The 144179-nt window shown below is 40.8% G+C and overlaps 6 protein-coding genes and 1 pseudogene across 6 annotated transcripts; 2 read left to right on the top strand and 5 right to left on the bottom strand.

Annotated features, from left to right (window-relative positions):
• Window positions 1-37705: 37705 nt before the first annotated feature.
• Window positions 37706-41587, top strand: LOC123732234 (stonustoxin subunit beta-like). The gene is made up of 4 exons (XM_082971300.1): window positions 37706-37713; window positions 38054-38227; window positions 38402-38448; window positions 38859-41587. The coding sequence occupies exons 1-4, from the start codon at window positions 37706-37708 to the stop codon at window positions 39413-39415; spliced, it is 786 nt and encodes a 261-aa protein (XP_082827426.1). The 3' UTR covers window positions 39416-41587.
• A 14079-nt stretch (window positions 41588-55666) lies between these two features.
• LOC145867226 (uncharacterized) lies at window positions 55667-66289 on the bottom strand. Its single transcript, XM_082971299.1, has 3 exons — window positions 66275-66289; window positions 63236-63623; window positions 55667-58562 (listed from the first exon to the last, which is right to left on the bottom strand). The coding sequence occupies exons 1-3, from the start codon at window positions 66287-66289 to the stop codon at window positions 57928-57930; spliced, it is 1038 nt and encodes a 345-aa protein (XP_082827425.1). The 3' UTR covers window positions 55667-57927.
• A 2570-nt stretch (window positions 66290-68859) lies between these two features.
• LOC145867247 (uncharacterized) lies at window positions 68860-72767 on the bottom strand. Its single transcript, XM_082971319.1, has 2 exons — window positions 71974-72767; window positions 68860-70221 (listed from the first exon to the last, which is right to left on the bottom strand). The coding sequence occupies exons 1-2, from the start codon at window positions 72305-72307 to the stop codon at window positions 69605-69607; spliced, it is 951 nt and encodes a 316-aa protein (XP_082827445.1). The 5' UTR covers window positions 72308-72767; the 3' UTR covers window positions 68860-69604.
• Window positions 72768-79509: 6742 nt separating this feature from the next.
• LOC145867225 (uncharacterized) lies at window positions 79510-85679 on the bottom strand. The gene is made up of 3 exons (XM_082971298.1): window positions 85676-85679; window positions 85552-85563; window positions 79510-80490 (listed from the first exon to the last, which is right to left on the bottom strand). Exons 1-3 carry the CDS (start codon window positions 85677-85679, stop codon window positions 79604-79606), a joined length of 903 nt encoding a protein of 300 aa, XP_082827424.1. The 3' UTR covers window positions 79510-79603.
• Window positions 85680-85813: 134 nt separating this feature from the next.
• On the top strand, window positions 85814-96579 carry LOC145867224 (uncharacterized; annotated as a pseudogene).
• Window positions 96580-101206: 4627 nt separating this feature from the next.
• On the bottom strand, window positions 101207-110525 carry LOC145867223 (uncharacterized). Its single transcript, XM_082971297.1, has 2 exons — window positions 110513-110525; window positions 101207-104755 (listed from the first exon to the last, which is right to left on the bottom strand). Exons 1-2 carry the CDS (start codon window positions 110523-110525, stop codon window positions 104055-104057), a joined length of 714 nt encoding a protein of 237 aa, XP_082827423.1. The 3' UTR covers window positions 101207-104054.
• A 3409-nt stretch (window positions 110526-113934) lies between these two features.
• On the bottom strand, window positions 113935-122833 carry LOC145867246 (uncharacterized). The gene is made up of 2 exons (XM_082971318.1): window positions 122268-122833; window positions 113935-116273 (listed from the first exon to the last, which is right to left on the bottom strand). The coding sequence occupies exons 1-2, from the start codon at window positions 122620-122622 to the stop codon at window positions 115471-115473; spliced, it is 1158 nt and encodes a 385-aa protein (XP_082827444.1). The 5' UTR covers window positions 122623-122833; the 3' UTR covers window positions 113935-115470.
• Between the last annotated feature and the right edge of the window lie 21346 nt (window positions 122834-144179).

Below are 144179 nucleotides of genomic sequence, written 5' to 3'. Positions count from 1 at the left end.
TTTCAACCTTATCAGAAACGTGTTTCATCGTTTTCTCAGCTTTTCATTTCCTTAAAACCCTTCAGACTGATGAGATATGGACATTTTGCACAGGACCAGTCTTTCCACTGTTCTGGAGTTATTGCGTTTTCTCCCCGGTCCCTAAACTAAACGTCAATTTTACTAGTGTTAACTAGTAGATAACTAATGCATTCATTCTATCAATGTAAATTATTATTCTGGAGAGCACTACTTTATTTAGTCTATCAATGTAGAACATTATTCTGGAGAGAACTACTTTATTTAGTCTATCAATGTAAAACATTATTCTGGAGAGAACTACTTTATTTAGTCTATCAATGTAAAACATTATTCTGGAGAGAACTACTTTATTTAGTCTATCAATGTAAAACATTATTCTGGAGAGAACTAGTTTATTTAGTCTATCAATGTAAAACATTATTCTGGAGAGAACTACTTTATTTAGTCTATCAATGTAAAACATTATTCTGGAGAGAACTACTTTATTTAGTCTATCAATGTAAAACATTATTCTGGAGAGAACTACTTTATTTAGTCTTCTGGGGCAACAATTTATGCCAGAAGAGAAGCTGCATGTATCCAACTATAATTGACAAACAAATGGCCTACGAAATGTTGAAAATGATAAGCAGAAATGTATCTAAATTGTAGTCAGCAGGCTATACAGTCCAGTACAGAGTATCAAACCGCACAGGTAGTCTACTTTTTGAATTAGATTTTTTTGACAATCAGATGAAAACTTAATATGTGAACAGCCTGAGCAGACAGCAGAAACAACAGTAAATGGGTAAGATGTGTACATGCATCAATTTAAAAACAGAATATTTGAGTACCCCGAATAAAAGCGGGATATTGGTGTGCATGTAAACGTGGTCACTGTTGTTGAAAAGTGTAGTTACAGCAGGTGTTTACTGCCATCTAGTGGAAGATACCAATAAAACACTATTGTCAGGGTGGAACAGAATGTCCATTTGTTATTTTGTAAAGGATCCATTTTGAGATGACAGAGCAGAAAACACTATATGGATATTACTGAAAAATAAAGTAAGTTTTCTGAACAATAATCTATTCTAAAGGACAGAGTATGTGAATGAATACCTGGAATGAGATATTACTAGTTAGTAGAACTGCTACTTGAGCTGAGTTGCTGATAGACAGCAGTGTTTCAGTATGATATGTTGGATAAATAATAAAGACAGACACAAATGTCAAGTTCAATATCCTTGTTCATGTCCCGACACACGGAGTCCGGGGAGTTGATTACCTATCAACTAGACTCCGTAACAAGCAGTTTTAAAAGTGGAAACTAATTAGTAGCCCTGCATGTTATAAGGTAGGCTATTTAAATTGTCATTATGGAGACACCTATTTTACAACCCTTTTTCCATAAAACATATTTACTCTCTAGAACTGAGTCGCATCAATAAATAAGGTGACAAAACACAGGAAAACTACTTTAGGTTCTCTAGAGATAAGGGGACAAAACACAGGACAACTACTTTAGGTTCTCTAGATATAAGGGGACAAAACACAGGAAAACTACTTTAGGTTCTCTAGAGATAAGGGGACAAAACACAGGAAAACTACTTTAGGTTCTCTAGATATAAGGGGACAAAACACAGGAAAACTACTTTAGGTTCTCTAGAGATAAGGGGACAAAACACAGGAAAACTACTTTAGGTTCTCTAGAGATAAGGGGACAAAACACAGGAAAACTACTTTAGGTTCTCTAGAGATAAGGGGACAAAACACAGGAAAACTACTTTAGGTTCTCTAGAGATAAGGGGACAAAACACAGGAAAACTACTTTAGGTTCTCTAGAGATAAGGGGACAAAACACAGGAAAACTACTTTAGGTTCTCTAGAGATAAGGGGACAAAACACAGGAAAACTACTTTAGGTTCTCTAGAGATAAGGGGACAAAACACAGGAAAACTACTTTAGGTTCTCTAGAGATAAGGGGACAAAACACAGGAAAACTACTTTAGGTTCTCTAGAGATAAGGGGACAAAACACAGGAAAACTACTTTAGGTTCTCTAGAGATAAGGGGACAAAACACAGGAAAACTACTTCAGGTTCTCTAGAGATAAGGGGACAAAACACAGGAAAACTACTTTAGGTTCTCTAGAGATAAGGGGACAAAACACAGGAAAACTACTTTAGGTTCTCTAGAGATAAGGGGACAAAACACAGGAACACTACTTTAGGTTCTCTAGAGATAAGGGGACAAAACACAGGAAAACTACTTTAGGTTCTCTAGAGAGCGTTAGATAAATTCCCTTGCAGGTGGTTTAAACTGCGTTATAATGTGACTTTGCTGATGGAAAACCATATCATGAGGAGGTTTCTACTCATGCTCTGTTATTGGGTCTCTGGAGTGGAAATTAGAAATGAAAGTTCTGGAACTCCATCATGTGCTTCTGTTATGAGAAAAACTCCACAATGAAACTGACATTAAATGTGGAGAATTAAACATCTGTTGAACATCAAGTAGCCTATTAATCTGTATGCCTATCTAGGCTAATGTAGCCTATTAATCTTTATGCCTATCTAGGCTACTGTAGCCTATTAATCGTTATGCCTATCTAGGCTACTGTAGCCTATTAATCTTTATGCCTATCTAGGCTAATGTAGCCTATTAATCTTTATGCCTATCTAGGCTACTGTAGCCTATTAATCGTTATGCCTATCTAGGCTACTGTAGCCTATTAATCTGTATGCCTACCTAGGCTATTGTAGCCTACCATTTAATACTATAAATATGTTGAAATGACAGGAGTCGTTGCAAATCATTTTGTGTCACTTGTGTAGCCTACCTGGAGCTGGTAAATGGATTTAATAAATAGCCTATAACTTCAGTTTATTGTTGTTGTAGCCTTGTGTTATTATGCAACTATTAATGTCCATGTTGAGTTAATTCAGTAGGAAGTTATTGTAACGCTTGGACGTTGTGGGTGTGGAGTCAGGCGCAGTAGGCAGAAAAATGTTTGGTACAATACTATTTAATAAGTACCACAAAAGAGAAAATGCCCAAAAACAACAGGGCGTAACAAAACCCAAAGTCCAAAACACGATCCACTACACAAACACAGTGAAACAAAACGTAACAAGCCCACACACAGAACAGGTGGGGAGGCGGCCTTAAATAACACCACTAATTACCTAAATGAACACAGGTGCAACTAATAAAGACATAACCAACAGAAAAACGAAAAGGGGATCGGTGGCAGCTAGTAGCCCGGGGACGACGAACACCGAGCGCCACCCGAACAGGGAGAGGGGCCACCCTCGGTAGGAGTCGTGACAGTTATCAAGTGTGACCATGGTAAGATGTTAGAATGCATTAGATTGAAGGTGACAGTTCTATCTCAATGGCTGATCAGATGTTAGAATGCATTAGATTGAAGGTAACAGTTCTATCTCAATGGCTGATCAGATGTTAGAATGTATTAGATTGAAGGTAACAGTTCTATCTCAATGGCTGATCAGATGTTAGAATGCATTAGATTGAAGGTACCAGTTCTGTCTCAATGGCTGATCAGATGTTACAATGCATTAGATTGAAGGTAACAGTTCTATCTCAATGGCTGATCAGATGTTAGAATGCATTAGATTGAAGGTAACAGTTCTATCTCAATGGCTGATCAATGTTAGAATGCATTAGATTGAAGGTAACAGTTCTATCTCAATGGCTGATCAGATGTTAGAATGCATTAGATTGAAGGTAACAGTTCTATCTCAATGGCTGATCAGATGTTAGAATGCATTAGATTGAAGGTAACAGTCAGATTAGGCTACAGGTAATAAAACACTGGCTGTTGTTGACAAGCATCGACCTGTTCAGTTCATTACCATAGTATTAATATTAGATTCATAGACCTGTTCAGTTCATTACCATAGTATTAATATTAGATTCATAGACCTGTTCAGTTCATTACCATAGTATTAATATTAGATTCATAGACCTGTTCAGTTCATTACCATAGTATTAATATTAGATTCATAGACCTGTTCAGTTCATTACCATAGTATTAATATTAGATAGACCTCTTCAGTTCATTACCATAGTATTATACTACAGCTACTGAAGGTTAACACATCATTTTTTTTAAACCTTTATTTAACTTGGCAAGTCAGTTAATAACAAATTCTTATTTACAATGATGGCCTACCGGGGAACACAGTGGGTTAACTGCCTTGTTCAGGGGCAGAACGACAGATCTTTACCTTGTCAGCTCTGGGATTCAATCCTGAAACCTTTCGGTTACTGCCCCAACGCTCTAACCACTAGGCTACCTGCCGCACCAACACTCTATCCACTAGGCTACCTGCCGCCCCAACGCTCTAACCACTAGGCTACCTGCCGCCCCAACGCTCTAACCACTAGGCTACCTGCCGCCCCAACGCTCTAACCACTAGGCTACCTGCCGCCCCAACGCTCTAACCACTAGGCTACCTGCCGCCCCAACGCTCTAACCACTAGGCTACCTGCCACCCCAATGCTCTAACCACTAGGCTACCTGCCGCCCCAACGCTCTAACCACTAGGCTACCTGCCGCCCCAATGCTCTAACCACTAGACTACCTGCCGCCACAACGTTCTAACCACTAGGCTACCTGCCACCCCAACGCTCTAACCACTAGACTACCTGCCACCCCAAAATAAGATGTAGGCCTATCAGGGGCTATTAGTTAGTTTTCAGGCATTGTGGGAGGGTTTTGAGTAGTCATTGGGCTAGAAAAAGTAATTGCATTAAATCACCTGACTGTTTGGATGTGTCTGTAAACGGTTTTATTTCTAAGAGATAATGAATAAAATAATTAGTTGTCACTGTGTTAACCACAACCAACATGCTGGATCTCTGTTTAGTTGTCACTGTGTTAACCACAACCAACATGTTGGATCTCTGTTTAGTTGTCACTGTGTTAGCCACAACCAACATGCTGGATCTCTGTTTAGGGGTCACTGTTGACCACAACCAACATGTTGGATCTCTGTTTCTCTGTTTAGGGCTCAGTGCTCTAAAATGAGTCTCTCTGGGGAGATAGAGGAGGTGGTCCTGCCTCTAAAATGAGTCTCTCTGGGGAGAGAGAGGAGGGGGGGCCCGCCTCTAAAATGAGTGTCTCTGGGGGACATGACACCAAAACTAAGAGGTGAGCTGACAATATTGTTTAAGAATGTATGTTCTAAAATGCTTTTTATTCAGAAATGATTGCTAATGGGGACATTCTATATAACTGTTCTAGATTTTAGATCTGTATGAAAATATGTTTTTTTCTAAAACGCTATATATCCACCTAGATATCTATATATCCACCTAGATATCTGTATATCCACATAGACATCTTTATATCCACCTAGACATCTATATATCCACCTAGATATCTATATATCCACCTAGATATCTATATATCCACCTAGATATCTATATATCCACCTAGACATCTATATATTCTATATATCCACCAAGACATCTTTATATCCACCTAGATATCTATATATCCACCTAGACATCTATATATCCACCTAGATATCTATATATCCACCTAGATATCTATATATCCACCTAGATATCTATTTATCCATTGTTTAGCAGGAATGGAATATTTGTATCTTGTATATCTGACTGTGATATGTGGTTGTCTCACCTAGATATCTAAAGATGAATTCACTTACAGATGCCATGTTAATTCGACCCAGTTTCTCACGTCGGGAAAATAACAGCAAATGTGCATTTTATGTGGAAATTACCCACTTTAAAAGTCTTTATAAAGCCTTGTAGTGGTTTAATCATTTCTTTAAACAATGAGATAATTTACCAACATTTCTGAAAAGTGATTTATAGCGTTTTGTAATGAAACTCTTATGTTTCCCCATCTGAGCTCAGAGTAGATGAGAGATGTAATGTTTGTCTCTGTTGTGTTGAAGCCCAATCAAGCAGGAGAGACCAGCCTCCACTGTCCCCAGCTGTGTGTCCATGAAGAGTGACCAGTCTATGGAACATCCTATATACTTTATAGAGGGAGACTTTTCTACTGAACAAAGGTAAGAAGAACTCATGGGTCATGGTCAGTGAGTTAAACAACACTGTCTCTAGTCATTTCTCCTCTCCCATTTTCACATTTCTTTTTGTTGTTTTCGTAATCCATAGGCTAATCCTTTTATCCATTTCTATAGTCCTAAAACAATATTAAACAAACACAACGTTCCCTCCCTGTGTGTGTGTGTGTGTGTATGTGTGTGTGTGTGTGTGGGATGTGTGTATGTGTGTGTTTGTGTGTGTGTGTACTCCCTGCACGAGGAGATGTAATCTCATGTGTTGTCCACAGAAACCTACAGAAGGACTATAGTATGTTATAGATACTTCAGTCCCCAGAGGTCTTAACCTATAGAAGGACTATAGTATGTTATAGATACTTCAGTCCCCAGAGGTCTTAACCTATAGAAGGAATATAGTATGTTTAGTCCCAGAGGTCTTAACCTATAGAAGGACTATAGTATGTTTAGTCCCAGAGGTCTTAACCTATAGAAGGACTATAGTATGTTGTAGATACTTCAGTCCCCAGAGGTCTTAAGCTACAGAAGGAATATAGTATGTTTAGTCCCAGAGGTCTTAACCTATAGAAGGACTATAGTATGTTTAGTCCCAGAGGTCTTAACCTATAGAAGGACTATAGTATGTTATGGATACTTCAGTCCCCAGAGGTCTTAACCTATAGAAGGACTATAGTATGTTTAGTCCCCAGAGGTCTTAACCTACAGAAGGACTATAGTATGTTTAGTCCCAGAGGTCTTAACCTATAGAATGACTATAGTATGTTATAGATACTTCAGTCCCCAGAGGTCTTAACCTATAGAAGGACTATAGTATGTTTAGTCCCCAGAGGTCTTAACCTACAGAAGGACTATAGTATGTTTAGTCCCAGAGGTCTTAACCTATAGAAGGACTATAGTATGTTATGGATACTTCAGTCCCCAGAGGTCTTAACCTATAGAAGGACTATATTATGTTATATATACTTCAGTCCACAGAGGTCTTAACCTATAGAAGGACTATAGTATGTTTAGTCCCAGAGGTCTTAACCTATAGAAGGACTATAGTATGTTTAGTCCCAGAGGTCTTAACCTATAGAAGGACTATAGTATGTTTAGTCCCAGAGGTCTTAACCTATAGAAGGACTATAGTATGTTTAGTCCCAGAGGTCTTAACCTAGAGGACTATAGTATGTTTAGTCCCAGAGGTCTTAACCTATAGAAGGACTATAGTATGTTTAGTCCCAGAGGTCTTGACTTATAGAAGGACTATAGTATGTTTAGTCCCAGAGGTCTTAACCTATAGAAGGACTATAGTATGTTTAGTCCCAGAGGTCTTAACCTATAGAAGGACTATAGTATGTTTAGTCCCAGAGGTCTTAACCTATAGAAGGACTATAGTATGTTTAGTCCCAGAGGTCTTGACTTATAGAAGGACTATAGTATGTTTAGTCCCAGAGGTCTTAACCTATAGAAGGACTATAGTATGTTTAGTCCCAGAGGTCTTAACCTATAGAAGGACTATAGTATGTTTAGTCCCAGAGGTCTTAACCTATAGAAGGACTATAGTATGTTTAGTCCCAGAGGTCTTGACTTATAGAAGGACTATAGTATGTTTAGTCCCAGAGGTCTTAACCTATAGAAGGACTATAGTATGTTTAGTCCCAGAGGTCTTAACCTATAGAAGGACTATAGTATGTTTAGTCCCAGAGGTCTTAACCTATAGAAGGACTATAGTATGTTTCGTCCCAGAGGTCTTAACCTACAGAAGGACTATAGTATGTTTTTGTTAAAGGTCATACTTTGGCTTTTGGAGCCAAATGTACTTCTTGTTCGTTGACGGAAAAGGTTACTAGCTCACTATTGTCCAAACCAGTTGTGTTAGACCTGTTTATTATATAGTAATGGTTTTAAATCAGTTATATCTACGGCACTTGAAATATCCACCCCTCCGAACTTGTTTATTTTCCAATACCTAATATATTGGACATGTGTTACATGGCAATGTTTTACAATAATTATAGATACTGCAGTTGAGTTATGCTTGCCCTGTCTCCCAAATAGTTGTACAGGTTCCATTACTGTATTTGACCACTAGGAGGAGACATTGCCCACAGTAGCCCTCACCCTGAGGACCATTTACATTACATTTAAGTCATTTAGCAGAGGCTCTTATCCAGAGCGACTTACAAATTGGTGCATTCACCTTATGATATCCAGTGGAACAACCACTTTACAATAGTGCATCTAAATCTTTTAAGGGGGGTGGGGGGGGGGTGGGGTTAGGAGGATTACTTTATCCTATCCTAGGTATTCCTTAAAGAGGTGGGGTTTCAGGTGTCTCCGGAAGGTGGTGATTGACTCCGCTGTCCTGGCGTCGTGAGGGAGCTTGTTCCACCATTGGGGTGCCAGAGAAGCGAACAGTTTTGACTGGGCTGAGCCGGAACTGTGCTTCCTCAGAGGTAGGGAGGCGAGCAGGCCAGAGGTGTATAGTCTACCACACCCTCTCTCATTAGCGCCACCAGCTGAAGAGAGTTTCTCCCTAATTGTCTTCCCCATGCCCTACATGAACTTGTCCATTCCCTTTGTGTGATTATTCTGAGGAAGGCCATTGAAAGCTGAAACATTAAATATTTCTTAAACTTTTTCTTTTCAACAATTGAATGTTTTTGGTTGCACCTCTATTCACGTTGGTTGAGCCAAATTAGACGGTAGCCTACATGTAGCAAAACAGAACTCAACTGATTGAACATGAAATGTATGTCAATATGTTTGAAAGAGGCTTATAGCTGCTGTTTAATGCAGTCATCTCAGGTTTTCATTTTAAGCATCATTTTATATGTCGCTTGTTTGTATAAATTGCAAAGACATTGACAACTTTGTTGTGAATTTATCGGTGGTCAGAGAGACTGATAAACCATGTGATTCTATGTTTAGTTGAGATCTTCTGTGTATAAAGTCACGCGGGAGGGTAAAAAAGCATCTAACGACTCACTCAGCTGTTCTACGAGTGGTCTGAGGCAGGTGTTAGATTACGAGCATTTTCCAAGTGCAACGTTATTAATGGTTTTGGGAAACAGCTCTTTTACGAATTCCATACGGGTGACTGTTATCAGCACCTCACAACCCCAAGCTGAACATCCCCCACAACCAGAGCCTGATCGTCAAGGGGGAACCATAAACCTGCCTCTCCAACTCTCCCTGACCTGAGTGTTTTAACTCCTGAGTGTCTAGGGGGGAACCATAAACCTGCCTCTCCATCTCTCCCTGACCTGAATGTGTTAACTCCTGAGAGTCTAGGGGGGGGAACCATAAACCTGCCTCTCCAACTCTCCCTGACCTGAGTGTTTTAACTCCTGAGAGTCTAGGGGGGAACCATAAACCTGCCTCTCCATCTCTCCCTGACCTGAGTGTGTTAACTCCTGAGAGTCTAGAGGGAACCATAAACCTGCCTCTCCTACTCTCCCTGACTTGAGTGTGTTAACTCCTGAGAGTCTAGGGGGGAACCATAAACCTGCCTCTCCAACTCTCCCTGACCTGAGTGTGTTAACCTGTTAGGGCTAGGGGGCAGTATTGACACGGCTGGATAAAAAACGTACCCGATTTAATCTGGTTACTACTCCTGCCCAGTAACTAGAATATGCATATCATTATTGGTTTTGGATAGAAAACACCCTAAAGTTTCTAAAACTGTTTGAATGGTGTCTGTGAGTATAACAGAACTCAAATGGCAGGTCAAAACCTGAGAAGATTCTGTACAGGAAGTACCCTGTCTGACAATTTCTTGAACTTCTTTGCCATCTCTATCAATTACAAAGGATCTCTGCTATAACGTAACACTTCCTACGGCTCACATGGTCTCTCAGAAGGCGGCAAAAAGCTGAATCGTGGCTTTGCAGGCTCTGGCTGAAACAAAGTAGCGCGTTTGGGTAGTGGCTGGTTACAGTACTGTGAGACTCAGGCTCGTGCCCGCGTCGACCGAAAGCTTTCTTTTCCTTTGTCTGTTTACCTAAAAGGATATTCCCGGTCGGAATATTATCGCTTTTTTACGAGAAAAATTGCCTAAAAATGGATTTTAAACAGCGGTTGACATGCTTCGAAGTACGGTAATGGAATATTTAGATTTTTTTTGTCACGAATTGCGCCATGCTCGTAACCCTGATTTACCATTTCGGATAGTTTCTGGAACGCACGAACAAAACGCCACTATTCGGATATAACGATGGATTATTTGGGACCAAACCAACATTTGTTATTGAAGTAGCAGTCCTGGGAGTGCATTCTGACGAAGACAACAAAAGGTAATCAAACTTTTGTAATAGTAAATCTGATTTTGGTGAAGGCTAAACTTGGTGGGTGTCTAAATAGCTAGCCCGTGATGGCTGGGCTATGTACTTAGAATATTGCAAAATGTGCTTTCACCCAAAAGCTATTTTAAAATCGGACATATCGAGTGCATAGAGGAGTTCTGTATCTATAATTCTTAAAATAATTGTTATGCTTTTTGTGAACGTTTATCGTGAGTAATTTAGTAAATTGTTATTAATTCCCCGGAAGTTTGCGGGGGGTATGCTAGTTCTGAACGTCACATGCCAATGTAAAAAGCTGGTTTTTGATATAAATATGAACTTGATTGAACAAAACATGCATGTATTGTATAACATAATGTCCTAGGGTTGTCATCTGATGAAGATCATCAAAGGTTAGTGCTGCATTTAGCTGTGGTTTGGGTTTTTGTGACATTATATGCTAGCTTGAAAAATGGGTGTCTGATTATTTCTGGCTGGGTACTCTGCCAACATAATCTAATGTTTTGCTTTCGTTGTAAAGCCTTTTTGAAATCGGACAGTGTGGTTAGATTAACGAGAGTCTTGTCTTTAAATAGCTGTAAAATAGTCATATGTTTGAGAAATTGAAGTAATAGCATTTCTAAGGTATTTGAAAATCGCGCCACTGGATTAGACTGGCTGTTGCGTAGGTGGGACGAATTCGTCCCGCCTAGCCCAGAGAGGTTAACTCCTGAGAGTCTAGGGGGGAACCATAAACCTGCCTCTACAACTCTCCCTGACCTGAGTGTGTTAACTCCTGAGAGTCTAGGGGGGAACCATAAACCTGCCTCTCCAACTCTCCCTGACCTGAGTGTGTTAACTCCTGAGAGTCTAGGGGGGAACCATAAACCTGCCTCTCCAACTCTCCCTGACCTGAGTGTGTTAACTCCTGAGAGTCTAGGGGGGGAACCATAAACCTGCCTCTCCAACTCTCCCTGACCTGAGTGTGTTAACTCCTGAGAGTCTAGGGGGGAACCATAAACCTGCCTCTCCAACTCTCCCTGACCTGAGTGTGTTAACTCCTGAGAGTCTAGGGGGGAACCATAAACCTGCCTCTCCAACTCTCCCTGACCTGAGTGTGTTAACTCCCGAGTGTCACGGATTTCGTCGTGTTGAGGTCCTGACCAACCTACAATAACAATGAACCCTTCTACTGGCCAGGACGTGACAGTACCACCCCCTAAAGGTGCTAACCCCGGAAGCACCTCAAGAAGAACAAAAACCCAAACAACAACAAAAAAAATCCCCCTAAACTAAAGGGAGGGAAGGGAGGGTGGCTGCCGTCACCGACGGCACTGTGCTACACCCCCCCTCCCCAACCCACCTATATCCGGAGGTGGCTCCGGTTCTGGCCGTTCCAGGCAGTCGGGCCACTCGGGCTGGGCCGGAGGGCAGTCGGGCCACTCTGGCAGACCCGGAGGGCAGTCGGGCCACTCTGGCAGACCCGGAGGGCAGTCGGGCCACTCTGGCAGACCCGGAGGGCAGTCGGGGCACTCGGGCAGATCCGGGCAGTCTGGCCGCTCGGGCAGATCCGGGCAGTCTGGCCGCTCTGGCGACTCCGGACTGACGGGCAGCTCTGGCGACTCCGGACTGACGGACAGCTCTGGCGACTCCGGACTGACGGGCAGCTCTGGCGACTCCGGACTGACGGGCAGCTCTGGCGACTCTTGACTGACGGGCAGCTCTGGCGACTCCTGACTGACGGGCAGCTCTGGCAACTTTAGACTGGCGAGGCTGGGTTTACGCACTAGATGCCTTGTGCGTGGGGCTGGTACTGGACGTGCCAGCCTGGAGACACGCACCTCCATGTTAGTGCGGGGAGCTGGCCTGGGGCTCCATTCTTGCCCCGCAAAACTGCCCTTGTGACCCCCCCAAAAAATTATTGGGGCTGCCTCTCGAGTTTACTAAACTCTTCCATAGCCCTGGAAACGCTCCTCCTTATCTCTGCCCACGTCCATCCTTCCTCCTCGATCCTCTGCTGCTTGGTCCTGGTTTGGTGGGAGATTCTGTCACGGATTTCGTTGTGTTGAGGAAAGGAGGACCAACATGCAGCGGGTATGTGGATACTCATTCTTTTAATTGGAAAAAAACGAAAGGCATCCACAGGAAAAAACAAAAACAATAAACAATACTCACAACGGCAACAGTGTGGCAGGCTCAAACAAACGCAGTGCACACAAACAATCTCCCACAAAAGACACATACAAACACACCCTAAACCTGCCTCTAAAACTCTCCCTGACCTGAGTGTGTTAACTCCTGAGAGTCTAGGGGAACCATAAACCTGCCTCTCCAACTCTCCCTGACCTGAGTGTGTTAACTCCTGAGAGTCTAGGGGAACCATAAACCTGCCTCTCCAACTCTCCCTGACCTGAGTGTGTTAACTCCTGAGAGTCTAGGGGGAACCATAAACCTGCCTCTCCAACTCTCCCTGACCTGAGTGTGTTAACTCCTGAGAGTCTAGGGGGGAACCATAAACCTGCCTCTCCAACTCTCCCTGACCTGAGTGTGTTAACTCCTGAGAGTCTAGGGGGGAACCATAAACCTGCCTCTCCATCTCTCCCTGACCTGAGTGTTTTAACTCCTGAGAGTCTAGGGGGGAACCATAAACCTGCCTCTCCAACTCTCCCTGACCTGAGTGTTTTAACTCCTGAGAGTCTAGGGGGGGAACCATAAACCTGCCTCTCCAACTCTCCCTGACCTGAGTGTTTTAACTCCTGAGAGTCTAGGGGGGAACCATAAACCTGCCTCTCCAACTCTCCCTGACCTGAGTGTGTTAACTCCTGAGAGTCTAGGGGGGGAACCATAAACCTGCCTCTCCAACTCTCCCTGACCTGAGTGTGTTAACTCCTGAGAGTCTAGGGGGGGAACCATAAACCTGCCTCTCCAACTCTCCCTGACCTGAGTGTTTTAACTCCTGAGAGTCTAGGGGGGAACCATAAACCTGCCTCTCCAACTCTCCCTGACCTGAGTGTTTTAACTCCTGAGAGTCTAGGGGGGGAACCATAAACCTGCCAGAACATCTGCTAAATGACAAAAGTGTCAAATGTAAATGTTTTACAAACAGATCACATATACATTTCTTGAATATTTTTTTAAATATATATATATTGATGTCACAAATGTATCATTTGTACATATCTTTATTAAAAATGTAGTACTATGTTATATTTGACTGTGTATAATCTAGCAGTACTACTGATTTCACTGAGAGTGAGGCAGATATATACTATTACTGTGTTAAACCTAGCAGTACTACTGATTTCTCTGAGAGTGAGGCAGATATATATTATTACTGTGTTAAACCTAGCAGTACTACTGATTTCTCTGAGAGGCAGATATATATTATTACTGTATTAAACCCAGCAGTACTACTGATTTCTCTGAGAGTGAGGCAGATATATATTATTACTGTGTTAAACTTAGCAGTACTACTGATTTCTCTGAGAGGCAGATATATATTATTACTGTATTAAACCTAGCAGTACTACTGATTTCTCTGAGAGTGAGGCAGATATATAGCATTTAGCAAAAAACATTATTTGTCTCTCTGAAATGAAACCATCAAGTGATAGATTTTAAACAAATACATGTCTGTCATTGAACAACCCCATGCCATGATTAGATAGTGAAAAAGCACAACAATCTCTTTCATAATTTCTTTAAACAATAAAGGCAAATTACAAACGTTTCTGTAAAGTGAAATGTAGCGTTTTGGAATAAAACTCTTCTTATGTTTCCCATCTGAGATCAGAGTAGATGAGAGATGTAATGTTTGTCTCTGTTGTGTTGAAGTCCAATCAAGCAGGAGAGACCAGCCTCCCGTGTCCCCAGCTGTGTGTCCATGAAGAGTGAGCAGTCTATGGCGCCTCCTATATCCTTTAGAGAGGAAGACTTTTCTACTGAACAAAGGTAAGAAGAACTCATGGGTCATGGTCAGTGTGTTAAACAACACTGTCTCTAGTCATTTCTCCTACTTTAGTCCATTTTCATAGTCCTAAAACAGTGTGTGTGTGTGTGTGTGTGTACTGTAATCTCATGTTTTGTCCACAGAAACCAACAGGAGAGATCAGAGTCAGAGATTCTCAGTGGTCAGTCTTCCAGAGTCATCAAACAGACCTGGACTCTATATTCAGTGTATGTGATCCTGTTATGAACATTTGATTTTGTTTACCTCAAGTAAAGTTGATCTGTCAATTATTCATGAATGTGTTAATGAGAAAGCATTTCTTCTCTTGCTTAACTTATTTACATGATTTATTTCAGATGCTTGAAAGAGAAAATGATGACATTTGTGAAGAACGAGCTGAAGATGTTCAAGAGGATTCTTAGTCCAGAACTCCCAGAAGGCTTTAGAGTCAGAAGCAGGATAAGGAAGTGGTGGACGCTGGAGGATGAAGCAGGGGAGCAGTGCCAGAGGGGGCTCTGAAGATCACACTGCACGTCCTGAGGAAAATGAACCAGAAGGAGCTTGCTGACACACTGGAGAAATGTAAGATCTGTCTGCCTCATGTTGAATGCTGTTTTATAACATGTAAAAGCTGTAGCTAAAGTACAGCTAAAGTAGCTGTGTAACTCAATGATATGTAGCAGCCTTAACACAACACCTTGTGACCTCATCAAGTAGCAGAAGGGATGTGTGTGTTGATTAATTTAGAGAGAGAGAGACAACATTAATAATACCATCAATAATACCAATAATAATATAATCAGTCACACAGTCTGGAATGCATTATGAAAACATTTACACATTTATACATTCAGTTAAGAGAATAAATGATTATAATTTAAAATGTTATAACAGTCCTACAATACTGTAGTTATTAAAACAGACGTAATATTAATATCCTCTGTGTGACTATCTAGATTCAGATGAGCTTGCTGTGATTTGCCAACGTGAACTCAAATCTAATCTAGAGAAGTTTCAATGTGTATTTGAAGGGGATCGCTAAACAAGGGAACCCAACACTTCTCAATAAGATCTACACAGAGCTCTACATCACAGAGGAAGAACAGGAGAGGTCAATAATGAACATGCAGCTCTGGTCTTTGTGTTGCTGACTTCAGAAAAGGAGCTGGATGTGTTTGACCTGAAGAAATACTCCAGATCAGAGGAAGGTCTTCTGAGGCTGCTGCCAGTGGTCAAAGCCTCCAGTGCATTTCTGTGAGTACATAACATGACATATAAAATCTAATCATCAGGAAGAAATATTCAGGTTAAAGAAAAATATGCATTATAATATGTGTATAATATTATATTGAAAACATTGAATAAATGCATTGATTTTCACATTAGTATAACAATATGACCATACAATTCTAGGAGACAGAAGAAGAATCTATATGTTGTTTGGGAGAATTAACCAAATGCATCTGCCATTATCCTTCTACACTACTGGTGTTAAATTAACAGTGTGTTTGTGAAGTCATGATGAATCTCGTTGCAGGCTGTCAGGCTGTGGAGTCACAGAGGAAGGCTGTGCTTCTCCTGGTCTCAGCTCTGAGGTCAAACCCCTCACACCTGAGAGAGCTGGACCTGAGCTACAATCACCCAGGAGACTCAGGAGTCAGACTGCTCTCTGCTGGACTGGAGGATCCACACTGCAGACTGGAGAAACTCAAGTATGTAGAGGGTTTATGTCAATGTTCATATCAGACATGTTTGACTTTTCAGGCTAGGTAATACAAACATTCTGACCACCACTTGGACAAAGTTATATGCTGTGTGTGTGTGTGTGTGTGTGTGTGTGTGTGTGTGTGAATAAATGCATTGATTTTCACATTAGTATAACAATATGACCATACAATTCTAGGACACAGAAGAAGAATATATATGTTGTTTAGGAGAATTAACCAAATGCATCTGCCATTGTCCTTCTACACTAAATTAACAATGTGTTTGAAGTCATGATCTCTTTGTCAGGCTGTGGAGTCACAGAGGAAGGCTGTGCTTCTCTGGTCTCAGCTCTGTGGTCAAACCCAACACATTATTTGTAAACGGGTAACAGTGTAAACAGAGAAAGCTAAGCGTACTCATTTTAATACAACCTGTCTGTCATTGTATTTCTTCTGTGTTGGCAGACTCACTGGCTGTAAACTCACAGACACATCCTGTAAAGTGTTGGCCTCAGTTCTCAGTTCAAACCCCTCACACCTGAGAGATCTGGACCTAAGTAACAATGACCTGAAGGATTCAGGAGTGAAGCTGCTCTCTGCTGGACTGGGGAATCCCCACTGTAAACTGGAGACTCTGAGGTCAGTATTATCAGATATGAAAGTACTTTATGCATGTAGTTCTCCCATTTGAAAAAGTCGTAATTATTCGGACATATTACTTATAGTGTATTAAAGTAGTCATAAGTTTAGCATGTTGCATAAGTTTAGCATAAGTTTAGCATGTTGTCCAAGTAACAAGAACAAAACAACAAGACTCAGCTCAGGGAACATGAGGCTGTTCGTTGCTAACGATCCAGCAGGGAATAGATGTCAAGCTCAGGGCTTATGAAGAGGTGATGATCAGGACCAGGTGTGCAGAAGGTTGATGAGATGCAGGTGTAGGGTAATCACTAGATCTCCCGCCTAACTTCGTCGCCTGGCAACCAGATAGGTTTCTGAACGCACCCTTAGACTCCAAACAGAAAACAGTCAGCTCAGGCAGAAACAGACTCAGGAAGCGGGATTCCTGACACCTGCAGTGAGGCTTGTGATTCTACTAACTTGTTGAATTCATTTGCAGTTGGTCTTGGTTGTGTTTTGGATGATGTTTTTCCTAATGGATACTGATTAGTAAATAATGTCCTGTCATTTTGGAGTCACTTCACTTCTATTGTCAGTGACTTCTACATTCATGTGGATGCTACCATGATTATGAATAACCATGAATGAATCGTGAATGATGATAAATGAGAAACGGAGGCACAAAGATCAAACCCCCTCTGTTATTGGTAATGGTGAGAGGTTAGCATGTTTTGTTGTATCCTCTGTTATTGGTAATGGTGAGAGGTTAGCATGTTTTGTTGTATCCTCTGTTATTGGTAATGGTGAGAGGTTAGCATGTTTTTGTTGTAGCCTCTGTTATTGGTAATGGTGAGAGGTTAGCATGTTTTGTTGTAGCCTCTGTAATTGGTAATGGTGAGAGGTTAGCATGTTTTGTTGTAGCCTCTGTTATTGGTAATGGTGAGAGGTTAGCATGTTTTGTTGTAGCCTCTGTTATTGGTAATGGTGAGAGGTTAGCTGTTTTGTTGTATCCTCTGTTATTGGTAATGGTGAGAGGTTAGCATGTTTTGTTGTATCCTCTGTTATTGGTAATGGTGAGAGGTTAGCATGTTTTGTTGTAGCCTCTGTTATTGGTAATGGTGAGAGGTTAGCATGTTTTGTTGTAGCCTCTGTTATTGGTAATGGTGAGAGGTTAGCATGTTTAGTTGTATCCTCTGTTATTGGTAATGGTGAGAGGTTAGCATGTTTTGTTGTATCCTCTGTTATTGGTAATGGTGAGAGGTTAGCATGTTTTGTTGTAGCCTCTGTTATTGGTAATGGTGAGAGGTTAGCATGTTTTGTTGTAGCCTCTGTTATTGGTAATGGTGAGAGGTTAGCATGTTTTGTTGTGGCCTCTGTAACTTTCTCACTCATTCTGATTCATGATTCATTCATGATTTTTCTTAATCATGGCATCATCAGAATTAAATTTTTAATCGTCAATCACATACAGTTGAAGTCGGAAGTGTACATACACTTAGGTTGGAGTCATTAAAACGTGTTTTTGAACCTCTCCACAAATTTCTTGTTAACAAACTATAGTTTTGGCAAGTCGGTTAGGACATCTACTTTGTGCATGACACAAGTAATTTTTGAAACAATTGTTTACAGACAGATTATTTTACTTATAATTCACTGTATCACAATTCCAGTGGGTCAGAAGTTTACATACACTAAGTTGACTGTGCCTTTATTAAACAGCATGGAAAATTCCAGAAAATTATGTTATGGCTTTAGAAGCATCTGGTAGGCTAATTGACATCATTTGGATGTATTTCAAGGCCTACCTTCAAACTCAGTGCCTCTTTGCTTGACATCATGGGAAAATGAAAAGAAATCAGCCAAGATCTCAGAAAAAAAATTGTAGACCTCCACAAGTATGGTTCATCCTTGGGAACAATTTCCAAACGCCTGAAGGTAACACGTTCATCTGTTCAAACAATAGTACGCAAGTCTAAACACCATGGGACCACACAGCCGCCATTCCGCTCAGGAAGGAGTCGAGTTCTGTCTCCTAGAGATGAACTTACTTTGGTGCAAATCAATCCCAGAACAACAGCAAAGGACCTTGTGAAGATGTTGGAGGAAACAGGTACAAAAGTATCTATATCCACAGTAAAACGAGTCCTATATCAACATAATCTGAAAGGTTGCTCAGCAAGGAAGAAGCCACTGCTCCAAAAACACCGTAAAAAAAAGCCAGGCTACAGTTTGCAACTGCACATGGGGACAAAGATCGTACTTTTTGAAGAAATGTCCTCTGGTCAGATTAAACAATACAAGAACTGTTTGGCCATAATGACCATCGTTATGTTTGGAGGAAAAAGGGGGAGGCTTGCAAGCCAAAGAACACCATCCCAACCGTGAAGCCCGGGGGTGGCAGCATCATGTTGTGGGGGTGTTTTGCTGCAGGAGGGACTGGTGCACTTCACAAAATAGATGGCATCATGAGGTAGGAAAATTACGTGGATATATTGATGCAACATCTCAAGACATCATTCAGGAAGTTAAAGCTTGGTCACAAATGGGTCTTCCAAAATGGACAATGACCCCAACGATACTTCCAAAGTTGTGGCAAAATGGCTTAAGGACAACAAAGTCAAGGTATTGGACTGGCCATCACAAAGCCCTGACCTCAATCCTATAGAAAATGTGTGGGCAGAACTGAAAAAGCGTGTGCGAGCAAGAGGCCTACAAACCTGACTCAGTTACACCAGCTCTGTCAGGAGGAATGGGCCAAAATTCACCCAACTTATTGTGGGAAGCTTGTAGAAGGCTACCCGAAACGTTTAACCCAAGTTAAACCATTTAAAGGCAATGCTACCAAATACTAATTGAGTTTATGTAAACTTCTGACCCACTGGGAATGTGATGAAAGAAATAAAAGCTGAAATTAATCATTCTCTCTACTATTATTCTGACATTTCACATTCTTAAAATAAAGTGGTGATCCTAACTGACCTAAAACAGGGGATTTTTACGAGGATTAAATGTCAGGAATTGTAAAAATTGAGTTTAAATGTATTTGGCTAAGGTGTATGTAAACTTCTGACTTCAACTGTATGTATTAAAATACCCTCAAATAAAAGGTGACATTATATACTGTTACCTCATATGAAACATTTCATCTAAAATCCAAAATGTTGGAGTATAGAGCCACATTTAAAATGTTATCTTCACTGTCAAAATAGATATGGTGTGGACTGTATACTCAATACAATCTAAATCTGATACCTCACTGTCTGTCTTTTGACTGATACTGCTTTTTAAACTGGTCTGGTGAGTCTACTCAAATATTTGTACTATATATGTTTCTATCTGCAGGCAATACTTTGATCATTTGTCATTTTTAATGATGATACATTAATTTACGAATAGATATGGAAGGTTTCAGGACACTGATATCTGAATATGTTGAAAAATTATACTGCTCATGGTGTTTGCAACGCCAGCATGGTGTGTGCAACGCCAGGGTTGTGGGTTCGATTCCCACGGGGGGCCAGTACAAAAAAAATAAAAAATAAAATAATAATAATATAAAAAATGCATGAAATGAAATGTATGCATTCACTACTGTAAGTCGCTCTGGATAAGAGCGTCTGCTAAATGACTAAAAATGTAAAATGTATATTTTCACCACCAAAGCATAGCAGTGTGATTTTAATATGATTTGACTCTTTGCAGGCTGTCAGGCTGTGGAGTCACAGAGGAAGGATGTGCTTCTCTGGTCTCAGCTCTGAGTTCAAACCCCTCACACCTGAGAGAGCTGGACCTGAGTAACAATGACCTGAAGGATTCAGGAGTGAAGCTGCTCTCTGCTGTACTGGGAAATCCCCACTGTAAACTGGAGACTCTGAGGTCAGTATTCCTGTAGTTGGTCAACAAGTGATAACTGTTCACCAGATCCACATGTGTTTACCAGACACACATAGTCCACACCATATGTGTTTGGACAGTGAAGCTTACAGTTTTACATTTGGTGCTATGCTCCAGCATTTTTGATTTGAGATGTTTCATATTAGGTGACAGTACAGAATGTCACCTTTTATTTGAGGGTATTTTCATACATATCTGTTTTACCATTTACAAATTAAAGCACTTTCTGTACGTAGTTCTCCCATTTGAATAAGTCTTAATTATTTGGACAAATTCACTTATATTGTATTAAAGTAGTCATAAGTTTAGTAGTTGTACCATATTCCATGCCTGCAGTGATTACATCAAGCTTGTGATTCTACAAACTTGTTGAATTCATTTTTCAGTTTGTTTTGGTTGTGTTTTGGATGATGTTTTTCCTAATAGAAACTGAATGGTGAATAATGTCCTGTCATTTTGGAGTCACTTCACTTGTATTGTCAGTAAGAATAGAAGATGTTTCTGAACACTTCTACATTCATGTGGATGCTACCATGATTATGAATAATCATGAATGAATCATTAATGATGATGAATGAGAAAGTTACAGAGGCACAAAGATCAGACCCCCTTTGTTATTGGTGTTATTCTGTATACTTCTGGCCCTTCTTTGGACACTGTGTTAACTAACCTCCAGACGAGCTTCAATGCCATACACCTCTCCTTCCGTGGCCTCCAACTGCTCTTAACTACAAGTAAAACTAAATGCATGCTCTTCAACCGATCGCTGCCTGCACCTGCCCGCCCGTCCAGCATCACTACTCTGGATGCTTCTGACTTAGAATATGTGGACACCTACAAATACCTAGGTGTCTGGTTAGACTGTAAACTCTCCTTCCAGACTCACTATAAGCATCTCCAATCCAAAGTTAAATCTAGAATTGGCTTCCTATTTCGCAACATAGCATCCTTCACTCATGCTGCCAAACATACCCTTATAAAACTGACCATCCTACCGATACCCGACTTCGGCAAAGTCATTTACAAAATAGCCTCCAATACCCTACTCAATACATTGAATGCAGTCTATCACAGTGCCATCCGTTTTGTCACCAAATCCCCATATACAGTACTACCCACCACTGCAACCTGTACGCTCTCGTTGTCTGGCCCTCGCTTCATACTCGTCGCCAAACCCACTGGCTCCAGGTCATCTACAAGACCCTGCTAGGTAAAGTCCCCCCTTATCTCCGCTCACTGGTCATCATAGCAGCACCCACCTGTAGCACGCGCTCCAGCAGGTATATCTCTCTGGTCACCCCCAAAGCCAATTCCTCCTTCGGCCGCCTCTTCTTCCAGTTCTCTGCTGCCAATGACTGGAACGAACTACAAAAATCTCTAAAACTGGAAACACTTATCTCCCTCACTAGCTTTAAGCACCAGCTGTCAGAGCAGCTCACAGATTACTGCACCTGTACATAGCCCATCTATAATTTAGCCCAACTACCTCTTCCCCTACTGTATTTATTTATTTAGCTCCTTTGCTCCCCATTATTTCTACTTTGCACTTTCTTCCACTGCATATCTACCATTCCAGTGTTTTACTTGCTATATTGTATTTACTTTGCCACCATGGCCTTTTTTTGCCTTTACCTCCCTTATTTCACTTCATTTGCTCACATTGTATATAGACTTATTTTTCTACTGTATTATTGACTGTATGTTTGTGTAATACCCTTGTTTGAACCAAGTATTGAGTTTATTTGTTATAATTAATTGGTATTATATTTAAAAGATGATTGAATTGCTCCTAAACTGTAATGTTGTTAATGCATTATGCTTTTTGAAGAAATATTTATTTAATGTATAAGTGAATACATTTACATTTACATTTTAGTCATTTAGCAGACGCTCTTATCCAGAGCGACTTACAAATTGGTGCATTCACCTATAATATCCAGTGGAACAACCACTTTACAATAGTGCATCTAAATCTTTTAAGGGGGGGGTTAGAAGGATTACTTTATCCTATCCCAGGTATTCCTTGAAGAGGTGGGGTTTCAGGTGTCTCCGGAAGGTGGTGATTGACTCCGCTGTCCTGGCGTCGTGAGGGAGCTTGTTCCACCATTGGGGTGCCAGAGCAGCGAACAGTTTTGACTGGGCTGAGCGGGAACTGTGCTTCCTCAGAGGTAGGGAGGCGAGCAGGCCAGAGGTGGATGAACGGAGTGCCCTTGTTTGGGTGTAGGGCCTGATCAGAGCCTGAAGGTACGGAGGTGCCGTTCCCCTCACAGCTCCGTAGGCAAGCACCATGGTCTTGTAGCGGATGCGAGCTTCGACTGGAAGCCAGTGGAGAGAGCGGAGGAGCGGGGTGACGTGAGAGAACTTGGGAAGGTTGAACACCAGACGGGCTGCGGCGTTCTGGATGAGTTGTAGGGGTTTAATGGCACAGGCAGGGAGCCCAGCCAACAGCGAGTTGCAGTAATCCAGACGGGAGATGACAAGTGCCTGGATTAGGACCTGCGCCGCTTCCTGTGTGAGGCAGGGTCGTACTCTGCGAATGTTGTAGAGCATGAACCTACAGGATCGGGTCACCGCCTTGATGTTGGTGGAGAACGACAGGGTGTTGTCCAGGGTCACGCCAAGGCTCTTAGCACTCTGGGAGGAGGACACAAGGGAGTTGTCAACCGTGATGGCGAGATCATGGAACGGGCAGTCCTTCCCCGGGAGGAAGAGCAGCTCCGTCTTGCCAAGGTTCAGCTTGAGGTGGTGATCCGTCATCCACACTGATATGTCTGCCAGACATGCAGAGATGCGATTCGCCACCTGGTTGTCAGAAGGGGGAAAGGAGAAGATTAATTGTGTGTCATCTGCATAGCAATGATATGAGAGACCATGTGAGGATATGACAGAGCCAAGTGACTTGGTTTATAGCGAGAATAGGAGTGGGCCAAGAACAGAGCCCTGGGGGACACCAGTGGTGAGAGCACGTGGTGCGGAGACAGATTCTCGCCACGCCACCTGGTAGGAGCGACCTGTCAGGTAGGACGCAATCCAAGCGTGCGCGGTGCCGGAGATGCCCAGCTCGGAGAGGGTGGAGAGGAGGATCTGATGGTTCACGGTATCAAAGGCAGCAGATAGGTCTAGAAGGATGAGAGCAGAGGAGAGAGAGTTAGCTTTAGCAGTGCGGAGAGCCTCCGTGACACAGAGAAGAGCAGTCTCAGTTGAATGCCCAGTCTTGAAACCTGACTGATTAGGATCAAGAAGGTCATTCTGAGAGAGATAGCAAGAGAGCTGGCCAAGCACGGCGCGTTCAAGAGTTTTGGAGAGAAAGGAAAAAAGGGATACTGGCCTGTAGTTGTTGACATCGGAGGGATCGAGTGTAGGTTTTTTCAGAAGGGGTGCAACTCTCGCTCTCTTGAAGACGGAAGGGACGTAGCCAGCGGTCAAGGATGCGTTGATGAGCGAGGTGAGGTAGGGGAGAAGGTCTCCGGAAATGGTCTGGAGAAGAGAGGAGGGGATAGGGTCAAGTGGGCAGGTTGTTGGGCGGCCGGCCGTCACAAGACGCGAGATTTCATCTGGAGAGAGAGGGGAGAAAGAGGTCAAAGCACAGGGTAGGGCAGTGTGAGCAGGACCAGCAGTGTCGTTTGACTTAGCAAACGAGGATCGGATGTCGTCAACCTTCTTTTCAAAATGGTTGACGAAGTCATCCGCAGAGAGGGAGGAGGGGGGGGGAGGGGGAGGAGGATTCAGGAGGGAGGAGAAGGTAGCAAAGAGCTTCCTAGGGTTAGAGGCAGATGCTTGGAGTTTAGAGTGGTAGAAAGTGGCTTTAGCAGCAGAGACAGAAGAGGAAAATGTAGAGAGGAGGGAGTGAAAGGATGCCAGGTCCGCAGGGAGGCGAGTTTTCCTCCATTTCCGCTCGGCTGCCCGGAGCCCTGTTCTGTGAGCTCGCAGTGAGTCGTCGAGCCACGGAGCAGGAGGGGAGGACCGAGCCGGCCTGGAGGATAGGGGACAGAGGAAATCAAAGGATGCAGAGAGGGAGGAGAGGAGGGTTGAGGAGGCAGAATCAGGAGATAGGTTGGAGAAGGTTTGAGCAGAGGGAAGAGATGATAGGATGGAAGAGGAGAGAGTAGCGGGAGAGAGAGAGCGAAGGTTGGGACGGCGCAATACCATCCGAGTAGGGGGAGAGTGAGAAGTGTTGGATGAGAGCGAGAGGGAAAAGGATACAAGGTAGTGGTCGGAGACTTGGAGGGGAGTTGCAATGAGATTAGTGGAAGAACAGCATCTAGTAAAGATGAGGTCAAGCGTATTGCCTGCCTTGTGAGTAGGGGGGGAAGGTGAGAGGGTGAGGTCGAAAGAGGAGAGGAGTGGAAAGAAGGAGGCAGAGAGGAATGAGTCGAAGGTAGACGTGGGGAGGTTAAAGTCACCCAGAACTGTGAGAGGTGAGCCATCCTCAGGAAAGGAACTTATCAAGGCGTCAAGCTCATTGATGAACTCTCCAAGGGAACCTGGAGGGCGATAAATGATAAGGATGTTAAGCTTGAAAGGGCTGGTAACTGTGACAGCATGGAATTCAAATGAGGAGATAGACAGATGGGTCAGGGGAGAAAGAGAGAATGTCCACTTGGGAGAGATGAGGATTCCAGTGCCACCACCCCGCTGGCTCGATGCTCTAGGGGTATGCGAGAACACGTAGTCAGACGAGGAGAGAGCAGTAGGAGTAGCAGTGTTATCTGTGGTGATCCATGTTTCCGTCAGCGCCAGGAAGTCTAGGGACTGGAGGGTAGCATAGGCTGAGATGAACTCAGCCTTGTTGGCCGCAGACCGGCAGTTCCAGAGGCTGCCGGAGACCTGGAACTCCACGTGGGTCGTGCGCGCTGGGACCACCAGGTTAGAGCGGCAGCGGCCACGCGGTGTGGAGCGTTTGTATGGCCTGTGCAGAGGAGAGAGAACAGGGATAGGCAGACACATAGTAGACAAGCTACAGAAGAGGCTACGCTAATGCAAATGAGATTGGAGTGACAAGTGGACTACACGTCTCGAATGTTCAGGAAGTTAAGCTTACGTTGCAAAAATGTTATTGACTAAAATGATACAGTACTGCTGGCTGGTGGAGTAGGCTAGCTAGCAGTGGCTGCGTTGTTGACTTTGAACGTGTAGCTGGCTAGGTAACCTCGGTAGTTTCAGTACTACACCTTGTCATGATACAAAGCAACTTTGTAGCTAGCTAGCTAACATAACACTAATCAAGACGTTCCTTGTAGTGTATTTAGTTTCAACAATGCTGCTCGTCGGTAATAGTTGGCTAGGTTAGGAAAAATGGCGTCGCGGGGGACGGAAATAGCTGGCTAGCTAACCTCGATGGCTGGCTAGCTAACAATTATCAATTAACAATTATCAAGCTATGACAAAGACAACTAGGTAGCTAGCTAGGTAACACTGCACTAGTCAAATCGTTCCGTTGTGAAGTATTAGTAACTACAGCGCTGCTAGTCGGTAACGGATGGCTATCTGGCAGTGGGTTAATGATGACTAGGTGTGTTGAGTAAGTCTGGCGCCGCGTCGCGGCTGGCTAGCACACCTCCATAATACTCAAACTCAAACTACACAATTATCTTAGATACAGAGACAGCACAGACAACTATGTAGCTGGCTAACTAACACTAACACCACACTAATCAAGTCGTTGCGTTGTAATGTAATAGTTTCTGCGGTGCTGCTAGTCGGTAGAAGTTGGCCAGCTAACAGTGATGACTAGCTAGTTAGCAGCTAGCAGTATTGACTACGTTAGGAGGACGAAGATAGCTAGCCTCGATAATTACTCAGTTACTCTAAACTACACAATTATCTTTGATACAAAGACGGCTATGTAGCTAGCTAAGAAGAATTGCTCAGATCAAACAAATCAAGCCGTTGTAATGTAGCGAAGTGGAATATTACCTGTGGAGCGAAGCGTGGTGCGACTGCTCGCTCCAAACCGGAAGTTGATGAATAGTTTGTTTTACTTTGAAGTTTACGTTTTGACCAATAAGGTCGCTTGTTAAGTTGTGGCCAATGGGAGTTGACCTGGTTAACGGGAGGGAAAAAGACGTTGATGAAAGGATGGACGTTTTACCTCAGGACGGTTGGTGAAGAAAAATTATAAAAGAAGACGACAGAACTACAACAAAACCCATAGCTACTAAGACATGAAGGGAAATACATGTTTTATTTAATAAAAGAGTTGTTATAATTTTGTTAAAACTTAGTAAAGACTGAAGCTACCGTCTCGTCGTGGAGGTATTAGCCAGCCTAGAGGTTAGCCTAGCATCGTGTGACACCGGGAGATAATTGCTTGGGAAGCTTAACGAGTTCGTGTTGCCATGGGGATATCGGTTACTAAGGAGTACTGTCTGCATGGGTAGCTGTGCTGCCTTGGACTTGGTGAGGAAACCTGCATGGAACTGCCATACTTCGCTGAGGGAATATCTACCAAGTCGTGAGTAACCACAATGTGAGGTGCTTAATTTGGACACGGGTTGTGCACGACTCATTGGGGTTTATTATTATTATTTTTTTCTTTTGATGTTGTGTCTGAACATGTATTTGTGTTTGAAAATGTTTTAATACACATATGGAACATTATGTATGTTGCCTTGGTGGAGTCATTGATTGTTTAAATTTAATGCATGGGATGGTTTATCCTGATTCAATAACAGAAACCTATAATCATTTCATCTGAAGTTAATACCCTATTGTCATAACCCTAGATAGTTTACAATAGGAATTCTTATTGGAGATGTCCTTCTCACCTAACATCCCATGCTGCTGAGATACTCTACATATGTTAATGTTGTGAGAGTCATATTCAAGCCTGGTGAGAGGGTTACATTTGTTTAACTCCATGTGTTACTCTGTGTTGTTATATGTGTCGAACTGCTTTGCTTTATCTTGGCCAGGTCGCAATTGTAAATGAGAACTTGTTCTCAACTTGCCTACCTGGTTAAATAAAGGTGAAATAAATAAATAAATTGGTAATGATGAGAGGTTAGCATGTTTTGTTGTAGCCTCTGTTATTGGTAATGATGAGAGGTTAGCATGTTTTGTTGTAGCCTCTGTTATTGGTAATGGTGAGAGGTTAGCATGTTTTGTTGTAGCCTCTGTTATTGGTAATGGTGAGAGGTTAGCATGTTTTGTTGTAGCCTCTGTTATTGGTAATGATGAGAGGTTAGCATGTTTTGTTGTATCCTCAGTTATTGGTAATGGTGAGAGGTTAGCATGTTTTGTTGTAGTCTCTGTTATTGGTAATGGTGAGAGGTTAGCATGTTTTGTTGTAGCCTCTGTTATTGGTAATGGTGAGAGGTTAGCATGTTTTGTTGTAACCTCTGTTATTGGTAATGGTGGGAGGTTAGCATGTTTTGTTGTAGCCTCTGTAATTGGTAATGGTGAGAGGTTAGCATGTTTTGTTGTAGTCTCTGTTATTGGTAATGGTGAGAGGTTAGCATGTTTTGTTGTAGCCTCTGTTATTGGTAATGGTGAGAGGTTAGCATGTTTTGTTGTAACCTCTGTTATTGGTAATGGTGGGAGGTTAGCATGTTTTGTTGTAGCCTCTGTAATTGGTAATGGTGAGAGGTTAGCATGTTTTGTTGTAGCCTCTGTAACTCTCTCACTCATTATTATTCATGATCTTTCTCAATCATGGTAGTCACAGGCTTGATGTAGTCATTGCAGTCAAAGAATATGGGACCAAATAATAAACTTTTGACTAATTTAATACACTATGAGTGAATTGGTCAGAAAACATATGACTTTTTTAAATAGGGGGACTAGATGCATGAAGTGCTTTCATTTTTCTAAATGGTGAAACAGATATGTATGAAAATATCCTCAAATAAAAGGTGACATTATATACTGTCACCTCATATGAAACATTTGATCTGAAATCCAAAATGTTGGAGTTTAGAGCCACATTTAAAATGTTATCTTCACTGTCGAAATAGATATGTTGTGGACTGTATACTCAATACAATCTAAATCTGATACCTCACTGTCTGTCTTTTGACTGATACTGCTTTTAAACTGGTCTGGTCAGTCTAGTCAAATATTTGTACTATACATGTTTCTATCTGCAGGCAAAACTTTGATAATTTGTAATTTATAATATGATACTTTAATTTACGAATAGATATGGAAGGTTTCAGGACACTGATATATCTAAATATGTTGAAAAAATATACTGCTACTATTTTCACCACCAAAGAATAGCAGTGTGATTTTAATATGATTTGACTCTTTGCAGGCTGTCAGGCTGTCTAGTCACAGAGGAAGCCTGTGATTCTCTGGCCTCAGTTTTCAGTTCAAACCCCTCACACCTGAGAGATCTGGACCTAAGTAACAATGACCTGAAGGATTCAGGAGTGAAGCTGCTCTCTGCTGGACTGGGGAATCCCCACTGTAAACTGGAGACTCTGAGGTCAGTATTATCAGATATGAAAGTACTTTATGCATGTAGTTCTCCCATTTGAAAAAGTCGTAATTATTCGGACATATTACTTATAGTGTATTAAAGTAGTCATAAGTTTAGCATGTTGTCCCATATTCCATGCCTGCTGTCACGTTTCTCTAAGACAGAACCCAGAAGCAGACCAGGACAAGGTGAGTAAAATGAAGGTGAGTATTTATTGGTAGTCTTGATGTGTAATTTGAGTGATCCAGGAGACGGAGCGGCAGCGGAGGTGAGTTGATGAGAGTAGATGGGTGGATTCAATGACGTCACTGTATCCACCGACGGCCAGGCAAGGGAGTTGAATGTTCCGGGAGGATGACTGTAGACAGAGTAAACGGGGGGGGGAGTAACCAGTAACAAGAACAAAACAACAAGACTAGCTCAGGAAACATGAGGCTGTTCGTTGCTAACGATCCAGCAGGGAATAGATGTCAGCTCAGGGCTTATGAAGAGGTGATGATCAGGACCAGGTGTGCAGAAGGTTGATGAGATGCAGGTGTAGGGTAATCACTAGATCTCCCGCCTAACTTCGTCGCCTGGCAACCAGATAGGTTTCTGAACGCACCCTTAGACTCCAAACAGAAAACAGTCAGCTCAGGCAGAAACAGACTCAGGAAGCGGGATTCCTGACACCTGCAGTGAGGCTTGTGATTCTACTAACAAAGATCAAACCCCCTCTGTTATTGGTAATGGTGAGAGGTTAGCATGTTTTGTTGTAGTCTCTGTTATTGGTAATGGTGAGAGGTTAGCATGTTTTGTTGTAGCCTCTGTTATTGGTAATGGTGAGAGATTAGCATGTTTTGTTGTAGCCTCTGTTATTGGTAATGGTGAGAGGTTAGCATGTTTTGTTGTATCCTCTGTTATTGGTAATGGTGAGAGGTTAGCATGTTTTGTTGTAGCCTCTGTTATTGGTAATGGTGAGAGGTTAGAATGTTTTGTTGTAGTCTCTGTTATTGGTAATGATGAGAGGTTAGCATGTTTTGTTGTAGCCTCTGTTATTGGTAATGGTGAGAGGTTAGCATGTTTTGTTGTAGCCTCTGTTATTGGTAATGGTGAGAGGTTAGCATATTTTGTTGTAGCCTCTGTTATTGGTAATGGTGAGAGGTTAGCATGTTTTGTTGTAGCCTCTGTTATTGGTAATGGTGAGAGGTTAGAATGTTTTGTTGTAGTCTCTGTTATTGGTAATGGTGAGAGGTTAGCATGTTTTGTTGTAGCCTCTGTAACTTTCTCACTCATTATTATTGATGATTCATTCATGATTTGTATTAATCATGTTATCATCAGGATTAATTTAGTGTTTAGAAACATGTTATCTACTCACTTAGACAGAAAATTATCCAGTCATCATCCACCATTTTATTATTGGGCAAAACACAACCAAAACAAACTGGAAATGCAACCAACTAGTTTACAACCAAACACTAATCTTTTGACTACTTTAATACACTATAAATGAATTGGTCAAAATACTTATGACTTCTTCAAATAGGGGGACTAGATACATAAAGTGCTTTCATTTTTAAACGTGAAACAGATATGTATGAAAATATCCTCAAATAAAAGGTGACATTTTATACTGTCACCTCAAATGAAACATTTGATCTCAAATCCAAAATGTTGGAGTATAGAGCCACATTTAAAATGTTATCTTCACTGTCAAAATAGATATGGTGTGGACTGTATACTCAATACAATCTAAATCTGATAACTCACTGTCTGTCTTTTGACTGATACTGCTTTTAAACTGGTCTGGTCAGTCTACTCAAATATTTGTACTATACATGTTTCTATCTGCAGGCAAAACGTTGATAATTTGTAATTTATAATATGATACATTAATTTATGAGTAGATATGGAAGGTTTCAGGACACTGATATATCTGAATATGTTGAAGAAATATACTGCCGCTATTTTCACCACCAAAGCATAGCAGTGTGATTTTAATATGATTTGACTCTTTGCAGGCTGTCAGGCTGTGGAGTCACAGAGGAAGGCTGTGCTTCTCTGGTCTCAGCTCTGAGGTCAAACCCCTCACACCTGAGAGAGCTGGACCTGAGTAACAATGACCTGAAGGATTCAGGAGTGAAGCTGCTCTCTGCTGGACTGGGGAAACCCCACTGTAAACTGGAGACTCTGAGGTCAGTATTCCTGTAGTTGGTCAACAAGTGATAACTGTTCACCAGATCCACATGTGTTTACCAGACACACATAGTCCACACCATATGTGTTTGGACAGTGAAGCTTAAAGTTTTAAATTTGGTGCTATGCTCCAGCATGTATCTTCTCACTTAGACAGAAAACATCCACCATTTTAATATTGTGCAAAACATAACCCAAAACACAACCAAAACAAACTGCAAATGCAACACACGACTTTGAGTCACAAGCTTGATGTAGTTGTTGCATTAAAGGAATATGGGACCAAATACTAAACGTTTGACTATTTTAATACACTATGAGTGATTTGGTCAGAATACTTATGACTTCTTCAAATGGGGGGACTAGATACATAAAGTGCTTTTATTTGTCTAAATGGTGAAACAGATATGAATTAAAATATCCTCAAATAAAAGGTGACATTATATACTGTCACCTCATATGAAACATTTGATCTGAAATCCAAAATGTTAGAGTTTAGAACCACATTTAAATTGTTATCTTCACTGTCAAAATAGATATGGTGTGGACTGTATACTCAATACAATCTAAATCTGATACCTCACTGTCTGTCTTTTGACTGATACTGCTTTTAAACTGGTCTGGTCAGTCTACTCAAATATTTGTATTATACATGTTTCTATCTGCAGGCAAAACTTTGATAATTTGTCATTTCTAATAATGATACATTAATTTATGAATATATATGGCAGGTTTCAGGAGACTGATGTATCTGAATATGTTAATAAAAATATACTGCTTCTATTTTCACCACCAAAGCATAGCAGTGTGATTTTAATATGATTTGACTCTTTGCAGGCTGTCAGGCTGTGGAGTCACAGAGGAAGGCTGTGCTTCTCTGGTCTCAGCTCTGGAGTCAAACCCCTCACACCTGAGAGAGCTGGACCTGAGTAACAATGACCTGAAGGATTCAGGAGTGAAGCTGCTCTCTGCTGGACTGGAGAATCCCCACTGTAAACTGGAGACTCTGAGGTCAGTATTCCTGTAGTTGGTCAACAAGTGATAACTGTTCACCAGATCCACATGTGTTTACCAGACACACATAGTCCACACCATATGTGTTTGGACAGTGAAGCTTACAGTTTTAAATGTGGTGCTATGCTCCAGCATTTTGGATTTGAGATGTTTCATATTAGGTGACAGTACAGAATGTCACCTTTTATTTAAAGGTATTCATACATATACAGTCGTGGCCAAAAGTTTTGAGAATGACACAAATATTAATTTTCACAAGTCTACTGCTTCAGTGTCTTTAGATATTTTTGTCAGATGTTACTATGGAATACTGAAGTATAATTACAAGCATTTCATAAGTGTCAAAGGCTTTTATTGACAATTATATGAAGTTGAAGCAATGAGTCAATATTTGCAGTGTTGACCGTTCTTTTCCAAGACCTCTGCAATCCGCCCTGGCATGCTGTTAATTAACCTCTGGGCCACATCCTGACTGATGGCAGCCCATTCTTGCATAATCAATGCTTGGAGTTTGTCAGAATTTGTGGGTTTTTGTTTGTCCACCTGCCTCTTGAGGATTGACCACAAGTTCTCAATGGGATTAAGGTCTGGGGAGTTTCCTGGCCATGGACCCAAAATATCGATGTTTTGTTCCCAGAGCCACTTAGTTATCACTTTTGCCTTATGGCAAGGTGCTCCATCATGCTGGAAAAGGCATTGTTCGTCACCAAACTGTTCCTGACTGGTTGGGAGAAGTTGCTCTCGGAGGATGTGTTGGTACCATTCTTTATTCATGGCTGTGTTCTTAGGCAAAATTGTGAGTGAGCCCACTCCCTTGGCTGAGAAGCAACCTCACACATGAATGGTCTCAGGATGCTTTACTGTTGGCATGACACAGGACTGATGGTAGCGCTCACCTTGCCTTCTCCGGACAAGCTTTTTTCCGGATGCCCCAAACAATCGGAAAGGGGATTCATCAGAGAAAATGACTTTACCCCAGTCCTCAGCAATCCAATCCCTGTACCTTTTTCAGAATATCAGTCTGTCCCTGATGTTTTTCCTGGAGATAAGTGGCTTCTTTGCTGCCCTTCTTGACACCAGGCCATCCTCCGAAAAACTCACACCTGCCTGCTGCCATTCCTGAGCAAGCTCTGTACTGGTGGTGCCCCGATCCCGCAGCTGAATCAACTTTAGGAGACGGTCCTGGCGTTTGCTGGACTTTCTTGGGCGCCCTGAAGCCTTCTTCACAACAATTGAACCGCTCTCCTTGAAGTTCTTGATGATCCAATAAATGGTTGATTTAGGTGCAATCTTACTGGTAGCAATATCCTTGCCTGTGAAGCCCTTTTTGTGCAAAGCAATGATGACGACACGTGTTTCCTTGCAGGTAACCATGTTTGACAGAGGAAGAACAATGATTCCAAGCACCACCCTCCTTTTGAAGCTTCCAGTCTGTTATTCGAACTCAATCAGCATGACAGAGTGATCTCCAGCCTTGTCCTCGTCAACACTCACACCTGTGTTACCGAGAGAATCACTGACATGATGTCAGCTGGTCCTTTTGTGGCAATGTTTTTGGGGGATTCAGTTCATTTGCATGGCAAAGAGGAACTTGGCAATTATTTGCAATTGATCTGATCACTCTTCATAACATTCTCGAGTATACGCAAATTGCCATCATACAAACTGAGGCAGCAGACTTTGTGAAAATTAATATTTGTGTCATTCTCAAAACTTTTGGCCAAGACTGTATTTTTTACCGTTTTAGATATGAAAGCACTTTCGGCATCTAAACTCAGCAAAAAAAGAAACATCCCTTTTTCAGGACCCTGTCTTTCAAAGATAATTCGTAAAAATCAAAATAACTTCACAGATCTTTATTGAAAAGGGTTTAAGCACTGTTTCCCCATGCTTGTTCAATGAACCATAAACAATTAATGAACATGCACCTGTGGAACGGTCGTTAAGACACTAACAGCTTACAGACGGTAGGCAATGAAGGTCACAGTTATGAAAACTTAGGACACGAAAGAGGCCTTTCTACTGACTCTGAAAAACACCAAAAGAAAGAAAGGTCCCTGCTCATCTGCGTGAACATGCCTTAGCCATGCTGCAAGGAGGCACAAGGACTGCAGATGTGGCCAGGGCAATACATTGCAATGTCCGTACTATGAGACGCCTAAGACAGCGCTACAGGGAGACAGGACGGACAGCTGTTCGTCCTCACAGTGGCAGACCATGTGTAACAACACCTGCGCAGGATCGGTACATCTGAACATCACACCTGCGGGACAGGTACAGGATGGCAACAACTGCCCGAGTTACACCAGGAATGCACAATCCCCCCATCAGTGCTCAGACTGTCCTCAATAGGCTGAGAGAGGCTGGGCTGAGGGCTTGTAGGCCAGTTGTAAGGCAGGTCCTCACCAGACATCACCGGCAACAACGTCGCCTATGGGCACAAACCCACCGTTGCTGGACCAGACAGGACTGTCAAAAAGTGCTCTTCACTGACGAGTCGAGGTTTTGGCTCACCAGGGGTGAGGGTCGGATTCGCGTTTATCGTCGAAGGAATGAGCGTTACACCGAGGCCTGTACTCTGGAGCGGGATTGATTTGGAGGTGGAGGGTCCGTCATGGTCTGGGGCAGTGTGTCACAGCATCATCGGACTGAGCTTGATGTCATTGCAGGCAATCTCAATGCTGTGCGTTACAGGGAAGACATCCTCCTCTCTCATGTGGTACCCTTCCTGCAGGCTCATCCTGACATGACCCTCCAGCATGACAATGCCACCAGCCATACAGCATGTTCTGTGCGTGATTTCCTGCAAGACAGGAATGTCAGTGTTCTGCCATGGCCAGCGAAGAGCCCGAAATCTCAGTCCCATTGAGCACATCTGGGACCTGTTGGATCGGAGGGTGAGGGCTAGGGCCATTCCCCCCAGAAATGTCCAGGAACTTGCAGGTGCCTTGGTGGAAGAGTGGGGTAATCTCACATCAAGAACTGGCAAATCTGGTGCAGTCCATGAGGAAGAGATGCACTGCAGTTCTTGATGCAGCTGGTGGCTACACCAGATACTGACTGTTACTTTTGATTTTGACCCCCCCCCTTTGTTCAGGGACACATTATTCCATTTCTGTTAGTCACATGTCTGTGGAACTTGTTCAGTTTATGTCTCAGTTGTTGAATCTTGTTATGTTCATACAAATATTTACACATGTTAAGTTTTCTGAAAATAAACGCAAATGACAGTGAGAGGACGTTTCTTTTATTGCTGAGTTTAGTTCTCCCATTTGAAGAAGTCTTAATTATTTGGACAAATTTATTTAATCATAAGTTTAGTATTTAGTCCCATATTCCATGCCTGCAGTGATTACATCAAGCCTGTGATTCTACTAACTTGTTGAATTCATTTACAGTTTGTCTTGGTTGTGTTTTGGATGATGTTTTTCCTAATAGAAACTGAATGGTTAATAATGTCCTGTCATTTTGGAGTCACTTCACTTGTATTGTCAGTAAGAATAGAAGATGTTTCTGAACACTTCTACATTAATGTGGATGCTACCATGATTATGAATAATCATGAATGAATCGTTAATGATGATGAATGAGAAATTTACAGAGGCACAAAGATCAGTAATGAGGAATGAGCCTCTGTTATTGGTGATGGTGAGAGGTTAGCATGTTTTGTTGTAGTCTCTGTTATTGGTAATGGTGAGAGGTTAGCATGTTTTGTTGTAGTCTCTGTTATTGGTAATGGTGAGAGGTTAGCATGTTTTGTTGTATCCTCTGTTATTGGTAATGGTGAGAGGTTAGCATGTTTTGTTGTAGCCTCTGTTATTGGTAATGGTGAGAGGTTAGCATGTTTTGTTGTATCCTCTGTTATTGGTAATGGTGAGAGGTTAGCATGTTTTGTTGTAGCCTCTGTTATTGGTAATGGTGAGAGGTTAGCATGTTTTGTTGTATCCTCTGTTATTGGTAATGGTGAGAGGTTAGCATGTTTTTGTTGTAGTCTCTGTTATTGGTAATGGTGAGAGGTTAGCATGTTTTGTTGTAGTCTCTGTTATTGGTAATGGTGAGAGGTTAGCATGTTTTGTTGTAGCCTCTGTTATTGGTAATGGTGAGAGGTTAGCATGTTTTATTGTAGCTTCTGTAACTTTCTCACTATTATTCATGATTCATTCATGATTTTTCTTAATCATGGCATCATCAGGATGCTTTTAGTAGTGTTTAGAAACATGTTATCTACTCACTTATAAATAAAATGACTCCAGTCACCATCTGTAATGAACACGATGGGAGACAGAGAGCTGGTTTCAAGTGCAGGGCTCAGCAGGTGTTTATTGTAAAGGACCACAGGTCCAGGGGCAGGCAGAAGATCAAAAAGGGTCCAAAAATGCAACAGGCAGGGAAAAGGCCGTGGTCCGGGAGATCAGGCAATAGGTTGATAACAGGAAATCCAATAGGCTAAGGTACAGGCAGGGAATAGGTTGATAACAGGAAATCCAATGGGCTAAGGTACAGGCAGGGAATAGGTTGATAACAGGAAATCCAATGGGCTAAGGTACAGGCAGGCAATAGGTTGATAACAGGAAATCCAATGGGCTAAGGTACAGGCAGGGAATAGGTTGATAACAGGAAATCCAATGGGCTAAGGTACAGTCAGGGAATAGGTTGATAACAGGAAATCCAATGGGCTAAGGTACAGGCAGGGAATAGGTTGATAACAGGAAATCCAATGGGCTAAGGTACAGGCAGGGAATAGGTTGATAACAGGAAATCCAATGGGCTAAGGTACAGGCAGGGAATAGGTTGATAACAGGAAATCCAATGGGCTAAGGTACAGGCAGGGAATAGGTTGATAACAGGAAATCCAATGGGCTAAGGTACAGGCAGGGAATAGGTTGATAACAGGAAATCCAATGGGCTAAGGTACAGGCAGGGAATAGGTTGATAACAGGAAATCCAATGGGCTAAGGTACAGGCAGGGAATAGGCAAAAGGCGTCGTTAGGGAGGCAGGGAGGCAGGCAAAAACTATCATACACGGGAGGAGTAAATTAAAGGAAAGTCAGCGCTCCGAATAGCCGTGTGTCGCAAATCAAACATTACATCACAATGATGGGGGTGCAAAGAACTGAACTAAATAGAGTTTGATAATGACATACAGGTGTGTGAACAGGTGATCAGAATTCAGGTGACTGGGATCTGGAGAGTGAGCTGCGTTCAGGGGGATCTACGTGTTTGAGAGTGTGAGCTGGAAGCAGACGTTACACCATCCACCATTTTAATATTGGGCAAAACACAACCCAAAACACAACCAAAACAAACTGAAAAATCAATCAACGAGTTTGAGTCACAAGCTTGATGTAGTCGCTGCGTTCAAGGAATATCGGATCAAATACTCAACTTGTGACTACTTTAAGCCACTATGAGTGAATTGGTCAGAAAACATATGACTTCTTTAAATAGGGGGACTAGATACATAAAGTGCTTTCATTTTTCTAAATAGTGAAACAGATATGTATGAAAATATCCTCAAATAAAAGGTGACATTATATACTGTCACCTCATATGAAACATTTGATCTGAAATCCAAAATGTTAGAGTTTAGAACCACATTTAAATTGTTATCTTCACTGTCAAAATAGATATGGTGTGGACTGTATACTCAATACAATCTAAATCTGATACCTCACTGTCTGTCTTTTGACTGATACTGCTTTTAAACTGGTCTGGTCAGTCTACTCAAATATTTGTACTATACATGTTTCTATCTGCAGGTAACACATTGATAATTTGTAATTTATAATATGATACATTCATTTCTGAATAGATATGTAAGGTTTCAGGACACTGATATCTGAATATGTTGAAGAAATATACTGCCACTATTTTCACCACCAAAGAATAGCAGTGTGATTTTAATATGATTTGACTCTTTGCAGGCTGTCAGGCTGTCTAGTCACAGAGGAAGGCTGTGCTTCTCTGGTCTCAGCTCTGAGGTCAAACCCCTCACACCTGAGAGAGCTGGACCTGAGCTACAATCACCCAGGAGACTCAGGAGTCAGACAGCTCTCTGCTGGACTGGAGGATCCACACTGCAGACTGGAGAAACTCAAGTATGTAGAGGGTTTATGTCAATGTTCATATCAGACATGTTTGACTTTTCAGGCTAGTTAAGACAAACATTCTGACCACCACTTGGACAAAGTTGTGTGTGTGTGTGTGTGTGTGTGTGTGTGTGTTCAGGTGTGTCCCTCAATGACTGTCTGTTCTTCTGCTTACCGCTACAGTGTGGAACATGGTGGAGAGTTCAGAATGAAACCTGGGATTAGAAAATGTGAGTGTTGACTGCTGTGAAGAATATGACTAAGAATAAGTCTTAATTCAAGTTAAGTCAAAGACCACCATCATTACTGACTTGGTCATATTAAATATCAGCTGTAGTTCTACAGAAGCAGAAATCAGGGACACCAAAGTTTACAAAGAGTTGATTTGACAATGTGTGTGTGTGTGTGTGGCGAGTTTGTGTTACATAAGAAATGTGTGTGTGTGTGTAATTATTGGTAATAAGTGTGTATTATATTACCATACAGTATAACATATGATCATTCAACAAGTCTCAAGTTACCTTAACTTCTCCTTTTGATACCTAGAAACATCTACATTAAATGAATTAGTGAAAAGTGAGTTAACGTTCTAATGTGAATGATGATGATTTCTAATATTGTGTCTGGTTTCATCCATCAGATGTCTGTGATCTCACACTGGACCCAAACACAGTATTCAGATACAGCTTTCTGTCTGAGGAGAACAAAAAGGTGACACATATGGGAAAGTACCATCCGTATCCTGATCACCCAGAGAGATTTGAGCACTGTGGAGAGGTACTGTGTAGAGAGGGTCTGACTGGGCGCTGTTACTGGGAGGCAGAGTGGAATGGGGGAGAGGTTGATATAGGAGTGGCATATAAAGGAATCAGCAGGAGAGAAGGGGGTGAGGACTGTTGGCTTGGATTCAATGACAAGTCCTGGAGTGTGGTCTGCTCTGAAAACAGTTACAGAGCCAGGCACAATAAGAAGTCCACCTTCATAGACGTCCCCTCCTCCAGCTCCCACAGAGTAGGAGTGTATCTGGACTGGTCAGCCGGCACTCTGTCCTTCTATAGAGCCTCCTCTGACACACTGACCCACCTGATCACATTCACCTCCACATTCACTGAGCCCCTCTATCCAGGGTTTCATCTTTGGGGTTGTGGTGCCTCAGCGTCCCTGTGTCAGGTGGTCCCTGTGTCAAACACAACATGATGTTTCACTCTAATCATGGTCATGTTCAGTAAGACACACTGGAGCAACAATGTAGAATATCTCTCTAATCATGTTCAGTAAGACACACTGGAGCAGCAATGTAGAATATCTCTCTAGTCATGTTCAGTAAGACACACTGGAGCAACAATGTAGAATATCTCTCTAGTCATGTTCAATAAGACACACTGGAGCAACAATGTAGAATATCTCTCTAGTCATGTTCAGTAAGACACACTGGAGCAACAATGTAGAATATCTCTCTAGTCATGTTCAGTAAGACACACTGGAGCAACAATGTAGAATATCTCTCTAGTCATGTTCAATAAGACACACTGGAGTAACAATGTAGAATATCTCTCTAGTCATGAGATATAATATTATTATTATATCTAAATATTCATGACAATACACCACCTAAGTTAATAGTCATTAATATAATGAATCACCACACTGTGTTGTTAAAACTGGTTTCATTTACACATCATTGATATGGTTGTTATTTGGCTTCTTGGGCGACCCTGCTGATGTGAGTAACTACAGGTCCATTAGTACACTACCTGTAGTGTCGAAGGTTGTTGAAAAGTGTGTAGCAGAACAACTGATTTCCCACCTCAACAACAGCCCCTTCACATTACACTCCATGCAGTTTGGCTTCAGAGCGAAACACTCCACAGAAAAGGCCAACTGCTTTCTTCTGGAAAATGTGAAGTCCAAGATGGACAAAGGGGGCGTTGTTGGGGCTGTGTTTCTGGACCTAAGGAAGGCTTTCGATACTGTTAACCATGAGATTCTCATCACAAAATTGTCCAAGTTCTACTTTTCCCCCGATGCCTTGAGATGGATGAAATCATACCTTGAAGGCAGAACTCAGTGTGTCAGAGTGAGCAATGAGCTGTCGCCCACTCTTAGTTATGATATGGGCGTGCCCCAAGGGTCAATACTGGGGCCCCTCCTGTTCAGCTTGTACAATAATGATCTGCCTTCCGTCTGCACTGGGTCTGAAGTTCAAATGTATGCAGATGATACAGTGATATATGTGCATGCAAAGAGCAAACAACAAGCTGCACAAGAACTCACTACTGTAATGGTCCAGGTTACAAAGTGGCTCAGTGACTCGTGTTTGCATCTCAATGTGAAAAAAGCAGTTTGCATGTTCTTCACAAAGAGGGCAACAGATGCTACTGAGCCAGTTGTCTATGTGTCAGGGGAGAAGCTCCAGGTGGTATCTGATTTTAAGTACCTTGGAATCATACTTGATTCCAACCTCTCTTTTAAAAAGCATGTGAAAAAGGTAATTCAAATAACCAAATTCAACCTAGCTAATTTCCGATTTATACGAAATTGTTTGACCACAGAGGTAGCAAAACTGTATTTCAAATCGATGATACTCCCCCACTTAACATACTGCTTGACTAGTTGGACCCAAGCTTGCTATACAACATTACAACCTATTCAGTCTGTCTACAAACAGGCTCTCAAAGTGCTCGATAGGAAGCCCAATAGCCATCATCACTGTTACATCCTCAGAAAGCATGAGCTCCTGAGTTGGGAAGATCTTGTGCAATACACCGACGCATGTCTTGTATTCAAGATCCTAAATGGCCTGGCTCCCCCTCCACTCAGTATTTTTGTAAAACAGAAAACCCAAACATATGGCAGCAGATCCACAAGGTCTGCCATGAGAGGTGACTGTATAGTTCCCTTATTAAGGAAAAGCACCTTTAGTAAATCCGCTTTCTCTGTGAGAGCGTCCCATGTCTGGAATACACTGCCATCAGACACACATAACTGCACCACATATCACACTTTCACAAATTGCATGAAGACATGGCTAAAGGTCAATCAGACTTGTGAACATAATCACTAGCTGTGTATTGCCACTTTCCATGTTGTCTGTTGTCTGTAGCTTGAGAGGTGTGAAAACACTGTTTTTATGGATTTTGTCTTGTTGCTTTTTGTTCTATGTTGCTCTGTCTGTATGCTACATCTTGCTTGTCCTATGTTACTCTGCGTGTGCTCACTGTTCAATGATTGTCTATATTGTAATTGTTTTTAATAACCTGCCCAGGGACTGCGGTTGAAAATTAGCCGGCTGGCTAAAACCGTCACTTTTACTGAAACGTTGATTAATGTGCACTGTCCCTGTAAAAATAAAATAAACTCAAACTCAAACTCTTGGTGTTTGTAAATATTGTAGAATGTTTATTTGTCAAATTCTTGACACAACAATCTGGTTTGTGTATAAACTCAATTCAACTGAATGAAATGATGTGCCAGATGTGACTAATAAAGGGTCATCAACCAGATGGAAGAAGAGAGGTGGAAATGTTTTAATATTGATCACAATATGACAGTACAGTAATAGATGGAAGAAGAGAGGTGGAAATGTTTTAATATTGATCACAATGACAGTACAGTAATAGATGGAAGAAGAGAGGTGGAAATGTTTTAATATTGATCACAATATGACAGTACAGTAATAGATAGAAGAGAGGTGTAAATGTTTTAATATTGATCACAATATGACAGTACAGTAATAGATAGAAGAGAGGTGTAAATGTTTTAATATTGATCACAATATGACAGTACAGTAATAGATGGAAGAAGAGAGGTGGAAACGTTTTAATATTGATCACAATATGACAGTACAGTAACAAGGGTTGTGTTCAGTACATAGAAGTGGGTCTAATTCAGTTGAAGAGGAAGCTTTTAAATTCACACAAAACAGGACACTAATCATTCTGTTTTCACTACTGTATGATGCTGTACAAACACACATACACATGGATTAGGTGTTGTAGATAGGTAGTGGAGTAGGGGCCTGAGGGCACACATCGTGTGTTGTGAAATATATTGTTAATGTATTGTCATATTTTTTAAATGTTGCCGAACCCCAGGAAGAGTAGCTCCTGCAGTAGCTAATGGGGATCCATACATAAATATATCATAAATACAATTACCTCTAATACCTCTGGGATTTTGTCCTCTCTTATCTCTGATCACAGACTTCTAATACCTCTTGGATGATGTCCTCTTTGCAGGCGAGGACCATGTACTTCTTCATGCGACCTCATCAACAACCTGAAAGAGTGGAAGTATTGGTTTCCATCCAGGTAATATCTAGCCCTGTCCAGGGGACCAGACCCATAGACTGGAGGTATTAGTTTCCATCCTGGCCAGGGGACCAGACCCATAGACTGGAGGTATTAGTTTCCATCCTGGCCAGGGGACCAGACCCATAGACTGGAGGTATTAGTTTCCATCCTGTCCAGGGGACCAGACCCATAGACTGGAGGTATTAGTTTCCATCCTGTCCAGGGGACCAGACCCATAGACTGGAGGTATTAGTTTCCATCCTGGCCAGAGGACCAGACCCATAGACTGGAGGTATTAGTTTCCATTCTGGCCAGGGGACCAGACCCATAGACTGGAGGTATTAGTTTCCATCCTGGCCAGGGGACCAGACCCATAGACTGGAGGTATTAGTTTCCATCCTGGCCAGGGGACCAGACCCATAGACTGGAGGTATTAGTTTCCATCCTAGCCAGGGGACCAGACCCATAGACTGGAGGTATTAGTTTCCATCCTGTCCAGGGGACCAGACCCATAGACTGGAGGTATTAGTTTCCATCCTGTCCAGGGGACCAGACCCATAGACTGGAGGTATTAGTTTCCATCCTGGCCAGGGGACCAGACCCATAGACTGGAGGTATTAGTTTCCATCCTGGCCAGGGGACCAGACCCATAGACTGGAGGTATTAGTTTCCATCCTGTCCAGGGGACCAGACCCATAGACTGGAGGTATTAGTTTCCATCCTGGCCAGGGGACCAGACCCATAGACTGGAGGTATTAGTTTCCATCCTGTCCAGGGGACCAGACCCATAGACTGGAGGTATTAGTTTCCATCCTGTCCAGGGGACCAGACCCATAGACTGGAGGTATTAGTTTCCATCCTGGCCAGGGGACCAGACCCATAGACTGGAGGTATTAGTTTCCATCCTGGCCAGGGGACCAGACCCATAGACTGGAGGTATTAGTTTCCATCCTGGCCAGGGGACCAGACCCATAGACTGGAGGTATTAGTTTCCATCCTGGCCAGGGGACCAGACCCATAGACTGGAGGTATTAGTTTCCATCCTGGCCAGGGGACCAGACCCATAGACTGGAGGTATTAGTTTCCATCCTGTCCAGGGGACCAGACCCATAGACTGGAGGTATTAGTTTCCATCCTGGCCAGGGGACCAGACCCATAGACTGGAGGTATTAGTTTCCATCCTGTCCAGGGGACCAGACCCATAGACTGGAGGTATTAGTTTCCATCCTGGCCAGGGGACCAGACCCATAGACTGGAGGTATTAGTTTCCATCCTAGCCAGGGGACCAGACCCATAGACTGGAGGTGTCCTCTTCACCTCGGGGACAGGGGACTTTGTTGGTCTTCCAGCCAATCTCACCTTTAGTATTTGGTCCCATTTTCCTTGCTTGCAGTGATTAACCTCACTTGGGCAGGTGGGACGCTACCGTCCCACCCACGGTTAACACTATTCAACAGCCAGTGAAAATCAGAGCGCCAAATTCAAAACAACAAAATGTCATAATTCAAAGTTCTCAAACATACGACTATTTTACACCATTTTAAAGATACACTTCTCCTTAACTACATATAGTTTGTGACTCTACAAACTTGTTGAATTCATTTGCAGTTTGTCTTGGTTGTGTTTTAGATAATGTTTTTCCTAATAGAAACTGAATGGTGAATAACGTCCTGTCATTTTGGAGTCACTTCACTTTTATTGTAAGTTAGAATAGAATATGTTTCTGAATACTTCTTCAAATTACCAATGTCCTTATATGAACTGTAACTCAGTAAATGTTTGAAATTGTTGTATGTTGCATTTATATTTTGGTTTCCGTAGTTTCATCAGATGTTGTTCTTTACCCAGACACCCTGCACAGTCTGTAGATGTTATCTGTGGTTAGAGGCATTTATCAATGCATTCATTCAGACTGTCAACAGATAATATAACATACCTGATTCCAACATTAAGTGCAGGACTTTATACAAGGCATTTGGTCCAGGTGTTCCAATTGTCTAGAGAAATGCATTTTCTCCGCTCCTAGAAGGTACTCTGCTAACTGGTAATATAGGAGAAATCTGAAATGTGGCATTGAATTCATAGCAGTAACGGGACCAGTCTAAAAGCCACTATGATAGGAACAGTATCTATACAGGAGAATGATCAGAGTTATGTCTCCACTATTAAAGGGACAGTATGATCAGAGTCATGTCTCCAATGTTCACTTTAGGGAAAGAAGTCACACTTCCTGTTTCCACTCATCTTTATTTGACTTGCTGCAATACAGAGGTACAGGCCGTATTAAATCATACATTAACTCTCTAAACTTTTCTTCATTTTGTCTTTATTGAAAATGAAAGCTGTGTGTTCCTTTATTCACCATTTCAATAAGGGAAGAACCAGTTTTAATGTCCAGCAGGCTCTGACAAGATCCAGAAAGTATTAACACTTCAAGACTCTATGGTCAGATGACTTTTCATAGAGACGTCATGGTAAATAATGGTAATGAGGGGGGGACTAAGACCACAGTACACCACTACACTGGGAGTAGAGAATCATCAATAGTGTTGCTGTGGACACTGGGTAATCTGACTAACACACACACCTGTTTGACCTCTCTGTGACCTCACTGTAGGACTACACTTATGTTACTATTCTGAGTCAATTCAGGTAGCACTTAATGTCCTGTGTTTGTGTTAACCATGGCAACCAGCGTTGTAAATAAAGAGATGTGCAGAAAGATAATCAGCCTCTGTGTCTGTGGATCCTTTCCCCTTGTATGTATGTTTCATATCAGACTCAGTGTCTGTGGATCATTTCCCCTTGTATGTATGTTTCATATCAGCCTCTGTGTCTGTGGATCCTTTACCCTGGTATGTATGTTTCATATCAGCCTCTGTGTCTGTGGATCCTTTCCCCTTGTATGTATGTTTCATATCAGACTCTGTGTCTGTGGATCCTGTCCCCTTGTATGTATGTTTCATATCAGCCTCTGTGGATCCTTTCCCCTTGTATGTATGTTTCATATCAGACTCTGTGGATCCTTTCCCCTTGTATGTATGTTTCATATCAGCCTCTGTGGATCCTTTCCCCTTGTATGTATGTTTCATATCAGATTGTGTCTGTGGATCCTTTACCCTGGTATGTATGTTTCATATCAGACGCCCATCTTTTCAAAGAAACATCATTTCATTCAGTCGCTAATTGAGTAAAATAAGGAGTGCTTCAGTCCTTGTTTCGTTTTCACTTGTTGTTACCCGGTAAATAACCAACAACCATGGATAACCACAAGGAGAATAAGGTGAGGAAACCGTCCATGTCAGCCAGGTCCATCTTTTTAAAGAAACACCATTTATTTACATCTCTAGGGCTCCTGAGTGGCTCACCGGTCTAAGGCACTGCATCTCAGTGCTAGAGGATCAGTACAGACACCCTGGTTCGAATCCAGGCCGTATTACAACAGGGGCGGAGTTTGAGGGGTGTCCGAGGTGGCATTCAGATGTCAGGGGTGTCCAGTGCCTCCCCAAAATGTCATTCGCTACTGGCAGTTTGATGCTGATTGACATGTCATTTCACCTTTTGTTGAAAGAAGCATTTATTTTTACGTTCAAATCGAGGACGAGGAAAAGAGAATATTAATGTTGGTTGCGAGATACAGAAGAAGAAGAGAGAATATTTCCACAGCTCCACCAGCTCTTTTCAGGCTTGGCTCCTGCATCATATATGAAGTAAGTTTTAAGGTTTAGCATCGGGTTTAGGTTTCCTGAACAACTTCTATGAAAGTTGAGTCGCTGTGTAAGTTAACCTATAATTCTTAAAATAATTGTTATGTTTTTTGTGAACAATCAAGTTCATATAAATTACTCACGATAAATGTTCACAAAAAGCATAACAATTATTTTAAGAATTATAGATACAGAGCTCCTCTATGCACTCGATATGTCCGATTTTAAAATAGCTTTTCGGGTGAAAGCACATTTTGCAATATTCTAAGTAGATAGCCCGGCATCACAGGGCTAGCTATTTAGACAGCCACCAAGTTTAGCACTCACCAAAGTCAGATTTACTATTAGAAAAGTTTTGATTACCTTTCCTGTTCTTCGTCAGAATGCACTCCCAGGACTTCTACTTCAATAACAAATGTTGGTTTGGTCCAAAATAATCCATAGTTATGTTCCAACAGCGGCGTTTTGTTCGTGCGTTCTAGACACTATCCGAATGGTAAATAAGGGTCGTGCGCACGGCGCATTTCGTGACAAAAGATTTCTAAATATTTCATTACCATACTTCGAAGCATGTCAACCGCTGTTTAAAATCAATTTTTATGCCATTTTTCTCGTTAAAAAGCGATAATATTCCGACCGGGAATCTGCAATTAGGTAAACAGCCGAAGGAAAATATATCACTGGGTCGAATCAGGCACGCGCCTAATTCCATTGTCCTCTGATGGGCCACTTGGCAAAGGCGATTATGTGTTTCAGCCTGAGGCTGCCTCGTCATCGTTCAGGTTTTTCCCGGGCTCTGAGAGCCTATTGGAGCCGTAGGAAGTGTCACGTTACAGCTAAGATCCTGACTCTTCAATAAACAGAAGCAAGAACAACAACACCTTGTCAGACAGGCCACTTCCTGCATGAAACCTTCTCAGGTTTTTGCCTGCCAAATGAGTTCTGTTATACTCACAGACACCATTCAAACAGTTTTAGAAACTTTAGGGTGTTTTCTATCCATATGTAATAAGTATATGCATATTCTAGTTACTGGGCAGGAGTAGTAACCAGATTAAATCGGGTACGTTTTTTATCCGGATGTGAAAATACTGCCCCCTAGCCCAAAGAAGTTAATAAAAAGAGTACTACAATAGTAATAAACCCGTCATTCATCAGTACCCTGAACATAGCTGGGTGTTTCTGGGATAGAGGGTTGATATAAAAGTCTATATATTCAGCAATAAAAGTCTATATATTCAGCAATATAGTAATATTCTGAGACACAATCACTTCCTATTGGTCAGCTGCAGGGAACCGCCCACGTCTCTGAGACACAATCACTTCCTATTGGTCAGCCGCAGGGAACCGCCCACGTCTCTGAGACACAATCACTTCCTATTGGTCAGCCGCAGAGAACCGCCCACGTCTCTGAGACACAATCATTTACTATTGGTCAGCTGCAGGGAACCGCCCACGTCTCTGAGACACAATCACTTCCTATTGGTCAGCCGCAGGGAACCGCCCACGTCTCTGAGACACAATCATTTACTATTGGTCAGCCGAAGGGAACCGCCCACGTCTCAGGAGATATGCATTTTAGGCAGTAAGTACAACTGCCTAGGCCTTGGAGAATCTGTCCCAAAAAGACAGACCATCTGTTTATCTGTAATGTACTTATCCTCATACAGTTTATCTCCTGGATTCATCTTTGTGTTTTCTGGTTGTGTTGAGTGGGACAATGGAACATAGTGTTTAACATGATCCTATTGTCTATTGGCTTCAAGAAGATATTCACTTCATCCATTACAACAGTCTGAGCCCCTTATCTGCTGGTTTAATCACTATATTTCTAGAGCTTGGTTTTTAACCATTTGTAAGGTTAAGCTGATAAAAAAAGGTCTGGTTCTGAATTGTGAAAAGGAAGTCACATCCCTACGTATCAGAGTCTGTATAGTTTCTGACTCCAACTGAGGTTCCAAATGTGAGGGGTTTGGAAATAGTATCTGAGGAAAATCTGTTTCATATTCACAATGATCTGATAACTTCAATCTTCTATGATAGACGTGTAGATCCCCTCCGGAGCTCCTCCCAGTCCACCTGTTTAGGAGTTGGTATGAAAGTCAGTCCACCTGTTTAGGAGTTGGTATGAAAGTCAGTCCACCTGTTTAGGAGTTGGTATGAAAGTCAGTCCACCTGTTTAGGAGTTGGTATGAAAGTCAGTCCACCTGTTTAGGAGTTGGTATGAAAGTAAGTCCTCTTTCTAGAACCTCACTCTCGGCTTGGTTGAGCCCAATGGGACATTGCTGGTCAAGACCTGAAATGGGTTGTGAAGTAGTATGGACATATTGATGGAACAAGGTCACTAAACTGGTGGATAGACAGGGTAGATCCAAGAGCCTCTGCTGTCATCTAGAGGGGGTTTCTCTGTACTGCTTGACACATGGAGACTCAATGGAGGCCCAGTGCAAGTGCTCAAAGTAAGGTCCAGACAATTGTTTGTCAGGCTGGGATCTATAAAGCAGTATGTTCTTCAATTAGATGCCAACTAATATTCATACAGGGACAATAGGTGGGACAGGAGGAAGAATGGTGGTCCTGATTCATACAGGGACAATAGGTGGGGCAGGAGGAAGAATGGTGGTCCTGATTCATACAGGGACAATAGGTGGACAGGAGGAAGAATGGTGGTCCTGATTCACACAGGGACAATAGGTGGACAGGAGGAAGAATGGTGGTCCTGATTCATACAGGGACAATAGGTGGACAGGAGGAAGAATGGTGTTCCTGATTCACACAGGGACAATAGGTGGACAGGAGGAAGAATGGTGTTCCTGATTCATACAGGGACAATAGGTGGACAGGAGGAAGAATGGTGGTCCTGATTCATACATGGACAATAGGTGGACAGGAGGAAGAATGGTGGTCCTGATTCATACAGGGACAATAGGTGGGCAGGAGGAAGAATGGTGTTCCTGATTCATACAGGGACAATAGGTGGACAGGAGGAAGAATGGTGGTCCTGATTCATACAGGGACAATAGGTGGGCAGGAGGAAGAATGGTGGTCCTGATTCATACAGGGACAATAGGTGGACAGGAGGAAGAATGGTGGTCCTGATTCATACAGGGACAATAGGTGGACAGGAGGAAGAATGGTGTTCCTGATTTCCACAATTCCTATTTTTTCTTTAGAGCTTCAGATTGAGATTGTTGTTATTCTCCAATATGTTTTTCTTCAGTGTTGCACTCTGGGTTCTCCAAGGGGAATACTCCCCCTGTTCTCCTCTTGACAGTTGTAGCTCCATGCTTTTGCTGTGAATTGTCCACTGTTGGTATCAATTTATTTGGTCCCAAAAATACAAGTTTTAGCTGAATCCCCAGTTAGAATCCATGTGGGTCATTTAAACGTTTCTAAAACGATTAAAAGTACATTTAAAAAAATGTGTTCCTGACATTTCACCACAATAGGCAATGGATAAAAAGTATCCAAACAAAGCATAATGATGAATCAAAAGCGATGAGCAGCAGCAGCATCATCAAACCCGCGAGGCTGCCGGCAAGCCCAACAGTGATGATGCTGCCGAGCTCCAGTTAGCTCCGTGTCCAGAGTCTACCCACCCTTCCACAAGCCCAACAGCGATGATGCTGCCGAGCTCCAGTTAGCTCCGTGTCCAGAGTCTACCCAGCCTTCCACAAGCCCAACACCGATGATGCTGCCGAGCTCCAGTTAGCTCCGTGTCCAGAGTCTACCCACCCTTCCACAAGCGCTGTCAGCATAATGTCTCCACAGCCCCCTCCACCCCCGACTGTTCCTGAATATCTAGGAACAGAGGAACCAGCCCAGATTAGACTAGAATCCTACCGTAGACACAGGTTTTCTGTCCACAAACCTTCATTTAATAACAACTGGTTCATATGAAGAGAGTGTCTGGAATACTTGGTTACTGAAGATGTGGCATTGCTGGAAGTTCTGTGTGGGGTCCATCTATTGTTCAACCCCATTAAAATGACCATAAAGTCTATATACAACCTTTAAGTTAACACCTCACAGATCTGTTCATGGCAAAGCAGTTCAATGAATGATACTAATTGATTCTTAAAGAATATAACTTATAAATCATCTCAAGGAGTCACCTGTGACAGTATTCATAAAGAGTAGGAGAGCTGATCTAGGATCAGTTTAGCCTTTTAGATCATAATGAATCAGATTACACGGAGAGGAGGGACCTGATCCCAGATCATAATGAATCAGATTACATGGAGAGGGGGGACCTGATCCTAGATCATAATGAATCAGATTACATGGAGAGGAGGGACCTGATCCTATATCATAATGAATCAGATTACATGGAGAGGAGGACCTGATCCTAGATCATAATGAATCAGATTACATGGAGAGGAGGGACCTGATCCTATATCATAATGAATCAGATTACATGGAGAGGAGGACCTGATCCTAGATCATAATGAATCAGATTACATGGAGAGGAGGGACCTGATCCTATATCATAATGAATCAGATTACATGGAGAGGAGGACCTGATCCTAGATCATAATGAATCAGATTACATGGAGAGGAGGGACGTGATCCTATATCATAATGAATCAGATTACATGGAGAGGAGGACCTGATCCTAGATCATAATGAATCAGATTACATGGAGAGGGGGACCTGATCCTAGATCATAATGAATCAGATTACATGGAGAGGAGGGACCTGATCCTAGATCATAATGAATCAGATTACATGGAGAGGGGGACCTGATCCTAGATCATAATGAATCAGATTACATGGAGAGGAGGGACCTCATCCTAGATCATAATGAATCAGATTACATGGAGAGGGGGGACCTGATCCTAGATCATAATGAATCAGATTACATGGAGAGGGGGGACCTGATCCTAGATCATAATGAATCAGATTACATGGAGAGGGGGGACCTGATCCTAGATCATAATGAATCAGATTACATGGAGAGGAGGGACCTGATCCTAGATCATAATGAATCAGATTACATGGAGAGGGGGGACCTGATCCTAGATCATAATGAATCAGATTACATGGAGAGGAGGACCTGATCCTAGATCATAATGAATCAGATTACATGGAGAGGGGGGACCTGATCCTAGATCATAATGAATCAGATTACATGGAGAGGGGGGACCTGATCCTAGATCATAATGAATCAGATTACATGGAGAGGAGGACCTGATCCTAGATCATAATGAATCAGATTACATGGAGAGGAGGACCTGATCCTAGATCACAATGAATCAGATTACATGGAGAGGAGGGACCTGATCCTAGATCACAATGAATCAGATTACATAGACAGGGGGACCTGATCCTGATTCAGCACTCCTCCTTTGAGACACTGCCTTTATGAATAAGGAATGCTGTTGTAAAGTGTAGTTACAGCAGGTGTTTACTGCCATCTAGTGGAAGATTCCAATAAAACACTTTATTATCAGGGTGGGGAGACGGCTGAGTGCAGGATCCATGGTGAGATGACAAAAGAGGAAAACACACTATATGGAGAGAAGTACAAATAAAGTATTTCTGAACAATAAAGGACAGAGTAAGATAATGAATACCTGGAATTACATATTATTACTAGTAAGTAGATCTCTTCTGTCATCATTATTTAACCATACACCAGTGACGTGCGAATTGACGTGTTTCCTCATATGAAAATGAAAGTAACTGTGGTTACAAAATGTAGCGCACATTTCTCTGCAACATCAGAAGCAGGATAAATGTGTTGATTTGAAGGACAGACGGACAGACTCTGGTAAGTCTTGGCTACATATAACTATTATAAAGTTAGGTCGTAGTCAGACATTCAATAGACAGAGTAACCTTGAGATATGATTCTTTATCATGCTGACCAACCTGGGCCCGGTTTCTGCGATAGAATTTAGACTTAACGCTGGAAACGCATAAGAAGTGGTAAACGATAATTAACAAAATACAGTGTTGAGTAAACGCTATTTTACAAATAAAAAGGTGTGTAAGTGCGTTTACGTGTGTTTACCCTCCACCACATCCCCGTTGAGGTGGTGTGCAGCGTAGAGTGCATAGTCATTCAGTCTCTATGGGCCAGATGGTGAGGGCCACAGCATAGTCCTTTAGTCTCTATGGGCCAGATGGTGGGGGCCACAGCATAGTCCTTTAGTCTCTATGGGCCAGATGAACAGATGGTGAGGGCCACAGCATAGTCCTTCAGTCTCTATGGGCCAGATGGTGGGGGCCACAGCATAGTCCTTTAGTCTCTATGGGGAAAGAAACTGTTCAGATGGGGTCTATAACATCCAATCACATACTCCTCAAGATGAGGCTCATGATTTATAAGTTATATACCTTTTAATCTTTACATATATTGTCTTTATTTAAACCAAGGTAGTTTGAGTTAGTAGCGATGAAGTAGCAACTGTCAGCTGCTGTAAACCTGTGACAGTCTTCATAAGAGAGCTGATCTCAGATCAGTTTAGCTTATTATATCATATTGATACTGCTGTAAACCTGTGACAGTCTTCATAAGAGAGCTGATCTCAGATCAGTTTAGCTGTTTATATCATATTGATACTCCTGTAAAGTCAGGTTACAGCAGGTGTTTACTGCCATCTAGTGGAATATGTTTTATTTTTATTTCACTTTTATTTAACTAGGTAAGTCAGAACAAATTCTTATTAACAATGACGGCCTACCCCGGCCAAACCTTGACGACGCTGGGCCAATTGTGCGCTGGAACTCCCAGTCATGCAGCCTGGACTCTAACCAGGTACTGCAGTGACGCAAGAGGCGGGACTCTGCACCATTCGGGAGGCGGCTGAGCTGAAACAGAAAGTAAATATGTTATTTTGTTCAGGATCCATTTTGAGACGACAGAGCAGAAAACACTATATGGAGACTATTGAAAAATAAAGTAAGTATTTCTGAACAACAATACATTCTAAAGGACAGAGTATGTGAATGAATACCTGGAATGAGATATTACTAGTTAGTAGAACTGCTACTTGAGCTGAGTTGCTGACAGACAGCAGTTTTCAAAGTGGAAACTAATCAGTAGGTCTACATGTTATCAGTAAAACGTCTGGTAAAGATGGTGGAGGAGCTTTTACATTATATGGTTTTATGTTTATCTCAGGGTTTCTCAATCCTTTTGTTCTGACCAGCACTTACACACCTGATTCAACTAATCATCAAATATTTAAGACAGTTTAATATTTGAAGCCAACAAATGAACATTCTCAAATTAAAACCTTTTGGGTTTGTAGGCCTGTAAACAATTATTAAAGTCCTACAGTAACTCACATTTTGGAGGAAAAAACACAGCTAAACTTGGTTACGAGTAAATTATATGTTTAGCTAAAATAATGTAAGAGAGATGTCTTGAAGAAACGCGTCTGGGTTTAGAACTCTGCGTCTCAGTGCCCTGCGACAGTGGGAAGTTCGTTTTGCATGGCCCGGTGCTACAGGTGAGTGGAGTTTTATTTTAAGGAACAATGGAATGGTCTAAAATGCGTAAACTCTGCGCACCCGGGGAGCCGGGCAATGCAAAACGAATTCACCCAGTGGCCGTTACTTTATTTCCTTATATGAAATTGAAAGTAACTTTGTAGCCCACACAGTTACAAAATGTCTGTTGAAACTGTGGCTCATATGTCTCTAGAACGTTAGAACAGTGGTGGAAAAAGTTCTCAATTCTCATACTTGAGTAAAAGTAAAGATACCTTCATAGAAAATGACTCAAGTAAAAGTGAAAGTCACCCAGTAAAATACTTCTTCAGTAAAAGTCTAAAAGTTTTTGGTTTTACATTTAATTAAGTGTCAAAAGTAAAAGTAAAGTAGCAATAATTTCCTTTTATTAAGCAAACCAGACAGCACAATTTTCTTGTTATTTTAATTTACAGATAGCCAGGTTCACACTCCAACACTCAGACATCATTTAAAAATGAAGCATGTGTTTAGTGAGTCTGCCAGATTAGAGGCAGTAGGGACGACCAGGGTTGTTCTCTTGACAAGTCTGCAAATAGGACAATTTTCTGTCCTGCTAAGCATTCAAAATGTGACGAGTGCTTTTGGGTGTCAGGGAAAATGTATGGAGTAAAAAGTACATCATTTTCTTTATGAATGTAGTGAAGTAAAGGTAAAAGTTGTTAAAAATATAGATAGTAAAGTAAAGGACAGACACCCCAAAAAACTACTTAAGTAGTACTTTAAAGTATTTTTACTGAAGTACTTTACACCACTGCATTAGAAGACAGATAAATGTGATGATTTGAAGGAAAGACGAGCAGATTCTGGTAGGTAGGCTACAAACTATTATAAAGTTAGGTCGTCGTCGTCGTCAGACATTCAACAGTCACAGTAGGTTTGAGCTACAGTATGATCACTAATCATGCCGACAAACCTGATGGTCTCGGTTGGAAATGTTGTGAAAAAGTATCTGGCCTCGGCTATAAATATCTGGCATTACTCATCTCATATGTATATACTGTATTCTATACTGTTCTACTGTATCTTAGTCTATGTATTACTCATCTCATATGTATATACTGTATTCTATCCTATTCTACTGTATCTGTCTATGTATTACTCATCTCATATGTATATACTGTATTCTATCCTATTCTACTGTATCTGTCTATGTATTACTCATCTCATATGTATATACTGTATTCTATCCTATTCTACTGTATCTTAGTCTATGTATTACTCATCTCATATGTATATACTGTATTCTATACTATTCTACTGTATCTGTCTATGTATTACTCATCTAATATGTATATACTGTATTCTATCCTATTCTACTGTATCTTAGTCTATGTATTACTCATCTCATATGTATATACTGTATTCTATCCTATTCTACTGTATCTGTCTATGTATTACTCATCTCATATGTATATACTGTATTCTATCCTATTCTACTGTATCTTAGTCTATGTATTACTCATCTCATATGTATATACTGTATTCTATCCTATTCTACTGTATCTGTCTATGTATTACTCATCTCATATGTATATACTGTATTCTATTCTACTGTATCTGACTATGCAGCGTTGACATTGCTCGTCCATATATTTATATATTCTTATTCTTATTCCATTACTTAGATTTGTGTGTATTAGGTATTTGCTGTGAAATTGTTAGATATTACTGCACTGTTGGAGCTACGAACACAAGCATTTCACTACACCCGCAACAACAACTGCTAAACACATGTGACTTCATTTCTTATTAAATTGTTTTTTCCCCACTCATTCATCTCTTTACGTTGCTTATTTATATTCAGTGGCCTGGCTGCATCCAGACTGTCAAAGGCCCATCCTGGTAGATCTGAACCTAATGCAGCTTGGAGTGATCAGATGACAGAAGTCACATTTAGGTGCCAGGTCTTCAGCAGGCTTGAAACGTGATACTGATTTTCATACTAAGAGGGACCAGGAGTCTGTTGATTGGCCAGTCATTGGGTTCATTTGTTGAAATCAAATCAAGCTTTATTTATACAGCACATTTCAGACATGGAACACAATGGCTTCATAGGAAAAAACAAAAATAAACAATTATTTACCACAACAAACATAAGTGGATAAAAAACAGAAGGTTAACAACTGAAAGATGGAAATGCCATCGATTAAAATACTAAGAATTGGATGCAATATCCAACCCAAAATACCAGCTTGTTTTACTACATTGTTTGTTGTTGCGTTCCCCACCAAGAAAAATCTCAAATGTTTCTCAAACAGAAGAGGACCTAACAAAGACTCACTGACAACAACCACAACTAAACAGGTGGGGTTTTAGGAGGGGTTCTGAAAGACACTATGGGGGTGTCCACTGAAAGTTGACTAGTAACAACAACTGGGACCTAAAAGACACCCACCATGAGACCCACTAAATCTGCCCAAGAAGAGGAAAACAAAAGAAAAACCCACACCAAACTTAAAGACAGGAAGCAAACCAAAAAGGTGGAGCAACTAAAGGTGTTGACTCTCCACATGTATCAAGACAACTGGAGCACTGGGCCAGACACTCTTAAATATAACCTGGACCAGCTCAGGTGAAACACCTTCCCACTAACGAGATGGACAAGCCAGCACAGGTGTAACACATACTGACTAACGAGGTGACACCAATCAGTGCGTCCTACGTGCTAACGAGCTAGACGGGCTAACGAGCTAGACGTGCTAACGAGCTAGACGTGCTAACGAGCTATACGTGCTAACGAGCTAGACGTGCTAACGAGCTAGACGGGCTAACGAGCTAGACGTGCTGACGGAGCTAGACGTGCTGACGGAGCTAGACGTGCTGACGGAGCTAGACGTGCTAACGAGCTAGACGTGCTAACGATTTGACGTGCTAACGAGCTAGACGTGCTAAAGTCCAACCTCAAAACATAAATGGAAAAACCAAAGCCTGTAACACCTTACCCCTTAAGACAACAAATATATCCTATATTTTTGTTGGACAAATTTGCTCACCACCAACAGAAAACAACTTCCACTCCACATTATAATCAACTACAATGCTTCACCTTCTACAATATAAAATTCTTCCTAAGAATCAGAACTCTAGAACTCAAACAAAACATCTCCAATATGGAAAAAAGTCCAGTCAAAATAAATTGTGATCCATGGCAACGCACTGGCTAAACGCAAAACACAAATGTTTTTGACTGCCCACCTTGAGACAATCAGCAACCAAGTCGTCCTTATCACAGACATGTCTGACTTCAAGAGGAAACATATTATTATTTTATATTATATTTTGCTAGGTGGGATATCCCCAATGTCAAAACACAGTTTTAACGTGTCTAAATCAATAACCAACATGCAGAAACAGTTTGGGATAAATTGAAAACCTAAACATAAAATGTGCTATATACACAAACATCTGCCACAATAATCATATTACTTGTTTTTTTTTAAACCAAGCTCCTTATAAACTGTACAAGCACCAAAACACTGTTGTTTTGACAAGTAGCAATAAATCACTGATATCAATTAGGGGGGAAATCAGGTTGAACGTGATGTTGAAACTAACACAACTAAAAAACACATGGAAATGGGAGATATATTTCACCTCACTGGTTAGAGGACAACCTGCAGAAGACAGTCAGCTACATTTTGGAGTGATGCATTTAAATTTAGGGGTCGCTAAACAAAGAAACACAACACTTATTTGTCATCACTCATCGATATCACGATGAGATCAATTGTACTAAACAAAGGAATGATCAATTGTGTGACAGAAGGGAGATGAAGTTGCACGTCCTGTTAAAACTAACAGCTCAAAAACCACATGGAATCTGGGAATAATGTGTACATCCCTGGTTAGAGGACAACTTGTAGAAAACAGCCAGATACATTTTGAAGTGTTGCATTTTGATTGAAGTGCGTCACCAACATGGTAAGTGTAACACAACTCTTCTTTTGTTAGTCACTTTTTGTTAAATCACATAAATAGTAACTCTTCCATTTCAGAGCCTGGATTTTCCCCCTGAGGCTAATATCCATATCATGTTGAAATCAATAGAACAGGGGACAAACGTTTAGGGTTCTACATTGTGACATCATTAAAATACTCCTTCTACAATGTTAAAACATTCTACATTGTCACATTATATCATTGATATCATGAAACAACTCATTCATGTATTTTCTGATGTTTGTTCAGATGTCTTTTATCGGTGAATCTCTTGTCACACTGATCACAGCTATAAGGTTTCTCTCCTGTGTGTTCTCTGGTGTACAGTCAGAGAGCCAGATGTTGTAAAACTCTTCCCACATTGATCACAGCTATAATATTTCTCTCCAGTGTGTATTCTCTGGTGTCGTGTCAGATGGCAAGATGTAGTAAAACTCTTCCCACATTGATCACAGCTATAAGATTTCTCTCCTGTGTGTATTCTCTGGTGTACAGTCAGAGAGCCAGATGTTGTAAAACTCTTCCCACATTGATCACAGCTATAATATTTCTCTCCAGTGTGTATTCTCTGGTGTCGTGTCAGATGGCAAGATGTAGTAAAACTCTTCCCACATTGATGACAGCTATAAGATTTCTCTCCTGTGTGTGTTCTCTGGTGCACTGTCAGCTGTCCAGATTGACAAAAACTCTTCCCACATTGATCACAGCTATAACGTTTCTCTCCTGTGTGGATTTTCTGATGAATTTTAATGCCTGATGAGGTGAATCTCTTCCCACAGTCAGAGCAGCAGTGAGTTCTCTTCCCTGTGGATGTCTGCAGGTGTTTATTGAGGTGTTCTGATCTGGAGCAACTCTTCTCTGCCTCTTCAGCATCATGAGGTTGTTGAGGCTCCCCAGAGGACCCACGATAGTTCAGTATCTCTCCTGTGTGAACAACAAAGTCAGACAGATGGTTAAAGGCCCACAACAGTAGAAATCCACTGTAAAAGGTTGATGCCAACAGCGGAGCCATGATGTTGTACAACAATTGACATCTGTAATGTCATGTTAAAATTGTTGGACAAATGTCTTAAAATGAGCAAGAATAGTCATATTTTGTCTTGTTTTCACATTAGTAGTGAAATCGATGATTGTAGGCTAGAAATAAGTTAGTAAAGTTGTTGAACCTCTAAGCAGTGTGCCAGACGACGTCTGGTCTCCAATATAGGCCCCTTTCTGTGTTTAATAAAATTGCGGCACGAGGGCGATTTGATTGTAGAAACTCCTCCCTGCTAATGAGGAAACCACTAGTTATGGATGTAGTATATCTGGTAATGAGGAAACCACTAGTTATGGATGTAGTATATCTGGTAATGAGGAAACCACTAGTTATGGATGTAGTATATCTGGTAATGAGGAAACCACTAGTTATGGATGTAGTATATCTGGTAATGAGGAAACCACTAGTTATGGATGTAGTATATCTGGTAATGAGGAAACCACTAGTTATGGATGTAGTATATCTGGTAATGAGGAAACCACTAGTTATGGATGTAGTATATCTGGTAATGAAGAAACCACTAGTTATGGATGTAGTATATCTGGTCATGAGGAAACCACTAGTTATGGATGTAGTATATCTGGTAATGAGGAAACCGCTAGTTATGGATGTAGTATATCTGGTAATGAGGAAACCACTAGTTATGGATGTAGTATATCTGGTAATGAGGAAACCACTAGTTATGGATGTAGTATATCTGGTAATGAGGAAACCACTAGTTATGGATGTAGTATATCTGGTAATGTGGAAACCACTAGTTATGGATGTAGTATATCTGGTAATGAGGAAACCACTAGTTATGGATGTAGTATATCTGCCTGGAGCAAAAAATGGTGAGCAAAGATTTTCGTTTTCACAATGTATTCTGAATATTACAGCGCATATCAGGATGCTACTCAAGGAAACTCACATTAAGCTCTGTGTCTATTTACTAATTCACCACCGTGGGGGAAAACTCAGGGGAGTTCTCAGAGGCTGACAGCAAAAACAGCCTCCATTTACAGGTTGCTTATGAGTGCATTTCACACTACTTTGGATTATAACTGTAACGCTCGTTTGAATGTCCTGTTTAATATAATATAATAGTCTTCCCTGTGGCTCAGTTGGTAGAGCTTTGTTTGTTTGCAACGCCAGGGTTGTGGGTTCAATTCCCACTGAAGGCCAGTACAAAAATAAAAAAATGTATGAAATGTATGCATTCACTACTTTAAGTCGCTCTAGATAAGAGCGTCTGCTAAATGACTAAAATGTAAAAAAATAATGTTTGTGTTATTGTTGCAAATCAACTGCTTTATACTTAACACTTCAAATGCTATTTGGCTAGCTTTGCCATCAGCCTGACAATGAGGGTTTGTCCACTAAGTGTTTAACATAACTTCACCTAACAATAACATAGACCTACTGTAGGACCCATAACTTCACCTAACAATAACATAGACCTACTGTAGGACCCATAACTTCACCTAATAACAACATAGACCTACTGTAGGACCCATAACTTCACACAACAATAACATAGTCCTACTGTAGGACCCATAACTTCACCTAACAATAACATAGACCTACTGTAGGATCCATAACTTCGCCTAACAATAACATAGACCTACTGTAGGATCCATAACTTCACCTAACAATAACATAGACCTACTGTAGGACCCATAACTTCTAACAACAACATAGACCTACTGTAGGACCCATAACTTCACCTAACAACATAGACCTACTGTAGGACCCATAACTTCACCTAACAACAACATAGACCTACTGTAGGACCCATAACTTCACCTAACAATAACATAGACCTACTGTAGAACCCATAACTTTGCCTAACAATAACATAGACCTACTGTAGGATCCATAACTTCACCTAACAATAACATAGACCTACTGTAGGACCCATAACTTCACCTAACAACATAGACATACTGTAGGACCCATAACTTCACCTAACAACAACATAGACCTACTGTAGGACCCATAACTTCACCTAACAACAACATAGACCTACTGTAGGACCCATAACTTCACCTAACAACAACATAGACCTACTGTAGGACCCATAACTTCACCTAACAACAACATAGACCTACTGTAGGACCCATAACTTCTAACAACAACATAGACCTACTGTAGGACCCATAACTTCACCTAACAATATAGACCTACTGTAGGACCCATAACTTCACCTAACAATAACTTAGACCTACTGTAGGACCCATAACTTCACCTAACAATAACATAGACCTACTGTAGGACCCATAACTTTATCTAACAATAACATAGACCTACTGTAGGACCCATAACTTTATCTAACAACAACACAGACCTACTGTAGGACCCATAACTTCACCTAACAATAACATAGACCTACTGTAGGACCCATAACTTTATCTAACAATAACATAGACCTACTGTAGGACCCATAACTTTATCTAACAACAACACAGACCTACTGTAGGACCCATAACTTTATCTAACAACAACATAGACGTAGGACTATAAATCATTTAATATTTCAGGTGAAACATGGAAATTAAAATATCTTTGTCATGACATTTCATAACCTGATCACCAGATAATTTTGTGAATAATCCCACTAGGCTACTCTGTGATGTGTTGTCATTCTAAATGTCCTGAATAAAGGAAAATAGCTCTGTGTGTTGAACAATAGCCTATCCATCAAGGAACAGTTCTCTACACATGATGAGCTAAGTATCTCTGTGTCCAAACAGACTAACGAGACCCCATTGTAAATCAAGCAGACAATAACATTATAAACATCAATTTGTTAGGGATGTTGGATCCAACGTGGAGCACGGCATAACTGTCTTTACCAGAGTAATGAATGAAGAGGCACTTTGGTTGTTGTTGCATGTCGTGATGTTTGTCATGTGACTGTCATTCAGAAAATGATTTCCTGGATCAGCTGATGATAGTTGAACATGTGACTGTAACTAAACAGCTACAGTATTAAGAATTATGTGTAATTATTGAAGAACCGCGTTAATGACAGTATCCATTTGGGTGTCAATAAAGTTAAGGTGACACTCGGTTAGAACCATTGGATTTGCAAACTCTGAAATGATTTAGGATTTCTGTGCCCATGAAAACTGTTTTTCCAGCGTAACATAAGGAGACACTAAATGTTACGTAGGTAGAGAGCATTTCAGAGATCTGAATACAAAAAACTGTCCTAACAGGACAATAACCTAAACCACAAGGCCAAATCTACACTGGAGGAGCTTACCAAGATGACATTGAATGTTCCTGAGTGGCCTAGTTACAGTTTGGACTTAAATCATCTTGAAAGTCTATAGCAAGACTTGAAAACGGCTTTCTAGCAATGATCAACAAACAACTTGACAGAACAGGAAGGATTTTAAAAAGAATAATGAATATTCACGTGAAGATCAGTCGCCTATTGGATGACATCACGACTTCCCATCAAGCCAACTCCTTGGAGGCCTTACTATGACATCACTCCTTCTAGTTTGCAGTTGTTAAAAAAACACTATTTTGCGCAAAACATTTATTTGTTTCCCTTTAGTGTGTTTATAATTTACTGTATTTATATATCACTTTTCAACAGGAAAAGTTTAAAAATCCCTGGAGGACGTCATGAACAATTCATACAGTACAAAAACATATTCAAGTGTAGAATGCCCTTTTAAAAATCACACATTAGTTCAACAACTGCAGAGTTTGTGTCCCTGTTTTATAAGATATTACTCACTGTATTTACTGGTGTTAATCAGATCAATGTCCCTGTTTTATTAGATAGTACTCACTGTATTTACTGGTGTTAATCAGATCAATGTCCCTGTTTTATTAGATAGTACTCACTGTATTTACTGGTGTTAATCAGATCAATGTCCCTGTTTTATTAGATAGTACTCACTGTATTTACTGGTGTTAATCAGATCAATGTCCCTGTTTTATTAGATAGTACTCACTGTATTTACTGGTGTTAATCAGATCAATGTCCCTGTTTTATTAGATAGTACTCACTGTATTTACTGGTGTTAATCAGATCAATGTCCCTGTTTTATTAGATAGTACTCACTGTATTTACTGGTGTTAATCAGATCAATGTCCCTGTTTTATTAGATAGTACTCACTGTATTTACTGGTGTTAATCAGATTAATGTCCCTGTTTTATAAGATAGTACTCACTGTATTTACTGGTGTTAATCAGATCAATGTCCCTGTTTTATTAGATAGTACTCACTGTATTTACTGGTGTTAATCAGATCAATGTCCCTGTTTTATTAGATAGTACTCACTGTATTTACTGGTGTTAATCAGATCAATGCCCCTGTTTTATTAGATAGTACTCACTGTATTTACTGGTGTTAATCAGATCAATGTCCCTGTTTTATATGATAGTACTCACTGTATTTACTGGTGTTAATCAGATCAATGCCCCTGTTTTATAAGATAGTACTCACTGTATTTACTGGTGTTAATCAGATCAATGTCCCTGTTTTATTAGATATTACTCACTGTATTTACTGGTGTTAATCAGATCAATGTCCCTGTTTTATTAGATAGTACTCACTGTATTTACTGGTGTTAATCAGTTCTCCAGTCTTCTCTTCTTCGTCCTCCTCTAATGTGACAGTAATCTCCCCCTCTTCATCCTTCATTCCAAAAACGTCTTCATCTTCTTTCACTTCATCCTCCACTCCAAAAACTGCATCTTCCTCCTCTTCTTTTACTGTAACATCCTCCTCCTCTTTCACTCTGAACGCTTCTTCCTCTTCTTTCACTGAAACGTCTTTCTCTTCTTCTTTCACGGTAACAGCCTCACCCTCTACTTGTTTTTGTATTGAAACAGCCTCCTCTTCCTCCTCCTCTTTCACGAGAGCGTCTTTTTCCGTCCAGCAGACCTCCGCTTCTTTAGCAGGAGGAGAGTAGCTTAGTGAACAAATGGTCGGGGATAATAGCTAGTTAGCATTAGCGACTAGACTAGTGCTAACTTAACCAGCCAGCTAGCTGACTTACAACGTAAATATTACATAAAATGGAGTACTATGTTTAAATCACAGTGGCAATTAAACCACGAAATTGTCTTAAGAACTTGAATGTTCCGACTTTGTCGCCTAGTGAGCTACCGAGGTGGCTGCAGTTGTTGAAGAAGCGTTCCGTCCACTAGATTATACGTCACACTAGAAACATCGCCTGAAAGACACATATCGCCATCTGCTGTCTGGAGGGAGGAAACGCAGTTGAGGAGGGAAAACTATTTTTATTCTTCATTGAATTATAATATTATAAAGCAGTTTAGGAAAACTTTTTTTCTCTCCATTAAATATGAATATTATATCAACACGTACAAAGAGCAACAAGTGTTGTTTGATTAGTTCAGATTTTTTTTTAATGAGAATTTAAAACAAACTCTACATCTACTCCACATCTGTATTTCTGATTCAGTCAAATAACTAGATATCAAAATAAGCACCTAGTTATTGATACCCTTGATAAAGATGAGCAAAAATTACTGTATGAAATAAATAAATAAACTTTACCCACTACCAGGATATTTTTGCCAAAAACCTGGTTACCTCTCTGCTAGGAGGCTGAGACTTGGCCAAAAGTGGATCTTCCAGCAAGACACATCAACATCCACAAAGAAATGGTTAATTGGGCACAAAATCAACATTTTCAATGGCCATCTCAGTCTTCGGACTTGAACTCCAATGAAAACCTGTGGTTTGAATTGAACAGGGCAGTCCACAAGCGCAGACAAAATAAATCAAGGACATGGAGAGATTCTGTATGGAGGAAGGGTCTAAGATCCCACCCAATGTGTTCTCTAATCTCATTAAACATTTCAGTGTCATTATCCTCCCAAGGGGAGGGTGCTGGAGTATTGAAAACATGGGAGGCAATAATTCAGACCCCAACCTTTTGAGAATTACATTTTAAACTAAATCTCTTTCTCTGAGCAATTGTATTAGTATAAAATAATATAATTTCCTTTTTTTGTGTTGGTGTAACAATACATCATGTAGATGTATATAATGAACAGACTAGGTCTATACTGCTCCTACATGGTGTAACAATACATCATGTAGATGTATATAATGAACAGACTAGGTCTATACTGCTCCTACATGGTGTAACAATACATCATGTAGATGTATATAATGAACAGACTAGGTCTATACTGCTCCTACATGGTGTAACAATACATCATGTAGATGTATATAATGAACAGACTAGGTCTATACTGCTCCTACATGGTGTAACAATACATCATGTAGATGTATATAATGAACAGACTAGGTCTATACTGCTCCTACATGGTGTAACAATACATCATGTAGATATATATAATGAACAGACTAGGTCTATACTGCTCCTACATGGTGTAACAATACATAATGTAGAAGTATATAATGAACAGACTAGGTTCTATCCTATTCTACTGTATCTGTCTATGTATTACTCATCTCATATGTATATACTGTATTCTATCCTTTTCTACTGTATCTCTCTATGCATTACTCATCTCATATGTATATACTGTATTCTATCCTATTCTATTGTATCTTAGTCTATGTATTACTCATCTCATATGTATATACTGTATTCTATACTATTCTACTGTATCTTAGTCTATGTATTACTCATCTCATATGTATATACTGTCTTCTATACTATTCTACTGTATCTGTCTATGTATTACTCATCTCATATGTATATACTGTATTCTATACTATTCTACTGTATTTTAGTCTATGCCACTCTGACATTGCTCGTCCAAATATTTATATATTCTTAATTCCATTCCTTTACTTTAGATGTGTGTATTTGTTGTGAAGTTGTTACATATTATTGCACTGTTGTCCTTGAGTGGTCCAGCCAGAGCCCGGACTTGAACCCGATCAAACATCTCTGGAGAGACCTGAAAATAGTTGTGCAGCGATGCTCCCCATCCAACCTGACAGAGCTTGAGAGGATCTGCAGAGAAGAATGGGAGAAACTCCCCAAATACAGGTGTGCCAAGCTTCTAGTGTCATACCCAAGAAGACTCAAGGCTGTAATCGCTGCCAAAGGTGTTTCAACAAAGTACTGAGTTAAGGGTCTGAACACTTATGTAAATGTAGGATTGGGCCGTTGTCATCAAACTTCCATGATTAGTAAGAATTAGGGTAGATTTATAGGACTATTGTTTTTATGATTCATACATACTTTCCTAACCCAAAAATGTACCTAAATAATCTACAAGATCAGAGTATTTTTAAATCTACCAGTTGGTGTTGAAACAGAGACGAATGATGACTTTCTTGAATTGATCCCTAGTTTCTGACTCCGTGTATTCTATTGAGTCCGTCAACAAAATTAGAATGAAAAGGTATTTAAAGGCACAACATTCTAATTAAAGGTATTACCGTATTTAAAAGAATGGCTTAAGATGAAATGGACTCTAAACCCTATTGAATGAAAACTCCATGACAAAATCTGTTGGCCAACAACTGTGAGGGTTTTCAGCCAGGTATCAACACATGCAGAGTGTGAGTAAGCAAGACATACATTCCTAAATGGGGATCGGCCCCAGTCTCCTGGTAAAACACCAGAACCCTCCCCCTACAGCATTTATGTTCATTTTGAGAAAGTAGCACTACAGTCTCCAGGTAAAAAACTACTTTTGGGTAAAAATAGACGCGACACCTGTCTATGAATTTGAGAGGTTACATTGATGCTCCAGACACTCAACTAGTCTAAAGCAGACCAGTTTTATTGCTTCTTTAATCATAACAACAGTTTTCAGCTGTGCTAACATAATTGCAAAAGGGTTTTCTAATGATCAATTAGCCTTTTAAAATGATAAACTTGGATTAGCTAACACAACATGCCATAGGAACACAGGAGTGATGGTTGCTGATAATGGGCCTCTGTACGCCTATGTAGATATTCCATTAATAATCATCTGTTTCCAGCTACAATAGTCATTTACAACATTAACAATGTCTACACTGTATTTCAGATCAATTTGATGTTATTTTAATGGACAAAAAATTGCTTTCTTTTAAAAACAAGGTTATTTCTAAGTGACCCCAAACTGTTGAACGGTAGTGTACATCTACATCCTCCCATGTTGCTGAACCACTGATCAATAACTCCCTATTACAGGAAAAAACACTATTTCCATTGGTTGTTAGTACTGTACTGACCTCTCGTCCTCTGTCTCTCTCGTACTCTGCCTTGTGTATTTATCTTCAAAATATTCTTATAGTCCCAACATAGAACCAAATAGACTTCCCAAAAATAATATGGCATTTACTTTATTTCACATTTATTTAATCAGATATGTCAATTGAGAACCAATACGCATTTACAATGACAATCTGAATGAAGAAATACTAATATCAATCTATTTAATAATTAACATGTTTGAAATATCCCAATGATATAGTGAACAACATTTAGGGGTTTACACTTGCATTCAATCAATCTTAAGTTCATAATCAAAACATTTTTTTTTTACTATTTTAATCCGATTTTCGACATGATCATGTCTTGAGCTGGAAAAAACATGTAGACCTATTTTTCAGTATGATTTCATTCATACAATATTATTTAATGTAGAATGAACAAAAACACAATTTCTCAATCAAAAACATAAGTCAGAACACAGCCTCTCTATTCTCTCATGTGATTTCAGGTCCTCTGACTGGGAAAATGTATTTCCACAATGAGAGCAGTGGTATGTCTTCTCCTCCTGTGTATGTGTATGTATTCTTTCATGCTCTTTCAGGTACCTTAACCGGGTAAATCTCTTTCCACTGTGGGAGCAGTGGTAAGGCTTTTCTCCTGTGTGTATTCTCTCATGCTCCTTCAGGCTCCCTAACTGGGTGCAACTCTTTCCACAATGGGAGCAGTGATGTTGTCCTGCTGGTTTGGACATCTCAGGGTCTGGTTCCTCTGAAGAACTCTTCCTGCTGTCAGAAGGAGAGTCTGGTCTCTCTCCTGTCAAAGACAAACAGATTATATAATTAATTAAACAGAGACCTGAATGAAACATGATAAAACTTCCTATGATGTTTAATCTCGACTAGATCCCTCAATCACCTGAAGTCAGTTTTCACAAGTATTATTAAACCCACTTCAAAATGCAGGTCTCTGTGTGCTTCTTAGGATGTCCAGGCAGGTGATTCACTTCTAACCGAAGTCTTGCAGGTGTTTACATGGTTTTCACATCTGCCAGATCATCGAAAAATCAAATTTCAGTACGAGTGTATATATATATATATATATTTTTTTTTTTGGTACTTTTACACCTTTTTCTCACCAATTTCATGATATCCAATTGCAACTCCCCTACGGACTCCGGGGAGAGGCGAAGGTCGAGCCATGTGTCCTCTGAAACACGACCCTGCCAAGCCGCACTGCACATCTTGACACACTGCTCGTTTAACCCGGAAGACAGCCACACCAATGTGTCGGAGGAAACACTGTCCAGCTGGCGACCGAAGTCAGCGTGCATGCTGACCACCACAAGGAGTCGCTAGAGCACAATGGGACAAGGACGTCCCGGCCAGCCAAACCCTCCAAACCCTCCCCAAACATAACGCTTTGTATTCAGGATATAAAGTTTGTTTCTTTGCCACATTCTTTTGTAGTATTACTTTAGTGCCAAAAGCCTCTCTATTCTCTCATGTGATTTCAGGTCCTCTGACTGGGAATGCTTCCTTCTTTTCACTCTGTCATTTAGGTTAGTATTGTGGAGTAACTACAATGTTGTTGATCCATCCGCAGTTTTCTCATATCACAATCATTAAACACTAACTATTTTAAAGTCACCATTGGCCTCATGGTGAAATCCCTGAGCGGTTTCCTTCCTCTCCAGCAACTGAGTTAGTGACTGGGTATATTGATACACCATCTAAAGTGTAATTAATAACTTCACCATGCTCAAAGGGATATTCAATGTCTGCTTTTTTTTACCCATCCACCAATACATGCCCTTCTTTGCGAGGCGTTGGAAAACCTCCCTGGTCTTTGTGGTTGAATCTGTGTTTGAAATTCACTGCTCAACTGAGAGACAATACAGATAATTGTATGTGTGGGGAACAGAGATGAGGTATTCATTCAAATATCATGTTAAACACTATTATTGCACACAGTGAGTCCATGCAACTTATGTGACTTGTTAAGCAAAATCTTTACTCCTGAACTTATTTAGGCTTTTAATTAAATGTGTAAACATTTCCAAAAACATAATTCCACTTTGACATTATGGGGTATTGAATCCATTTAACCCCAGTATCTCTACTTGCACATTCATCTTCTGCACATCCTACCATTCCAGTGTTTAATTGCTATATTGTAATTACTTCGCCACCATGGCCTATTTATTGCCTAACCTCTCTTATCCTACCTCATTTACACATGCTGTATATAGATTTTTCTACTGTATAATTGATTGTATGTTTGTTTTACTCCATGTGTAACTCTGTGTTGTTGTATGTGTCGAATTGCTATGCTTTATCTTGGCCAGGTCGCAGTTGCAAATGAGAACTTGTTCTCAACTGGCCTACCTGGTTAAATAAAGGTGAAATAAAAATAAATAAAAATATTTTTTAAATTTAGGCTGTAACACAACGAAATGTGGGACAAGTCAAGGGGTGTGAATACTTTCTGAAGGCACTGTATATATAAAACTCCCCCCACACAGCAATCTAATAGCATCAGTAAAATCTGTTGAAATTAAACCACAGATAAATATACCTAACATAGTACATCTATTAAACAATTCATCACAACACATACATCAGAAATAGTTACACATTATAGAGATCCATTCATGGATGTACAGGTCTGTTGGATAAACGTTCAGAAATGTCCACTGCTGATTTTTTCCAGGCGTCCATAGCGGACACCCTGGCCCTATGAATCCTGGCCGTGGACAAATTCTCAGTCAGAAACACAAGTCAGAACACAGCCTCTCTATTCTCTCGTGTGATTTCAGGTCCTCTGACTGGGAAAATGTCTTTTCACAATGAGAACAGTGGTATGTCTTCTCCTCCTGTGTATTAGTATGTTGGAAAGGCTTTTCTCCTGTGTGTTTTCTCGCATGCTTTTTCAAGCTCCCCGACCACCTAAAACTCTTTTCACACTGGGAACATTGGAAAGGCTTTTCTCCTGTGTGTATTCTCTCATGCGTTTTCAGGCTCACTAACCACCTAAAACTGTTTCCACAGTGAGAACAGTGATAAGGTTTCTCTCCCGTGTGTATTCTCTCATGCTTTTTCAGGACCCATAACCACCTAAAACTCTTTCCACAGTGGGAACAGTGGTAAGGCTTCTCTCCCGTGTGTGTTCTCTCATGCCCAACCAGGGATCCTAACTGAGTAAAATTATTTCCACAGTGGGAACAGTGGTAGGGCTTTTCTCCTGTATGTGTTCTCTCATGCATTTTCAGGCTCCCTAACCACCTAAAACTCTTTCCACAGTGGGAGCAGTGGTGTTGGTCAGGCGTCTCTGGGTCTGTTTCCCCTGAGGAACTCTTCCTGCTGTCAGAGTCTGGTCTCTCTCCTGCCAAAGACAAACAGAGTATCTAGTTAAACAGAGACCTGAATGAAACCTGCATTAAATAAAAATGTCTTCCTATGAGGTTTAATCTAGACTAGATCCCTCAATACCCTGAGGTCAGTTTTCACAACATTACATCATTAATAATAAACTTGGTGACGGTGAGATTTAAAAACAAATGATGAAGAGCTCCAAATCTAATCTCTCAGGGAATGTCATGTTTATAGGCTGATCAGAGCTCTATAATAATACATAATGTCATGTTTATAGGCTGAGCAGAGCTCTATAATAATAGATAATGTCATGTTTATAGGCTGAGCAGAGCTCTATAATAATAGATAATGTCATGTTTATAGGCTGAACAGAGCTCTATAATAATAGATAATGTCATGTTTATAGGCTGATCAGAGCTCTATAATAATAGATAATGTCATGTTTATAGGCTGATCAGAGCTCTATAATAATAGATAATGTCATGTTATAGGCTGATCAGAGCTCTATAATAATATATATTACTATTCCAGTCAGTGTTATAGGCTGCATTTTGTTGGTGTCCCACTTCATCTCTAAAGTAATAATGGACATTACTATCTCTCTAAATTATATGTTTTTGTTTAGCCACACCTTTCCTTCAAAATTGTTATTTTGAAGACTTACAAACTGTCCTTTTGCTATTATGTTCAGTCTCCCCAAAACACTTGTCCTTTTGCTAATATTTTCAGTCTCCCCATAACACGTGTCCATTTCATTTCAATAATGCTTCTTATTGTAACGGGCGTCGTATAGAGGGGACCAAAACGCAGCGTGTTGAGTGTTCATTATTATATTTATTTACTCAAAACACTAATGACAAAATAACAAAAGGAAATTATCAACTTACAGTTCTGTCAGGTACAGAGACTAAACAGAATGCAACTGCCCACAAAAACCCAGGAAGAAAAACCCCTACTTAAATATGATCTCCAATCAGAGGCAACGAGGACCAGCTGCCTCCAATTGGAGATCAACCCCCCCAAAAAACATAGAAAGAGAAAACCTAGAACTAACACATAGAAATAGAAAACATAGAAAAACACAAAACACCGCCTGTCAAACCCTGACCTACTCTACCATAGAAAATAACCAGTTACTATGGTCAGGACGTGACACTTATTTTATGTATTTCTCCAACATTATTTAGAAATCTGCTTTTTGCGGGTATACACACTCTACGCAAGGCCTACAATGGACACACGTCAAAAATTTCATTTATAACATGTTTGCCATTCTGTGAGACAATTAAGTTGTGATTTTGTGGTGGGGGGACTCTGATGGTATACACATGTTACAGTTAAGTAATAAGGCCAGAGGAAGTGTGGTATATGGCCAATATAGCACGGTTAAAGACTGTTCTTAAGCACGACTCAACACAGAGTGCCCGGATACAGAACTTAGCCGTGGTATATTGGCCATCTATCACAAACCCCTGAGGTGTCTTATTGCTATTATAAACATGTTACCAACATAATTAGAACAGTAAAAATACATGACATACCCGTGGTATACGGCCTGATATACCACGGCTGTCAGCCAATCAGCATTCAGGGCTTTAATCATCCATTTTAAAATGTAGCTTTAACATTATATTATAACATGAATTCCTATAGTACAGAACAACATCTTCAAGTATAGAATTTCAGTAGCATGCTGCTTTAAAACAACACGTTCGTTCAAAACCTTTGGAGAGTTAGAGCCCGTTTTTAAGACAGTACTTACTGATGGTAATCAGATCTCCTGACTCCTCTGTCAATATGACCGTTATCTCTCCCTCTTTCTCCTCCTTCACTTCAAAAACTACATCCTCCTCTTTCTCTTCCTCCACTGTAACATCCTCCTCCTCTTTCACTCTGAACGTGTCTTCCTCTTCTTTCACTGAAACGTCTTTCTCTTCTTCTTTCACAGTAACAGTCTCACCCTCTACTTCTTGTTTTACTGTGACATCCTCCTCTTCCTTCTCCTCTTTCACGACAATGTTCAGCCCCAGAGCTTCTTTCTCCGTCCAGCAGACCTCCTCTTCTTTAACAGGAGGGGAGTAGTTTAGGGAGCTCATGTTCAGACCTCTTCTTTAGCAGGCGAGGAATACATCAGTGAGTTCATGGTCGGGGATGTTAGCTAGCTAGCTAGTTAGCATGAGCGACTAGTTTAGTGCTAGGCTAACTTATCAAGCCAGCTAGTTGACTAACAATGTACCTATAACATTTAAATGGTGTCTATTAACTAGATGTCAGAAGTATATTTAAAACACAGAGGCAAATATGCACAGAAACAGTCTAAATGTTTCGGCTGTAGGCTACCAAGGTGGCTGACTCGTTGTTGTTGATCCGTTCCGTCCACTAGATTATACGTCACGCTGCAGTATCGCCTGAAAGACGCACATCGCCGTCTGCTGACTGGAGGGAGACGCAGTTAAGATTGTTTTTTTTGTTGCACACACATTTATTTTTCATTCCTTTCATTAAATAATAATATTATATTGAGACGTTCAAATAGAGCAATGCATATTTTGAGTGAGAATTTAAAACATACTGTCCTTCACATCTGTATTTAAGGCAGTTTCATATTCATTCATTAATTTGGTCACTGCGCTCAATGCAATGGCACTTACAAATGTAGATCCTTCAAACACCCCCAAACAGGGAAACAGATCCCAATCACAGGTGTTATCAGGTGCACCACTAAGGCAGTTATTTAACTTTTCATTTGTCCTTGTGGTAAAATCTTTTTGGAAGCGAACCCCTTGATTTCGTCCCTACATTATATCGGCATCGAACACGTCACCCTCCCTAGGAGAGGGGGTGACCTCGACAATTTATTGTTAAAAACAAGAGGCTGTCTGGATCTTTAATTTAAAGACCTTTGCTCCCGTCTGTCTCAACGTAGCCATTATTGTAATATTGCTATTCATTGTAAATGTTTGCAGGTCTATGTATCCATTATTGTAATATTGCTATTCATTGTAAATGTTTGGAGGTCTATGTATCCATTATTGTAATATTGCTATTCATTGTAAATGTTTGGAGGTCTATGTATCCATTATTGTAATATTGCTATTCATTGTAAATGTTTGGAGGTCTATGTATCCATTATTGTAATATTGCTATTCATTGTAAATGTTTGCAGGTCTATGTATCCATTATTGTAATATTGCTATTCATTGTAAATGTTTGCAGGTCTATGTATCCATTATTGTAATATTGCTATTCATTGTAAATGTTTGCAGGTCTATGTATCCATTATTGTAATATTGCTATTCATTGTAAATGTTTGCAGGTCTATGTATCCATTATTGTAATATTGCTATTCATTGTAAATGTTTGGAGGTCTATGTATCCATTATTGTAATATTGCTATTCATTGTAAATGTTTGGAGGTCTATGTATCCATTATTGTAATATTGCAATTCATTGTAAATGTTTGTAGGTCTACATAGCCAAATTGTATCTATGATCGTATGCTATCCATTTATGTTTTCATATGTTCTATTTATATCTGTAAATGAACCAATGATATCAGGCCACCGGGGTCTGACAACTTGGATGGAAAAATGACTGAGGATAATAGAGGACGACATTGCCACTCCTATTTGCCATATGTTCAATATAAGCCTACTAGAAAGTGAGAAAACCCTACCTTGTCACAACACAACTGATTGGCTGAAATGCATTAAGGAAAGACATTTCACAAATTAACTTTGAATTATTATTTGTTCTGTGACAAATGGTGAATTGGTTATTGATTTATACCACTTTTAAATGGCATTTTATAGATTTATGTATTTCTATAAAATCAAAACTGGAATTTTTGTTTAAAAAAAGTTGTAAAAGTATGCTAGACATGTATATAATAAATCTAGTTTGATGTTTCTGTGATAATCAATGAATTAGTTATTGATTTATACCATTTTAAATGGCTTTTGGCCAATGTCTGTTGAATATCTGAATGTGTGAATATAAATCCAACTTTACCTCGGTCTTAACTTTCATTGTCTAGGTCTCATTTTTAGCCATCTTTCTCATTGCTATAACCAGGACATTGTGATTAGGAAACTATGAGAACCACACAAAGTCCAGAGGTTGATCACACTCTACCACTAAGGGTCAGTTTAGTTGGAGCAACGTAAGACAGTCTCGTGTTCCAATTGTATGTTTTAGTAGCATGAATTGTTCCGGTTCACACCGAGGTGAAGAGCGGAATAATGGAAGGAATGAATCACAGCCTGACGCTCATCACCTGTGGAAGGCGGGACTTCCAGTCCGGAGCGGATTTCATTGGCCTTTTCAGGTGTGATTTTAGATCCTTCAACCGAAGTCGCGACTCCCTATAGTATGTTGTACCAAAGTTGACTGACCCTGAAGGGAACTACACTGCCATAAATACAAGGAAAGTCAAGTAGTGTTAAATATTTATTTTTTTTTAAATACAAATCCGGCAAGGCACCAACTTTGAGAAGGGTTTAAAACAAAGGTTTCAGACAATGTATAAATGTTATTGAATGTAGGTATGTTTCTCCTTTAATGTAAAGGCATTGAAAACAATTGAAAAAAGGCAAATATCTGTGTTTGACTACCCATACTAACATACTGTATACAACTTACTTAATGAGTATATACTACATACTATTAGTTAATTGTAGTATACTGTAACTACATACTTAATGAGTATATACTACATACTATTAGTTAATTGTAGTATACTGTAACTACATACTTAATGAGTATATACTACATACTATTAGTTAATTGTAGTATTCTGTAACTACATACTTAATGAGTATATACTACATACTATTAGTTAATTGTAGTATACTGTAACTACAACCTGTTATGGCTAGGGGGCAGTATTTTCACGGCTGGATAAAAAACGTACCCGATTTAATCTGATTATTACTCCTGCCCAGAAACTAGAATATGCATATAATTATTAGCTTTGGATAGAAAACACTCCAAAGTTTCTAAAACTGTTTGAATGGTGTCTGTGAGTATAACAGAACTCATTTGGCAGGCCAAAACCTGAGAAGATTCCTTACAGGAAGTACCCTCTCTGACCATTTCTTGGCCTTCTACACTCTTTATTGAAAACTGAGGATCTCTGCCGTAACGTGACACTTCCTACGGCTCCCATAGGCTCTCAGAAGGCGGCAAAACGGTGAATGATGACTCTGCTGTCTCTGGCTGAAAAACAGTGCTGTCACGTCCTGACCAGTAAAAGGGGTTATTTGTTATTGTAGTTTGGTCAGGGTGTGGCAGGGAGTGTTTGTTTTGGGTGTTTTGGGTGATGTTCTATGTTTGTATTGACTGCTATGTAGGTTAAATGTACACTTCAAATGCAGCTGTCCTACAACATATCTGTACCTTCTTGATCCCAATTGCATTGTGTCCATGTTCTGTCCTATAAGAATTTCAAAGGAAGAGAAAATGTGTCAAAGAATAGTCTTACAAGTATTAATATATATATATATATATATATATATATATATATATATATTTTTTTTTTAAATGAATATTGAAAGATAAATGGCATCGACAAATAATATAATGTAAAATGGAAGAACATATTGGAGAAAGCACTAGCCAATACAGTACTGCCATACAGTAACAGTACTGCCATACAGCCCTAATATCACATTTCAAGATATCTTTGTACTCAAATTGTTCAATATTTTATCAGGCTGACTTGAAAGATTATACTCAACATTTTGCTGCGTGGCAATACTGTGTTTGGATTCTGAAGGGCATTTATACAAAAGAGGTAGTCTAGACACTGTATTAATACCATTATGCATTTGAATCCCATCTACAGCTACCATCTAAGATATGAATTTCCCTCCACAAGGGGGCGGACATGTAACGTTTCCAAAATGGGATAGTATTGTACATGTAACGTTTCCAAAATGGGATAGTATTGTACATGTAACGTTTCCAAAATGGGATAGTATTGTACATGTAACGTTTCCAAAATGGGATAGTATTGTACATGTAACGTTCTGCCCCCTTGTGAGTTAATAGTATTGCATGCTATAGCAGGCTATATAAAGAGGAAGACCTCCATTGACGATTCAGTTCGTTGTAACATCTCGTCTGGACAGGTCACCGTCCTTAGTTAGCTTCGTTAACTAACTAACTAACTAACTAACTAACGTTAGCTAGTTCATTATCACAAAAGTGAGAACTGCTCTAGATTGGAAACTTACGTTAATGAGTGTAAAGCCATGCTGGCTTTATGGAAACGATATACAATATATGGGAAAGAATATAGTTGAAGAAATAATCCAAACCTAGTTGTGCCTAGTTAGGACATAACGTTAGCTAGCTAGCTAACGGTACTGTACTGTAGCTCATACAACGCCGACGGTCAAACCCGGCTTTCTATTATTTACGTTCATTAACTATAGTAACGTTATGGAAGATATTCACAGAAAACCATCATTGTCTTCGATATTCATTATTAGTATGTTATATTATTATAATAAATTATTTCGAGACATATTCAGAGCCAAACATCAACCCAACTTAACCTTTTTAACTGTTGTCGCATCCAAACTTGTCACCATCGTTTTCAGTTGTAATTGCGAAGTCCCCGGAAGAAGTCCAGCAACAACGGAGGTTCCTCGATGAACCCACCTTCTAACAAGTTCTTTGAAGAACCTTTTGGGGCTGTTTTTCATTGACCAAGAACCCTACGGTTCTTAGGGGATCTGAGAACAACTCCAGTTGAACCCTTCATTTTTAGAGTGTAGTCGGCTCTATTTACTCTCAGATTCAAACATGATGATTAGTATCTAGATATATTAGACTCTCCACATGTATCAAGACAACTGGAGCACTGGGCCAGACACTCTTAAATAGAACCTGGACCAGCTCAGGTGAAACACCTTCCCACTAACGAGATGGACAAGCCAGCACAGGTGTAACACATACTGACTAACGAGGTGACACCAATCAGTGCGTCCTACGTGCTAACGAGCTGTACGTCCTAACGAGCTAGACGGGCTAACGAGCTGGACGTGCTGACGGAGCTAGACGTGCTAACGAGCTAGACGTGCTAACGGAGCTAGACGTGCTAACGAGCTAGACGTGCTGACGGAGCTAGACGGGCTAACGAGCTAGACGTGCTAACGAGCTAGACGTGCTAACGGAGCTAGACGGGCTAACGAGCTAGACGGGCTAAAATCCAAACCTCAAACCATTAATGGAAAAACCAAAGCCTGTAACACCTTCCCCCTTAAGACAACAAATATATCCTATATTTTTGATGGACAAGTTTGCTCACCACCAACAGAAAACAACTTCCATTTCTCATTATAATCAACTACAATGCTTCACCTTCACCAATATAAACATGGTGTCTACTGGCTGTCATCAAGAAAAAAATATTTTCCCCCACTAGCTACTAGAACTCTCATCTTCCTAAAACTCACAAGCTTCTAGAACTCTCATCTTCCTAAAACTCACTAGCTACTAGAACTCTCATCTTCCTAAAACTCACTAGCTTCTAGAACTCTCGTCCCCTTGGAAGGAACCCCAAAATAAACTCAAATCAAATTGTATTAGTCACGTGTGCCGAATACAACAGGTGTAGACCTGTAGACCTAACAGTGAAATGCTGACTTACGAGCCCCTAACCAACAGTGCAGTTTCAAAAACATACAGAAAATAATAAGAGATAAAACTCATCTCCAACACGGAAAAACGTGTCAAAATAAATTGTGATCCATGGCAACACACTGGCTAAACGCAAATCTTTTTGACTGCCCACCCTTGAGACAATCAGCAACCAAGTTGTCCTTACCACAGACATGTCTGATTTCAAGAGGAAACTCCTGCAATATCCGTAGTAACTTTCCACCTCACTGCAGAGCTTCTCTCTCTTTTCAGGGTTCACTAGATAGGCATGTTGTTGGATCGGGGCCCAGTCCCCAATGTCATGCTCTAGTACATTTGGTTTGGCACATCTGAGAATGAACCCTGATATTCTAAAAGCAGGATAACAATGTCAATATAATTGTACCAAAAATGTAAATTGGTTGCATTAAAAATAATCATTACTAAATGTTACATGAAATGTAAATATGAAATATTTGGTTGCATAGTCTACTTTCAACAGCTTTTCAATGACATGTTGCTAGGTGGGATATCCCCAATGTCAAAACACAGTTTTAACGTGTCCAAATCAATAACCAATATGCAGAAACAGTTTGGGATATATTGAAAACCTAAACATAACATGTGCTATATACACAAACATCTGCCACAATAAACACAACACATGGAAATGGGAGATATCTGTTACTTCACTGGTTAGAGGACAACCTGCAGAAGACAGTCAGCTACATTTTGGAGTGATGCATTTAAATGTAGGGGTCGCTAAACAAAGGAACACAACACTTATTTGTCATAACTCATCGATATCATGTGGAATTTTTTATTTATTTTTTTTATTTTACCTTTATTTTACCAGGTAAATTGACTGAGAACACATTCTCATTTACAGCAACAACCTGGGGAATAGTTACAGGGGAGAGGAGGGGGATGAATGAGCCAATTGTAAGCTGGGGATGATTAGATATCCATGATGGTATGAGGGCCAGATTGGGAATTTAGCCAGGACACCAGGGGTTAACACCCCTACTCTTACGATAAGCACCATGGGATCTTTAATGACCTCAGAGAGTCAGGACACCCGTTTAACGTCCCATCTGAAAGACGGCACCCTACACTGGGCACTGTCCCCAATCACTGCCCTGGGGAATTTGGATATTGTTTAGACCAGAGGAAAGAGCGCCTCCTACTGGCCCTCCAACACCACTTCCAGCAGCATCTGGTCTCCCATCCAGGGACTGACCAGGACCAACCCTGCTTAGCTTCAGAAGCAAGCAAGCAGTGGGATGCAGGGTGGTATGCTGCTGGGTTAAAGCCAGCAGTGGGATGCAGGGTGGTATGCTGCTGGCAATCAATTGTGCGAAAGGAGGAAGATGAGTTTACACGTCCTGTTAAAACGAACAGCTCAAAAACCACACGGAATCTGGGAATAATGTGTACATCCCTGGTTAGAGGACAATTTGTAGAAAACAGCTCGCTACATTTTGAAGTGTTGCATTTTGATTCCAGTGGGTCACCAACATGGTAAGTGTAACACAGCTCTTTTTTTGTTAGTCACTTTTAGTTAAATCTCATAAATAGTACTCTTCCATTTCAGAGCCTGGATTTTCCCCCTGAGGCTAATATCCATATCATGTTGAAATCAATAGAACAGGGGACAAACATTTAGGGTTCTACATTGTGACATCATTAAAATACTCCTTCTACAATGTTAAAACATTCTACATTGTGACATTAATTCATTGATATCATGAAACAACTCCTTCATGAATTTTCTGATGTTTGATCAGAGATCTTTTATCAAAGTATCTCTTCACACATTGATAACAGCTATAAGCTTTCTCTCCTGTGTGTGTTTTCTGGTGCATCTTCAAATTCTGTGAAGTTGAGAATCTTTTTCCACAATCTGAACAGTGGAATGGTTTCTCTCCTGTGTGTACTTGCTGGTGTCTTGTCAGATTGCCAGATTCAGCAAAACTCTTTCCACATTGACAACAGCTATAAGGTTTCTCTCCTGTGTGTGTTCTCTGGTGTAATTTGAGCTGGCAAGATTGAACAAAACTCTTCCCACATTGAGTACAGCTATAAGATTTCTCTCCTATGTGTGTTCTCTGGTGCACTGTCAGATGGCCAGATTGACCAAAACTTTTCTCACATTGACCACAGCTATAAGGTTTCTCTCCTGTGTGTGTTCTCTGGTGTAATTTGAGCTGGCCAGATTGAACAAAACTCTTCCCACATTGAGTACAGCTATAAGGTTTCTCTCCTGTGTGTATTCTCTGGTGCACCGTCAGATCTCTAGATTTTAAAAAACTCTTCCCACATTGACCACAGCTATACGGTTTCTCTCCTGTGTGTATTCTCTGGTGTGATATGAGGCTGGTTGACTGAGTAAAACTCACCCCACATTGAGTACAGCTAAAAGATTTATCTCCTGTCTGGATTCTCGGATGAATTTTAATGCCTGATGAGGTGAATCTCTTCCCACAGTCAGAGCAGGAGTGAGATTTCTTCCCTGTGGGTCTCTGCAGGTGTTTATTGAGGTGTTCTGATCTGGAGAGACTCTTCTCTGCCTCGTCAGCATCATGAGGTTGTTGAGGCTCCCCAGAGGATCCACGATAGTCCCATATCTCTCCTGTGTGAACAACAAAGTCAGACAGATGGTTAAATGCCCACAACAGCGGTAATCCACTGTTTATTTGAGGTAAAAGGTGATGCCCAGATCATACCCATGAACTTGTACAACAATTGACTTCTGTTAAATTATTTGACCATTAAGACAGTCAACTTAGCAACAATCATATTTTGTCTTGTTTTCAAATCAGTAGTAACTAGAAATAAGTTATTAAAGTTGTTGTAACTCTAAGCAGTGTGCCAGACAACTATTGGTCTCCAATATAGGTCCCTTTCTGTGTTTGCTAAAATTGCAGCACGAAGGCAATGCGCACACAATTTGATTGCAGAAACTCCTCCCTGCTAATGAGGAAACCGCTAGTTATGGATGTAGTATATCTGGTAATGAGGAAACCACTAGTTATGGATGTAGTGTATCTGGTAATGAGGAAACCACTAGTTATGGATGTAGTATATCTGGTAATGAGGAAACCACTAGTTATGGATGTAGTGTATCTGGTAATGAGGAAACCACTAGTTATGGATGTAGTATATCTGCTAATGAGGAAACCACTAGTTATGGATGTAGTATATTTGGTAATGAGGAAACCACTAGTTATGGATGTAGTATATCTGCTAATGAGGAAACCACTAGTTATGGATGTAGTATATCTGCTAATGAGGAAACCACTAGTTATGGATGTAGTATATCTGGTAATGAGGAAACCACTAGTTATGGATATAGTATATCTGGTAATGAGGAACCCACTAGTTATGGATGTAGTATATCTGGTAATGAGGAAACCACTAGTTATGGATGTAGTATATCTGGTAATGAGGAAACCACTAGTTATGGATGTAGTATATCTGGTAATGAGGAAACCACTAGTTATGGATGTAGTATATCTGGTAATGAGGAAACCACTAGTTATGGATGTAGTATATCTGCTAATGAGGAAACCACTAGTTATGGATGTAGTATATCTGGTCATGAGGAAACCACTAGTTATGGATGTAGTATATCTGGTAATGTGGAAACCACTAGTTATGGATGTAGTATATCTGGTAATGAGGAAACCACTAGTTATGGATGTAGTATATCTGCTAATGAGGAAACCACTAGTTATGGATGTAGTATATCTGGTAATGAGGAAACCACTAGTTATGGATGTAGTATATCTGGTAATGAGGAAACCACTAGTTATGGATGTAGTATATCTGGTAATGAGGAAACCACTAGTTATGGATGTAGTATATCTGCCTGGAGCAAAAAATAGTGCGCAAAGATTTTAGTTTTTCACAATGTATTCTGAATATTACAGCGCACTATTAGGACAAGATCAGGAGTGCTACTCAAGGAAACTCACATTAAGCTCTGTGTCTATTCACTAATTCACCACCGTGGGGGAAAACCCAGGGGAGTTCTCAGAGGCTGACAGCAAAAATAGCCTCCATTTGCAGGTTGCTTATGAGTGCATTTCACATTACTTTTGGATTATAATTGTAAGGCTCGTTTGAATCTCCTGCTTAATATGTTTGTGTTATTGTCGCAAATCAACTGCTTTATACTTAAAAAACACTTCAACCAGTAAAATGCTCCTTGGCTAGCTTTTCCATCAGCCTGACAATGAGGGTTTGAACAGTAAGTGTTTAACAAACAATAACATAGTAGAGGTCGACCGATTATGATTTTTCAACGCCGGTACCGATTATTGGATGACCCCCCCAAAAAACATACCGATTAAATCGGCCGATTTTAAATATATATTTGTAATAATGAGAATTACAACAATACTGAATTAACACATTTATTTGAACTTAATATAATACATCAATAAAATCAATTTAGTCTCAAATAAATAATGAAACATGTTCCATTTGGTTTAAATAAATAATGAAACATGTTCCATTTGGTTAAAATAAATAATGAAACATGTTCCATTTGGTTAAAATAAATAATGAAACATGTTCCATTTGGTTAAAATAAATAATGAAACATTTTCCATAGTGCAAAAACACTGTGTTGGAGAAGAAAGTAAAAGTGCAATATGAGCCATGTAAAAAAGCTTTTAACATAACTATTTCTCTCTATATCATTTGAAATTCATATACATTTTTATTTATTTATTTAATTTATATATTTTCTTACCTTTAGTGGGTTAACTGCCTGTTCAGGGGCAGAACGACAGATTTGTACCTTGTCATCTCGGGGATTTGAACTTGCAACCTTTCAGTTACTAGTCCAACGTTCTAACCACTAGGCTACCCTGCCGCCCAGAATGTTCTTATAGGCACTTTAGTATTGCCAGCCTAATCTTGGGAGTTGACAGGCTTGAAGTCATAAACAGAGCTGTGCTTCAAGCATTGCGAAGAGCTACTGGCAAACGCAGGAAAGTGCTGTTTGAATGAATGTTTAAATGAATGCTTACGAGCCTGCTGCTGCCTACCACCACTCAGTCAGACTGCTCTATCAAAGATCAAATCATAGACTTAATTATAATATAATAAACACAGAAATACGAGCCTTAGGTCATATTCAATTTAATATCGCTGTTCAAAGACCCAGGAAGGGGTGGAGCCAAACAGGTGTTGAAATACAATCATTCCCCAACCGACCCAAACAGATACTAAATGAAACGGCCCCTGGCAGACCACCCAGACCTGACCCCGTAAGATGCGTCAGTTCTGTCAATTTATTAATTGTCTTTTGTTTGAAACACTCCTGTCAATGTTGAGTAAGGACGCACACCTGAATACACATATAGAAGTAGGATTAGTCTACCTGGTTACACATATAGAAGTAGGACTAGTCTACCTGGTTACACATATAGAAGTAGGACTAGTCTACCTAATTACACATATAGAAGTAGGACTAGTCTACCTGGTTACCCATATAGAAGTAGGACTAGTCTACCTAATTACGCATATAGAAGTAGGACTAGTCTACCTGGTTACACATATAGAAGTAGGACTAGTCTACCTGGTTACACATATAGAAGTAGGACTAGTCTACCTGGTTACACATATAGAAGTAGGACTAGTCTACCTGGTTACACATATAGAAGTAGGACTAGTCTACCTGGTTACACATATAGAAGTAGGACTAGTCTACCTGGTTACACATATAGAAGTAGGACTACTCTACCTGGTTACCCATATAGAAGTAGGACTAGTCTACCTGGTTACCCATATAGAAGTAGGACTAGTCTACCTAATTACGCATATAGAAGTAGGACTAGTCTACCTGGTTACCCATATAGAAGTAGGACTAGTCTACCTGGTTACACATATAGAAGTAGGACAAGTCTACCTGGTTACACATATAGAAGTAGGATTAGTCTACCTGGTTACACATATAGAAGTAGGACTACTCTACCTGGTTACACATATAGAAGTAGGACTAGTCTACCTAATTACACATATAGAAGTAGGACTAGTCTACCTGGTTACCCATATAGAAGTAGGACTAGTCTACCTGGTTACCCATATAGAAGTAGGACTAGTCTACCTAATTACGCATATAGAAGTAGGACTAGTCTACCTGGTTACCCATATAGAAGTAGGACTAGTCTACCTGGTTACCCATATAGAAGTAGGACTAGTCTACCTAATTACACATATAGAAGTAGGACTAGTCTACCTGGTTACACATATAGAAGTAGGACTAGTCTACCTGATTACCCATATAGAAGTAGGACTAGTCTACCTGGTTACCCATATAGAAGTAGGACTAGTCTACCTGGTTACACATATAGAAGTAGGACTAGTCTACCTGAATACCCATATAGAAGTAGGACTAGTCTACCTGGTTACACATATAGAAGTAGGACTAGTCTACCTAATTACGCATATAGAAGTAGGACTAGTCTACCTGGTTACACATATAGAAGTAGGACTAGTCTACCTAATTACGCATATAGAAGTAGGACTAGTCTACCTGGTTACACATATAGAAGTAGGACTAGTCTACCTGGTTACACATATAGAAGTAGGACTAGTCTACCTGGTTACCCATATAGAAGTAGGACTAGTCTACCTGGTTACCCATATAGAAGTAGGACTAGTCTACCTGGTTACCCATATAGAAGTAGGATTAGTCTACCTGGTTACACATATAGAAGTAGGACTAGTCTACCTAATTACGCATATAGAAGTAGGACTAGTCTACCTGGTTACACATATAGAAGTAGGACTAGTCTACCTGGTTACACATATAGAAGTAGGACTAGTCTACCTGGTTACACATATAGAAGTAGGACTAGTCTACCTGGTTACACATATAGAAGTAGGACTAGTCTACCTGGTTACCCATATAGAAGTAGGACTAGTCTACCTAATTACCCATATAGAAGTAGGACTAGTCTACCTAATTACACATATAGAAGTAGGACTAGTCTACCTGGTTACACATATAGAAGTAGGACTAGTCTACCTGGTTACACATATAGAAGTAGGACTAGTCTACCTGGTTACCCATATAGAAGTAGGACTAGTCTACCTAATTACCCATATAGAAGTAGGACTAGTCTACCTGGTTACACATATAGAAGTAGGACTAGTCTACCTGGTTACCCATATAGAAGTAGGACTAGTCTACCTAATTACACATATAGAAGTAGGACTAGTCTACCTGGTTACACATATAGAAGTAGGACTAGTCTACCTAATTACGCATATAGAAGTAGGACTAGTCTACCTGGTTACCCATATAGAAGTAGGACTAGTCTACCTGGTTACACATATAGAAGTAGGACTAGTCTACCTGGCCTGTGTGCAAATGTAGGCCTATAAATGTGCCCATTTGGTGATGTCAGATAGTATTTCTGATTGTCTTAACGCACCACCACTAATGAGTTGTGGAGCTTCTCAAAGTCATTTTTTCTTCACCTCAAACAGCAAGTAAACAAAGTCTTCCTAAAATCAATTGCAAATGACAATAGTTCCTCAAAGTATTTTCGTAAAATATTTCCACTCGGCACGAAAGAGAAACTGTATTGTGCTGATCCAGTGGAAATGTCAAAATACCTGATTACTTCTTATCCCTTTCACAAATAGCCTACAGCTGCGTCTGTCCTGAACTCACTGGAGCAGGAAACTGAGGGCCCAGAATATTTTATAGTGTTTCAAGTTCGTTATAGACAGGCCATGTGATTTAGAGGATATTTATTAGCAATGGCTTATTTGTTGGCTTTATGTAGGGAATTTACACATAGTTGGCAATAACAATAAAAGTTCCTTTTAGATTTGTATAATTTTCATTTAGATTTAGAATGTAGATTAATCACAGACAATGATTTTGAGATACTATTATAAATTAAATGAAACTGTTCCACGAAAATGAACATATGAAAATCATAACTGGCACCAGATCTGGAGGATCAGCAGCAGCGGGAGGAGGAGGAGGAAGAGTATTTCTCGGTTATATTGGTGACAGGCTCCCTCGTAACTTGTGTATCTGTAATTATTTAATCAAACACCTCAAGTCAGGTTATTTTGATGACTGGCTCCCTCAAGTCATTTGTGTGTCTTATTTACTTAATCAAACAGCATGCTTAAAGCATCAGACAAGTTCAGTACATATAGTTGATTTTATAAAAACACCTGGGCCGATTGGTAGAAAGAACAGATGACTCTTGGTTGACCAAGATGTATTTTAGTTGGGGACAGCACTAGAACATGATTTTGGGGCTCCCGAGTGGCGCAGCGGACACTGCATCTCAGTGCTTGAGGCTTCACTACAGACACCCTGGTTCAAATCCAGGCTGTATCACAACCGGCCGTGATTGGGAGTCCCATATGGCGGCGCACAATTGGCCCAGCGTTGTCCGGGGTAGGCAGTCATTGTAAATAAGAATTTATTCTTAACTGAACAAATAAATATTGTGTTTTATGACAAACTGTTTTTTACAAATCCGTCAAGGCACCAACTTTGAGAAGGGTTTAAAACAAAGGTTTCAAAACAATTCATGAATATAATTGAATCTAGGTATGTTTCGCCAACACTTTATAACTGTTACGTCAAGATGTCTTAACTTCTTGACAAGGTTTTGGGTTACGGTTGCTACAATAGCTTTCTCTATGAATTTGAGAGTGGTTACACTTCTTCCCCCATCCCTCAGCTGTTTACCAAACCAAGCCTCTGGGCAGCCATTTTGTTGCTGTTTAAAAACCCACACAACCCAGCAATCTGCCGTTCATACAACAACAAAGCTGTCATTCCACCACTGTTTTGGTTATAAGATGATTATGTGGTTGGAGAAATGTAACTACTTTCAAATTCATAGACAGACCTATGGATGCAAGGACTGACCATCCATGATATCAACATTACAGTTTTAACCATGTTGAGGCTATACAGTGTTGATTACATTGTTTCTAAACATTGGAGTAAAAAAAGCTTATTTGGGGGTTCTGATGGGGTACAACAGTTGAACTAAGCTCATGAGACATGTGTTATATTCTTCAAGAATACATGGCTATAAATAAATAATTAAAAAGTCACAATATGGATGTAGCTATTGCAGATTTCCCCTTTAACACCAAACATCAGTTCAACAACTGCAGAGTTTGTGCCTCTGTATTAAAGACAGTACTTACTAGTATTAATCAGGGCCCGTTCATCGTTAGAACCATTGGATGCCTTAACATGCCTTTGGGAAACCGGGCCCAGATATCCAGTTTCCTCCTCTTTCATTCTGAACGCGTCCTTCTCTTCTTCTGTCACTGAAACGTCTTTCTCTTCTTCTTTCACGGTAACAGCCTCACCCTCTACTTGTTTTTGTATTGTGACATCCTCTTCCTCCTCTTTCACGTCAACGTTCAGCCACAGACCATCTTTCTCCGTCCAGCAGACCTCTTCTTTAGCAGGAGAGTAGCTCAGTGAACTCATGGTCGGAGATGTTAGCTAGCTAGGCTAGTGCTAACTTAACCAGCCCGCTAGCTGAATAATAACAACACCACTGTAAATATGAAATAACTAACTAGACCACAGAAGTGGGTTTAAAACACAGTGGCTAATATACACTAAAGCGTCTAAAGAGCTTTATTGGTTCGGCTATTTTGTCTAGCAAGCTACAGAGGTGGCTGAATAACTGTTGCTGCTGTTGAAAGAAGCGTTTCGTCCACTAGATTATACGTCACACCAACAGCATTACCTTAAATTCCCAGACCGCCATCTGCTGACTGGAGTGGGTAACACAGTAGAGTAAAATGTTAATTTTATTGTCAGACAAAAAGTTAAAGTGTAGGAAACATGAGATTTTACTCACCAGTGTAACAACACAGTGTGGTTAAAGTCTTAGTAATTTAGTTGTAGTCACGATCTGGTTCCCTATAAGTACAAACAGTTATGTTTTTAGCGTTGTTACATATTTCTTGACTTATTTCCGGATATCTTCTAAACTACCCACAATGCAGTATTTCTCAACGTCATATGGAGGATCTACTCTGTGCTACAGAGTTTGTATGCTAGCTCGGTAGCCAGCTCCAGCTTGTAAACGTCAGCCACACCTCATGCTTTCATATACTGTGTGGTTGTGATATCTAGTGGGAACCCATTAGCACGGTAGACTCTGGTGCCTTGTTGTCAGTAGGGATGTTACTTTTGATACCGGAGCTACGAGGCCTGCGTCCAAATCGCTAAGCAGTAAACTTCAAAGCAGTGTACCGATGCCTGTATCACTTTATCAGCAGCACGTCATCAATGGCGTCTGAAGCTTCATTTCATCAAACAACCACCTGATTGGTTTGGTATTGGGCTTGTTCGACAGGCGATTGCCGACTGACTGATGTACAAATTCCCTGTTGCTGCTGTTGAAAGAAGCGTTCCATCCACTATATTATACGTCACACTAACAGCATCGCCTTAAAGCCCCACATTATGTATTGTTACACCATGTAGGAGCAGTATAGACCTAGTCTGTTCATTATATACATCTACATGATGTATTGTTACACCATGTAGGAGCAGTATAGACCTAGTCTGTTCATTATATACATCTACATGATGTATTGTTACACCATGTAGGAGCAGTATAGACCTAGTCTGTTCATTATATACATCTACATGATGTATTGTTACACCATGTAGGAGCAGTATAGACCTAGTCTGTTCATTATATACATCTACATGATGTATTGTTACACCATGTAGGAGCAGTATAGACTTAGTCTGTTCATTATATACATCTACATGATGTATTGTTACACCATGTAGGAGCAGTATAGTCCTAGTCTGTTCATTATAGACATCTACATGATGTATTGTTACACCATGTAGCAGCAGTATGGAGGTACAGTGGGGCACAAAATTGTTAACACCCTTGATAAAGATGAGCGAAAACGACTCTATAAAAAAAAAAATCAAATTCTGAGCTATATTGTGTAAAAAATACAGGGAAATGATTTTATTTTATACTAATACAATAGCTCAGAGAAAGAGATTTAGTTTAACATGTAATTCTCAAAATGTAGGGGTCTGAATTATTGCCACCCATGTTTTCAATACTCCACCACCCTCCCCTTGGGAGGATAACGACACTGAAATGTTTAATGAGATTAGAGTACACATTGGGTGGGATCTTAGACCATTCCTCCATACAGAATCTCTCCATGTCCTTGATTTATTTTGTCTGTCTTATGGACTGCCCTGTTCAATTCAAACCACAGGTTTTCAATGGAGTTCAAGTCCGAAGACTGAGATGGCCATTGAAAATGTTGATTTTGTGCCCAATTAACCATTTCTTCATGGATGTTGATGTGTCTTGCTGGAAGATCCTCTTATGGCCAAGTCTCAGCCTCCTAGCAGAGAGGTAACCAGGTTTTGGGCTAAAATATCCTGGTAGTGGGTAAAGTTAATTTATTTATTTCATACAGTAATTTTTGCTCATCATTATCAAGGGTACCAATAACTAGGTGCTTATTTTGATATCTAGTTATTTGACTGAATCAGAAATACAGATGTGGAGTAGATGTAGAGTTTGCTTTAAATTCTCATACAAAATCTGAACTAATCAAACACTTGTTGCTCTTTGTACTTGTTGATATAATATTCATATTTAATGGAGAGAAAAAAAACGTTTCCCTAAACTGCTTTATAATATTATAATTCAATGAAGAATAAAAATAGTTTTCCCTCCTCAACTGCGTTTCCTCCCTCCAGACAGCAGATGGCGATATGTGTCTTTCAGGCGATGTTTCTAGTGTGACGTATAATCTAGTGGACGGAACGCTTATTCAACAACTGCAGCCACCTCGGTAGCTCGCTAGGCGACAAAGTCTGAACATTCAAGCTGTTTGGACAATGTCGTGGTTTAATTGCCACTGTGATTTAAACATACTTATGTGGAAACAACTAGCTACCCCATTTAATTTAATATTTACGTTGTAAGTCAACTAGCTGGCTGGTTAAGTTAGCACTAGTCTAGTCGCTAATGCTAACTAGCTATTATCTCTAGCTAACATCTCCGACCATGAGTTCACTAAGCTACTCTCCTCCTGTTAAAGAAGCGGAGGTCTGCTGGACGGAGAAAGAAGCTCTGGTGAAAGAGGAGGAGGAGAAGGAGGAAGAGGAGGCTGTTACAATACAAAAACAAGTAGAGGGTGAGGCTGTTACCGTGAAAGAAGAAGAAGAGAAAGACGTTTCAGTGAAAGAAGAGGAGGAAGATGCAGTTTTTGGAGTGGAGGATGAAGTGAAAGAAGATGAAGACGTTTTTGGAATGAAGGATGAAGAGGGGGAGATTACTGTCACATTAGAGGAGGACGAAGAAGAGAAGACTGGAGAACTGATTAACACCAGTAAATACAGTGAGTACTATCTAATAAAACAGGGACATTGATCTGATTAACACCAGTAAATACAGTGAGTACTATCTAATAAAACAGGGACATTGATCTGATTAACACCAGTAAATACAGTGAGTACTATCTAATAAAACAGGGACATTGATCTGATTAACACCAGTAAATACAGTGAGTACTATCTAATAAAACAGGGACATTGATCTGATTAACACCAGTAAATACAGTGAGTACTATCTAATAAAACAGGGACATTGATCTGATTAACACCAGTAAATACAGTGAGTACTATCTAATAAAACAGGGACATTGATCTGATTAACACCAGTAAATACAGTGAGTACTATCTAATAAAACAGGGACATTGATCTGATTAACACCAGTAAATACAGTGAGTACTATCTAATAAAACAGGGACATTGATCTGATTAACACCAGTAAATACAATGAGTACTATCTAATAAAACAGGGACATTGATCTGATTAACACCAGTAAATACAGTGAGTACTATCTTATAAAACAGGGACACAAACTCTGCAGTTGTTGAACTAATGTGTGATTTTAAAAGGGCATTCTACACTTGAATATGTTTTTGTATGTCGGAATTGTTCATGACGTCCTTTCCTGTTGAAAAGTGATATAAATACAGTAAAGTATAAACACACTAATGGGAAACAAATAAATGTTTTGAGCAAAATAGTGTTTTTTTAACAACTGCAAACTAGAAGGAGTGAGTGATGTCATAGTAAGGCCTTCAAGGAGTTGGCTTGATGGGAAGTCGTGATGTCATCCAATAGGAGACTGATCTTCATGTGAATATTCATTATTCTTTTTAAAATCCTTCCTGTTCTGTCAAGTTGTTTGTTGATCATTGCTAGAAAGCCGTTTTCAAGTCTTGCATTGACTTTCAAGATGATTTAAGTCCAAACTGTAACTAGGCCACTCAGGAACATTCAATGTCATCTTGGTAAGCTCCTCCAGTGTAGATTTGGCCTTGTGGTTTAGGTTATTGTCCTGTTAGGACGGTTTTCTGTATTCAGATCTCTGAAATGCACTCTACCTACGTAACATTTAGTGTCTCCTTATGTTACGCTGGGAAAACAGTTTTCATGGGCACAGAAATCCTAAATTATTTTAGAGTTTGCTAAATCCAATGGTTCTAACCGAGAGTCACCTTAACTTTATTGACAACACCCAAATGGATACTGTCATTAACGTGGTTCTTCAATAATTACACATAATTCTTAATACTGTAGCTGTTTATTTACAGTCACATGTTCAACTATCATCAGCTGATCCACAAAATCATTTTCTGAATGACAGTCACATGACAAACATCACGACATGCAACAACAACCAAAGTGCTTCTTCATTCATTACTCTGGTAAAGACAGTTATGCCGTGCTCCACGTTGGATCCAACATCCCAAACAAATCGATGTTTATAATGTGTTACTGTCTGGCTGATTTACAGTAGGGTCTCATTACTCTGTTTGTGCACAGAGATACACTCCACGTTGGATCCAACATCCCTAACAAATTCATGTTTATAATGTGCTATTGTCTGGTTGATGTACTGTAGGGTCTCGTTAGTCTGTCTGGACACAGAGATACTTAGCTCATAATGTGTAGAGAACTGTTCCTTGATGGATAGGCTATTGTACAACACACAGAGCTATTTTCCTTTATTCAGGACATTTAGAATGACAACACATTACAGAGTAGCCTAGTGGGATTATTCACAAAACTATCTGGTGATCAGGTTATGAAATGTCATGACAAAGACATTTTAGTTTCCATGTTTCACCTGAAATATTAAATTATATATAGTCTTAGGTGAAGTTATGGGTCCTACAGTAGGTCTATGTTATTGTTAGGTGAAGTTATGGGTCCTACAGTAGGTCTATGTCGTTGTTAGATAAAGTTATGGGTCCTACAGTAGGTCTATGTTATTGTTAGGTGAAGTTATGGGTCCTACAGTAGGTCTATGTTATTGTTAGGTGAAGTTATGGGCCAATTTGTTAAACACTTAGTGTACAAACCCTCATTGTCAGGCTGATGTTAAAGCTAGCCAAAGAGCATTTTACTGGTTGAAGTGTTTTTTAAGTGTAAAGCAGTTGATTTGCGACAATAACACAAACATATTAAGCAGGAGGTTCAAACGAGCTTTACAATTATAATCCAAAAGTAATGTGAAATGCACTCATATGCAACCTGTAAATGGAGGCTATTTTTGCTGTCAGCCTATGAGAACTCTCCTGAGTTTTCCCCCACAGTGCTGAATTAGTGAATAGACAGAACTTAATGTGAGTTTACTTGAGTAGCACTCCTGATCTTGTCCTGATAGTGCGCTGTAATATTCAGAATACATTGTGAAAAACGATCATCTTCGCTCACCATTTTTGCTCCAGGCAGATATACTACATCCATAACTAGTGGTTTCCTCATTACCAGATATCCTACATCCATAACTAGTGGTTTCCTCATTAGCAGATATACTACATCCATAACTAGTGGTTTCCTCATTACCAGATATACTACATCCATAACTAGTGGTTTCCTCATTACCAGATATACTACATCCATAACTAGTGGTTTCCTCATTACCAGATATACTACATCCATAACTAGTGGTTTCCTCATTACCAGATATACTACATCCATAACTGGTGGTTTCCTCATTACCAGATATACTACATCCATAACTAGTGGTTTCCTCATTACCAGATATACTACATCCATAACTAGTGGTTTCCTCATTACCAGATATACTACATCCATAACTAGTGGTTTCCTCATTACCAGATATACTACATCCATAACTAGTGGTTTCCTCATCACCAGATACACTACATCCATAACTAGTGGTTTCCTCATTACCAGATATACTACATCCATAACTAGTGGTTTCCTCATTACCAGATATACTAGATCCATAACTAGTGGTTTCCTCATTAGAATGGAGGAGTTTCTACTACCAAATTGCGTGTGCATCGCTGCAATTTTAGCAAACACAGAAAGGGGCCTATATTGGAGGCCAAAGGTCATCTGGCACACTGCTTAGGTCTTGACTGTCTTGTCAAATGTTGTACAACTTCATGGGTACTCTCTGGTCATCCCTTTTTACCTCAAATAAACAGTGGATTTCTGCTGTTGTGGGCATTTAACCATCTGTATGACTTTGTTGTTCACACAGGAGAGATATGGTACTATCGTGGATCCTCTGGGGAGCCTCAACAACCTCATGATGCTGAAGAGGCAGAGAAGAGTCTCTCCAGATCAGAACTCCTCAAGAAACACCTGCAGAGACCCACAGGGAAGAAATCTTACTTCTGCTCTGACTGTGGGAAAAGATTCAACTCCTCAGTAAAACTTAAAATACATCAAAGAATTCACACTGAAGAGAAACCTTTTGGCTGTACTCAATGTGGGAAGAGTTATGCCCTGTCAGGTAGCCTGATATCACATCAGAGAACACACACAGGAGAGAAACCTTTTAGCTGTACTCAGTGTGGGAAGAGTTTTGTTAATTCTAGCTGTCTGAAGAGACACCAGATAACACACACAGGAGAGAAAGCTTTTAGCTGTAATCAATGTGGAAAGAGTTATAGAGAGTCAGGTAGCCTGAAATCACATCAGAGAACACACACAGGAGAGAAACCTTTTAGCTGTAATCAATGTGGGAAGAGTTTTACCCAGTCAAGAAACCTGATATCACATCAGAGAACACACACAGGAGAGAAATCTTTTAGCTGTAATCAATGTGGGAAGAGTTTTACCCAGTCAGGTAGCCTGATATCACATCAGAGAACACACACAGGAGAGAAACCTTTTAGCTGTAATCAATGTGGAAGAAGTTATGCCCTGTTAGGTAGCCTGACAGCACATCAGAGAACACACACAGGAGAGAAACCTTTTAGCTGTACTCAATGTGGGAAGAGTTTTTTTCGTTCTAGCTGTCTGAAGAGACACCAGAAAACACACACAGGAGAGAAACTTTTAGCTGTAATCAATGTGGAAAGAGTTATACCCAGTCAAGAAGCCTGATATCACATCAGAGAACGCACACAGGAGAGAAACGAGAGAAACCATATAGCTGTACTCAATGTGGGAAGAGTTTTTTTCGTTCTAGCAGTCTGAAGGTACACCATAGAACACACACAGGAGAGAAATCATATAGCTGTACTCAATGTGGGAAGAGTTTTTTTTGTTCTAGCAGTCTGAAGGTACACCATAGAACACACACAGGAGAGATACGAGAGAAATCATATAGCTGTACTCAATGTGGGAAGAGTTGTTTTCGTTCTAGCCATCTGAAGAGACACCATAGAACACACACAGGAGAGAAACCTTTTAGCTGTGATCAATGTGGGAAGAGTTTTACTACATCTAGCAGTCTGACTAAACACCAGAGAACACACACAGGAGAGAAATCTTATGGCTGTGATCAGTGTGACAAGAGATACTTTGATAAAAGATCTCTGATCAAACATCAGAAAATACATGAAGGAGTTGTTTCATGATATCAATGAATTAATGTCACAATGTAGAATGTTTTAACATTGTAGTAGGAATATTTTAATGATGTCACAATGTAGAACCCTAAACGTTTGTCCCCTGTTCTATTGATTTCAACATGATATGGATATTAGCCTCAGGGGGAAAATCCAGGCTCTGAAATGGAAGAGTTACTATTTATGTGATTTAACAAAAAGTGACAAAAAAAATGTATTACACTTACCATGTTGGTGACCCACTTGAATCAAAATGCAACACTTCAAAATGTTTAGGTTTTCAATATATCACCAACTGTTTCTGCTTATTGGTTATTGATTTGGACACGTTAAAACTGTGTTTTGACATTGGGGATATCCCACCTAGCAACATGTCATTGAAAAGACGTTGAAAATAAGACTATGCCCGACATCCAATATATGTTCGTTGTAGTTGAAAGTGAAAGTTGAAAAGAGGTCTTTTCTGGTCGTTTTTTCAATGACTTGAAAACAGCTTCATTTCAACGTACTTGCAGCCTATACACATGGACGCAGTATAATAAATTGGTCTATAATCAATTTTATTAACAATCCTACATCACTCCAGTATTTATTTACAACATTCAAGTGCTAATTGTCTTTATTCCACTACTGAAGAAGCATGACTCAAATCACCTCATATTTATAAAAAATAAAATAAAAAAGTACAATTTTTTTTTAATGAAATATATGCATTCACTACTGTACGTCGCTCTGGATAAGAGCGTCTGCTAAATGACTAAAATGTAAAATGTAAAAAATTTAAAACATTCAGCCTGACAAAATCAGATTTTTTTTATTATTTATGCCTCACCATTAGGTTCATTATTGTCAATATGTATTAACAAAGGGGTGTACATTTGGTTTTGATATTTCATATTTACAATTCATGTAATACTTATTCATGCAACCAACTGACAAGTTTTGGGTACAATTATATTGACATTGTTATCCTGCTTTTAGAATATCAGGGTTCATTCTCAGATGTGCCAACCCAAATGTACTAGAGCATGACATTGGGGACTGGGCCCCGATCCAACAACATGCCTATCTAGTGAACCCTGAAAAGAGAGAGAAGCTCCGCAGTGAGGTGGAAAGTTACTATGGATATTGCAGGAGTTTCCTCTTGAAATCAGACATGTCAGTGGTGAGGACAACTTGGTTGTTGATTGTCTCAAGGGTGGGCAGTTAAAAAGTTGAGTGTTTTGTGTTTAGCCAGTGCATTGCCATGGATCACAATTTATTATAACTGCATGTTTTTCCGTATTGGAGATGAGTTTTGTTTGGGCTCGTTCCAAGGGGACGAGAGTTCTAGAAGCTAGTGAGTTTTAGGAAGACGAGAGTTCTAGAAGCTAGTGAGTTTTAGGAAGACAAGAGTTCTAGAAGCTAGTGAGTTTTAGGAAGACGAGAGTTCTAGAAGCTAGTGAGTTTTAGGAAGGATTCTATGGAAAGAAAAAGGACAAAAGATACTATTGTATATTATTATTTAGAAATACGTGTTTTTTTCTTGTTTTTAATTGTTGACAGCCAGTAGACCCCATGTTTATATTGGTGAAGGTGAAGCATTGTAGTTGATTATAATGTGAAATTAAGTTGTTTTCTGTTGGTGGTAAGCAAACTTGTCCAAAAGAAATGTAGGATATATTTGTTGTCTTAAGGGGGAAGGTGTTACAGGCTTTGGTTTTTCCATTTATGTTTTGAGGTTGGACTTTAGCTCGTTAGCACGTCTAGCTCGTTGGGCGCACTGATTGGTGTCACCTCGTTAGTCAGTATGTGTTACACCTGTGCTGGCTTGTCCATCTCGTTGGTAGGAAGGTGTTTCACCTGAGCTGGTCCAGGTTCTATTTAAGAGTGTCTGGCCCAGTGCTCCAGTTGTCTTGATACATGTGGAGAGTCAACACCTTTAGTTGCTCCACCTTTTTGGTTTGCTTCCTGTCTTTAAGTTTGGTGTGGGTTTTTCTTTTGTTTTCCTCTTCTTGGGCAGATTTAGTGGGTCTCATGGTGGGTGTCTTTTAGGTCCCAGTTGTTGTTACTAGTCAACTTTCAGTGGACACTGAGAGAGCAAAACTGCAACATTGTTATAATACTTTTATTGCATCAAATGGTGGTTTTATGCAACAGAATAGAGGGTTCTTAGAACTATTGTGTCTGTGTGTTCTACTGAGGATGGGCCTCTGGGAGAAAACACTGACAGGAGATTTACAATGTCTTTTGGGTGATAAAACCTAAAGAGACCGCATTCCAGAGCATGAGTTAATGTTTCTGTTCTATATGGTACCAGGGAGAGATGACCTCAGGGCCAGACCCTGGTCTCTACATAAAGAGTACTGTTTTTACAGCAGATACTGTCTGCTGAGAATTATAAGCATCTTAAATACAAGTCTTAACCTTGTGACCCGTTCTATACATCTGTTGTTGGTCATGTAGGTTGAAAGGGGTGTATCTTGGCTGTAAAAGACCTTTGTACTTTTGTATCGTGGCTCTCAACGAATCATCTGGGGGTGATTTGTCGACCAGCCATCATTTTCGTAGAACACTCAATTGATTCACTTTATATGTGTGTGTTGTATTGACCTGCTCCTGTATTAATAAGTGAATAAAGATTTAGTTTTAGAATAACGCTGACTTGTGTGATAAGTTTGTTTCCTCAATTGATATTAAAGAAATTAACCTCCACATTTGGCGATGGGGATGTGAATCTTGACCTGACTCCTGATGACCTGGGTCAATGACCTGACGACCTGGGTAAATGACCTGGCTCCTGACGACCTGGGTAAATGACCTGGCTCCTGACGACCTGGGTAAATGACCTGACGACCTGGGTAAATGACCTGGCTCCTGACGACCTGGGTAAATGACCTGACTCCTGATGACCTGGGTAAATGACCTGACTCCTTACGACCTGGGTAAATGACCTGGCTCCTGACGACCTGGGTAAATGACCTGACTCCTGATGACCTGGGTAAATGACCTGGCTCCTGACGACCTGGGTAAATGACCGGGCTCCTGACGACCTGGGTAAATGACCTGACTCCTGATGACCTGGGTAAATGACCTGACTCCTGATGACCTGTGTAAATGACCTGGCTCCTGACAACCTGGGTAAATGACCTGTCTCCTGATGACCTGGGTAAATGACCTGGCTCCTGATGACCTGGGTAAATGACCTGATGACCTGGGTAAATGACCTGGCTCCTGATGACCTGGGTAAATGACCTGGCTCCTGACAACCTGGGTAAATGACCTGGCTCCTGACGACCTGGGTAAATGACCTGACTCCTGACGACCTGGGTAAATGACCTGGCTCCTGATGACCTGGGTAAATGACCTGACTCCTGACGACCTGGGTAAATGACCTGGCTCCTGACGACCTGGGTAAATGACCTGACTCCTGACGACCTGGGTAAATGACCTGGCTCCTGACGACCTGGGTAAATGACCTGACTCCTGACGACCTGGGTAAATGGTGCACCAGGGATCCCTCAAACTTGGGATCTCAGGGAGACTTCGGGAACGGAGCAGATGAACCCACCTTTAATCTGAGTGGATGCCACAACTCAAACCTAATTTTAAAAAAAGAAAGAGGTGAGCGAAACACGCAAAGTGGAGATTTTAGAAAATCCTCGTAGGCTCTGAGTGTGTATTCCTGTGTGAGTGGGGGCACCTTGGAGGTGTAAACAGGGCCCAGTCAGGAGGCTCTGAGTGTGTATTCCTGTGTGGAGGTGTGAACTGGATGAAAACTAGAATCTGTGTTTACTAGTTAAGACCATTTATGATATAGTATAAGATAGTAAGGTGCACCTGTAATTGTTTTAAACCTGGACCCCATTTTAGAAGTATTGAGAGATGTAAATGTATGACTTACATTATCCTAGGAACTAACCATGACATAGAAATGTGAAAATATTCCTGCAGGTTAAAATATTGTTGAAAAACAACTAATTGATTAGGTATGTTTGGGAATAGCATTGTGTGACTGTGATATGAGAGTTGTGTGACTGTGATATGAGAGTTGTGTGACTGTGATATGAGAGTTGTGTGACTGTGATATGAGAGTTGTGTGACTGTGATATGAGAGTTGTGTGACTGGTATGAGAGTTGTGTGACTGTGATATGAGAGTTGTGTGACTGGTATGAGAGTTGTGTGACTGTGATATGAGAGTTGTGTGACTGTGATATGAGAGTTGTGTGACTGTTATATGGGAGTTGTGTGACTGATATGAGAGTTGTGTGACTGTGATATGAGTCTTAATCTGACGTTTGGATAGTAACATATAGAAATATGCTTAATCAGATGATTGAAATGTGGATAATAAGCGGGATGATATTTTAGAAAGCAGCGGAAGGTCTATAGTTCCTGGGAGGCTTGATTTTGCCGTGGTCTCTGGGAGGTTAGAGAACCGTTGAGGATCCCATGGTTATTGTCCGGGAAACAAAAGTTAATTTTTTGTTCTGCTGGGAGTATGTTTGGAGAGTCCTTGAAAAAGCAAATGGAATGGTTGTCGTGACTACCTGAGAATTTCTTACGTTTTATATGGATTCTGTGAATATATGAAAATATGATGAATTGTATGTGTGTATAATGATTACTAGAGATTTGATGAAGTAATACTGGGAATATAATTAGATACAATTTAAACAACCCATATGTAGACGAATGTAGGTTTTGAGTTGGTATCTTTAATGGATCATTTGATAAAGATGAGGTTTAAGCATTATTAAACTGTCTACAAAGTCTGGGCAGTTGTCTCAGAAACTGATGGGAGTGTGTCCACTTTAGGGTAAGTTACCCTAACGATGTAACTATAAAACGCTTATTGGATTTTCTCCGTCCGGGTACTACATTTCAAATACATGTAAATCTACATTTGAAATGGGGGGGGGGGGGTTCTTCCTGGTATGAGAGGAGTTGGGGGGGAGTTTAGTTAGTTAGTTAGTTAACGAAGCTAACATTAGCTAGTTCATTATCACAAAAGTGAGAACTGCTCTAGACTCAAACTTACGTTAATGAGTGTAAAGCCATATTGTCTTTATGGAAACGATATACAATATATGGGAAAGAATATAGTTGAGGAAATAATCCAAACCTAGTTGTGCCTAGTTAGGACATAACGTTAGCTAGCTAGCTAACGGTACTGTACTGTAGCTCATACAACGCCGACGGTCAAACCCGGCTTTCTAATATTTACGTTCATTAACTATAGTAACGTTATGGAAGATATTCACAGAAAACCATCATTGTCTTCGTTATTCATTATTAGTATGTTATATTATTATAATAAATTATTTCGAGACATATTCAGAGCCAAACATTAACCCAACGTAACCTTTTTAACTGTTGTCGCATCCAAACTTGTCACTATCGTTTTCAGTTGTAATTGCGAAGTTCCCGGAAGAAGTCCAGCAACAACGGAGGTTCCTCGATGAACCCACCTTCTAACAAGTTCTTTGAAGAACCTTTTGGGGCTGTTTTTCATTGACCAAGAACCCTACGGTTCTTAGGTGGATCTGAGAACAACTCCAGAGACCACGGCAAAATCAAGCCTCCCAGGAATTATAGACCTTCCGCTGCTTTCTAAAATATCATCCCCCTCTCAATACCACCCCGTGATCTTCTATGATGGGCAGTGAAGGAACGGAACCCCAAGATAACGTTATAATAAAGCTTATTATCCACATGCCAATCATCTGATTAAGCATATTTATATATGAGGAACTATAGATCTCTGTGAGGAACTATAGATCTCTGTGAGGAACTATAGATCTCTGTGAGGAACTATAGATCTCTAGGAGGAACTATAGATCTCTAGGAGGAACTATAGATCTCTAGGAGGAACTATAGATCTCTAGGAGGAACTATAGATCTCTGTTACTATCCAAACATCAGATTATGACTCAGTCACACAACTCTCATACCACAGTCACACAACTCTCATACCACAGTCACACAACTCTCATATCACAGTCACACAATGCTATTCCCAAACATACCTAATCAATTAGTTGTTTTTCAACAATATTTTAACCTGCAGGAATATCTTCACATTTCTATCTCATGGTTAGTTCCTAGGATAATGTAACTCATACATGTACATATTTCAATACTTCTAAAATGGGGTCCAGGTTTAAAACAATTACAGGTTTAAAACAATTACAGGTGCACCGTACTATCATAAATGGTCTGTGTGGTTTCCCTGAGATCCCAAGTTTGAGGGATCCCTCATGCACCCTTTACCCAGGTCGTCAGGAGCGGTCACCAAGTCAAGATTCACATTCCCATCGCCAAATGTGGTGGTTAATTTCTTTAATATCAAATGAGGAGACAAACTTATGACACAAGTCAGAGTTATACTTAAAATCAATCTTTATTCACTTATAAGGGAGCAGGTCAAAAAAAACGTACACATATAAAGTGAATCAATTGAGTGCTCTACGATAAATGATGGCTGGTCGACGAATCACCCCCAGATGATTCGTTGAGAGCCACGATACAAAAGTACAAAGGTCTTTTACAGCCAAGACACACCCCTTTTAACCTACATGACCAACAACAGATGTATAGAACGGGTCACAAGGTTAAGATTTGTATGAAAGATACTTATAAATTCTCAGCAGAGACTATCTGCTGTAAAAACAGTACTCTGTGTAGAGACCAGGGTCTGGCCCTGGGGTCATCTCTCCCTGGTACCATATAGAACAGAAACATTAACTCATGCTCTGGAATGCAGTCTCTTTAGGTTTTATCATCCAAAAGACATTGTAAATCTCCTGTCAGTGTTTTCTCCCAGAGGCCCATCCTCAGTAGAACACACAGACACAATAGTTCTAAGAACCCTCTATTCTGTTGCATAAAACAACCATTTGATGCAATAAAAGTATTATAACATAATGTTGCAATTTTGCTCTCAGTGTCCACTGAAAGTTGACTAGTAACAACAACTGGGACCTAAAAGACACCCATCATGAGACCCACTAAATCTGCCCAAGAAGAGGCAAACAAAAGAAAAACCCACACCAAACTTAAAGACAGGAAGCAAACCAAAAAGGTGGAGCAACTAAAGGTGTTGACTCTCCACATGTATCAAGACAACTGGAGCACTGGGCCAGACACTCTTAAATAGAACCTGGACCAGCTCAGGTGAAACACCTTCCCACTAACGAGATGGACAAGCCAGCACAGGTGTAACACATACTGACTAACGAGGTGACACCAATCAGTGCGTCCTACGTGCTAACGAGCTGTACGGGCTAACGAGCTATACCTGCTAACGAGCTAGACGCGCTAACGAGCTAAAATCCAAACCTCAAAACATAAATGGAAAAACCAAAGACTGTAACACCTTACGAGAATGCTCACCACCAACAGAAAACAACTTTTATTTCACATTATAATCAACTACAATGCTTCACCTTCACCAATATAAACATGGTGTCTACTGGATGTCAACAATTAAAAACAAGAAAAAACTGTTTTTTTCCCCCCTTCTAGAACTCTCGAACGAGCCCAAACAACACATGTCCAAAACGGAAAAACGTGCAGTCAAGATAAGATCCATGACAACTCACAGGCTAAACGCAAAACACAAAACAGCCCACCTTGAGAAAATCAGAAACCAAGATGTCCTCACCATGGACACTCACCATGGACTGCAATATCCATAGTAACTTTCCACACCTCACTGCAGAGCTTCTCTCTCTTTTCAGGGTTCACTAGATAGGCATGTTGTTGGATCAGGCCCAGTCCAAAATGTCATGCTCTAGTACATTTGGTTTGGCACATCTGAGAATGAACCCTGATATTCTAAAAGCAGGGCAACAATGTCAATATAATTGTACCAAAAATGTCAGTTGGTTGCATTAAAAATAATCATTACTAAATGTTACATGAAATGTAAATATGAAATATTTGGTTGCATAGTCTACTTTCAACAGCTTTTCAATGACATGTTGCTAGACGGGATATCCCCAATGTCAAAACACAGTTTTAATGGGTCCAAATCAATAACCAATATGCAGAAACAGTTTGTGATAAATTGAAAACCTAAACATAAAATGTGCAATATACACAAACATCAGCCATAATAATCATATTACTTGGATTTTTTTTAAACAAGCACCTTTATAAAACTGCACAAGTAGCAATAAATCACTGATATCGATTAGGGGGGAAATCAGGTTGAACGTGATGTTGAAACTAACACAACTAAAAAAACACATGGAAATGGGAGATATATTTTACCTCACTGGTTAGAGGACAACCTGCAGAAGACAGTCAGCTACATTTTGGAGTGATGCATTTCAATTTAGGGGTCGCTAAACAAAGGAACACAACACTTATTTGTCATAACTCATAGATATCATGTTGAAATCAATTGTGCGAGAGGAGGGAGATGAGGTTGCACCTCCTGTTAAAACTAACAGCTCAAAAACCACACAGAATCTGGGAATAATGTGTACATCACTGGTTAAAGGACAACTTGTAGAAAACAGCTAGCTACATTTTGAAGTGGTGCATTTTGATTCCAGTGGGTCACCAACATGGTAAGTGTAACACAGCTCTTTTTGTGTTAGTCACTTTTAGTTAAATCACATAAATAGTAACTCTTCCATTTCAGAGCCTGGATTTTCCCCCTGAGGCTAATATCCATATCATGCTGAAATAAATAGAACAGGGGACAAACGTTTAGGGTTCTACATTGTGACATCATTAAAATACTCCTTCTACAATGTTAAAACATTCTACATTGTGACATCATTAAAATACTCCTTCTACAATGTTTAAACATTCTACATTGTGACATCATTAAAATACTCCTACTACAATGTTTAAACATTCTACATTGTGACATCATTAAAATACTCCTACTACAATGTTAAAACATTCTACATTGTGACATCATTAATATACACCTACTACAATGTTAAAACATTCTACATTGTGACATCATTAAAATACTCCTACTACAATGTTAAAACATTCTACATTGTGACATCATTAAAATACTCCTACTACAATGTTAAAACATTCTACATTGTGACATCATTAAAATACTCCTACTACAATGTTAAAACATTCTACATTGTGACATCATTAAAATACTCCTACTACAATGTTTAAACATTCTACATTGTGACATCATTAAAATACTCCTACTACAATGTTAAAACATTCTACATTGTGACATTAATTCATTGATATCATGAAATAACTCCATCTATGTATTTTCTGATATTTGATCAGAGATCTTTTATCAGATTATCTCTGGTCACAGCTATAAGGTTTCTCTCCTGTGTGTGTTCTCTGGTGTTGAGTCAGAGAGCCAGAATCAGCAAAACTCTTCCCACATTGATCACAGCTATAAGATTTCTCTCCTGTGTGTATTCTCTGGTGCACTGTCAGATGTCCAGATTGACCAAAACTCTTCCCACATTGATCACAGCTATAAGGGTTCTCTCCTGTGTGTATTCTCTGGTGTTGAGTCAGAGTGATAGATGCAGCAAACCTCTTCCCACATTGACCACAGCAATAAGGTTTCTCTCCTGTGTGTGTTCTCTGGTGTAGAGTCAGAGTGCTAGATGTAGTAAAACTCTTCCCACATTGATCACAGCTATAAGGTTTCTCTCCTGTGTGTATTCTCTGGTGCACTGTCAGCTGTCCAGATTGACCAAAACTCTTTCCACATTGACCACAGCTATAAGATTTCTCTCCTGTGTGTGTTCTCTGGTGTTGAGTCAGAGTGCTAGATGCAGCAAACCTCTTCCCACATTGACCACAGCTATAAGGTTTCTCTCCTGTGTGTGTTCTCTGGTGTGATACCAGATGGCGAGATTGACCAAAACTCTTCCCACATTGACCACAGCTATAAGGTTTCTCTCCTGTGTGTATTCTCTTGTGTACTGTCAGACTGCTAGATGAGCTATAACCCTTCCCACATTGAGTACAGGTAAAAGGATTCTCTGATGAATTTTAATGCCTGCTGAGGAGGTGAATCTCTTCCCACACTCAGAGTAGCAGTTAGATTTCTTCCCTGTGGATCTCTGCAGGTGTTTCTTGAGGTGTTGTGATCTGGAGAGACTCTTCTCTGCCTCTTCAGCATCATGAGGTTGTTGAGGCTCCCCAGAGGATCCACGATAGTCACGTCTCTCTCCTGTGTGAACAACAAAGTCAGACAGATGGTTAAAGGCCCACAACAGCGGTAATCCACTGTAAAAGGTGATGCCAACAGCGGAGCCATGATGTTGGACAACAATTGACGTCTGTAATGAATGTTAAAATTATTTGATATTTGCCTTAAAATGAGCAAGAAAAGTTATATTTTGTCTTGTTTTCACATTAGTAGTGACATCGATGATTGTAGGCTAGAAATAAGTTATTCATGTTGTTGAAACTCTAAGCAGTGTGCCAGACGACGTCTGGTCTCCAATATAGGCCCCTTTCTGTGTTTAATAAAATTGCGACACGAGGGCAATTTGATTGCAGAAACACCTCCCTGCTAATGAGGAAATCACTAGTTATGGATGTAGTATATCTGGTAATGAGGAAACCACTAGTTATGGATGTAGTATATCTGGTAATGAGGAAACCACTAGTTACGGATGTAGTATATCTGGTAATGAGGAAACCACTAGTTATGGATGTAGTATATCTGGTAATGAGGAAACCACTAGTTATGGATGTAGTATATCTGGTAATGAGGAAACCACTAGTTATGGATGTAGTATATCTGGTAATGAGGAAACCACTAGTTATGGATGTAGTATATCTGGTAATGAGGAAACCACTAGTTATGGATGTAGTATATCTGCTAATGAGGAAACCACTAGTTATGGATGTAGTATATCTGGTAATGAAGAAACCACTAGTTATGGATGTAGTATATCTGGTAATGAGGAAACCACTAGTTACGGATGTAGTATATCTGCCTGGAGCAAAAATGGTGAGCAAAGATTTTAGTTTTTCACAATGTATTCTGAATGTGAATGGGGGAGACTCAGGGGAGTAACCTCCATTTCCAGGTTGATGATGAGTTCATTTCACACTACTTTGAATTATAATTGTAAGACTCATTTGAATCTCCTGCTTAATATGTTTGTGTTATTGTCGCAAATCAACTGCTTTATACTTAAAAAAACACTTCAACCAGTAAAATGCTCTTTGGCTTTTCCATCAGCCTGACAATGAGGGTTTGTACACTCTTTGCCAAATTGGCCCATAACTTCACCTAACAACAATCATACCTATGTAATGAACGAAGAAGCACTTTGGTTGTTGTTGCATGACACACATAGTGTCCTCTAGGACCCATAACAATAACATAGACCTACTGTAGGACCCATAACAACAACATAGACCTACTGTAGGACCCATAACTTCACCTAAAAACATAGACCTACTGTAGGACCCATAACTTCACCTATTAACAACATAGACCTACTGTAGGACCCATAACTTCACCTAACAACAACATAGACCTACTGTAGGACCCATAACTTCACCTAACAACATAGACCTACTGTAGGACCCATAACTTCACCTAACAACATAGACCTACTGTAGGACCCATAACTTCACCTAACAACATAGACCTACTGTAGGACCCATAACTTCACCTAACAACATATACCTACTGTAGGACCCATAACTTCACCTAACAACATATACCTACTGTAGGACCCATAACTTCACCTAACAATAACATAGACCTACTGTAGGACCCATAACTTCACCTAACAATAACATAGACCTACTGTAGGACCCATAACTTCACCTAACAACATATACCTACTGTAGGACCCATAACTTCACCTAACAACAACATAGACCTACTGTAGGACCCATAGCTTCACCTAACAACATAGACCTACTGTAGGACCCATAACATCACCTAACAATAACATAGACCTACCGTAGGACCCATAACTTCACCTAACAATAACATAGACCTACTGTAGGACCCATAACTTCACCTAATAACAACATAGACCTACTGTAGGACCCATAACTTCACCTAACAATAACATAGACCTACTGTAGGACCCATAACTTCACCTAACAACAACATAGACCTACTGTAGGACCCATAACTTCACCTAACAATAACATAGACCTACTGTAGGACCCATAACTTCACCTAACAATAACATAGACCTACTGTAGGACCCATAACTTCACCTAACAATAACATAGACCTACTGTAGGACCCATAACTTCACCTAACAATAACATAGACCTACTGTAGGACCCATCATTTATTTTTTTATTTTTTTATTTCACCTTTATTTAACCAGGTAGGCTAGTTGAGAACAAGTTCTCATTTGCAACTGCGACCTGGCCAAGATAAAGCATAGCAATTCGACCCATACAACAACACAGAGTTACACATGGAATAAACAAAACATACAGTCAATAATACAGTAGAACAAAAGAAAACAAAAAGTCTATATACAGTGAGTGCAAATGAGGTAAGTTAAGACAATAAATAGACCATGGTAGTCAAATAATTACAATAAAGCAATTAAACACTGGAATGGTAGATGTGCAGAAGATTAATGTGCAAGTAGAGATACTGGGGTGCAAAGGAGCAAGATAAATAAATAAATACAGTATGGGGATGAGGTAGGTAGATAGATGGGCTGTTTACAGATGGGCTATGTACAGGTGCAGTGATCTGTGAGCTGCTCTGACAGCTGGTGCTTAAAGCTAGTGAGGGAGATATGAGTCTCCAGCTTCAGAGATTTTTGCAGTTCGTTCAAGTCATTGGCAGCAGAGAACTGTAAGGAAAGACGACCAAAGGAGGAATTGGCTTTGGGGGTGACCAGTGAGATATACCTGCTGGAGCGCGTGCTACGAGTGGGTGCTGCTATGGTGACCAGTGAGCTGAGATAAGACGGGGCTTTACCTAGCAGAGACTTGTAGATGACCTGTAGCCAGTGGGTTTGGCAACGAGTATTAAGCGAAGGCCAGCCAACGAGAGCGTACAGGTCGCAGTGGTGGGTAGTATATGGGGCTTTGGTGACAAAACGGATGGCACTGTGATAGACTGCATCCAGTTTGTTGAGTAGAGTGTTGGAGGCTATTTTATAGATGACATCGCCGAAGTCGAGGATCGGTAGGATGGTCAGTTTTACGAGGGTGTGTTTGGCAGCGTGAGTGAAGGATGCTTTGTTGCGATATAGGACGCCGATTCTAGATTTAATTTTGGATTGGAGATGCTTAATGTGAGTCTGGAAGGAGAGTTTACAGTCTAACCAGACACCCAGGTATTTGTAGTTGTTCACGTATTCTAAGTCAGAGCCGTCCAGAGTAGTGATGCTGGATGGGCGGGCAGGTGCAGGCAGCGATCGGTTGAATAGCATGCATTTAGTTTTACTTGCGTTTTTTTTTTACATAGATGGCAATAAAAGTTACTTTTAGATTTGTATAATTTTCATTTAGATAGAATGTAGATTAATCACAGGCAATGATTTTGAGATACTATTATAAATGAAATGAAACTGTTCCAGTAAAATGTACATATGAAAATCACAACTGGCACACAGATTGGTAGAAATGGTCAGATAACTTGCCACTCAGCTGATGTAAGAAGGGCTATATAAATACATTTGATTTGATGATGGAATATTTGATTATTTTGACTGCCAGAGCTTGTCTACCTCTGAAAATAACATACAGTCCTTGGACCTTGAGGAGTAACGGGGGCAGCAATCAGCAGTAGAAACAATATCAAAGCGTACTCCCTGCCCGTTTCAGTAAAAAGCTGAGGGATGGGGCTGGAGAAATGTAACCATCCATGATATCAGCATTATAGTTTTAACCATGTTTTGAGGATATACAGTGTTTGTTAATATTTCCTGACAAACATTGGAGTAAAAAAATACTTATATTTTGGGTTCTGATGGGGTACGACAGTTGAACTAAGCTCATGAGGCATTTATAAGTGATTTCTTCAAGAAACAGATGGGTACATATCATTAATGTATAAGTCCCCAAATGGATGTAACAACTGCTGATTGCCCCTTTAAGAGAACATCTTGGGCTAATCTAATAGGAGATATTGAGGACTACAGTATTTCAGGCATTGTCATTGGATGCATTTGATCAATTGTTAACGTTTTGTTGATGGTCCACTCTTGATGTTCTACACGTTACAGTGAAGCTTCAGCCATTCCTACAGAACAACATTAAAGTGTAGAACCCCTTTACTGCAGAGACGGTTCTTACTGGTGTTAAACAGATCTCCAACCTCCTCTTCTTCCTCCAATGTGACAGTCATCTCCCCCTCCTCCTCTTTCACTCCAAAAACTGCATCCTCCTCTTTCTCTTCCTCCTCTTCTTTTACTGTAACATCCTCCTCCTCTTTCACTCTGAACGCGTCTTCCTCTTCTTTCACTGAAACGTCTTTCTCTTCTTCTTTCACTGTAACAGCCTCACGCTCTACTTGTTTTTGTATTGTAACAGCCTCCTCTTCCTCCTCCTCCTCCTCTTTCACTAGAGCTTCTTTCTCCGTCCAGCAGACCTCCGCTTCTTTAGCAGGAGGAGAGTAACTTAGTGAACTCATGGTCGGGGATGTTAGCTAGCTGGCATTAGCGACTAGCTTAGTTCTAAGCTAACTTAGCAAACCAGCTAGCTGACAAACAACGTAAATATATCATTAAATGGGCCAACAAGTACATACGACAGAAGTGTGTTTAATACACAGCGACTAATATACACCAAAACAGTGTAAAGAGCGTGAATGTTGTAGCTATGTTTGCTAGAAAGCTACCGAGGTGTCTGACTAGCTGTTGTTGTTGAAGGAGCGTCCCGTCCACTAGATTATACGTCACACTGGCAGCATCGCCTGAACCTAAAAGACGCACATCGCCATCTGCTGACTGGACTGGGCAACGCAGTTGAGGAACCAAACGTTTATTTTTCATTTATTTCATAAACGTTAAATATTATACTAAGTCGTTCAAAGAGAAGCATGTGTTGATTGATTCGTTTTTAATGAGTGAGAATTTAAAACAAACTTTACACCCACTACATATTTGCATTGAACCATACTTCTGACATGGATCATTTTGACCCCAGAGGCATATCTTTTATCATAGCCAAAATGTAGTTTATTCAATTCTTAATGACTTTGTCAATCAACTTGTTCTTAATAAATCTAAATCATGGTTTAGTGTTTCTATATCAATATGGACTTTTAACAAATTCAAATCCTTTGGAGTCATTTTGACTCCAGCCAAAAGCATCTTTGATAAATAGGACGTTTATTTCAAATCAAAATCACATTTTATTGGTCACATACACGTGTTTAGCAGATATTATTGTGGGTGTAGTGAAATGCTTGTGTTTCTAGCTGCGACAGTGCAGTAATATCTAACAAGTAATATCTAACAATTTCACAACATAGACCCAATACACACAAATCTAAGTATTTGAATCTAGGTTTCTCTGTAGACATGATCCATCCCACCAGAGGGTGGAGGGGCACCTGTATCAGTGGTTTTGACCAGATAGACACCTGCAGACACACAGTATAGTGCCTCCCATGTACTCTCCTAAGATTGGACTCTTCTATACCACGTATCACATGACTGTGTACAAAACTGCAAGGGGTATACAGTGCATTCATTAAGTATTCAGACCCCTTCACTTTTTAAACATTTAGTTACATTACAGCCTTATTCTAAAGTTGAATAATTTCATAATTGAATAATCAATACCCCATAATGCCATCACAATAACCCATAATGAGAAAACAAAATCATTTTTAAAAAACATTTTCCCAAATGTATTTACTTAAGTATTCAGACCCTTTGCTATGAGACTCGAAATTGAGCTCAGATGCATCCTGATTCAATTGATCTTCCTTGAAATGTTTCTACAACTTGATTGGAGTCCACTTGTGGTAAATTCAATTGATTAGACATGATTAGGAAAGGCACACAACTGTCTATATAAGATCCCACAGTTTACAGTGCATGTCAGAACAAAAACCGAGCCATGAGGTCAAAGGAATTGTCCATATTGCTCTGAGACAGGATTGTGTCGAGGCACAGATCTGGGAAAGGGTACCAAAAAATGTCTTCAGCATTGAAGGTCCCCAAGAACACAGTGGCCTCCATCATTCTTATATGGAAGAAGTTTGGAACCACCAAGATTCTTCCTAGAGCTGGCCGCCTGGCCAAACTGAGCAATCTGGGGAGAAGGGCCTTGGTCAAGGAGGTGACCAAGAACCCGATGTTCACTCCAGAGTTCCTCTGTGGAGATGGGAGAACCTTCCAGAAGGACAACCATCTCTGCAGCACTCCAGCAAACAGGCCTTAATGTAGCAATGATTAAATTGTCAAAATGTATTTCAATGGACAATTCAGTGACCTGTTCTGTGAAAGGTGTTGGCTAGAGATGACATGCAGGAGCTTGCAGGGATTTGTAGTCTTGCATGTCGTCTACTTTGATGCTAATTAGATTTTTCGAATCCGAGAGAAAAGAGACACAAATATATTGATACAAGTATTTGTAATGGATCCCCATTAGTTCCTGCCAAGGCAGCAGCTACTCTTCCTGGGGTTTATAATGGATCTTCATTAGTTCCTGCCAAGTAAGGTCGGGGAGCATGCCAGCCTGCCTGAACCGCCCCTGAACTAACAGGTATAAATGATGGGTTATGAACTAACAGGTATAAATGATGGGTTATGAACTAACAGGTATAAATGATGGGTTATGAACTAACAGGTATAAATGATGGGTTATGAATTAACAGGTATAAATGATGGGTTATGAACTAACAGGTATAAATGATGGGTTATGAACTAACAGGTATAAATGATGGGTTATGAACTAACAGGTATAAATGATGGGTTATGAACTAACAGGTATAAATGATGGGTTATGAACTAACAGGTATAAATGATGGGTTATGAACTAAAAGGTATAAATGATGGGTTATGAACTAACAGGTATAAATGATGGGTTATGAACTAACAGGTATAAATGATGGGTTATGAACTAACAGGTATAAATGATGGGTTATGAACTAACAGGTATAAATGATGGGTTATGAACTAACAGGTATAAATGATGGGTTATGAACTAACAGGTATAAATGATGGGTTATGAACTAACAGGTATAAATGATGGGATATGAATTAACAGGTATAAATGATGGGTTATGAACTAACAGGTATAAATGATGGGTTATGAATTAACAGGTATAAATGATGGGTTATGAACTAACAGGTATAAATGATGGGTTATGAACTAACAGGTATAAATGATGGGTTATGAACTAACAGGTATAAATGATGGGTTATGAATTAACAGGTATAAATGATGGGTTATGAATTAACAGGTATAAATGATGGGTTATGAATTAACAGGCATAAATGATGGGTTATGAATTAACAGGCATAAATGATGGGTTATGAATTAACAGGCATAAATGATGGGTTATGAATTAACAGGCATAAATGATGGGTTATGAATTAACAGGTATAAATGATGGGTTATGAATTAACAGGTATAAATGATGGGTTATGAACTAACAGGTATAAATGATGGGTTATGAACTAACAGGTATAAATGATGGGTTATGAACTAACAGGTATAAATGATGGGTTATGAACTAACAGGTATAAATGATGGGTTATGAACTAACAGGTATAAATGATGGGTTATGAATTAACAGGTATAAATGATGGGTTATGAATTAACAGGTATAAATGATGGGTTATGAACTAACAGGTATAAATGATGGGTTATGAACTAACAGGTATAAATGATGGGTTATGAACTAACAGGTATAAATGATGGGATATGAATTAACAGGTATAAATTATGGGTTATGAATTAACAGGTATAAATGATGGGTTATAAATGATGGGTTATGAATTAACAGGTATAAATGATGGGTTATGAATTAACAGGTATAAATGATGGGTTATGAATTAACACATCCCCTGCGAGCCCAGGCATTTCAATACATTCAGGATTTCTTACGGTCCATGTGCAATGTATATGGTTATCTCTGTCTCTTTCTCCATCTCTTCTTTAACAAGCAGCCATGTTGTTGTCATTCCACTAGGGACCTGTTTTCAGCATTTTAAGTCTGCAGTCAATAACCGGTACACTGGAAATATCCCTCAACACCCTTTACACATGTACTGTACTGGGATTATCCCTCTACACCCTTTACACATGTACTGCACTGGGATTATCCCTCTACACCCTTTACACATGTACTGCACTGGGATTATCCCTCTACACCCTTTACACATGTACTGTACTGGAATTATCCCTCTACACCCTTTACACATGTACTGCACTGGGATTATCCCTCTACACCCTTTACACATGTACTGCACTGGAAATATCCTTCTACACATGTACTGTACAGGAATTATCACATTGGCTGGCAGAAACATTTATTGGGCCATCAAAGCTGTCTCAGTGAGAGACTAGTTGATTATGGACTAACAGTCTAACAGTCTGAAGGTCACAACTCACGTTATTCTGGTTAAACAGAGAGAGACCAGTTGATTAAGGAGTGGGGATTTTTTGACAATTATGAAATAATATGTCATGTTTTACACGTACCTCAGCCAGCATTGTGAATGGTTAGGAAATAATATGTCATGTTTTACGAGTACCTCAGCCAGCATTGTGAATGGTTAGGAAATAATATGTCATGTTTTACTAGTACCTCAGCCAGCATTGTGAATGGTGTCTGATGCAGTGACATACTAGACCATGGCAGTAAATCTAATACTTAGGTGTTTTTAGGCATGAAAGGTCTGGGGTGGTTCTGTGGTTATAAGTTACATCTCTGGCCATGCTGGCAGGGTCTGAATCAAACCCAATGTCCAGTAGGATTGATCTGTTTGATCCATTTGTTTGTTTCAGTTTCCAGTTGTAGAATCCTTTAACATATTGTTGATTTCAACATTTTTCATTTTCTATAAATGCACTGGGTTGGTTGAAAAGTCATACTAAACTTACATACCAGCACTATATTGACATAGTATAAATTCAGTATATCTTCCACTGTTTTTCATACTAAGATGGACCAAGATACGTGATGCTTTTGCACATATTTGTTCATTAGTTTTGCAAAAGTCTGTTGATTGTCAGTCATTGGGTTCATTAGTTTTATATGTTCAAATCAAGCTTTATTTATACAGCATATTTCAGACATGGATGAAACACAATGGCTTCACAGGGAAAAGAAAACAAAAAAACAATGAAAATAAACAGCAATATTTACCATAAACATAAGAGGATAAAAAAAATGAAGAATAACAACTGAAAGACTAATGAGCATTCTAAGGAAAATTAATTGATTACAATATTAACAATTGGATGTTATATTCAACCATAACGAGATGGACAAGCCAGCACAGGTGTAACACATTGACTAACTGAGGTGACACCAATCAGTGCGTCCTACGTGCTAACGAGCTGTACGTGCTAACGAGCTGTACGTGCTAACGAGCTGTACGTGCTAACGGGCTAGACGTGCTAACGAGCTAGATGTGCTAACGTCCAACCTCAAAACATAAATGGAAAAACCAAAGCATGTAACACCTTCCCCCTTAAGACAACAAATATGTCCTATATTTTTGATGGACAAGTTTGCTCACCACCAACAGAAAACAACTTACATTTCATATTAAAATCAACAAAAATGCTTCCCTTCTACAATATAAAAATGGTGTCTACTGGCTGTCAACAATTAAAAACACGCATTTCTAAATAATAATATACAATAGTATTATTTTTTTCTCCTTTTTCTTTCTATAGAATCCTAAAACTCACTAGATTCTAGAACTCTCATCTTCCTAAAACTCACTAGATTCTAGAACTCTCGTCACCTTGGAACGAGCCCAAACAAAACTCATCTCCAATACGGAAAAACGTGCAGTCAAAATAAATTGTGATCCATGGCAACGCACTGGCTAAACGCAAAACACAAAACTTTTTAACTGCCCACCCTTGAGACAATCAGAAACCAAGTTGTCCTCACCACAGACATGTCTGATTTCAAGAGGAAACTCCTGCAAACATCCATAGTAACTTTCCACCTCACTGCAGAGCTTCTCTCTCTTTTCAGGGTTCACTAGATAGGCATGTTGTTGGATCGGGGCCCAGTCCCCAATGTCATGTTCTAGTACACTTGGGTTGGCACATCTGAGAATTAACCCTGATATTCTAAAAGCAGGGCAACAGTGATGCATTTACATTTAGGGGTCGCTGAACAAAGGAACACAACACTTATTTGTCATCACTCATCGATATCATGTTGAAATCAATTGTGCGAGAGGAGGGAGATGAGGTTGCACGTCCTGTTAAAACTAACAGCTCAAAAACCACATGGAATATGGGAATAATGTGTACATCACTGGTTAGAGGACAATTTGTAGAAAACAGTTAGCTACATTTTGAAGTGTTGCATTGTGATTCCAGTGGGTCACCAACATGGTAAGTGTAACAGAACTCTTTTTTTGTTAGTCACTTTTTGTTAAATCACATAAATAGTAACTCTTCCATTTCAGAGCCTGGATTTTTCCCCCTGAGGCTAAAATCAATTGAACAACAAACGTTTAGGGTTCTACATTCTGACGTTATTAAAATACTCCTACTACAATGTTAAAACATTCTACATTGTGACATTATTTCACTGATATCATGAAACAACTCCTTCATGTAGTTTCTGATGTTTGATCAGAGATCTTTTATCAGAGTATCTCTTCCCACACTGATCACAGCTATAAGGTTTCTGTCCTGTGTGTGTTCTCTGGTGTTTAGTTAGACAGCTAGATGTAGTAAAACTCTTCCCACACTGATCACAGCTATAAGGTTTCTCTCCTGTGTGTGCCCTCTGGTGTGCCGTCAGACAGCCAAACGTACTAAAACTCTTTACACATTGATCACAGACATAAGGTTTCTCTCCTGTGTGTGTCCGCTGGTGTACTATCAGGCTGTTTAGCCGAGTAAAACTCTTCCCACATTGATTACAGCTATATGGTTTCTCTCCTGTGTGTGTTCTCTTGTGTATAGTTAGATAGCTAGATGTCGTAAAACTTTTCCCACATTGATTACAGCCATAAGGTTTCTCTCCTGTGTGTGTCCGCTGGTGTACTATCAGGCTGTTTAGCTGAGTAAAACCCTTCCCACATTGATCACAGCCAAAAGGTTTCTCTCCAGTGTGTATCCTCTGGTGTGATTTCAGAGTTTGTAGCCGAATAAAACTCTTCCCACATTGATCACAGCCATAAGATTTCTCTCCAGTGTGAATTCTTTGATGTATTTTAAGGCCTAGTGAAGAGTTGAATATTTTCCCACAGTCAGAGCAGCAGTGAGATTTCTCTCCTGTGTGAACTCGCTGGTGTTTCTTGAGGAGTTCTGATCTGGAGAGACTCTTCTCTGCCTCGTCAGCATCATGATGTTGTTGAGGATCCCCAGGATCCCTATAGTCCCGTCTCTCTCCTGTGAGAACAAAGTCAGGCAGATGGTTAAAGGTCCACAACAGCAGAAATCCACTGTTTATTTGAGGTAAAAGGTGATGCCCAGAGCGTACCCATGAAGTTGTACAACAATTGACGTCTGTTAAAATATTTGACAATTAAGACAGTCAACTTAGCAACAATCATATTTTGTCTTGTTTTCACACTAGTAGTAACTAGAAAAGTTTTTAAAGTTGTTGAAACCCTAAGCAGTGTGCCAGATGACTTTTGGTCTCCAATATTGGCCCCTTTCTGTGTTTGCTAAAATTGCGACACAAGGTCAATGCGCACACAAAAATGATTGCAGAAACACTTCCCTGCTAATGAGGAAACCACTAGTTATGGATGTAGTATATCTGGTAATGAGGAAACCACTAGTTATGGATGTAGTATATCTGGTAATGAGGAAACCACTAGTTATGGATGTAGTGTATCTGGTAATGAGGAAACCACTAGTTATGGATGTAGTGTATCTGGTAATGAGGAAACCACTAGTTATGGATGTAGTATATCTGCTAATGAGGAAACCACTAGTTATGGATGTAGTATATCTGGTAATGAGGAAACCACTAGTTATGGATGTAGTATATCTGGTAATGAAGAAACCACTAGTTATGGATGTAGTATATCTGGTCATGAGGAAACCACTAGTTATGGATGTAGTATATCTGGTCATGAGGAAACCACTAGTTATGGATGTAGTATATCTGGTAATGAGGAAACCACTAGTTATGGATGTAGTATATCTGGTAATGAGGAAACCACTAGTTATGGATGTAGTATATCTGTATGGAGCAAAAAATGGTGAGCGAAGATTTGAATTTTTCACAATGTATTCTAAATATTACCGCGCAAGATCAGGAGTGCTACTCAAGGAAACTCACATTAAGCTCTGTGTCTATTCACTAATTCACCATCGTGGGGGGAAATGCAGGGTTCTCATAGGCTGACAGCAAAATCTGCGTCCATTTCCAGGTTGCTTATGAGTGCATTTCACATTACTATTGGATTATAATTGTAAGGCTCGCTTGAATCTCCTGCTTAATATAATGTTTGTGTTATTGTCGCATATCAACTGATTTATACTTTTAAAAAACACTTCAACCAGTAAAATGCTCTATGGCTAGCTTTGCCATCAGCCTGACAATGAGGGTTTGTACACTAAGTGTTTAACAAATTGGCCCATAACTTCACCAAACAATAACATAGACCTACTGTAGGACCCATAACTTCACCTAACAATACCATAGACCTACTGTAGGACCCATAACTTCAACTAACAACAACATTAGAGGTCGACTGATTAATCGGAATGGCCGATTTATTAGGGCCGATTTCAAGTTTTCATAACAATCGTTAATCTGTATTTTTGGCCTCCGATTTGCCGATAAAAATAAATAATTGTACACCTTTATTTAACTAGGCAAGTCAGATTAAGAACACATTCTTATTTTCAATGACGGCCTAGGAACGGGGATTAACTGCCTTGTTCAGGGAGGATTCGGGGATTCGTTTTTGCAACCTTCTGGTTACTAGTCCAACGCTCTAACCACCTGCCATACATTGCACTCCACGAGGAGCCTGCATGGCAGGCTGACTACCTGTTACGCGAGGGCAGCAAGAAGCCAAGGTAAGTTGCAAGCTAGCATTAAACTTATCTTATAAAAACCTAGCAATCTTAACATAATCACTAGTTAACTACACATGGTTGATGATATTACTAGTTTATCTAACGTGTCCTGCGTTGCATATAATCGATGCGGTGCCTGTTAATTTCTCATCGAATCACAGCCTACTTCGACAAACGGGTGATGATTTAACAAGCGCATTTGGGAAAAAAGCACTGTCGTTGCACCAATGTACCTAACCATAAACATCAATGCCTTTCTTTAAAATCAATACACAAGTATATATTTTTAAACCTGCATATTTAGTTAATATTGCCTGCTAACATGAAATTGTGTCACTGCTCTTGCGTTCATTGCCTGGCTCGTTGCGAACTAATTTGCCAGAATTTTACATAATTATGACATACCATTGAAGGTTGTGCAATGTAACAGGAATATTTAGACTTAGGGATGCCACCCGTTAGATAAAATACGGACCGGTTCCGTATTTCACTTAAATAATATTTTTTTTGTTTTCGTGATGAAAGTTTCCGGCTTCGACCATATTAATGACCTAAGGCTCGTATTTCTGTGTGTTTATTATATTATAATTAAGTCTATGATTTGATAGAGCAGTCTGACTGAGCGGGGGTAGGCACCAGCATGCTCGTAAGCATTCATTCAAACAGCACTTTTGTGCGTTTTGCCAGTAGCTCATTGCAATGCATTGCGCTGTTTATGACTTCAAGCCTGTCAACTCCCAAGATTAGGCTGGTGTAACCGATGTGAAATGGCTAGCTGGTTAGCGGGGTGCGCGCTAATAGCTTTTCAAACGTCACTCGCTCTGAGACTTGGAGTAGTTGTTCCCCTTGCTCTACATGGGTAACGCTGCTTCGAGGGTGGCTGTTGTCGATGTGTTCCTGGATGGAGCCCAGGTAGGAGCGAGGAGAGGGACGGAAGCTATACTGTTACACTGGCAATACTAAAGTGCCTATAAGAACATCCAATAGTTAAAGGTATATGAAATACAAATCGTATAGAGAGAAATAGTCCTATAATTCCTATAATAACTACAACCTAAAACTTCTTACCTGGGAATATTGAAGACTCATGTTAAAAGGAACCACCAGCTTTCATATGTTCCCATGTTCTGAGCAAGGCACTATTAAACGTTAGCTTTCTTACATGGCACATATTGCACTTTCACTTTCTTCTCCAACACTTTGTTTTTGCATTATTTAAACCAAATTGAACATGTTTCATTATTTATTTGAGGCTAAATTGATTTTATTTAAGTATTATATTAAGTTAAAATAAGTGTTCATTCAGTATTGTTGTAATTGTCATTATTACAAATAAAGAAACATTTGTTTTTTTAAATTCGGCCGATTAATCGGTATCGGCCTGTGTTGGCCCCCCAATAATCGGTATCGGCGTTGAAAAATCATAATCGGTCGACCTCTAAACAACATAGACCTACAGTGGGAGAAAAAACTATTTGATCCCCTGCTGATTTTGTACGTTTGCCCACTGACAAAGAAGTGATCCGTCTATAATTTTAATAGTAGGTTTATTTGAACAGTGAGAGACAGAATAACAACAACAAAAATCCAGAAAAACGCATGTCAAAAATATTATAAAATGATTTGCATTTTAATGAGGGAAATAAGTATTTGACCCCTCTGCAAAACATGACTTAGTACTTGGTGGCAAAACCCTTGTTGGCAATCACAGAGGTCAGACGTTTCTTGTAGTTGTCCACCAGGTTTGCACACATCTCAGGAGTGATTTTGTCCCACTCCTCTTTGCAGATCTTCTCCAAGTCATTAAGGTTTCGAGGCTGACGTTTGGCAACTCGAACCTTCAGCTTCCTCCACAGATTTTCTATGGGATTAAGGTCTTGAGACTGGCTAGGCCACTCCAGGACCTTAATGTGCTTCTTCTTGGGCCACTCCTTTGTTGCCTTGGCCGTGTGTTTTGGGTCATTGTCATGCTGGAATACCCATCCACGACCCATTTTCAATGCCCTGGCTGAGGGAAGGAAGTTTTCACCCAAGATTTGACGGTACATGGCCCCGTCCATTGTCCCTTTGATGCGGTGAAGTTGTCCTGTCCCCTTAGCAGAAAAACACCCCCAAAGCATAATGTTTCCACCTCCATGTTTGACGGAGGAGATGGTGTTCTTGGGGTCATAGGCAGCATTCCTCCTCCTCCAAACACGGTGAGTTGAGTTGATGTCAAAGAGCTCCATTTTGGTCTCATCTGACCACAACATTTTCACCCAGTTGTCCTCTGAGTCATTCAGATGTTCATTGGCAGACTTCAGACGGGCATGTATATGTGCTTTCTTGAGCAGGGGGACCTTGCGGGCACTGCAGGATTTCAGTCCTTCACCGCGTAGTGTGTTACCAATTGTTTTCTTGGTCCCAGCTGCCTTGAGATCATTGACAAGATCCTCCCGTGTAGTTCTGGGCTGATTCCTCACCGTTCTCATGATCATTGCAACTCCACGAGGTGAGATCTTGCATGGAGCCCCAGGCCGAGCAAAATTGACAGTTCTTTTGTGTTTCTTCCATTTGCGAATAATCGCACCAAGCTGCTTGGCGATAGTCTTGTAGCCCATTCCAGCCGTGTGTAGGTCTACAATCTTGTCCCTGACATCCTTGGAGAGCTCTTTGGTCTTGGCCATGGTGGAGAGTTTGGAATCTGATTGATTGATTGCTTCTGTGGACAGGTGTCTTTTATACAAGTAACAAGCAGAGATTAGGAGCACTCCCTTTAAGAGTGTGCTCCTAATCTCAGACACCTGGGAGCCAGAAATCTTTCTGATTGAGAGGGGGTCAAATACTTATTTCCCTCATTAAAATCCAAATCAATTTATAACATTTTTGACATGCGTTTTTCAGGATTTTTTTGTTGTTATTCTGTCTCTCACTGTTCAAATAAACCTACCATTAAAATTATAGACTGATCCTTTCTTTGTCAGTGGGCAAATGTACAAAATCAAAAGGGGATCAAATACTTTTTTCCCCCACTGTAGGACTATAAATCATGTAATATTTCAGGTGAAACATGGACATTAAAATGTCTTTGTCATGACATTTCATAACCTGATCACCAGATCATTTTGTGAATAATCCCACTAGGCTACTCTTTAATGTGTTGTCATTCTAAATGTCCTGAACAAAGGAAAATAGCTCTGTGTGTTGTACAATAGCCTATCCATCAAGGAACAATTCTCTACACATTATGAGCTAAGTATCTCTGTGTCCAAACAGACTAACGAGACCCTACTGTAAATCAATCAGACAATAACGCATTATAAAAATCAATTTGTTAGGGGTGTTGGATCCAATGTGGAGTACAGTATAACTGTCTTTACCAGAGTAATGAATGAAGAAGCACTTTGGTTGTTGTTGCATGTCGTCATGTTTGTCATGTGACTGTCATTCAGAAAATGATTTCCTGGATCAGCTGATGATAGTTGAACATGTGACTGTAACTAAACAGCTAAAGTATTATGTATTATGTGTAATTATTGAAGAACCACATTAATGACAGTATCCATTTGGGAGTTGTCAATAAAGTTAAGGTCACTCTTGGTTAGAACCATTGGATTAGCAAACTCTGAAATGATTTAGGATTTCTGTGCCCATGAAAACTGTTTTTCCAGCGTAACATAAGGAGACACTAAATGTTACGTAGGTAGAGAGCATTTCAGAGATCTGAATACAAACAACTGGCCTAACAGGACAATAACCTAAACCACAAGGCCAAATCTACACTGGAGGAGCTTACCAAGATGACATTGAATGTTCCTGAGTGGCCTAGTTACAGTTTGGACTTAAATCGTCTTTAAAATCTATAGCAAGACTTGAAAATGGCTTTCTAGCAATGATCAACAACCAACTTGACAGAACAGGAAGGATTTTAAAAAGAATAATGAATATTCACATTAAGATCAGTCTCCTATTGGATGACATCACGACTTCCCATCAAGCCAACTCCTTGAAGGCCTTACTATGACATCACTCACTCCTTCTAGTTTGCAGTTGTTAAAAAAACACTATTTTGCTCAAAACATTTATTTGTTTCCCATTAGTGTGTTTATACTTTACTGTATTTATATCACTTTTCAACAGGAAAAGTGAACAATTCATACAGTACAAAAACATATGAGTGTAGAATGCCCTTTTAAAAATCACACATTAGTTCAACATCTGCAGAGTTTGTGTCCCTGTTTTATTAGATAGTACTCACTGTATTTACTGGTGTTAATCAGATCAATGTCCCTGTTTTATAAGATAGTACTCACTGTATTTACTGGTGTTAATCAGATCAATGTCCCTGTTTTATAAGATAGTACTCACTGTATTTACTAATGTTAATCAGATCTCCAGTCTTCTCTTCTTCGTCCTCCTCTAATGTGACAGTAATCTCCCCCTCTTCATCCTTCATTCCAAAAACGTCTTCATCTTCTTTCACTTCATCCTCCACTCCAAAAACTGCGTCTTCCTCCTCGTCTTTCACTCTGAAAGCGTCTTCCTCGTCTTTCACTGTAACGTCTTTCTCTTCTTCTTTCACTGTAACAGCCTCACCTTCTACTTGTCTTTGTAATGTAAAATCCTCCTCTTCCTCTTTCACGACAACGTTCTGCCACAGTCCCTCTTTCTCCGTCCAGCAGACCTCTTCTTTAGCAGGAGGAGAGTAACTTAGTGAGCGCATGGTCGGGGATGTTAGCTAGCTAGGCTAATGCTAACTTAACCAGCCAGAGAGTTGACTTACAACGTAAATATGAAATTAAATGGGGTAGCTAGTTGTTTCCACATAAGTATGTTTGAATCATAGTGGCAATTAAACCACGAAATTGTCTAAAGAACTTGAATGTTCCGACTTTGTCAGCTAGCGAGCTACCGAGGTGGCTGCAGTTGTTGAAGAAGCGTTCCGTCCACTAGATTATACGTCACACTAGAAACATCGCCTGAAAGACACATATCGCCATCTGCTGTCTGGAGGGAGGAAACGCAGTTGAGGAGGGAAAACTATTTTTATTCTTCATTGAATTATAATATTATAAAGCAGTTTAGGGAAACGTTTTTTTCTCTCCATTAAATATGAATATTATATCAACACGTACAAAGAGCAACAAGTGTTGTTTGATTAGTTCATTTTTTTATGAGAATTTAAAACAAACTCTACATCTACTCCACATCTGTATTTCTGACTCAGTCAAATAACTAGATATCAAAATAAGCACCTAGTTATTGGTATCCTTGATAAAGATGAGCAAAAATTACTGTATAAAATAAATAAATAAACTTTACCCTCTACCAGGATATTTTAGCCCAAAACCTGGTTACCTCTCTGCTAGGAGGCTGAAACTTGGCCATAAGTGGATCTTCCAGCAAGACACATCAACATCCACAAAGAAATGGTTATTTGGGCACAAAATCCACATTTTCTATGGCTATCTCAGTCTTCGGACTTGAACTCCATTGAAAACCTGTGGTTTGAATTTAACAGGGCAGTCCATAAGCGCAGACTAAATAAATCAAGGACATGGAGATATTCTGTATGGAGGAAGGGTCTAAGATCCCACCCAATGTGTTTTCTAATCTCATAAAACATTTCAGTGTCGTTATTCTCCCAAGGGGAAGGTGCTGGAGTATTGAAAACATGGGTGGCAATAATTCAGACCCCTACATTTTGAGAATTACATGTTAAACTAAATCTATTTCTCTGAGCTATTGTATTAGTATAAAATAAAATCATTTCCCTGTATTTTTTACACAATATAGCTCAGAATTTGATTTTTTTTTTATAGAGTCGTTTTCGCTCATCTTTATCAAGGGTGTCAACAATTTTGTGCCCCACTGTACCTCCATACTGCTGCTACATGGTGTAACAATACATAATGTAGATGTCTATAATGAACAGACTAGGACTATACTGCTCCTATATGGTGTAACAATACATCATGTAGATGTATATAATGAACAGACTAGGTCTATACTGCTCCTACATGGTGTAACAATACATCATGTAGATGTATATAATGAACAGACTAGGTCTATACTGATCCTACATGGTGTAACAATACATCATGTATATGTATATAATGAACAGACTAGGTCTATACTGCTGCTACATGGTGTAACAATACATCATGTAGATGTATATGTAACCGATGTGAAATGGCCTGTTAGTTAGCGGTGGTGCGCGCTAATAGCGTTTCAATCGGTGACGTCACTCGCTCTGAGACTTGAAGTAGCGTTGCCCCTTGCGTTGCAAGGGCCGCGGCTTTTGTGGCGCGATGGGTAACGATGCTTCGTGGGGTGTCAGTTGTTGATGTGTGCAAGGGTCCCTGGTTCGAGCCCAGGTTGGGGCGAAGAGAGGGACGGAACCTACACTGTTACATATATAATGAACAGACTAGGTCTATACTGCTCCTACATGGACTAACAATACATCATGTAGATGTATATAATGAACAGACTAGGTCTATACTGCTCCTACATGGTGTAACAATACATCATGTAGATGTATATAATGAACAGACTAGGTCTATACTGCTCCTACATGGTGTAACAATACATCATGTAGATGTATATAATGAACAGACTAGGTCTATACTGCTCCTACATGGTGTAACAATACATCATGTAGATGTATATAATGAACAGACTAGGTCTATACTGCTCCTACATGGTGTAACAATACATCATGTGGGGCTTTAAGGCGATGTTAGTGTGACGTATAATGTAGTGGACGGAACGCTTCTTTCAACAGCAGCAACAGGGGATTTGTAGATCAGTCAGTCTGCAGTCGCCTGCACTGTCGAACAAGCCCAATACCAAACCAATCAGGTGGTTGTTTGATGAAATGAAGCTTCAGACGCCATTGATGACGTGCTGCTGATAAAGTGATACAGGCATCGGTACACTGCTTTGAAGTTTACTGCTTATCGATTTGGACGCAGGCCTCGTCGCTCCGGTATCAAAAGTAACATCCCTACTGACAACAAGGCAGCAGAGTCTACCGTGCTAATGCGTTCCCACTAGATAACACAACCACACAGTATATGAAAGCATGAGGTGTGGCTGACGTTTACAAGCTGGAGCTAGATACCGAGCTAGGGGGAGGCGCTGGAAGATGGCGGCGAGTGTAGACGAGATTTCAGCTTGCTCCGAGTAACCTTAACTTTTATCCCTCTCAAACTTACTTAAATGTAACGGAACTTGGCTTATAGTAAACATAATTTGATTCATAACTTTGAGAAATGGAAGGAAAAAATGTACGAAAGAGCAAAGGGAGGAGAAGGCAGTTGCTAGCTGAGCACTCATACGTTGGAGAAAAACCGCCACCTGACTCCTCAGGAGAAGAAATGGAGGATTCTGGACATTCGGTTGATTCTGACAATGCAGTCAATAGTCCTGCACCCAAAAAGACACAGAAAGAATTGTCTTTGCGCGAATTACAGGTCAACATAATCGATGCTGTAAACGAAAGAGCCGACGGTCTGGAGAAAATGATACGCGAAAACACATCAAAAATAGTTGACCTCGAGACCTCTCTGAATCATGCATACAAGAGTATCGAAGAGCTTAAACTTGCAAACACTGCTACGTCTGAGAAATGCATTGCTCAGGAGAAGACCATCGCAGACATGCAAGAGCGCTTATCGGAAGCAGAGCGATACCGGAGAAGGTGGGGGCTACGGCTTTACGGTGTCCCCGAGAACCAGGATGAGAATGTGAAGCGCTTAGTAAGAGACATCTGTAACCGTGTGGCACCGGACTTTCCCGATGGATATATGGATATGGCTGTGGATGTCGCTCATCGTATTGGGAAGAAACAAGATGCCATCGTCAGCCGATCGATCATCATCCAGTTTGCTTTTCGCACAGCGAGAGATGCAGTTTGGAAGAAAGCAAAGGAAAGCGCCTTTCTGAAAGAAAGAAAACTTAGATTCGGTGAGGACTTGACTGCAGCAGACAAGGCAGCAAAGGCAAAATTGTGGCCTCTCGTACAACAGGCCCGAAATCAAGGAAACTGTGGATACTACAGGGGAATCAGAGCTTTTTTCGCCAACGGTAAAGAAATACGACCGGGGTGATTTGATTTGTTCTGTCGGTAGGTTTACAAGGTAGTTCCTTCCCCACTGCAAACTGAACGTTCTACTTTTGAAACATGGTGTTACTATTTTACAAGTTAAGAATTCTGTTAATACATATATGAAGCAACTTTTTATAGAGAGGGTAAAGTTGAGATTGCATAGGATTTTTCTTTCTATTCTATAGATATGGACTTGAAGTTTATGTCAATCAATGCCAGGGGGATACGTAACATGTTGAAGAGAAAAGCTTTTTTTTTGTTTTGTAAGGACTGCAACGCAGATCTTGCATTCGTTCAAGAAACACATTCATGCAAAGAGGACTATAATTATTGGAAAAATCAGTGGGGCAGTGACATTTTTTTGGCCCACGGGACAAATCATTCAGCTGGGGTTGCAATTTTAGCACACAATTTCAAAGGGAAATTTTTGTTTACTCAAATGGACTCCAATGGACATTGGCTAGTAGCGGTCATCAACCACATGGACAGATTATTTGTGTTGTGTAATGTATATGGATACTGTTCTAGTCCTCCAAATAACTTACTTCTAGAGGAAATTGAAGAAATTCTTAAAAATCTTCTGAGAAAATATCCATCCAGTCAGATAATAGTTGGTGGAGATTTTAATATGGTTTATTCTAATGAGACTGATAGATTGCCTCATAGGCCTAACATTGGTGTGAACAAGTTGGTGAATTTCTGCCAAAGCCTGGACTTAATTGATATATGGAGAGTAAAAAACCCTGGAGAGATACAATACACATGGAGTAATAGAGATCGTTCCTTACAATCAAGAATTGATTTGTGGGTGATAACCTCTAGTCTTGTGCCCAACACTGTAGAGGTAAAAATACTGCCTGCAGTCCTGACGGATCATAAAGTCATATGGTTGACTGTAAGAATATGCAGTAATGATGGTAAGAAATACTCTGGTGGTTACTGGAAACTAAATAACTCATTGTTATTGCATGATGATTTAAAAAATGTGATTAAGAATCTAATTTCTGTTTACTGGAGTTTAGCTACATCTAATGCAGAATATGGGAAATATTGGGAACTGCTGAAATTTAAAATCCGCTCAGCCTGTATTACTTATGGAAAACGGCTTGCTTTAAGAAGGAGATGTGAGGTAGCTGAACTCTCTAAGACAATTGCCGATATCACAGAGATTAAGCATCTTGATCTTAATGAGAAAGCTAAATTGAATGATTTACAGAATCAACTAGATACATTGTATGAGGAAAAGGCTAGAGGAGCTTTCATAAGATCTAGAAAACAATGGCTTGAAAAAGGTGAAAAGAACAGTAGATACTTTTTTAATTTGGAGAAGAGGAGAGGGGAACTCAACACACTTCGGAAACTTAAAATTAATGGGGTTACCACTGAGGATAGAGAGTTGTTATCAGAATTTACCACTACATTTTATGAGAATCTTTACTCCTTAGATAACAATTTGAGTGACTCTAAGGATCTCCTTGATTCTATAGAGAATGTTAATTCGATTAGTGAAGAACTCAATCACTCTTGTTGCCAAGATTTATCCATTATGGACATCCAGTATGGGGTTGCTCAGTTAAAAAAGAACAAATCTCCAGGTTGTGATGGATTAACCTCTGAATTTTACAAAACCTTCTTTGAAGAAATAGCACCTTTTTTACTTGAAACCTTTAAGGAGGCTATAAAGAAGGGAGAACTACCTGCCTCTCTGAAGCAAGGGGTTATTACTCTTATACCTAAACCACACAAGGATCTCCTAAGTATTGATAATTGGCGTCCAATCACACTCCTAAATAACGACTACAAAATTATAGCCTTAATCTTTGCAAAAAGGTTAAAGTCTTGCTTAAATGATCTGATCGATGAATGTCAATCAGGGTTTATGAAAGGGCGCCATATATCTAATAATCTGAGGCTGATATTAGACTTGGTTGAGTATCGTGATCTATTAGATGACTTCCCTGTTATCCTATTTCTGGATTTTCAGAAAGCATTTGATACAGTAAGTCACAATTTTATCTTTGATTGTCTTAAGCATTTGAAATTTGGTCGTTTCTTTGTTGATGCTATTAGAACTCTGTATAATGGTGGCAATAGCTGTATCAAACTCTGTCATGGAACATCCTCAAGATTTAACATTTACAAAGGAATACGACAAGGTTGTCCAATTTCACCTTTTTTATTTTTGTTAGTTTCTCAAATGTGCTCATTAGTTCATAAAAGTCCATTTGAAGGCATTACATTCCAGTCCAGAGAGATCAAGATATCCCAACTGGCAGATGACACCTCACTTTTTTTGAAAAATGTATCTCAAGCTAGATTAGCATTGGATATCGTGAAGCAGTTCTCCAAAATCTCAGGCTTGACTTTAAATCTTTCCAAATGTGAGTTGTTTGTTGTGAAAGGAGCTGTCAACCCAGCAGATTGTAACATCTCTGAAAAAGATACTGTAACCTACCTCGGTGTAAAGATCACCAAAAATCTTAAGGCTATGAATGATCTTAATTTGAACCCTGTAACTGAATCTGTCAAAAAAAAAATATCCTCATGGTTAGGGAGGGATTTAAGTCTTCAAGGAAGGGTGCTTTTATCCAAAGCTGAGGGGCTATCTCGTGCATCCTATCTTTTTTAATCTATTGACATTCCCAAATCCACTTGCTGTACCTTAGATAGGCTTTTGTACAACTTCATATGGAAAAACAAGCCACATAAGATAAAAAGAGATGTTATCACCAACAGGGTTTGTGATGGCGGTCTAAATGTCTTAGATTTCACTCTCTTCAATCAGATATCAAAGGTCAACTGGATTAAAAGGTACATAAAAAATCCTCATAGCTTCTGGAATATTATACCTCATTTTGTTTTTCAGAAGTTCAGCGGGCTTAATTTTTTACTACAATGTCACATATATTGTGGGTAAAATTCCTGTGAAACTGGCGGTTTTTCACAAGCAGGCTTTAATGTGCTGGGCTTTGTTGTATAAACACAACTTTTCACCTCATAAATGTTTTATTTGGAACAATGGGTCAATATTACATAGAAATAAGATGTTATTTAACCATAAATGGTTCTCGAAAAACATTGTTCTTGTCAGCCAATTGGTTAATAACAGTGGGAATCTATTTACACAGAGAGAATTTATGGAAATATACAACTTTGAGGTTTCAAGCAAGGAATATGACACTGTTATTAAAGCTATACCTAGTGGGATAAAAACTTTACTTCAGAATAATGCATATTTTGGAATATCTCCGATTGTAAGCGATATTCAGGTGAATGGCATTGGTCTACTAGATACGAAATTCAACAATCGTTTAATAAGGGATATTTTCTACAGGAAGTCTATTCCCTCTGCGATATTTTGTTGGGCTTCATCGTTTGATGTAAACTGGCGCCGTGCTTGGCTCACTCCACACAGATTTATGGTGACCAATAAAGTAAAGGAGATCTCCTTTAAGATAATCCATAGATGCTATCCGTGTAATAGCTTGATTTCAAAATATATATTTGACGTTACCAGTGAATGCAGTTTTTGTGAACTAGAAACTGAATCTATTGAACACCTATTCTGTAATTGTTTATATAGTGAAGTGTTTTGGACTGATGTAAAACTATATCTTAGCCGCAAATTGCATACAACCATTGATATTACTAAGTTTGACATATTATTTTACTACACTGATTCCACAATTGAACGTGAGTATGTCATAAATCTCTTTATTTTATTAGGAAAATCTTTTATCCATAAATCAAAATTTATGAAGAAAAAGCCCCTTTTCTTAATTTTTTTATCTGATTTGGAACAGTACGTAGAATCTTTAAAACGTATACAAAACAATATGTCAAAAAAATGTATTCGATATATGTCTGTATTTGATTTGATATAATAGTTTTTTTTTTTTTTCTCTAATTTCTTTGGATTCCCTCTGGCTGTTATGTTATGTTATGTTTATGTTTTGCATGTTACTGTTATTTACAGCAAGTTAAATAAAGATTTGTGCAAACTTAAAAATAAAAAATTATAAAATAAAACCCCCTCTCTCCTAGTATTTCTGTCCGCCATCTTTGATCCAGTTCAGTTCTGTGTAGGGGTACCCCTCTCTCCTAGTATTTCTGTCCTCCATCTTTGATCCAGATCAGTTCTGTGTAGGGGTACCCCTCTCTCCTAGTATTTCTGTCCGCCATCTTTGATCCAGATCAGTTCTGTGTAGGGGTACCCCTCTCTCCTAGTATTTCTGTCCTCCATCTTTGATCCAGATCAGTTCTGTGTAGGGGTACCACTCTCTCCTAGTATTTCTGTCCACCATCTTTGATCCAGTTCAGTTCTGTGTAGGGGTACCCCTCTCTCCTAGTGTTTCTGTCCTCCATCTTTGATCCAGTTCAGTTCTGTGTAGGGGTACCCCTCTCTCCTAGTATTTCTGTCCGCCATCTTTGATCCAGATCAGTTCTGTGTAGGGGTACCCCTCTCTCCTAGTGTTTCTGTCCTCCATCTTTGATCCAGTTCAGTTCTGTGTAGGGGTACCCATCTCTCCTAGTATTTCTGTCCACCATCTTTGACCCAGTTCAGTTCTGTGTAGGGGTACCCCTCTCTCCTAGTGTTTCTGTCCTCCATCTTTGATCCAGTTCAGTTCTGTGTAGGGGTACCCCTCTCTCCTAGTGTTTCTGTCCTCCATCTTTGATCCAGTTCAGTTCTGTGTAGGGGTACCCCTCTCTCCTAGTATTTCTGTCCGCCATCTTTGATCCAGTTCAGTTCTGTGTAGGGGTTCCCCTCTCTCCTAGTATTTCTGTCCTCCATCTTTGATCCAGTTCAGTTCTGTGTAGGGGTACCCCTCTCTCCTAGTATTTCTGTCCTCCATCTTTGATCCAGTTCAGTTCTGTGTAGGGGTACCCCTCTCTCCTAGTTTTTCTGTCCACCATCTTTGATCCAGATCAGTTCTGTGTAGGGGTACCCCTCTCTCCTAGTGTTTCTGTCCACCATCTTTGATCCAGATCAGTTCTGTGTAGGGGTACCCCGCTCTCCTAGTATTTCTGTCCACCATCTTTGACCCAGTTCAGTTCTGTGTAGGGGTACCCCTCTCTCCTAGTGTTTCTGTCCACCATCTTTGATCCAGTTCAGTTCTGTGTAGGGGTACCCCTCTCTCCTAGTATTTCTGTCCGCCATCTTTGCTGAAGAAAGTCTCACAGTCACTAGTGCAGCAGCAGCCTCCCCCGGTCCTAGTGCCGGCCTGATAGGAAGTTTAAGATGCGACGTTGACGAAAAAAAGAAATCACAGAAAAAATATATTGACTGATATTGATTTATTTAGGGGGGGGCTAATGAATATTTTAGTACCAGCGATGTCCCTTATTCCTACCCTTTAACTTTTTGTCTGACAATAAAATATACATTTTACTCAACTGCGTTACCCACTCCAGTCAGCAGATGGCGGTCTGGGAATTTAAGGCGATGCTGTTGGTGTGACGTATAATGTAGTGGACGGAACTCTTCTTTCAACAGCAGCAACAGTTAGTCAGACACCACGGTAGCTTGCTAGACAAAATAGCCGAAACAATAAAGCTCTTTAGACGCTTTAGTGTATATTAGCCACTGTGTTTTAAACCCACTACTGTCGTCTAGTTAGTTATCCGATTTCATTTCATATTTACGGTGTTGTTATTAGTCAGCTAGCGGGCTGGTTAAGTTAGCATTAGCCTAGCTAGCTAACATCTCCGACCATGAGTTCACTAAGCTACTCTCCTGCTGCTAAAGAAGATGAGGACATCACAGTAAAACAAGAAGTAGAGGGTGAGGCTGTTACTGTGAAAGAAGAAAAAGACGCGTTCAGAGTGAAAGAGGAGGAGGATGTTACAGTAAAAGAAGCGGAGGATGCAGTTTATGGAGTGAAAGAGGAAGAGGGGGAGATGACTGTTACATCGATAGAGGAGGAAACTGGACATCTGGGCCCGGTTTCCCAAACGCATCTTAAGGCGTCCAATGGTTCTAACGGTGAACTTAGCCATAAGATGGTTTTGAGAAACCGTTCCCTGATTAACACTAGTAAGTACTGTCTTAAAAACAGAGGCACAAACTCTGCAGTTGTTGAACTGATGTTTGGTGTTAAAGGGGAAATCTGCAATAGCTACATCCATATTGTGACTTTTAAAATGATTAATTTATAGCCATTGACTCTTGAAGAATATAACACATGCCTCATGAGCTTAGTTCGACTGTTGTACCCCATCAGAACCCCAAATAAGCTTTTTTTACTCCAATGTTTAGAAATGTAAACCAACACTGTATAGCCTCAACATGGTTAAAACTATAATGTTGATATCATGGATGGTCAGTCCTTGCATCCATAGGTCTGTCTATGAATTTGAAAGTAGTTACATTTCTCCAACCACATAATCATCTTATAACCAAAACAGTGGTGGAATGACAGCTTTGTTGTTGTATGAACGGCAGATTGCTGGGTTGTGTGGGTTTTTTCAACAGTAACAAAATGGCTGCCCAGAGGCTTGGTTTGGTAAACAGCTGAGGGATGGGGGAAGGAGGAGTGTAACCACTCAAATTTATTCATCCAGGATGTCATAATGATAGTTTAACCAGGTTTCTAGGATATATAGTATATTCTAGAATTCATCCATGATGTCATAATGATAGTTTAACCAGGTTTCTAGGATATATAGTATATTCTAGAATTCATCCATGATGTCATAATGATAGTTTAACCAGGTTTCTAGGCTATATAGTATATTCTAGAATTCATCCATGATGTCATAATGATAGTTTAACCAGGTTTCTAGGCTATATAGTATATTCTATAACTGCCCGTGTAGATTTACATTTACATTTAAGTGCAAAGGTGCATTCACCTTATGATATCCAGTGGAACAACCACTTTACAATAGTGCATCTAAATCTTTTAAGGGGGGGGGGGGGGTTAGAAGGATTACTTAATCCTATCCTAGGTATTCCTTAAAGAGGTGGGGTTTCAGGTGTCTCCGGAAGGTGGTGATTGACTCCGCTGTCCTGGCGTCGTGATGGAGCTTGTTCCACCATTGGGGTGCCAGAGCAGCGAACAGTTTTGACTGGGCTGAGCGGGAACTTTGCTTCCTCAGAGGTAGGGGGGCCAGCAGGCCAGAGGTGGATGAACGCAGTGCCCTTGTTTGGGTGTAGGGCCTGATCAGAGCCTGAAGGTATGGAGGTGCCGTTCCCCTCACAGCTCCGTAGGCAATCACCATGGTCTTGTAGCGGATGCGAGCTTCAACTGGAAGCCATTGGAGAGAGCGGAGGAGCGGGGTGACGTGAGAGAACTTGGGAAGGTTGAACACCAGACGGGCTGCGGCGTTCTGGATGAGTTGTAGGGGTTTAATGGCACAGGCAGGGAGCCCAGCCAACAGCGAGTTGCAGTAATCCAGACGGGAGATGACAAGTGCCTGGATTAGGACCTGCGCCGCTTCCTGTGTGAGGCAGGGTCGTACTCTGCGAATGTTGTAGATTTCCTGTGGAGGCAAATTATTAGAGCTGTTGATAAGTCATTTGTATAATATTGAACCAATTTTTTTCATGTCATTACATTAAAGGCAATACATACCTAGATTCAATTACATTCATGAATTGGTTTGAAACCTTTGTTTTAAAACCTTCTCAAAGTTGGTCCCTTGACGGATTTGTAGAAAACAGTTTGTCATAAAACACTTTATTTATTTATTTATTTAAATGTAACTTTTATTTAACTAGGCAAGTCAGTTAAGAACAAATTCTTATTTACAATGACTGCCTACCCCGGACGACGCTGGGCTAATGGTGCGCCACCCAATGGGACTCCCAATCAAGGCCGGTTGTGATACAGCCTAGATTTGAACCAGGGTGTCTAGTGACGCCTCAAGCACTGAGATGCAGTGCCTTAGACCGCTGTGCCACTCTGGAGCCCCAACATCATGTTCTAGTGCTGTCCCCAACTAAAATACATCTTGGTCAACCAAGAGTCATCTGTTCTTTCTACCAATCACCCCATGTGTTTTAATAAAAATCAACTATATGTACGTAACTTGTCTGATGCTTTAAGCTGTTTGATTAAATAATTAAGACACACAAGTTACTTGAGGGAGCCAGTCATCAATATAACCTGACTAGAGGGAGCCAGTCATCACTATAACCTGACTAGAGGGAGCCAGTCATCACTATAACCTGACTGGAGGGAGCCAGTCATCACTATAACCTGACTAGAGGGAGCCAGTCATCACTATAACCTGACTAGAGGGAGCCAGTCATCACTATAACCTGACTAGAGGGAGCCAGTCATCACTATAACCTGACTAGAGGGAGGGAGCCAGTCATCACTATAACCTGACTAGAGGGAGGGAGCCAGTCATCACTATAACCTGACTAGAGGGAGCCAGTCATCACTATAACCTGACTAGAGGGAGCCAGTCATCACTATAACCTGACTAGAGGGAGGGAGCCAGTCATCACTATAACCTGACTAGAGGGAGCCAGTCATCAATATAACCTGACTGGAGGGAGGGAGCCAGTCATCACTATAACCTGACTAGAGGGAGGGAGCCAGTCATCACTATAACCTGACTAGAGGGAGGGAGCCAGTCATCACTATAACCTGACTAGAGGGAGGGAGCCAGTCATCACTATAACCTGACTAGAGGGAGGGAGCCAGTCATCACTATAACCTGACTAGAGGGAGCCAGTCATCAATATAACCTGACTAGAGGGAGCCAGTCATCACTATAACCTGACTAGAGGGAGCCAGTCATCACTATAACCTGACTAGAGGGAGGGAGCCAGTCATCACTATAACCTGACTAGAGGGAGCCAGTCATCACTATAACCTGACTAGAGGGAGGGAGCCAGTCATCACTATAACCTGACTGGAGGGAGCCAGTCATCAATATAACCTGACTAGAGGGAGGGAGCCAGTCATCACTATAACCTGACTAGAGGGAGGGAGCCAGTCATCACTATAACCTGACTAGAGGGAGCCAGTCATCACTATAACCTGACTAGAGGGAGGGAGCCAGTCATCACTATAACCTGACTAGAGGGAGCCAGTCATCACTATAACCTGACTAGAGGGAGGGAGCCAGTCATCACTATAACCTGACTAGAGGGAGGGAGCCAGTCATCACTATAACCTGACTAGAGGGAGGGAGCCAGTCATCACTATAACCTGACTAGAGGGAGCCAGTCATCACTATAACCTGACTAGAGGGAGCCAGTCATCACTATAACCTGACTAGAGGGAGGGAGCCAGTCATCAATATAACCTGACTAGAGGGAGGGAGCCAGTCATCACTATAACCTGACTGGAGGGAGCCAGTCATCAATATAACCTGACTAGAGGGAGCCAGTCATCACTATAACCTGACTAGAGGGAGGGAGCCAGTCATCACTATAACCTGACTGGAGGGAGCCAGTCATCAATATAACCTGACTAGAGGGAGGGAGCCAGTCATCACTATAACCTGACTAGAGGGAGGGAGCCAGTCATCACTATAACCTGACTAGAGGGAGGGAGCCAGTCATCACTATAACCTGACCAGAGGGAGCCAGTCATCACTATAACCTGACTAGAGGGAGGGAGCCAGTCATCACTATAACCTGACTAGAGGGAGGGAGCCAGTCATCACTATAACCTGACTAGAGGGAGGGAGCCAGTCATCACTATAACCTGACTGGAGGGAGGGAGCCAGTCGTCACTATAACCTGACTAGAGGGAGCCAGTCATCACTATAACCTGACTAGAGGGAGCCAGTCATCACTATAACCTGACCAGAGGGAGGGAGCCAGTCATCAATATAACCTGACTAGAGGGAGGGAGCCAGTCATCAATATAACCTGACTGGAGGGAGGGAGCCAGTCGTCACTATAACCTGACTAGAGGGAGCCAGTCATCACTATAACCTGACTAGAGGGAGGGAGCCAGTCATCACTATAACCTGACTGGAGGGAGGGAGCCAGTCGTCACTATAACCTGACTAGAGGGAGCCAGTCATCAATATAACCTGACTAGAGGGAGGGAGCCAGTCATCACTATAACCTGACTAGAGGGAGCCAGTCATCACTATAACCTGACTAGAGGGAGGGAGCCAGTCATCACTATAACCTGACTGGATGGAGGGAGCCAGTCATCACTATAACCTGACTAGAGGGAGGGAGCCAGTCATCACTATAACCTGACTAGAGGGAGGGAGCCAGTCATCACTATAACCTGACTAGAGGGAGGGAGCCAGTCATCACTATAACCTGACTAGAGGGAGCCAGTCATCACTATAACCTGACTAGAGGGAGCGAGCCAGTCATCACTATAACCTGACTAGAGGGAGCCAGTCATCACTATAACCTGACTAGAGGGAGGGAGCCAGTCATCACTATAACCTGACTAGAGGGAGGGAGCCAGTCATCACTATAACCTGACTAGAGGGAGCGAGCCAGTCATCAATATAACCTGACTAGAGGGAGCCAGTCATCACTATAACCTGACTAGAGGGAGGGAGCCAGTCATCACTATAACCTGACTAGAGGGAGCCAGTCATCACTATAACCTGACTAGAGGGAGGGAGCCAGTCATCACTATAACCTGACTAGAGGGAGCCAGTCATCACTATAACCTGACTAGAGGGAGGGAGCCAGTCATCACTATAACCTGACTAGAGGGAGGGAGCCAGTCATCACTATAACCTGACTAGAGGGAGGGAGCCAGTCATCACTATAACCTGACTAGAGGGAGGGAGCCAGTCATCAATATAACCTGACTAGAGGGAGCCAGTCATCACTATAACCTGACTAGAGGGAGCCAGTCACCACTATAACCTGACTAGAGGGAGGGAGCCAGTCATCACTATAACCTGACTAGAGGGAGGGAGCCAGTCATCACTATAACCTGACTAGAGGGAGGGAGCCAGTCATCACTATAACCTGACTAGAGGGAGGGAGCCAGTCATCACTATAACCTGACTAGAGGGAGGGAGCCAGTCATCACTATAACCTGACTAGAGGGAGCCAGTCATCACTATAACCTGACTAGAGGGAGCCAGTCATCACTATAACCTGACTAGAGGGAGCCAGTCACCACTATAACCTGACTAGAGGGAGGGAGCCAGTCATCACTATAACCTGACTAGAGGGAGGGAGCCAGTCATCACTATAACCTGACTAGAGGGAGGGAGCCAGTCATCACTATAACCTGACTAGAGGGAGGGAGCCAGTCATCACTATAACCTGACTAGAGGGAGGGAGCCAGTCATCACTATAACCTGACTAGAGGGAGGGAGCCAGTCATCACTATAACCTGACTAGAGGGAGCCAGTCATCACTATAACCTGACTAGAGGGAGGGAGCCAGTCATCACTATAACCTGACTAGAGGGAGGGAGCCAGTCATCACTATAACCTGACTAGAGGGAGCCAGTCACCACTATAACCTGACTAGAGGGAGGGAGCCAGTCATCACTATAACCTGACTAGAGGGAGGGAGCCAGTCATCACTATAACCTGACTAGAGGGAGCCAGTCATCACTATAACCTGACTAGAGGGAGCCAGTCATCACTATAACCTGACTAGAGGGAGCCAGTCATCACTATAACCTGACTAGAGGGAGGGAGCCAGTCATCACTATAACCTGACTAGAGGGAGGGAGCCAGTCATCACTATAACCTGACTAGAGGGAGGGAGCCAGTCATCACTATAACCTGACTAGAGGGAGCCAGTCATCACTATAACCTGACTAGAGGGAGCCAGTCATCAATATAACCTGACTAGAGGGAGCCAGTCATCACTATAACCTGACTAGAGGGAGCCAGTCACCACTATAACCTGACTAGAGGGAGGGAGCCAGTCATCACTATAACCTGACTAGAGGGAGCCAGTCATCAATATAACCTGACTAGAGGGAGCCAGTCATCACTATAACCTGACTAGAGGGAGCCAGTCATCACTATAACCTGACTAGAGGGAGGGAGCCAGTCATCACTATAACCTGACTAGAGGGAGCCAGTCATCACTATAACCTGACTAGAGGGAGGGAGCCAGTCATCACTATAACCTGACTGGAGGGAGCCAGTCATCAATATAACCTGACTAGAGGGAGCCAGTCATCACTATAACCTGACTAGAGGGAGGGAGCCAGTCATCACTATAACCTGACTAGAGGGAGGGAGCCAGTCATCACTATAACCTGACTAGTGGGAGGGAGCCAGTCATCACTATAACCTGACTAGAGGGAGGGAGCCAGTCATCACTATAACCTGACTAGAGGGAGCCAGTCATCACTATAACCTGACTAGAGGGAGCCAGTCATCACTATAACCTGACTAGAGGGAGGGAGCCAGTCATCAATATAACCTGACTAGAGGGAGGGAGCCAGTCATCACTATAACCTGACTGGAGGGAGCCAGTCATCAATATAACCTGACTAGAGGGAGCCAGTCATCACTATAACCTGACTAGAGGGAGGGAGCCAGTCATCACTATAACCTGACTGGAGGGAGCCAGTCATCAATATAACCTGACTAGAGGGAGGGAGCCAGTCATCACTATAACCTGACTAGAGGGAGGGAGCCAGTCATCACTATAACCTGACTAGAGGGAGGGAGCCAGTCATCACTATAACCTGACCAGAGGGAGCCAGTCATCACTATAACCTGACTAGAGGGAGGGAGCCAGTCATCACTATAACCTGACTAGAGGGAGGGAGCCAGTCATCACTATAACCTGACTAGAGGGAGGGAGCCAGTCATCACTATAACCTGACTGGAGGGAGGGAGCCAGTCGTCACTATAACCTGACTAGAGGGAGCCAGTCATCACTATAACCTGACTAGAGGGAGCCAGTCATCACTATAACCTGACCAGAGGGAGGGAGCCAGTCATCAATATAACCTGACTAGAGGGAGGGAGCCAGTCATCAATATAACCTGACTGGAGGGAGGGAGCCAGTCGTCACTATAACCTGACTAGAGGGAGCCAGTCATCACTATAACCTGACTAGAGGGAGGGAGCCAGTCATCACTATAACCTGACTGGAGGGAGGGAGCCAGTCGTCACTATAACCTGACTAGAGGGAGCCAGTCATCAATATAACCTGACTAGAGGGAGGGAGCCAGTCATCACTATAACCTGACTAGAGGGAGCCAGTCATCACTATAACCTGACTAGAGGGAGGGAGCCAGTCATCACTATAACCTGACTGGATGGAGGGAGCCAGTCATCACTATAACCTGACTAGAGGGAGGGAGCCAGTCATCACTATAACCTGACTAGAGGGAGGGAGCCAGTCATCACTATAACCTGACTAGAGGGAGCCAGTCATCACTATAACCTGACTAGAGGGAGGGAGCCAGTCATCACTATAACCTGACTAGAGGGAGGGAGCCAGTCATCACTATAACCTGACTAGAGGGAGCGAGCCAGTCATCAATATAACCTGACTAGAGGGAGCCAGTCATCACTATAACCTGACTAGAGGGAGGGAGCCAGTCATCACTATAACCTGACTAGAGGGAGCCAGTCATCACTATAACCTGACTAGAGGGAGGGAGCCAGTCATCACTATAACCTGACTAGAGGGAGCCAGTCTTCACTATAACCTGACTAGAGGGAGGGAGCCAGTCATCACTATAACCTGACTAGAGGGAGGGAGCCAGTCATCACTATAACCTGACTAGAGGGAGGGAGCCAGTCATCAATATAACCTGACTAGAGGGAGCCAGTCATCACTATAACCTGACTAGAGGGAGCCAGTCACCACTATAACCTGACTAGAGGGAGGGAGCCAGTCATCACTATAACCTGACTAGAGGGAGGGAGCCAGTCATCACTATAACCTGACTAGAGGGAGGGAGCCAGTCATCACTATAACCTGACTAGAGGGAGGGAGCCAGTCATCACTATAACCTGACTAGAGGGAGGGAGCCAGTCATCACTATAACCTGACTAGAGGGAGCCAGTCATCACTATAACCTGACTAGAGGGAGCCAGTCATCACTATAACCTGACTAGAGGGAGCCAGTCACCACTATAACCTGACTAGAGGGAGGGAGCCAGTCATCACTATAACCTGACTAGAGGGAGGGAGCCAGTCATCACTATAACCTGACTAGAGGGAGGGAGCCAGTCATCACTATAACCTGACTAGAGGGAGGGAGCCAGTCATCACTATAACCTGACTAGAGGGAGGGAGCCAGTCATCACTATAACCTGACTAGAGGGAGGGAGCCAGTCATCACTATAACCTGACTAGAGGGAGCCAGTCATCACTATAACCTGACTAGAGGGAGGGAGCCAGTCATCACTATAACCTGACTAGAGGGAGGGAGCCAGTCATCACTATAACCTGACTAGAGGGAGCCAGTCACCACTATAACCTGACTAGAGGGAGGGAGCCAGTCATCACTATAACCTGACTAGAGGGAGGGAGCCAGTCATCACTATAACCTGACTAGAGGGAGCCAGTCATCACTATAACCTGACTAGAGGGAGCCAGTCATCACTATAACCTGACTAGAGGGAGCCAGACATCACTATAACCTGACTAGAGGGAGGGAGCCAGTCATCACTATAACCTGACTAGAGGGAGGGAGCCAGTCATCACTATAACCTGACTAGAGGGAGGGAGCCAGTCATCACTATAACCTGACTAGAGGGAGCCAGTCATCACTATAACCTGACTAGAGGGAGCCAGTCATCAATATAACCTGACTAGAGGGAGCCAGTCATCACTATAACCTGACTAGAGGGAGCCAGTCACCACTATAACCTGACTAGAGGGAGGGAGCCAGTCATCACTATAACCTGACTAGAGGGAGGGAGCCAGTCATCACTATAACCTGACTAGAGGGAGGGAGCCAGTCATCACTATAACCTGACTAGAGGGAGCCAGTCATCACTATAACCTGACTAGAGGGAGGGAGCCAGTCATCACTATAACCTGACTAGAGGGAGCCAGTCATCACTATAACCTGACTAGAGGGAGCCAGTCATCACTATAACCTGACTAGAGGGAGGGAGCCAGTCATCACTATAACCTGACTAGAGGGAGCCAGTCATCACTATAACCTGACTAGAGGGAGGGAGCCAGTCATCACTATAACCTGACTAGAGGGAGCCAGTCATCACTATAACCTGACTAGAGGGAGGGAGCCAGTCATCACTATAACCTGACTAGAGGGAGGGAGCCAGTCATCAATATAACCTGACTAGAGGGAGGGAGCCAGTCATCACTATAACCTGACTAGAGGGAGGGAGCCAGTCATCACTATAACCTGACTAGAGGGAGGGAGCCAGTCATCACTATAACCTGACTAGAGGGAGGGAGCCAGTCATCACTATAACCTGACTAGAGGGAGGGAGCCAGTCATCACTATAACCTGACTAGAGGGAGGGAGCCAGTCATCAATATAACCTGACTAGAGGGAGGGAGCCAGTCATCAATATAACCTGACTAGAGGGAGGGAGCCAGTCATCACTATAACCTGACTAGAGGGAGGGAGCCAGTCATCACTATAACCTGACTAGAGGGAGCCAGTCATCACTATAACCTGACTAGAGGGAGGGGCCAGTCATCACTATAACCTGACTAGAGGGAGGGAGCCAGTCATCACTATAACCTGACTAGAGGGAGGGAGCCAGTCATCACTATAACCTGACTGAGAGGGAGCCAGTCATCACTATAACCTGACTAGAGGGAGCCAGTCATCACTATAACCTGACTAGAGGGAGGGAGCCAGTCATCACTATAACCTGACTAGAGGGAGGGAGCCAGTCATCACTATAACCTGACTAGAGGGAGGGAGCCAGTCATCACTATAACCTGACTAGAGGGAGGGAGCCAGTCATCACTATAACCTGACTAGAGGGAGGGAGCCAGTCATCACTATAACCTGACTAGAGGGAGCCAGTCATCACTATAACCTGACTAGAGGGAGGGAGCCAGTCATCACTATAACCTGACTAGAGGGAGGGAGCCAGTCATCACTATAACCTGACTAGAGGGAGGGAGCCAGTCATCACTATAACCTGACTAGAGGGAGGGAGCCAGTCATCACTATAACCTGACTAGAGGGAGCCAGTCATCACTATAACCTGACTAGAGGGAGCCAGTCATCACTATAACCTGACCAGAGGGAGGGAGCCAGTCATCACTATAACCTGACTAGAGGGAGGGAGCCAGTCATCACTATAACCTGACTGGAGGGAGGGAGCCAGTCATCACTATAACCTGACTAGAGGGAGCCAGTCATCACTATAACCTGACTAGAGGGAGGGAGCCAGTCATCACTATAACCTGACTAGAGGGAGGGAGCCAGTCATCACTATAACCTGACTAGAGGGAGCCAGTCATCACTATAACCTGACTAGAGGGAGGGAGCCAGTCATCACTATAACCTGACTAGAGGGAGCCAGTCATCACTATAACCTGACTAGAGGGAGGGAGCCAGTCATCACTATAACCTGACTGGATGGAGGGAGCCAGTCATCACTATAACCTGACTAGAGGGAGGGAGCCAGTCATCACTATAACCTGACTAGAGGGAGGGAGCCAGTCATCACTATAACCTGACTAGAGGGAGCCAGTCATCACTATAACCTGACTAGAGGGAGGGAGCCAGTCATCACTATAACCTGACTAGAGGGAGGGAGCCAGTCATCACTATAACCTGACTAGAGGGAGCGAGCCAGTCATCACTATAACCTGACTAGAGGGAGCCAGTCATCACTATAACCTGACTAGAGGGAGGGAGCCAGTCATCACTATAACCTGACTAGAGGGAGCCAGTCATCACTATAACCTGACTAGAGGGAGGGAGCCAGTCATCACTATAACCTGACTAGAGGGAGCCAGTCTTCACTATAACCTGACTAGAGGGAGGGAGCCAGTCATCACTATAACCTGACTAGAGGGAGGGAGCCAGTCATCACTATAACCTGACTAGAGGGAGGGAGCCAGTCATCACTATAACCTGACTAGAGGGAGCCAGTCATCACTATAACCTGACTAGAGGGAGCCAGTCACCACTATAACCTGACTAGAGGGAGGGAGCCAGTCATCACTATAACCTGACTAGAGGGAGGGAGCCAGTCATCACTATAACCTGACTAGAGGGAGGGAGCCAGTCATCACTATAACCTGACTAGAGGGAGGGAGCCAGTCATCACTATAACCTGACTAGAGGGAGGGAGCCAGTCATCAATATAACCTGACTAGAGGGAGGGAGCCAGTCATCACTATAACCTGACTAGAGGGAGCCAGTCATCACTATAACCTGACTAGAGGGAGCCAGTCACCACTATAACCTGACTAGAGGGAGGGAGCCAGTCATCACTATAACCTGACTAGAGGGAGGGAGCCAGTCATCACTATAACCTGACTAGAGGGAGGGAGCCAGTCATCACTATAACCTGACTAGAGGGAGGGAGCCAGTCATCACTATAACCTGACTAGAGGGAGGGAGCCAGTCATCACTATAACCTGACTAGAGGGAGGGAGCCAGTCATCACTATAACCTGACTAGAGGGAGCCAGTCATCACTATAACCTGACTAGAGGGAGGGAGCCAGTCATCACTATAACCTGACTAGAGGGAGGGAGCCAGTCATCACTATAACCTGACTAGAGGGAGCCAGTCACCACTATAACCTGACTAGAGGGAGGGAGCCAGTCATCACTATAACCTGACTAGAGGGAGGGAGCCAGTCATCACTATAACCTGACTAGAGGGAGCCAGTCATCACTATAACCTGACTAGAGGGAGCCAGTCATCACTATAACCTGACTAGAGGGAGCCAGACATCACTATAACCTGACTAGAGGGAGGGAGCCAGTCATCACTATAACCTGACTAGAGGGAGGGAGCCAGTCATCACTATAACCTGACTAGAGGGAGGGAGCCAGTCATCACTATAACCTGACTAGAGGGAGCCAGTCATCACTATAACCTGACTAGAGGGAGCCAGTCATCAATATAACCTGACTAGAGGGAGCCAGTCATCACTATAACCTGACTAGAGGGAGCCAGTCACCACTATAACCTGACTAGAGGGAGGGAGCCAGTCATCACTATAACCTGACTAGAGGGAGGGAGCCAGTCATCACTATAACCTGACTAGAGGGAGGGAGCCAGTCATCACTATAACCTGACTAGAGGGAGCCAGTCATCACTATAACCTGACTAGAGG

Source organism: Salmo salar, unplaced genomic scaffold (genome assembly GCF_965601325.2).
Source record: "Salmo salar unplaced genomic scaffold, fSalSal1 ptg000257l, whole genome shotgun sequence".
Lineage (NCBI taxonomy): Eukaryota > Metazoa > Chordata > Actinopteri > Salmoniformes > Salmonidae > Salmo > Salmo salar.
This window is presented reverse-complemented; position numbering and strand designations above follow the sequence as displayed.

Bases quoted from the DNA above. Each gene is read 5' to 3' on its own strand.
- LOC145867226 (XM_082971299.1), bottom strand. The intron at 58,563-63,235 runs GTGAGTACTATC...TTGTTCACACAG, and splicing joins GATTAACACCAGTAAATACA to GAGAGATACTGAACTATCGT.
- LOC145867247 (XM_082971319.1), bottom strand. From the start codon at position 72,307: ATGAGCTCCCTAAACTACTCCCCTCCTGTTAAAGAAGAGGAGGTCTGC. The intron at 70,222-71,973 runs GTAAGTACTGTC...TGTCTTTGGCAG, and splicing joins AGGAGATCTGATTACCATCA to GAGAGAGACCAGACTCTGAC.
- LOC123732234 (XM_082971300.1), top strand. The intron at 38,228-38,401 runs GTATGTAGAGGG...TTACCGCTACAG, and splicing joins TGCAGACTGGAGAAACTCAA to TGTGGAACATGGTGGAGAGT. The intron at 38,449-38,858 runs GTGAGTGTTGAC...TTCATCCATCAG, and splicing joins GAAACCTGGGATTAGAAAAT to ATGTCTGTGATCTCACACTG.
- LOC145867246 (XM_082971318.1), bottom strand. From the start codon at position 122,622: ATGCGCTCACTAAGTTACTCTCCTCCTGCTAAAGAAGAGGTCTGCTGG. The intron at 116,274-122,267 runs GTGAGTACTATC...TTGTTCTCACAG, and splicing joins GATTAACATTAGTAAATACA to GAGAGAGACGGGACTATAGG.